The 125398-nt window shown below is 41.4% G+C and overlaps 1 protein-coding gene across 5 annotated transcripts; it reads left to right on the top strand.

The window, feature by feature from the left end:
• Positions 1-17250: 17250 nt before the first annotated feature.
• Positions 17251-124875, top strand: MOB3B (MOB kinase activator 3B). Of its 5 annotated transcripts, none has more exons than XM_027784585.2 (6): positions 17251-17420; positions 20485-20572; positions 62353-62961; positions 99710-99912; positions 104209-104326; positions 120298-124875. In XM_027784585.2, the coding sequence occupies exons 3-5, from the start codon at positions 62544-62546 to the stop codon at positions 104290-104292; spliced, it is 705 nt and encodes a 234-aa protein (XP_027640386.1). In that variant the 5' UTR covers positions 17251-17420; positions 20485-20572; positions 62353-62543; the 3' UTR covers positions 104293-104326; positions 120298-124875. The 5 variants fall into 5 exon arrangements, with proteins under 5 accessions (XP_027640386.1, XP_027640388.1, XP_027640390.1 ...); XM_055791447.1 differs by lacking the exon at positions 17251-17420 and adding an exon at positions 17768-17894; XM_027784586.2 differs by lacking the exon at positions 17251-17420 and adding an exon at positions 18238-18463.
• The last annotated feature ends 523 nt before the right edge of the window (positions 124876-125398 follow it).

Below are 125398 nucleotides of genomic sequence, written 5' to 3'. Positions count from 1 at the left end.
TTACAAGGGAGTATCTTGTGTACTTTTGAAGGCAGTACTGGGCCCTTGCCTTTCCTTCAGCTGTGGTGGTAGTGATGTAATTAAGATATAAAGAATCACTAACTGAGGCTGAAACTAAAGCAATGATTAACTCGACATATTGAACAAACTCACTAAAAATGTAGCAAGCTTTCTGAGACACCTGGGATATAGCAGTAGGCAAGAGAAGTGCAGTAACCAGAGCGTTGCATCAAAACCATATAGTACAGAGAGCAGACGAAGTTATGTAAAGAACCAAGTAGTGTGAGTGTTCCACAAGAAAGTTCAGCTGAAGTTCACCAACTTGTTGACGACTAGGGGTCTCAAGACACCCCAAGAAAGACCCCCCAGGAGTGAAGTGTGCATACACAAGTGCCTTATGCATATGTAAATAATTTTGGAGAAGTAGTTATAACAGGTATTAATTTTGGGAAATATGCTAAACATGTATATTTTGTTGTAATAAATTGAGGAATGCTGGTCAGATAGGTATGCATGATTTGACATGTTAATCTCCGTGCACTGCAATAAAAAATGCCTGCCTTCTAAACTTACAAAATGAAGTCTAGAGGGTTTTCTTTTTCCCGGTTTTTCAGTATCAGTAGGAATATCTTTGCAAAACTTCCGGGACCCAGGGGATACTGCTGTGTGTGCAATGAAGAGTTATTGTATTCTTCTGTATGTTCCTATAGATCCACTCAGTGAAACAGAGCGCAGAGAGAAAAAATTACTCTGCTCTCTTGGCCCAATGCATGTAAGGTTAGCCAACGCATCCCTGTGGAAAACTGAAATGCACAGAGGCTGTAGCCTTCAGGGTGAAAGAGAGAATCAGGTGACAGGTGAAGAATGAACTGAAACAGAGCAAGGTCTTAAAAAAAAAAGATTAGTCAGAACGAGCTTGGTATAATGCTCTGGGTGATGCTCTGTTTGTGTTGAGGAAGGAATGTACTCTGAATAATCAGGAAAGGTTCCACTGAATGTGCTCTGAATAATTAGAAAAGATAAAGTGGGCACCTGAAGTAGATAAGGAGACCATCAAGTCAGGAAATCACTGAACAAAGAAAATTGAAAGGTCTACTCCACCTAGATCCCACCTATTGTGAATGGACTGATTGGGTGTCAAAAGCAAATGAATATGTATATAAAGATGTTGTGTAACCTCTCATGGAAAAACTGTATAAAATACCTGACTTTTCACTGAAAACTTTCGAGGTAGTTTGTCCGGTGGGAATCGGCTAGCTCCCCAATGTTTCACGAAATAAATACCTTTGCTGCTTAAAGACAAAATTGGTCTCTGATCATTTGCTCTGTGCCGTTTTGGCATCAATTTGGCGAGCCAGGCAGGAGAACTCTCCACCGGTGCTGGAATCCAGGGGCCTGGGGACCATCGGAACCCCCGACTGGATCTTCTGTCGGTGAGACTCCCCTACCCCTCGGCTCCTCACACAGGTGGACAAGGACTTCTGCACAACATAAAAGGTATTTATATTTATTCTTTGGTTTGAATATTTGATTGTCTTAAGATTTGGGAAGCCGAAAACTTCCTTTAGGGTGTCTTCAGATTTGGTTTTACCCCATAAGACGAGAGACTGGAGGCTGTCTGGCAGGGCTGAGAAAAGGGACGCCTTCTGAAAAGGGTAATAGCCCTGTTCGATTGTCTTAAGAACTGGGAAGCTGAAAACTTCCTTTAGGGTGGCTTAAGATTTGGGGAATTCCTAGAACGTAGCAACTGAAATAGCGCTCCGTGTCTTGTTTGTTCCATGTGTTGTCTTGTTACATGTCAAAATTGGAGTTATGAATGAGAAAATATTCTGGTAATTCTAGGCGAATAGTGTGAGAACTTAACACCCTGCTTAGGGCCAGAAAAAAATCAGAATCTGTTTTTTTGGCAGTCGTTCATTGAAATGCGTACTTTGTGTGATAACGCGAACTGTCAGCGTTCCTAGAGCTGTATGCAGGTGCACGGTACCGCGTAACGCACTGCCCGTGCGGCTGAGGGCTGCCCGGAGAGTGCCCGGAGAGCGGGGTGCGTGTGAGACGCGGTGTCACTGCGAAGCGAGTGGGGGAGTCCCGACCTGCGCGTCCGTGTTCCCCGCGAGGGGCCGGCCAGAGACGGACAGAGCGATTGAAAAATCAGTTTATGAAGTGGGGGAAGGCATAATTAGAAATTAGAACGGGAAACTGTGGACAAAACCGTAGAACTAACATCATTTGGAAAAAACACGAACTAACCTCTATCTCCTCCCGAAAAACCAATCAATCAATCAAGCAAACAAGCAAAAAACCCCCAACAAAACCCACAAAAAACAGAGACCAAGAAATAAGGCTAAATAGAGGTCTTGTACTGTGGTGTATGTTCTCAGATAACTACGGTGCCTCCAGTAATTAATACATTGTAGACAAATATCAGACTTATTAGGAAGATGGGGGATGGACCAAGCAAATCAATAAACACCCCTGGGATGTATTTTGAAGCATTAAAAAGAATTTGGCAGAATTCCCAGTGGAAATTTGAACAAAAAGACATTTTAAAAATTTTGTCAGAATTGGTGGCCTCTGTATACATTAGGTGATGGTGAAAGATGGCCACCCGAAGGAAGTCTTAATTACAACACAATTTTACAGCTTATGCTGTTTCTCCGTAGAGAACAAAAGTGGGATGAAGTAATGTGTGCAGATACATTTGTGTGGCAGAAGGAGTGTGGGATTAAACACCACTTGATCCTTTGATTATGGCTCTAGAAAAGGATGGGGGAAAACTGAGACCTAAATTAGAAAGATGTCCTTGTTGAAATTTTTGTTAAATATATGTTTGCTATATTTTGTAATTAAAGAGGTTGAGTTCCTCCTGTGGAGCAATCAGAATGAAGCACATTGTAAGATAAAAACTTGCACTAATATAGGACCTGAAATGGAGGGTTGGGAGTCAAGGACCCTATGAAAGTGTTAAAAGTACTGGAGTGACCCGCTGGAAGGTGCAGCTGAGTCCTGCTGGACCCATGGCAGGCCGCTTGCTGTTTGCCTGCAAAGGCATGATAGGTAAGAACACAGACTTAAAGCAACAAGTAGCGGATTTGCGTTCAGGGTAAGAAAGAGTTAAAGCAGAAGTGCTGTTGCCGAGCAGGAAGAGCATCTCCTGCTCCAATCCTTCTGCTGGTGAGGAGGAGGGGGTTGCTGTTGCTGAGATAGAACAGAAGGACCTGACAATGTTACTCTAAGTGCTGCAGCATTTGCAGTACAACAGGACCGGTAACGGCCCCTTCAGGGCAGGCAGTGGGTCTGAGGAGAATAAAGGTGAATCTTTGGTGGGGAAATTTAGATGCTTGGAATCTGGTTGTGAAAGACTTATCAGGATGATCTAATAGGACTAGATAAAGGTTCCAGTTGACTGTTACTTGGTAATGGTGATACAGAAAAGTTGACAGAAGGAAGAGGGAACATTGATAGAGAAGAACTGGGTGGTGCTAAACTGGCAGAGGAGGAATGTCAGGCAGAAGTGAGTGAATCCCTCTCCTGTGGGATCGGACAAGTATGCACATTGTAGGGAAAGCGGACACTGGAAGCGAGATTGCCCTAAGATAAAGAACCATCAAGGGGTTCTGGTGAACTAGGGACTAGAGAAAAAAAATGAGGTGGAATTTTTAGTGGATACAGAACCAATTTATTTGGTGTTAAACTTCAGTAAGAAAAGAATTTGTTAGGGGAGTTGTGGGAGCTGCTGGCCACCAGGAAATAAAAAAACCCAACATCCTGAAACCTTTAAAGTACAAATTAAGAAAACAAATAGGAATGCCAAATTCACCAAAATATTTGTTGGGATGAGATTTATTAGAACATCTAGACGTTTAAAGGAGGAGAAATTAAACTAAAAGTTAAATATGGTCAATTAATTGAAAATTGAGCTTCTCTTTAATTCAACAGAAAAGTGGAAAAGAGGACCTGCCTGAAGCAAAAGAAATTTTTAACCAGGTGTATCTGAAAATAAAATCCAGGAAAGGTGAAAAATGCTTTACCTGTTACAGTAAAAATGATAAGGGGGAGGCTTGCCCAGTTCATATAAAAACAATATCCCTTGGTCAGCAAGGCTGTGGGGATATTGGCAGAAAAAGTGAAATAAAATACACTCTGTAGTAGATCTACTACTGTAAATCTGTGTGTTTTGCCATGACAGTGACTTGTTATGGGATGTGCAGATGAAACTGCATTGACAACGAAGTACAAGGAATAAGGTTGGTCAGGTGCCTCCTACCACAGTCAAGGGCAACACTGGGTTGGCCTCTGTGTTTGCCACCAAGAAGAATCTTGAGCTCCGCTGTTGGCTGCAACCCAGTAGGCGTTGAGCGGTGGGAACATATGCCATGCCAGACCTTGGTGTGAGGAATGGCCCCCTCTGTTATAAGAGGGTCATCCAGGAATGAAGAACATAATAAGACCCATTGGGGCACTAACTCATGGTATAAATATTTAGTATAAATATTTAGACTGAGAAAATTGTAGGGAGAACATGAATCAAACTGGGACAATTGGAAAAGGAAATTGTCCAGGGCAACAGTGACAAACTGATTTCTCAGAACTCCCAGGAAAAGGGGGCTTTCGATACATGCTGGTCATGACAGATGTCTTTTCAGGGTGGCCTGAAGCACTCCCTTGCCCAACCAATAAAGCTAATGAAATAACCAAAGCACTATTTTAAGAAATAGTACCGAGATTTGGGGTTCCAACAGTAATCTCTTCAGACAGGGACTCACACTTTTGCACACAAATCGTACAAGCAATAAGTAAAACATTAAAAATCAATTGGCAACTGCATACACCCCACAGACACCAAGCAAGTGGGCAAGGAGAAAAAATGAACCATCTTATTAAACAACAAATTGCCAAAATATGCCAAGAAACAAATTTATATTGGTATCGAGCTTTACCTATTGCTGTAATCAGACTGAGGGTTAAACCAAGATCAAAAGAGAAGCTGAGCCCATTTGAAATCTTGTATGGCAGACCCTATGTAATACCAAGTTATAAATAGCGAAGCTCTAGATCAAATAGGTAGCCAGTACATAACTGTAGGAAAAAAAAAAAAAAAAGAATTAAATAACCTGACTATAAACTACATCTGTTTAGTCCTGGTGATTGGGTATATGTTAAGAATTTTTCAGGGAACCCTCTGCAAGAAAATTGAGACGGACCCTTCCAGGTGTTACTGACTACATTCACAGCAGTATGGTCAAAAGAACAACCCAACTGGATTCACTGCTCTCGAGTCAAGAAAACTCCTGAGAAAACTCTGAGAAGCCATGGACTTCCAAATGAGGAGGAGCACCTGCTCTCAAGCCTTCTTGATGCTGATTCTTGGACTTTTGATAAGTATAACTTAATCTCAAGCTCCCATTTTAGAATGGCCATGGTCTGATGCACAAAGTATTGAATCACTTCCATGGGTTGGGACCACTCTCAGTGAGCCTAGAGCCTAACCCAGGTCTAGCCATTTGTTTTATCTAATAACAAATAATATACACAACAAGACTGGAATGAGACTTAGAATTCATTAAAAGAGCAAAAGCTACTATTGGATCCTACATATTCATTAATAGAAAGCATTCAGATAAATATCCAGACAAATATATCTTGTGTAGAACAGGACTGCCAACCCTACATACAACAAAGGCTTAAAGGACTAGGTCACACCACACTAGAACTCGGAGATATACTGGGATGGATTGGCACAGGATTAGGTGTGTTAAATACCATAGACCAAAAAGTACTAATCAACAAACCTGGGTGCTGTCACTTCTGACCTGGGAAAGCTTAAAGTTCCCTTGACATCATCTATGCTCACATTAGCAGAAACTCAATCCTTGGCAATCAGATTATTAACATTAGGAGCCAATCACACAGCTAAAGATCTCATGAAAATTATCGACTATACTGGGGGCACTAACAAAGGTTGCACTTGCCATCCAATATATCCAAACTCAGCAGTGGGTACAATCCGTAGCTGCAGGAATATTGAGGGAAGGAACATCAGGAATACTATCTCAAGAAATAAGGGAAATAATAGCCAAAACCAGCTTCACCACTCAGTTCGAAAAAAGATCACCAGGCTTGATGGCAACTAGTAAACTTCACCTACAACCCACAAGATGAACAAATTGAAGCATATGTGCTCACAATTAGTGCAGCAAAAGAACAGACAATCTTTCCTGTATTGACACTAGGAGCCATACACCAAAAAGTCATCGTTAGACCCATGGACCATAATGTTTGGGCAAGTTGTGATCAGACCAAAGGCAAATGGCATTCGATTAGCATTGAGGCATTTATCCCCAGAGAACAACTGGGATACATCTGTGAAAATGCAGTAACAGAGAATGAAGATCTATGCCTAGATATTAAAAAGTACATGTACTTTTGAAATGTTTCCACATATTGAAGCCCAATCACAAGTGTTTTACATAGGAAATGGATGTGCATGTGTTAGAACTTCTTGTGTTAACATTACTATTCATACTTGTCATGAAAAAGCCAATGGTACTAATTTTTGTTTATGTAATTTTACTAGAATTGCAGGCTGTGACTTTGATAATGTTGTTCCTGTAACTACCCTGTATCATGATGTACCTGAATTACAGATAGGCATGAACATTAGTCTCTTTAAAAACAGTGCTCAGACACCCCAACATAGAAAAACTGGTCCAAGAAGTAAACAGAACAGCCCAGCGCATGCTTGGGAAGGTAAAACATGACTCTGAAAATATAAAATCCATCTTGGCCAATGCAGAACAAGTAGGAGAACATTATTGGTGGGACATCTTCGCAGGACATTCCCCTAAAGCGACACTAGTATTCCACTAATTAATACATCCCATACTAATCACGTTGGGAGGAATGATCCTATTATCCCTCTTGAACATCTGTCCGGTATAAACTAAATACCATAGTTAAAAGAACGCAAATAACATGGACAATGATACATGTCTACCAAAGCTCTTTGTCTTTGAAACTTGATGAAAGAATTCATAAGAAAAGGGGGGAATGAAACAGAACAAGGTCTTAAAATAAAAGATTAATCAGGATGAGTTTAGTACAATGCTCTGGGTGATGCTCTGTTTGTGTTGAGAAAGGAATATATCTGAATAATTAGGAAAGGTTCCATTGAATGTACTCTGGATAATTGGAAAAGATAAGGTGGGCACCTGAAGGAGATAAGGAGACCATCAAGTCAGGAAATCTTTGAACAAAGAAAATTGAAAGGTCTACTCCACCTAGATCCCACCTATTTGAATGGAAAGATTGGGTGTCAAAAGCAAATGAGTATGTATGTAAAGATGTTGTGTAACCTCTCATGAAAAAATTGTATGAATTATACTTTGGAGAGGGTCCCCCCGTGGAGTGTCAGCCAATTCACGACAATCACACCAATATGGCTATATGCCATGCTCACTTGATTAAACAAACAGGTCATATTTATAACTTACGCCAACCGCTCAGCCAACTTTACACACAGGTGATTGGATGAAAGTCTGGCCACGCGGTGTCCGTGTAGCTGATCGGTGAGCATGCTGCAGGCGCCTGATCAGAGTGTGCTGATGAGAGTGTGCCGATTCCGTGGTTCCCAGGGCTTGCTCTGCACCTGGCTTCTTGTTTGTGCATAGCTTGTTTTCTTTCTCACACTGCTTGTTCCAAGGACAATTTAAAGTTGCTCTGCAGCTTTAATTAACAGGCCTGGGTTGTCCAACCTGGACAATGGTAACATATGTCCTCGGTCCTTTAAAAATCCCTCTACAAGACTTTTCACTGAAAACTTTGGAGCTAGTTTGTCCGGTACGAATCGGCTAGCTCCCCAATGTTGCATGAAATACCTTTGCTGCTTAAAGACAAAATTGGTCTCTGAGCAGTTATTCTGTGCCGTTTTGGCATCAGAACTCCAATACTTCTTGCTCCCACTGCAGTATGCACGGGTCTGAGCCCTTGGGGGCATCAGCCAACTGGTCCTGGTGTCTGATGGTCAAGCAAATGCATCTATTTCACTAAGCCACCACTTGGTCCATGCTTTAGCTTGTAAGGCAACCAACCTTGCCATGGAACATGATAGTATTATCTTTAGATAAGAGAGTGAATTAAAGGTATAGTAAGTTTGGGCTTTTTTAAAGGCAAACACATGACAATCTGCTCCATGGTCTGTCTTGTTATAATAGTCAATTCAAATTCAAACGATTTAGTGTTCTGGATTTGTTGAGTCCTCGGAGAGTAAATTCCAAGAGTATATATTTTTAGGTATGTTTTACAAGACATGAACACCAGAAATGTCTTTCCAAGCTTTGAATAGTGTTCCTAATCTATAATAATGTTCAAAATAACAGCATTTCATCATCTAGGTTATTCTACCAGCTGACAACACTGCACTCAGCACCTAAAATAATTGTATGCTGCAAAGAACTTCTCCTAACCTTCCCTCTCCCAGTTGTCAGACTGGGAAATAGACTTTAGTAACATGGCTGGGAGATCAATGTGGGGAGAAACAGACCTGAATATGTATGTGCCCGTGCCACCTACTTCTCTTTTATATCAGGGCTTTTCAAAGTTGAATGCCTCTTCTGCTGATAAAATAACCCAGATCCAAAACAGAGCTTTGAAAGCTTTGAATTTTCCCTGGAGGCTTCCAGGGAGCCAGTGCAGCTGTCTGAGCAGGAGTGTAATGCTCTCTTGTCATAACGTCCCACTTATTAAGTGGGCTGCCAGACTCCAAATCAGCTTTGCTTATGAATGGTGTCATTAAATAGGAGTGATTAGGGCTAGACTGGGAATAGGCCAGCCTGAATCTGAAACAACATGAATTCACAGCCTTTCCAGTTGCATATACATCTTTCTGAAAAGTGCTGAAGTGCTATGTCAACACTCAACAGGTAAGATTTAAGTGCCAAGCAAAAATATTTATCATGTGTATGTTCATACTCAAACTGTTCTGATGTGTCATTTCTAACACATGGTATCCAGAAGGTATCATGAACTTTTCTGTAACTAATATATGTTGTCAAGTTTTTAGTGACAAAGCATGGCAGACATTGGTTCATGGTGAGTCTCTCTTCGAAAGGTTGTTGACATATTCAAAAAGCAGTGAAATTTGGCACAATGTCAATGTTTTTTCTTCCTTTCCTAAGGCATTTGCCCCATAATGGCAGGCCATGCCAATACAACACAGACTTACTGGGTTTTGCATGAAACATAATTCAGAGTGTCTTCATAAAGGGGTATAACTTCTCTATTAAATGCTGGGATCACTGGCAAACTGGGCAAAGAGGGTGGTTTGCAGGCCTTTGCATATGGTCCTTTAATATGTTCTAAGCACGGGTGGCAGAGGGATCATGGTAGCTTTAAGCAGGAGCTGAGAAGTTCCACAGGGAACCTCTATCAATGGAGGGAAATAGATCAGTAGAAAACTTGGAGACAGATCTAGTAGCAGCCATACATAGGGGAAAATTTTAAGTAGCTCTTGTACACCAGGGTGGAGTCTGAATATGAGTAATGCTTCTCTTGCCTTTTTCCATAGCACTGTAGTTACATCTTTCTTCTGTCTCTTTGCCCTACGATGAACATGTCTCTTTCTCATTTCCTGCTGTGGCAAATGCTGGTGGGCCAGCTGGCCCTTAGTGGGGGCATAAGATTGCCTGATGGTTGATGTTACCTGGAGATCACCTTGCTTCCTCTCCTGTTGAAGGCTGTTGTGCATAACACTGCCAGAAAGGGCTGAAAGAGAGGGCTTCATTTTGCAGGGCTTGGGTCATTAGTTCAGCAGATGACCTGAGGTTAACCAGCATCCACCCCATCTTGTGTGGTGTGATAAAGGCTGTAATGGTTTTCACCTGTTGGAAAGATCACAGCTCTGTCCTTCAGCTATATGGGATCATTGGGGAAAGTCGGTTTTGGTTGTACCTTTTCTGTAATATGACTTCAGTTGTTGAAAACAAAATCCTGAATCAAATAGCTCTTAATAGAGCCAGAAACCGAACCAATCTGTGCTTTGTGGACTTGACAGACTGACTTCATGTTACATCAATGTTACAGCAGTCCCAGGAGGAGATACAATTTTGCCACTAGTTCTAGGAAAGCATTCTTTCTGCTGTTTACAAGGGAGAGGAACAAAGGATTAATAACAACAACAGCAAAGGAGGAGACTTGTGTCTTGTCAAAATGCAGTAAGATTAAAGTACTTTCTGAACCACACATTTTTGGCAAATAAATCCTAAATTTATGTCACAATTATAAGAGCAGACTTAAGTTCAGAGAGCAGCTTGAATACAACTATTGTTCTGAGAGAAGCCTTGAGCTGTATCTGAGTCAGATGAAACAGTAACTGGATTTTGCTGTTTACTTTTTGCTGGGTAGGAATGGCAAACAATAACCTCGAAGGGACAAAAGGCAGCGCGTTCCACTCTTGGTGGAACCTTTGTATGAGTGCATAACCTTTTCATTGCTAGAAGTGGAAGATTATCTTGGTTTATGCTCCTAGGATTGGGTAAAATTTGTTTCCATGTACTTCAAGATAAAATCTAGAAGGCATTACATAATGCCAGCAGGAAGGTTACATTTTGCATTGGAGAGTTCTAGAAAAGTTTTCTTAATGCAGAAGCAAGGCTAATAATTTGGTCACATGCTGCCTTTTCCCTCTAGGTACCAAGTTTCCTCTTTAATTTTAGCATCACTCACACTACTTGGTGAACACCAAAGAGATTGCATTACTGTAGAAGTACAGAAGTCCCTGCCTCTCCCCATCAGCTGTCAGCCACTGAAACCTGTGAGAATATCCCACAGGTGAACAGAAACAGGCAAGCAGCAGAGGTAACCAAGATGATTCTTGCAGGTCTCTTGACCTCAGCAGTGTTTCTCTTTCACTCCTGAAACCACTAGCAAATTTATTCCACTGGTGTTCAGCTGCTCTCCAAACCAAACAGGACTCCTTCTGTGAGACAGTGCTGTGGGTTTTGACAGCAGTAACTGTATCTGAGTACCCTTCCCATGGGTTATTGCTGGCATCAGACCTCAGTTAAACATGGTTATTCTCTTCCCCCCTCCCCCTGCACCCCCCCCACCCCCACCCCCCCCCACCCCACCCCAAATTTTCAGCCCAGACACCATGCTTTTGAGGCAATTATGGCAGAGCTGGAGTAAAGACAGACAATCAATGGCACCTATGCACCGACATGTGCTCAGGCCTCTGGCACCACAAGGCGGCCACCAAATGTTTGTACTGATGCCATTCAGTTGCTGGAAATGAATTGTTCTATGGCCAACTATAAGTATCAGGACAATCAACAGAGAGAATAGCTGTCTTTCTGAATCACTGAACCAGAAAATAGGCTTTTGACAGGATCATCAAAATCCCTGGCCAACATCAACAGAAAAGGATTCCGGCCCTAATGAAGCTGTTGGGGGGCCATTCAATGCCTTTATTCAGAACTCTTGCACCTGCCCTTCTCCTGTTCGGCTCTTGGCAAAGCTGGGAACTGTGAACTCTGGTTGCAGGAGTTAGTGGTGGATGTTCTGTGAGCCACCTGTAAGAATGGCAAAGCTAGTCTTACAGCGCTTCTTATATCACTATATTCGCTGCTGCTGCTGCTTGCCACCATACTGCATATGCTGGAACATCTCCAAACTGCAGAAAGCCATCTTAAGTATAAAAAACCAACAAACCCAACCTTGAAAATAAGCCAATATAGGATTACCTGTCCATTTGTGATAACAGGGACACTTGAAAAACCCCCTTGTCAAACCATGTTCTTTTACCAGGCATATCAGTGGGAGTTTTCCAGGGTGTGTTGCTTCAGAATAAGTGAAAAATCAGGCCTGATGGCATGGTTCCTAAACATAACAGATTTACTGCTGTAATCTTTCAGCTTAATGCCAATAACTTCAATGTATCTTCACCATATTTAAAGAAACCCAACAAAGTAACATGTGAGTCTAGGGACTTTGGAGTACAGTATTTAGACCTATTAAGGATATTTACAGCACCTGGAAGCTTATTAGATGCATTGCCAAATAAAATATTTTTTTTTAAAAAAGAAAATAAATTCTACATCTTGTGTTTTATGGGAATGAAACAGTGTCTTTTCTATTTGTAATCACGGGTGCATGTGTATGGTGGGGAGGTGTCTGTCCCATATGGGAGGGGGGTGGAGAACACACTTTTGGGTCTGAGTTGTTATGGCCATGTAAAGCAGGTGGATATGGAGTAGAAATAAATCTAGGAATGAAGGCATGGAAGAGACACATTTGTTTGCAGCAGCAGGAGCAAGCGATATAGAATCACATTTGTGGTACCTGCTCCTGAGAGAGCAGTTCTGGCCTTGCTGCATTTCAGACTCTCCCTCAGCAGTAGCAGCATCACCTTCCTTTCAGCAGGTTTCAAGACATCTCAGCAGTGCAGCCACAGCTGTTTGCAGTCTAAGCCACTGCAGACCAACCTCCTGACTGTTGTGTCCTTGCCTAGGTTGGTGAACACTCTTTATGTTACCAGCACTATTTGAGAAGCAGCTACACTAGATCTGTACCATATATAGGAATTTCAAGATGTGAGAGAAGATTACTGTGTCGAATTTGTCTTCATGGCAGCAGGCCTTTGTAGTCGACAGGCTCGATATTAGATCAGACATGTGTATATATGTGGTTAATAGAAGGTCAGTCTGTTGAAATTTAGACAACATATGTAAACATCTATAATGAAAAACAAGAAAGAATTTGAAAAACAGAGGATGTTACAAACAGTTAGCAAAACATGACCCCGGGAGAAAGAATAGACAATATAAATATGTCCAGCTGGGGTATAACAAAGCTCAAGGAGAACCAAATGGTTAATGAGACCAAACAGGAAATCACTTGAACTATGTGTGTGTGAACTATCCTAACTAGCATACCAGAAAAGCCACCTCCGAATAAAGAAAGCCCCCTACTAACAAAGCCCCCTCACCACAGAATATGCACAGTTGAAAAAAAAGAGTACTGTCCCTTTAAATGGAGAAGAGGCTATTAAAAGCCAACTAGAATTAAGTGTGACTAAACATAATTGTAAGTAATTGGTCAAAGTGTACAAAATGTTTTGCCGTGCATTAAGCTTTGTGGATTTACCACCTAGCACCCATCTCTGTGCAGACATGCAATAAAAAGAAAAAATCTTGGCTCTGTGTGTGAGATTGGCTCTTCGCAAACTGAATAATGAACTCCATTTGTGAGAGAACACTTTTACTGTGCAGTAATTTGGGGTTAAGTCAGAATTTAATGCTTGGTACTGTGTAGAGCACAGTTATACTGTGAACAATGCTGTTAAAATCATGAGCTAGTCATAATGGGTACCCTACAAGGCTACCAGCTGAAAGAAGTTCAGGGAGATAAAATCCTGTAAGAAAGTATATTTAATTTTGAATGCATTGTGTCTTTAACCTATTCAGAATTTTATTGACTGAATATCTGTATATATTGACTTTTTTGTTTTCTATTTTTTTCAATTTTTTTTGCACAGGGGAACCAAATCATGCTGGGTATAAAAAAGAGGAAAACTCCTTTAAAGGTGACCATAGAGGAAGATCTCCCCTACAGATATGAATGCTACCCATAGTGTTCCTTCTTTCAAGATATTCTGCTGCGTAGGTATGTCCAAATCAGTGAGCCAGGCATATTCTATTATGGTACTATGTGCTAAACTCCTTCCTTCCTCACATCACACACAAGGCTCGATTACCTTTGGTATTGATTTTAATAGCTGGGAAAAATAATATTCTTTTTTAAAAAAGTGTTTTTTATTTAACTTGTAAGAGAACTCTGAAACACACACCTATGATAGCAGCTTAGTTACCTGTCACTGGCTGTATGCTGAAAGTGGACTGTGCATAGTGCTGTGGTTTCAACAAAGCTCTGTAACTTAGTAGTAAGGCGAGCTCTAATATACACAGAACTGGGTGCTGGTAAACACAGAGACATCTACTTCTAAAAATGACTGAGCTGTTTAAGTCACATTTCCAAGGTTTTTTTTTAGTTGCACGATTACGAAGCTTCATAAGCTTACAGCCCATGACATGAGAGCCTGCTATAAACTACTTTGGTGCAAAATCAGCTGGTCTGATCACCACTAATGATGGTGGCTGAGCTAAATGAAGGTGCCTTTTTTTTCAGTAAAATGGATGCAGTTTTGCAGGTGTTAATCATCATTAAATGGGAGCCAATAAGCATCTGTGGACAGTAACTTTTTTAAATACCCCAACTGATTCCACCAGGCAGTATTTAGCAATGGCCTCCTTTAGCTTGGTTTAAGTTAATTCAGGGCCTTGACATAAAACTAAGTAAGAAAGTTTGATGCAGAATAGAGTAAAAATTATCTCCAAGTTTAAACTGGGTTTAACAAAGCCACAGCTTTTCTTGTAGACTCAAATCAAAGCCGTAAGTTGGCCACTTGAAAAAGGAAAGAGGATGAAACAGGTTACATGTTTCTGTTCTTCCCACTGTCCCCAGATGAAATTTGATTTTGCTAGCCAGTTTTGTAAAACCGATTGAGGGCTACAAATCTCAAAGATGATCTGCTAAAGAGGCAATGTGAATTTAGTCATATCAGGTACAAATAACCCAAAACATAAAAAAACCCCAACCAAACCAGACAGAAAAGAGCCATGGGAAAATAACCCTTGTAAGCTCCACTTGCAAGATCTTGGCTCTTTCAGAGCATCCAGGCACACTGAGCACCAAAGAGAGCAACATCATAACAGGTTGTTCCTGCTAGTTTGTTTGTGCTGCTATAATCTGCCCCATCTGTGTCCTCTCCATTCTGGATTCCCAACAGTGGAAGATACTCAGCGGTCCTCAAACATTTGGTGCTGAATTAATTTGCCTTTCAGTTTGCCCGTACTGACAACAATTAATATGAAGACCTGCCTTTTTTTTTTTTTTTTCTTTGTCTTTGTTTTATTGAGCTATGTATTTGTGTGGTAGGAGAAGACCCTTGACTTCAGTATCTTTGCTGTTTATGCTTAGAAAAATCAGGCAAACATGACTGAATCAATACTGGTTAAATTCTGCTGAAGTAAATCAACTGATTGGCTCCCAGTCCTGGTCTCCAGCTTCTCTCCCAGCAGCAAAGGAGCAACTTTCTTTCATCAAGTGTATGGTGAATGTGGCTGTAGTTCATCCTTTATGAGGGCTAGTCTGTCAGCAAAAATAAATTCTTCCAAGGCAAAGCTGGGGTTCTTGGTATACTTTAATGAATATGAATCACAGAGAAGAGAATGCTGTCCTCAATGACACTGTCTGTCCTTGTTTGAGTGTAAGTAACAAAATGGATCTTGTCAACCACACCTATTGCATTTTTAAAATGTCTTTCTGTGCAGCATTTAGAGGGATGCAAACATCAAACTTTTGGGGACACTGGGACAATGGGAAGACTATTGTTTATATAGGTTGTTCAGTTGTTTTTAATAGGGAACTTGTCTGAAAATTGTTTTACTGTGTTACTGGGTTTTGATCTGGCATTTGTCTCAATAGTATGTTTAAGTCTTTCCAAACACTTTAGGAACTTTTGAGTGTGGCATTTTATCTTTCTTACCTACTCCTTCTTAGGGGTCTGATCCCACAAACTCTCTGTATACATATTTTACTGTTTTAAATTTCCTGCATAGGAATATGGGATATAGTAATGACAATGCCAAACCAGGCTGCAGCTCAGGAAAAAAAGACTGATTCACTGCCTGAAACCAAGGAATTGGTAATGACATAAAAAGCAGTTCCACCAGTGACAAAAACCTGCTCATTCTGCTATCAGAAAGATTATTTCTACTGCTATTTGCTCACATAGCTCTGTGAGAAACACCTAATGGCTGCCAAGCTAAAACTAAAAGTTTGTTTGAAAAATCTTCACTTCTCAGGCTGTTCTTGCTGTGTTTATGAAGGTACAAAGGTCACTTCTACTATCTTTATTTGCAAATGTTTGGAAAGAACAGTTAATCAGTCACAATACGGTATTTCCCCCAAGCAACTCAAGTCTCCCTCCCAGTCACAAACTGCCAGCACATTCTTTGTTACCCACTCACCTTTCCTTCTCTGGTTTGGCAGCCAATATTTCCTAAGCCCAGCTCTCACCTGAGATGCCATGGATTCAGCTTTTCCTTCAGTCCAGTTAAGGTTCTGCTTTGCCTCTGCCACATGGGAGCTGCTGCTGCACTCCATCTCCAGCTTGAAAAGAGACAGAAGCTGGGGTCTTCTGTGAGGGCAGTGTTGGAGTCCATAGTAGGGAAAAAGAGGACGCCTTCCTTTGCCTTTCACAGTGGGAAGGGAGGCAATGCCAATCTTCAACAAACCTTGTTGATTTGTTGCAATCTTCTGCAATCTTCTGCAAACCTTTGAAGCGGGCAGCCCTCTTCCCCATGCCCTCTGAGATAGAGTTCCTTCAGAGGAGAGAGCCTGACCACTCACCAGGGTCATTTGTCGGTGCTTGCCATGCTGTTCTGTTCTCAGAAGAACACTTTCAGTTTTGCATGGTCCTTTGTCTTGCATCTGTGTTAGGCTGTATGTTTCCACATGGGTTTCTGCTGCTTGAGAAGAGGGGAGGTTGGTTTGTGTTCATTCAGTCTTCGTGAAAACATTTCCTGAACTCGGTCAGCATTGATGTTCAGTTTGAAATTTTTCCTCTTAAGAATATTTTGGCATATAGCCATTTTATTTTGAGTTCGGTGGCACTGAAACGGGTCTCTGCTGTTACTGTGTCACGTGTCATGTCCTGTCCCCTTTTTTGCCAGTGGAAAAGGTAGGTCGAATGGGAAGGTGTAAGACCCTGAAGTCTATGTTGACAGGAAAAAGAAAGAGCTTTATGTCCAAGCTATGTATATATACACTCAGCTGGGAGAATGTGTTTTGCTGAGTATTTTTCTTCCCTACCAAAACAACTAGATCAATGTAAATACAAAGATGGATTTCGCTATACAAACAGTTGTGTGTCAGCCTACTACCATGGACCCATGTATTAGACCAGGGGTCCTCAAACTGTTTAACCAGGGGCCGGCGCGGATGCAGCGGCAGGCAGCCATCTGCGGCTGCTTGGTTTCCCCCCCACAACTCCCGGCGGGGGGGCCTGTAAATACCGGGGACCAGATTGAGGACCCCTGGATTAGATAAACCAAAGATCCCTTTAGCTGGTAAGACATTTACAAGTACAATTATGTATCTTATCCTCCAGCCCTGAGGGAAAAGCCCACGGTCTTTGACCTATGCTAACGTGGCAAACCCGTACTGTTTTGGAGGGCAAACTCCTCTGGAGCGCTGTGTAGACGCGGAGCCCTATTGGGAAGGTCGTGGGGGCTGAGGTTTTCCTGCTGCTCGTTGCAGGCTCCCCGACAGCTCGGCGTTCCGCGTCTGTTGCCTACACTGAGGTAAGTTTTCCACCAAGCTCTGCTAAATGCGGTGTAGGGTCAGGCCTCTCCCCGGTGGCCGAGGGCAAGCAGGCTGCGCCTCGGACGGGGCGGCAGGGGAGGGGGCTGCCGTGGCGTGCGCTGGGAGGCCTCAGGGCGCCCGGGTGCTGAGGGAGCCGCTGCCGGGTCCGCGCCCCCCGCCCCGCTCCAGCCAGGCGGGGTGTTCCCCTGCGGGTGGGCACCGCCATTTCGGCCGCTGCCGCCGCTGCCCGCTCCGCGCCCGCCAGGGGGCGGCCTCCGCCCAGGGCCGCACGGCGCGTGGGGCCGCGCGGCGGGAGCCCGGAGCCGGCGGCGGGGGCGGGCCGGGCCGGGCAGCGCCTTGCCGCCGCCGGGGCTCCTGGTGGGCGGCGGAGCCGCGCCGGGCCGTCGCGTCCTTTCCCTGGCCGCCCGGCGAGGAAGGCACCTGGGCGGGCGGCGGCCCTCGGAGGGGCAGAGGTAAGGCGGGAGCGGCGGGTCGGGTCGCTGCGCGTGGGGGGAGAGGCCGGTCCCGCCGCGCCACAAACTTGCGGCTGGGACGCGCTCCGCCCGCCCGCCCGTTCCCCGTCCCGCTCAGCCCGCCCGCCCGTTCCCCGTCCCGCTCAGCCCGCCCGCCCGTTCCCCGTCCCGCTCAGCCCGGATGGAGGCGCCCCCGCCGGCAGCCCCAGCTCCGCCCAGCGCAGCGGGGGGGGCCACCCACACCTGCCGAACGGGGGGGCTCGGCCGATGCCTGCCCTTGCCGGGGGGGGTCCCGCTCCCCCGCAGCCATCGCGCTTCCCCGGCCCGGGGCCTGCGCCTTGCGGGGGGTGGCGGGGGCGGCCGGAACCCCGCTCCCTGTCCCGGTCGAAACGGCAGGTGGGCACCGTGTGAGGGGATGGGGCAGGGCGGGCCGTGCCGGGGGCACTTGGCTCCCGTTGACGCTGCGTAGGTACAGCAGCCGGCTGGCCCGGAGCCCGCGGAAAGGTGCATTTTCTTAACGGCTTTTCAAACGCACACACACAAACAGACCCCCGCTTCCCCCCCAAAAGGTAGGTCGCTGCGTGCTTTCCTCAGAGCTCCAGGGGTCTGCTCGGTCTTGCTGAGGGAGCTGCGGGCTCCGGCGACCAGCCGCGGCGCGGTGGGTGCGGAGCAGCCGGCAGGAGCGGGGCCGTGCGGCTTAGAGAGGAGGGGGCGACCAGTCGTCAGCCTCGCGTTTGGGTTGGCTCCCCCCACCCCATGTATTTAAACCCAGTATGGTGAACCCTTCCCAGCCCGCTTCTCCTGCCTTTCTGCACCGTACTCCGACGCGGGGAGGTGAGATCAGAGCCCAGCCTGTTGGTCATGTTGTACTTGTGTTGAGCAAAGGGATGGGAACCTCGGCACCCCGGGCTGGGAGTTTGTCTTTGGCATGACAAAAGCTGAGGACACAGCCTGTTAAAAACAGCAGTCTTGCTACAGTTATCTTAATGTTGGAGATGAAGTTAGTGTTTCCAGAAACCTGCCATGCAGCTGCTCTGCCAGGTCTTTCAGTTGTGCAGAGACAGGTTCAGGATGCTAGATTTTGCTTTTAGTTTGCAAGGTTGCTCAGTGAAAAATGGTTTGTTAGACAACTTGTTCACTAGTGAAACACAAACACAGGATTTGAAATCTCTGCAAGTCTTTGCAGCATCGTGATGTGACAACATGATAGCTGGTCTCACAGAGGCTGACACAGGGCTTGTTATGGAGAAATGAGTAATTGCCAGTGCAAGGATCAGCAAACCCTAGAGGTATCTACTGTTGGCTTAAAAGAGAACAGCTACAATGCAAGCACTGAGTGGTCCTCATTGGCAAAGGCTCCTGGAGGCTCCTGCTTGCACCTGATTGACCCTGCAGATCATCTGTCTCTTCTGACAAGACTGTTGTCAACTGTCATTTGAAGATGTAGAGGCCTTCCTGCTCCCCCTTGATGGTCATGAACTGTTCTGGGGCTGGTTGTGGGCAGTTCTTGTAAACAAACTGTTCTGATTGATGCAGGGGTGTGTCCTAAACCAAGTTAGAGCAAGAACAGTTTACCTGTATGATTATCAGGTGGATAAAGGATGGTTGAGAGTCCTTCGAACCCCTGCTTAGATTGCAGTGATTTCTTATGTAGACAACAGGATTATTTCTATTCTCCAAGCCATTTAACTGTGTTTTTACACACAGATAATATTCATATATAATGAGGGATAGTCGTGAGAAAATCTTCCAGATATTCTTCTCAGACTGAAGAGTTTATGGGCCAGATACTCTGCAGTAGGTAGATGGAGAGCCTGTTTCCCCATCTTACACCATAGCAAAGCATGTTATTCAAGATTTGCAGACTTTTCTGAGTGGACCAACTTTTGTGACAGTTTTGCTTCTCCACTCTGTGGGGTAAAGAGCTTCCCTGGCACAAAAAAAAACCCCAACCAAACAAAAAACCCAAACCAAAACAAAACAAAAAACCAAGGAGGAAACTGCTTTTTTTTGTAACAGAGAGTATGCACCTCTCAAAGAGGGGTTAGGGTAGAAAGAAGAGGAACACCAGGTACACAGGGTACAATCAAGCAATTCTGAGTTCCAGAAAGTGCTAAAGAGCAGAAGGAGATGGATGCAGAATAATGGGATGTTGTTTGGCATCAAGCAGCTTGGAATGATGATTTAATGCTGTTTGCTGCAGTGTTGGTGTAGTAGCTGGTGCTATTTAGAGCTCATTAGTGAGTGATGTGAAACTTGGGACTGGACCAAATCACTTCAGCTCCTCTGCTGATATTTTTGTCACGATAAATTGTTGTCAACTGCCAGCAAAGTACTCAGCATTGTTTGAGATCCCTGAGGAAGGTACTTACTTACTGGAACAGAAACTAAGAGAAGCAGGGAGGCGCATGTGCCCTGGGAACATGGATCACAGAGTCATTTGGAATAGCAATTGTTTACAAATGTTACTGGAAAAATGGGGTACTGTTCTTTGTTTAGTATTCAGTCTTTATCATCAGGTAAACTGAGATCTCAGATGGAATAGTTTATAGGCAAAGCACAATGTTATTTTCATTTTTGTGTTTTACAGTATTTTCTTAGGATTAGATGCTTCAGTAGTACCTTTGACGGATGAGTCTTCTGAGCGTCTTCTGAGCCAAGGACTTAAGCCTGTGCAGGTAAGGTGGAGACAGAAAGCTAAAATGAGTAAGATATAACAGGAATTTTAAAGCTAACTACTGTACAATTAAATTTACTTCCAGAGAAATTGCCAGTTTACTACTGCATTAAGCTCTTTTGGTGGCAGGTAATTATCACATTAGTATGCTGAAGGAAAAAGGATTATGAATGAACTGCGGGTATAGCTGAAGATCTAATAGTCAGTTGTACATGAAGTAACTGAGAGGCTCCTCTAAAGGAGTTTGGACCAAATAATAGTAACAGAATGGGAGGTTTTGCTCACTGTTCTCCTGCAATTGTTATGCAGTCTTGCTGTGACGCTCGCTTTTCTCTTTTGTGCTGGTTTTCATATGCAGTGGGTGTTCTTCCCTGCTTTATTTTAAATCTTTACCTTGAGACAGAAGTATGGATTTTGTTTGTTTGTTTTGTTTGGATAATTTTCTGTTGGTCTAGTGACCTCAGGAAAAGGTTCAAGAAGTGTTAGAGCAGGACAAGAATGTGAGATTGAAAAGTGGGAAAGGGAGGAAGAGAGGGTATAGAACTGGGTCACCCTGTCTTGTGAACTGTAACTTTAGTTTGATTTACCCCAAAAAGATAAAAAGGCTCTTAGGCTAATCAAATAGTTTCATGGGAACACATTAAGAGCAGGGGATTCTTCAGTCAAGACTTCACAAGTTCTGTTTGATTTAGGAAATCTGTGTTCAGATTTACTTCAAAGTATCTGCTGCTTTTGCTGTTGTGGGTGCTTCCTTACCACACAAGTACAATCAGAAAAAAAAATAAAAATTCTACTTTTGTGTGAAGATTGAACATATCCTCATGTTACCGAAAGATGCAGGTTTTTAATCCAGGACTGTAGTAAATTCTGTGGCTAGTAACGTGCAGTATATTTAGGTATGTGGTAGCAGAGAACCTCTCCCCTCTCAAAAGCAAGTCTTTCCCCCCTGTGGTGTATACATTATTTTGGGATGTTTGTTTTTGTTATTTTACACTTATTCCCATTTTGGGTGTACAAAAAATAATTATAATTATGCAGCTTTGAAGTTTTAAAACAAATACTAGCAGACAGATGAGTGCAGTGGGGGCTGCTGAGCCGTGGGGAGAGCCCAGGTGAGCTCAGAGACCTCCGGCACCAGGCACCTGTACCGGGGCGGCTGACGAGGCGTGTGTGGGGCAGGGGGGCAGGGGGGCGCAGCGCTGAGGGAGGGGCATCACGCTGGCCTGGCAGAGTGGCTTGAAGTGCATGTCGTCCGACAGCCAGGAGCTGCTTTCTGGCTGCGGTGCAGGCCAGGGACCTCGTCCTGCCTGACCCTCGTGGCAGAATGGTGGGCGCACTGAGAGCCAAGGCTGCAGCTTCAGCTGGGGGTCTGCACCATCTGCCGCGGCAGTGGCCTGTGCCTCTACCTACATGGAGCTGCTGAAGGGAGAGGCCACAGTGCAGACCTTCAGGCTTCAGGGTGTGTGTAGACCTTTCTCCTGAGGCAGGGACAGGCAGCAGGCCAGCCTGCAGAAGGTATGCCCAGGTGGAGGAGCTCCTGCAGCAGGTGGCTGAGTTGCAGGAGACGGTGAGAAGGCTGCATAGCATCAGGGAGGCCGAGAAAAAGTTAGATAGCTGCTTCCGAGCGCAGCCTGCAGTGGACCTGCAGCCACACAGCCAAAAAGTCCCCCACCAGCGCACCAGGGGTGAGGGGTGGGAGCAATAATGCAGAAGAGTGGAAGATAGTAACAGCAAGGACCTGCAGGAGAAAGACACTGCCTCTGAAGCCTGAGGAGCCCCTGCAGAGCTGCTTTGCTGCTCTGCCAACTGAAAAGGAGAAAACTTCAGAAAACATGCTGGAGCTGAGTAAGGCACCCCAGTCTGCCTGTTGTATAACAACCAGCGCAATTAAGAAAAAATGACAGGTGACAGCAGTAGGTGATTCTTTTGAGAGGTACGGAGGAACCTATTTGCTGATCTGATGCACTGTTTAGCAAGGTGTGCTGCTGACCAGGGGCTTGTATCGGGGATGTTATGAGAGACTAACAAACTTCATACAGCCCACTGACGATTATCCAGTTGTTGTTTCACATGGGCACCAATGATGCAGTCAGGAACAGTCTGAGGAGCATCAAGAAGGGTTACAAAGCCTTGGGAGTGGCAGTAAGAGACTCTGGAGCACAGATTGTTTTTTCATCTGTCCTCCTACTCAAAGGGAAAAGGCTTGAAAGGGCCAGCCAAATCTGGCAAATCAACAATTGGCTGTGGGACTGGTGCCACAGCCAGGAGTTTGTCTGCTTAGACCATGGAACTGTCTTTGAGAAATCTGGTCTTCTGGGGGCTGATGGGGTTCATCTGCCAGAGAAAGGGAAGAACATCTTTGGTCAAAGGCCAAGCTGGTGAAAGGGCTTTAACTACAGTTGCAGAAGGAGAACCTCAATCCATCCCACTCCTATCAGTTTAGTGCCAATGCCAGCAAGAGTTGCCTAGAGCCTGGAGAGGGATCAGAGGGCATCAGGAGAGTACCTGCAGAGCAGCACAAGGGATTCCAGCTGCTCCAGCCAGTAAGTCATTGTTCATTGAGGGCCAAACTTAAATGTCTGTATGCAAACACACATAGCATGAGGAATAAATGAGAGGCACTAGAGACATGTGCACGGCTGCAGAGCTACAATCTGACGGGCATCACAGAGACATGGTGGGATGACTCTTATGACTGGAATGTTGGGATGGAAGGTTACAAGCTCTCTAGGAAGGATGGGCAGGGGAAGAGAGGAGGGGGTGTCATCCTCTATGTAAGCAACCAGCTGGACTGCATGGAGCTCTGCCTGAGGATGGATGGGGAGCCAACTGAGAGTTTATGGGTCAGGTTTAAAAGGAGGACAGGGACAGGTGACATAGTGGAGGTCTGCTGCAGGCCACTTGACCAGGAAGATGGAACAGATGAAGCCCCCTGTAGGCAGATAGGAGCTGCCTCATGTTCACAAGCCCTGGTCTTCATGGGGGAGTTCAGCCACCCCAAGATCTGTTGGAGGGACAACGCAGCAGGGCATAGGTAATCCAGAAGGTTCTTGGAATGCATTGATGATAACTTCCTTTTCCAAGTGACAGAGGAGTCAATGAGGAGAGGTGCTGTGCTGGACCTTGTTCTCACCAACAAGGAGGGACTGACGGGGAGTGTGACGCTTAAGGGCAGCCTTGGTTGCAGTGACCACAAAATGGTGGAGCTGAAGATCCTTAGGACAGTGAGGACGACAGCAAGATTGCTGCCCTGGACTTCATGGTGTCTGCTTGGTAAAGTACTGTGGGATTGAGCCCTGGAGGGAAGATGTGCCCAAGAAAGCTGGTTAATGTTCAAGGATCACCTCCTCCAAACTCAGGAGCAGTGAGTCTGACAAAGAAGAAGTTGGGCAAAAACTCTGGGGGACCTGCATGGTTGAACAAAGAGCTCTTGGACAATAAAACATAAAAAGGAAGCCTTCAGGGGGTGAAAGCAAGGACAGGTAGCCTGGGAAGAATACAGAGAAACCATCTGAGCAGCCAGGGAACAGGTTAGGAAAGCTAAAGCCCTGACAGACTTAAATCTGGCCAGGGACATTAAGGGCAACAAGAAAAGTCTCTATAGGTACATCAGTGATAAAAGGAAGACTAGAGAAAATGTGGGCTGTCTCTGGAAGGAAATGGGAGACCTGGTTACCTGGTACATGGAGAAGGCTGAGGTACTCAAATGACTTTTTTTGCCTTGGTGTTTGCCTGCAAATGCTCCAGCCACACTGCCTGAATCACAAAAGGCAAAGGCAGGGAGTGGGAGAGTGAAGAACCCACTGCAGGAGAAAATGAGGTTCAAGACCATCTGAGGAACATGGAGTTGCACAAGTCCGTGGGACCTAATGAGATAGGTCCGCAAGTCCTGATGGAACTGGTGGATGAAGTGGCTAAGCCACTATCCATTGTATTTGGGAAGTTGTGTCAGTCTAGTAAAGTTCCCATGGACTGGAAAAGGGGAAACATAACCCTCATTTTTAAAAAGGGAAATAAGGAAGATCTGGGGAAACTAGAGGCCAGTTAGTCTCACCTCTGAGTCCAGCAAGAAAATGGAGGAGATCCTTCTGGAAACAATGTTAAGGCACATGGAAAATAAGGAGGTGACTCGTGACAGCTCACACAGCTTCACTAAGGGCAAACTGGGCCTGACAAATCTGGTGGCCTTCTATGACAGGTTACAGTGTTGACAGATGAGGGAAGAGAGACTGATGTCATCTACCTGGACTTGTGCGAAGCTTTTGGTACTGTTCTGCACAACATCCCTGTCTATAAAGTGGAGAGACATGGATTTGATAGGTGGACCACTTGATAAATAAGGAATAGGCTGGATGGTTGCACTCAAAAGAGATGTCCAAGTGGAGACTGGTGATGAGTGGCCTTCCTCAGGTGTCCATATTGGGACCAGTGCTGTTCAGCATCTTTGTTGGTGACACGGACATTGGGATCGAGTGCACCCTTGTTTGCCGGTGACAGCAAGCTGAGTGGTGTGGTTAACATGCTGTAAGGGAAAGGATGCCATCCAGAGGGGCCTTGACAGGCCTGGCAAGGAGCCCTGTGTGAACTTAATGAAGTTCAGCAAGACCAAGTGCAAGGTCCTGCACCTGGGCTGGGGCAGCCCCCAGAATCGATACAGGCTGGGCAGAGAATGAATTGAGAGCAGCCCTGAGGAGAAGGACTTGCGGGTGCTGGTGGACAAAAAGCTCAATATGGCCCAACAATGTACACTTGCAGCCCAGAAAGTCAACCAGATCCTGGGCTGCATCAACATAAGCGTGGCCAGCAAGTAGGTTGAGGGAGGTGATTCTCCCCCTCTACTTGGCTTTTGTGAGACCCCACCTGGAATACTGTGTGCAGCTCTGGAGACGCCAACATAAGAAGGACATGGACCTGTTGGAGCAAGTCCAGAGGAGGTCAGTGAAGATGGTCCGAGGGCTGGAGCACCTCCTGTGAGGACAGGCTGAGAGAGCTGGGATTGTTCAGCCTGGGAAAGTGAAAGCTCTGGGGAGACCTTATAGCAGCCTCCCAGTACCTAAAAGGGGCCTGCAAGAAAGCTGGAGAGGGACTTTTTACTAGGGCCTGTAGTGACGGGGTGAGGGGTAACGGTTCTAAACTAGACGACAGTAGATTTAATTAGGTATTAGGAAGAAACTCTTTACTGTGAGAGTGGTGAGGCGCTGGCACTGGTTGCCCAGAGCAGCTGTGGATGCCCCATCCCTGGCAGTGCTCAAGGCCAGGCTGGATGGGGCTGGGAGCAACCTGGTCTGGTGGAAGGTGGCCCTGCCCATGGCAGGGGCATTGGAACTAGGTGACCTTTAAGGTCCCTTCCAACCCAAACTATTCTATGGTTCTATGCTCCTTATTAGGAGTTAACACTGAATTCCAGACAGGAAATGTGAAAGTAATGTCTACAATAACTTCTTTTTTCTTTTATAAGATATAATTAACTTGTAAAAGCAAAGATTTTTTTGCAGAAAGCTATCATAGGCAGTTTTTAAACACCTGTTCCCTATAAAGGCTTAGCTGACACCAGTTATCAATTAAGTTCACTTGGGTACCCCAAATTATCACCTAATGAGTGTATGGCTTTACAACCCCTCTTGTTTCTCCCTTTCAGAAAAAAACACTGTATCTTGAAATGTGAGTCACAATTGATAATAAAGCATGTATGAGTTAATAGTCATTCATGAAAGTACCTCCCCAGAAGAGCAGATGAAGGAAGTGAATATTTCCACACTGTGTGGAAATGGGCTTTTGCTCATGGTGCTGTCATTATCTAACCAAAATATGCTGTGATCCCGTGAAGAATTGATATAATCTAGTAGGATCTGTAAGGCTGTGTCCAGTCATATCTGCTGAAGTCTGTGCTGACTCTTGGCTTTTCAGAAACTGAAATCCAAGTGCAGATTTTAGCAAAGAGAAGTACATCCACTGTAGGTATAGGTACGTAGATACAACCTGACATCATCTTGCATTATGCACAGGGAAACCTCAAGTTCATGGGCTTCAGCTCAGCAACGTCCTTAAGCTGGGTATGCAAAATTGGGCTATATTAATTCCCCACAGTAACTATATATTAAAAGCAGCAAATAAAAAAAAAAAATAATTTCAGAATGAAATATGCTTGAACGTATTTTGCAGCCATCAAACATCCCTATGATGTCAATGTAGTTGCAAAGTGTTTAACAAAACAGATTGATTAATGAGGTTGTTGGGAATTTAACATAGACTATGTATGAAATCGATCTTATGTTCCCTATACAAACCAGATAAAAAGCTGAACTTTTACGCTGGTGATTGAAAGTAGACTTACATTCAGGATTCAGAAATCCATTCTTTCCTCCTCATTTCTGTAAGATAGGAGCACATGAGAGTAAAGTAGGTGGGCCTGATCTCTTTAGCTTGAAGTCTAATTTAGATGCTTAAAACTAGGCAGTTGTAAGTATCTTGGTTTTGTCAATAATAATACCATTCCATTAGGATCACAACATGCAGAATTCATTTTTGTCGTTGTGCCCCGTCCCATCCCCCCCCTTGTATCCCCCCCAAAGTGGGAAAGAATTTTGAGATATGTATTCCATTTAAACAAAGGAAAGACGTGGGACTGAGGTGGCTGTCCAGCCCTCAAACTTCTCAGGGGAGTTGTTGAGATTCTTTTATCAGGTAATGGTAGCAGCACATCGAATTTTTCCTCTTTAGAATATTCCCTTTTTCTTCCCCAGTCCTGTATAGGCACGGGAATATTTTAACTCTTTTCCTTTTACATTCCAGTTCCAGACTTTCCATTTATGATAAACATATTTTAGGAATCAGATATGCTTAGAAATCTGTGGTGGGAAAAAATCTGTGTCAGAACTCATCCAGTCCTCTAACACATAGGGAGCAGTATGAGATCGAAGGTATTCAAGGTCACTTGGGTAGCAGTTAAACTGAGGAAGGTGATGACTTGAAGCACTGCTTGGTCACCTGTATAAGAGAGAGGAAGGTGGGAGAGGAGTAGAAGAAATTGTTAACATTATGTCCATATGGTAAATATTTTCCAATTAATGTTATCTGCTTATGAATTTAAAGCAGATAGAACTGATACATATTGTGAACCAACAATATCCAACTGAAATCCATATTGCAGTTATTGAATATGCTGCAGTTATTAAATACACTATACAGAAAAATGGGGTTTGTGTCCCCAGATATAGATGTAAGTGTACTTGCAAAATAACAATCAAGGCTGGGAATTTACTTTCTAGCTCAGAAGGTCTACCCATCATTATTTTTAAGTTTAAAGAGGTCCAAGTCATGTTAAATTCTTGTCTGTTTTGTAAATTAAATCTTTGTAGTGTACAAAACTCTAGGAAGGTCCATCTTCCTTATGCATGCCTGTACCTTCTACTTTTTTCTGCATTAGTGAAGTAATGCAAAAGTAAAATCTATGCATTATCCAAATGCAAGAATTTCAGGTCATAAAACAATTGGCATATTCCATGGAAAGACCAAAAAATGTTTTTATATAGTGCAAAGAGAGAATACAGAGGAGCAATATCCACTTGTTTCTGAAAGAGCTTACATTCTATAGAAGCAGTGAAACCAAGTGCCCCCTTCACTTGAGCTCTACATGTTTAACTTAGAGCACTGAATGCTTTTTAAAACAAGCCCCAGTTACCAATTTGAATATTATTGAAATGTGGAAATTAAAAACCTATCAAAAAGGAGAAAATTATCAGACTCCTACAAAGAATCAAAAAATAGAAGATGTTACCTATTTATGATGTGTGATTTTTCATAAGACTGTCAAAAATTATAAGGCTTGTTCTCAGTTCCATTTGGACTGCTTCCCAGGAACAGTGGCTGTATTGCTTATCTTTTAGGAAATTGGTGATTCTTTGGAAATACTTTTTCACACTGAAGGTAGTGCTTTTTAGGATCCATGTTTGAAAGGTGTTTCTTGCTTTTGATTGCTCTTCTGATAAGCATATCTCTAATTCTTCAATTTGCTGATGAATTCCATTTTGGAATATCTCAGTCTTGCTTATATTCCAAGCACCAACAGGAAGATTTTTGCTAAATAGTTGGAAGATCTGTTGGAGGAACTCATAGATGATCATTTTGACATTCTTCTGTGTGATATTGGTAATCTCCATGGGGAATCTGAAATCAGTTGTTTCGCTGAGGCATTGCTGAGAAAAACAGCCACCCATTTTGCACAAAAAGTTAATGTTGTGGTAATTCATTTTGAATCCCTGGAAAAGGCAAACTGGATGCGAGATTTGAATGTACAATGCCAATGTAACACAAACTTGTAGCAAACTTCTCTGAACCAAGATGGTCATACTGATGAAGTAGTCAGCACTACTTGCCTTGCTTTGTTGCGGATCTGTAAACTTGCAGTTTCTTGATTGTCTTCTCTGTGTTCACATGCTTCTTCTTCATGTCTGAATTTATTTCCTCTGTATGACATGCTATGTATTACTCATTTTGTAGGAATTGCATTTTTATCAACTGCCAAGGTTTGTTTATTTCAAACAGTTGCAAAGGTTTCTTATTTCTGCTTTGACTGTATTTAATTGAAAAAAGTGTGAGTGAGTCAATCTGATCAGTCAGAGGACATGGACAGAATACCAGGTTAGAATCTGGTAAGGACATTCCATCTTCTCATATTCTTACTGGAACAGGCAGTCTTGAGATTTTATTTATATGCTTAGGTTGACAAAGACTCTGAAAAGAATCACATCCTCAGCTAACAGGTATGCACTTTAAGTAAGATGTAATTTTATTGATATAAAAACAAATGTCTTTTTCAGTAGGATGGATTGTTTTGTTTGTGGAGTGGCTTAAATTTTATTAGCAAAATAACCCTGTTGTTGACACAAGCATTGACTCACTAGGGGCATACATTGCTATCACTGTTGGCAAAAAAGGGAGTATATACAATTCTTAAGACACATGCCTTGTCTCCAAAATCTATGATAGTTTGCCACTCAGAGAGGCTTTCTTTTACTTCATCACTTGATGAATCAGCCTAAATTTTTAGAACTGTAAAGGAAAGCTTGCTTTTATGTAACAAAGAGGAATTCCTTACAGTTCAGAGTAAGTAAACTTGTGTTCTGAAGCTTCCTCCTGTGTGAAGGCAAGCTCTCAAGGAGACTGAGTTACTTGTGTTGGTAGCAAAATGTCCTGTCTTTAGGACCACCCTGATCAGTGTAATGCCAGAACATGTCTCCCAGTATCTGGCCAGTGGACTCTGAATATCACGTCTTTGGGGTAGCTTGTAGTAGGACTGCAGGTAGCTACCAGCATGTTAATTATAAGTGCCCAAAACAGTCGCAGCCTTTTGTGATGACAGTTCTGAGGTAGTGCTACATAAGCACTGTGGCTTGAAATTAGTGTGCTTGGTTGGTTCCTGAATATACATAACAAAGTGCCATGTTTCTGGGTACTGCTGGCTTCTCAGCCCTTTCGACTGGTTCCTGTAGTCACAATATGAGAACTCACTGGTGACTGAAGGCTGGGTTACAAGGCGTTCTTTTCTTGTGGGAATGTTCAAAGATTGCTAAATCTATATGTGAACAAAAGTGATTTGGTCACTGAAGTGTACAGCTTAGAAAACCAGGGGACATGCCCTTAATGTAATTCAGCCCTCATGATTACAGGGATATTTGAAAAAGAATATGGAAGATGTTGAAGCTCAGGAATGTTCGATGTAAGCAGCAAAGGAACTCTTGGATGCTCTTAAGATTAGAAACTATTTTGTTTTTAAAAAAATTCCTATTGATGCTTGGGAAGACCTGTTATAATGTGACAGACTGAAAGATTGCTATGGATAAGCAGTTTCTTTAGCAAGCAATGGGATGACTTCAGCAGTTATACAGCAGGACGTTACTAATATATTAATGCTCCTGTGATTATTATTCTTGTTTTGCTACTGCTGATGCTAATGCTATAGTAATATTGTGGTATTGTCATGGATGATCTACACACAGAGATCTTCAGAGAAGTTAATTTATGAATGAAATTACTGGGAGAATGGTTTAATGTTTGAAAGACTGGACTGAGAATCAAGAGGTCTGTGTTAGATTTAATGCATGGATTTGCCACATATATCTTTTGGCGAGGCATTGAATTACTTCCTCTTTCAGTTCTTAGGTTTTTTTAAAGGCAGGATTATTAGGTTTCCCTGGCTTTTTGTTTGCTATATCTGTTTGTATTCCTTAACACATGTAAGTTATGTATGACTTGTAGTGTGTAAGGGGTCTAAACTTAGTTGGAGGTGTTGCCTTTGTTGTATATTTTTTATTTTTTTAAAAAAATCTGTGCTTATATCAAAATGATTTAAACTAAACTGTTATTAGCATGTAGTGTTAACATGTAGTGTTAAGAAGATCAGAATAGCTAGTTGAAATTTAGTGTAATAAAAGGTTACTGGAGCCTGTAGAAGAAGGATAACTATGAGTTCTTCTGAAGTTAAGTTTGTTACAAAAGTTCCCAGGGCATACAATGCATTTACTAGTGATTACACACAGTTTGAAGCAGCAGCAAATACATTTCTCAGACATTTTTTATATTGATACAAAGTTAGTGTTAAAAAAAGCAGTAGAACACTTCTTTTTTAACTCAGGAGGCTGTAGTGTCATAAAATTCTGGTTTTAATAGATTAGATTGAGCAGAATAAAAATAAGTAGCAGACTGAATCAGACCCTGATGCATGGCTGGAGTGCATAGTGAGGAATTAGCAGAAATGGGTGCATTCAAGGCATCATATGAGAATGAATCACATCAGCTTCATGTCTAGGTTATAGCTAGGTAATTGCATTAATAATGTGGGTTTTTTATCAGAGAGATCAGAGTCTGTTCCAAAAGCTTCACCATTGGGAACATGGTTTTAATGTCTGGCCACGGTTCTGATAGTTTAGTCCAGAATTAAATGCTAATTTACCTCACCTTTAACTTGGCTCACTTTGCAGTAAAGATCTCAGGACAAAATTTCAATTTGGTGTACATATGCATGGTTCTGTTGCATTAAATGGAAAAACATTGATTCAAAGCAGGCGAGGACCTGTCCTTTCGTCTACTAAAGTGACATGAACAGCTTAGTCCTGCATGGCAAAGCTGGATATGATTCACTATTAAACAGTTTTATTCTGTTTGTACGCTGGAGAGCAGAGTCACATCCCCAGTCATTCCTTGTTTTCCTTCCATTATGATTTCATAAGTGATCCATGACCTATTTGGATGATGAGAAAAAATACTAAAATTTCAAGGGGAGATTAAGCAATAATTAAGAATCATTTAGCTGCTGTTGAAGAAATGGAAGAATTTTTCTTTTCTCAAAAAAAGGGAGAAAAAAAAAAAGAAAAGTCAATAAGGGAAAGGCTGCTCACAGTCACTTCTAGGTGGGATGATTGTATGTGGTGAAGGAGACAGCATCTTCATTGTGGAAGAACCTTTTGCATGATTAGGAATCAAAAGACCTGTTGGCTTTGTGCTGCTTATCTAGGGACAAGTAAGGATGATTGCTTCCCTGGGAAGCCGAGTTGTCTCTGCACAATACTGTAACTCCCCTGCTTTGAGGACATCTGCTTTACCCGAATGAAGAGTACTATCTTCTAAGTTAAAACTGTCCTTCCTTGAAAACACAGAGAGGAAGAATAGATATACATGTTCTACCTTCTGCTGCAAACCATCTTCCCTGAGACCAATCTCCTCACACTGACCCTTTCTTAATGCATTACTGACTGTTCCTGCAAAAATGGAAATACTTTCCCTGTGGGAATGAGAAGAATGGTTTGAATCAGCAGGAGGTATGAATCTATACTTTTGATTCAGTGCTTCATGTTTTTCTAAGCTTTGCATTGCATTCTTTCCTCTTTAACACCTCCTTGGAGTTTGTTCAAGGGACCTAGAATCACTGAAGAACCATTTTTTCTCTGGTGAGGTAGAATTATTTTGTTTTAAAATAATAATAATTAAAAATATAATTCCATTACAGATGTTGTCTGTAACAGCAGTGAGAAGTTGTTGAAGTGAGAGCTTCAAAATATCTTCTTGTTGTACTCACACTGGCTGTTGTGCTTCAGTGAAGGCTGAAGAACGTTTCTTGGACTGTGGATCCCATTTTGTGCCAAAGCAGCTGAGGGCATGAAAATTTTGTGGCTCAGGTGGGACCCGAAAACAGAATTCTGAGGTTAAATCTGAAGCAACAGCTCTAGTACAAAGGTCTAAGAGTCAACTGGATGGAACTGAGATCCCGGATCTGAATTCACCTAGGAGATATGGGGGCTCAGTGTCTTTTCATTTTCCTGTATTTTAACTACATCATTACAAGACAGAAATACTGTTACAACGTGCCTTGGAAGTGTTACAAAGCTTTACCCAGGCTCTGTGTCAAGGTTGTCTAGTGGAAGTATTGTGACATGACTGAGGCCTGATAAATGCAAAGCAGTTCTGAATCCAGATGATCTCAGAATCTTAGATTTCTGAGAGAGACACTACTTCTGGATTGTCTTTGTTTCACTCAGTATTGCCCAGTTTGCTTGCTTAAAAAGTGATGGTGACAAAATCTGTTGGTTTAAATGATAAAATATGGTGTGCACCCCACAATGTAATGCAGAGAAACACTGGCAGGTGGGGGAGCCTGAAAAACACTAACCACAGCTGCTTCCATCACAGGTCATAGCCCAACAAACCCCCACCTCCATAAACCCAGAGGAGTGCAGGGGCACAGTGGCAAGCAGGACCCCAAATTAAAGACTAAGAGGAAGGCCCCCTTCCAGGATTGTCCTGGGGGAGCCTCACTGCCATGGCTTGGGAGAGAAACATCAAGATGAGTCAGTGCTGGACCACCTTACAAACTTCCTTGGGGTTTGTCCTGATTTCAGCAGGGATAGAGTTAATTTTCTTCTTGAGTAGCTGGTGCAGTGCTGGGTTTTGGATGTGGTGTGAGAGCAGTGTTAATAACACACTGATGTCTTTAGTTGTTGCTGGGGGATGTTTATACTAAGTCAAGGACTTTTCACTTTCTCAGGCCCTGCCAGTGAGAGGGCTGGAGGGGGTACAGGAAACTGGGAGGGGACACAGCCAGGGCGGGTGACCTGAGCTGGCCAAGAGGTGTTCCATACCATGGGACATCACGCTCAGTATATAAACTGGGGGGGGGCTGGCCAGGTCCTGGGATCGCTGCTGGGGGCCTGGCAGGGCATGGATCAGTGGGTGGTGAGCAGTTGGGTTGTGCATCACTTGGGCTTTATGTCTCCCTTCCCTTTGGATTTTATTCCTTTCCCTTCTTCCTTGTCATTATAATTGTTGTTGTTGTTATTATTATTATTATTTATTTTATTTTAGTTCAATTATGAAATTATTCTTACCTTAACCCTCGAGTTTTACATTCCTGTGTGATTTTCCTACCCATCTTTCTGGGGATGGGGGAATGGGTGAGCAGCTGTGTGGTACTTAGGTACTGTCTGCAGTTAAAACACAACAGGGTTGCTGCCTAGAGGTAGGGGACACATTATGGGATGCACAGGAAAAGCATTTCAGGATTTTGTAGGACCTGTTATGGGGTGCTTAGGGGAAGAACCAAAGGCAGAGAAAAGGATGGATCTGGGCGTTTTGGGAAGGAACAAGCATCTGAAAATAGACCAATGAAGGGATAAAAAGGTCTGGTCATGTATAAACAGCAGCTGTTTATATTTCTCTGGTCTACATTTCTTTGGTCATGTCCTGTGCCTGAACATCAGTATGTCCTGTGTTCTTAATAAACTCCACTTCTAAGTATTTTCCTTGGTGAGGGACTGTATTCTGTAGAGGTGTGTGAGTATGGGGTCTAAGTACTAGCATCTAGAGTCACACCACAGGTTGGAAGACCCATGTGTCTTTGGTACCAGCAACAGGAGGGACCAGAATAAGTGAATTTAAGTGCCAGCAGCTGGACTGGGATGAGGGGTCTGAGAACTGTGTGTCTGCTGTGTCAGTGACTGCAGCAAGTGAGGGTATGTGATAGAGCATGTGAGTGCTGGAGAGTGTCAATCTAGACTATCCAGTGAGTGGATAGTGTGATCTGAGGGCCATGTCCGTCTCTGCCTCTGAGGATGACACCACAGAACGGTCTGGATATTTGGGGGAACGAAGGCAGACTTGGTCATCTGCTGTGGAGATGTTTGTGTGTGTGTGCGCACACATGTGCGAGGGGGTCTGTTCCAGCAAGTGAAGTGGTGCTGAAGACCTGGTGGCCCATAAGTCCAGGTGTCAGGATCCAGAGACAGCTACAGGGCAGATGTGTCTGAGCCCAGCTGCTGGAGGGATTCACTTTGTACATGTGTACACATATGTATCCCCACCAGCAGACCTTGCCCTGCTCAGCAAGAGAGGGTAACAGGAGGAAGCTGTTGGTATTCATGTGACTGTTCTGTGTGTCTGCCTGTGTCAATCTGGCTACGTGTGTGTGTATATACGTGCCACACGTATTTGTGTGTATGCCTATTGGGAATGCATGCTCAGCCTCACTTCTGGCTGGAGCCGGGGGCGTGGAACTGCAGCGTTGCCTCTGCTGTGCTGCTGGATTCTGCCTACCCTAACAAATTATGGTCATTTTCTCTCAGCCAGGGACCAGCAATCCCAGTAGGAAATCCAGAGTCTCATCTAAGTGCTTATAAAGTACCCATCTTGCCTCATTCATGTTATTGAGGGCTGTACAAGTAAAGGAGCACTTGCAGGGTTAAGAAGAAAAGATTGATCTTTACTGAGTGTCTTGCTATGGGGAGAGTGTAGAGGACAGTCTATCAGAAAAACAGGTGAAATATCCTAGAAAGGCTGTTTAGCTTTTCAAGGGAATTTCCATCTGGCTGCATTGTCAGCCTGTGTTAGATTTTTTTGACTCTAGTGTTCTCATCGGCTTGCAATCAACTGTAATAAAGTTAGACTAGCATTATTGTTCATCCATCTGTAAAAAGGTCATCTTGGCAGCCAATAAAACAGCAGTCATGAAAGCATCTCCATAGTGACAGGAGATACAAGGTTCCTGATGTTTTCTCATTTGTACTGGTCAGTGCTGGTCTTGTTAAAATTGTGTGTAGTAAAGTGAGAAACCAAAATGCCAGACTAGATTCCAGGAGAGGGACTCACTTGGGTTTCCTGCTGAGCAGCATTTCTTTCTGGAAAGAGAGCAAACATCACTACATTTCTTCTCTCGGTTGTGAAGAACCCTTAAGCCTGAATCACATAATCCAATAACCATGATAGGGAAAGCTCCACCCAGCCAACTTGTTTACTCCCAACTGCAGAGGGAATACTTCATGCGGCTTGTGTTTTTAGAGATCCTTGTCAGTCAAATTACTCTTGGGGTCAAGCCTCTAATAGGGCACAGATGATGTCAAACTTAGGGTGAAGTTCTACCACACACATCCAAATCGATATAATAGTTAGCTCCTACCCAAAGAGCTCGTTCTGTTTCTCTCCTGTTTGGCCTTAGGACTGTTTCAGCTTGGGAAACTAATGTGATGGAAAAGCCAATCCCCTTCCCTTTGTCTAGGGAAGAACATGGCTATTAGCATGGGAACGGGACCTGCTTTCATCAGCAGGCAGCCTTCAGATCCACCTGAGAGGTATGTTTAGGCTTGGATGATCTGATCTTGCTGATTTCCCGTGGTAAGGCCTCTGAGGAAAAATAAAATTCTCAGCCTTTAGAGCTAAGATGTTGATGATTTGGATCAGATCTCTTTGCTTTCAGACCTTTTAAAAAGCAGATGTGTCACTATGAGGCTGGAAACCTGGTGTTTTAAGTTTAGGAGCCTGTGCTCTGTAGAAGGCAACCTGAAGTAGTTGTGTGGTCTTATCTTGAGATCCACAGAGGCAACTATTAGTTATATGGCAAAGTGTCTCAGCTCCTCATTTCTAGTGCTTGGCCTGTGATTGACTGCAGAATGTAGAACAGAGCAAAACCATTTGAAGCAAAACTAATAAAAAGCTAAGAACCTTATCAATTTAACCTGAGATTTCCAACTGCTGTATGTATGCTACAGACCTCTCTCTTACAGAGTTGATGCCAGAATCAAATCAATGTGTTGTATGTTAGCCTGTATTAGAGGCTATAAACCTGGATTCATATTATTCCCTCTTACAATATATGCATACAGTGATTCTGTAGACTATCCTTTATCAGCCTCATAATAACAGATAACAGGATTTCTGGTCACTTACATCGGGTGGAGGGCAACTACTGTTCTGCTGTAATGAAAACTTCTTTGTGTTGCTGACATATCCTTTTTATTTCAGCATGGCAGTTTGCTTGTGAGAAATGTCTTGAAAAATGAATGCAGCATAACTGTAGGAAGACTGCTAACTCAGTAGTGATGCAGAATGGTCCAGATACATTGAGTAAAAGATTTAGCTATATGTGCCGGGTGTGTTTATAATTTTTAAAATTTTATTTCATGAACTAATGAAGCCTAGTTTCTGACCTTTCACTCAATTCTCTGGCTCCAGCTCATGTTCTGTCAAAGCTTTCAAAAGGTAAGTCAGAGAACATAGTGCAAGTAATTTTCAATTTCACGTTGTGCTGAGTGATTAGGTTTTTCCTTAGTGAGGTCAGTAGGCTTGTTTTCGTCCTTGTCCAGATGCTAATTTTATGAACTCTGGAGGATAGTATTTAGTCTGAGGTTTGAACTGCTTTCTCAAACATCATTGAAGCTGGATGATGATTTGGAAAGTTATTGTGGGAAGCCAAACAGACAGCTGGACTATGTAGCATCATGTTTCTAGGAAATCAGTTGAGAAGTGTGAGAGAGAGATAATTACATCTTTTCCCTTAAAAAGTTGTTAAAAGTTAATACTACATTGATAGCATATCTTTGGAATTAAGCATTATTGTCAAGTATAGTTGCAGTGGACTTGTTGTGAACATGTGAAATAAGGTAAAGACAGAGAGTGCTGACGTCAACTTGGTTTGGCAACAGGAATAATAACCGTGCCAGCTTCTGCTTGTTCTGCTTGTTGTTTTGTTTGTGTTTTGTTGTGCCCCCCCCAAAATGTTAGTGTTTCAGATTAGCTTTGTTTCCTCTGGGTAGATGGTTACATCCTGAAAATGGTCATTAGCAGCAATTCTAAGAGCTTGCCTTGTTAATGATCTTATGTTAATGTCACAGGGACACTTGTCTCTATAGCTGAAGGATTATCAACTAACAAAGTTGTTGAAGGCTCTCACAAGCCTTGGGAGGAATGTGTGGTTACATAGGCTCCTGCAGTGGGGCAGATTCCAACTTGGGAACAGTTTGTATTTCTCCATGAAAATATGACTGTATCTGTTACCTGTCTGCCATGTGCATAGGGGTGTTTGGGGTACATCCATTCTCAACTGCATAAGAAATAGTTCAGACTTCCTGCTTGAAGACTCCAAATGAACAGTGACATTAAATTAATTTGTTGTGTAGATGCTGACTCCAGAGTTAAGAACTATTTGTACTGTGTGTTTTGCAACTTAGGATTTTACCAAAGTCTGTGAAAGAGCTAAGTAAGTTTCCTAAGTCCTTTCTCAGTCTTTGCTCAATAAAAGATTGTTTGGACTAAATGGGAGGAGATTGCTTCTGGAATTAGTTAGTGAACTGGCACATGTGCCTTTTAATGCAGTGCAGTTAATAAGTGGTATAGGCTTTTAGTGCCAGTGCTTTTTTTTGAAATTGCTCAGCACACACAACAGGCAACTGAGCAGGCTAGCACGTGACAGATCAGTGTTTTGGGCAGCATCTCAACACAGGAACCTTTGATGTGCCAAAACTATGAACCAGTTCACCGTAATACTTATTTCAAAGTCTGTAGGAATGACAGCTTTAAAACCCTTAATAGGACGAAGAGTATAGGTTGCTGCATTTCTGTCTGGGCGCTAGCATGTTAGGCAAAGAGAGGTACTATTGCAAATGGCCACAACAGGCTTCAGTGCTATAAACTTACTCATCCCAGTTCCAGTGGTTGACACTGACCAAACAGCTACATCCTCACGCCAGAGGCCTAGTAGTCACCTTCTGTGAATGTTAATTCAGATTTGCTGTATGGATTTGGGTCAGTGTTTTATTGGAGTAAAATGTTGAATGCTGCAAGCAGAAAGCAGCTATGGGCCCCAAACTCCCACCTATTTCTAACAGTGAGGTTAGCAAGTTTCTGGAGAGATTGATGATTTCCTGGAAAAACTAAAAATGGGCTCAGGGAATGAGTCCACTTTTAGTCCAGTACTCCTGTTGACTGGAAAAAATCGCCTGACCTGGAGACCCTGAGAGCTGCAAGCTTTCCTAAAGCTTCTTTCCTAAATGCCACTGTTGCCTCTGTAGAGATTTATAGCAGAATCTTAGCACTAATGGGAGGAATTCAAACCAATAACAGTATTTTGTTGTCCGATGTCAAATTAAAGGGGCTAAAAGTTTTTTATTATGAGCACACCCTTGGGCTGCTGTTTATGTAGCAGGATTTATCTGCTGTGCAACACCTCTATACTGGAAGTATGAAGCAACTGAATTATTTTTTTTGCAAGTCCCAAACCACAACGTTAAAAGGCAAACCTGTGAGATACACAACTCTTTTGGCAGGTGTGTCAGTTTTGATTACCTGTGATGGTACATCAAGTTAAAAAAATAAACTAGAAATGTCCTGTAAGAAAAGCTCTTGCAGCAGTGGCATTATAGTTTATACCATGATAGCCTAAGGACAAGGGAAGAAATTAGTTTCATTCAGCAGATAGTTGAGAAAGTCACAGACAGGCTTTCAGATAGAGAAGAACAGAAGGATCCCACACAACACTCCTTTGCTTAAAATGTAAAAATGATCCTGGTTATCCTGCATTTTTTAACTGAAACAGACTCTTCTGAAAGCCTCTTTTTGAAATAAGAGTCTTCTCTGCTACTGTGCAGTCAGTACCACACCTATTTTTTCGTTCACAATTTGGCCATTAGAAGAAGAGATGAAATGGGCTATCATTAAATTTATGAAATGGAAATTTTAACCCTTTTAATACCTGTCTGAGTTCAAAACAGGTTTCACTTTAACCTAGTACTGTATATAGCACTCTTCAAGACTGCTGAAGTGTTTTTATAACAACAGTGGAGTATAATCTTTTTTCAGACTGGATTAACCCTGGTGTAAACAGAGGAAGGTTCTGGTTTGCACTGCAGACAGGTGGTTTGGTAGGATAGCATTTGTGTAGGTCTGTAATTTAGCCACAGTCCAAAGTCCTCTTTCTTAACTCTTAGGAATGAAACTGAATAGGACCAATTTTTAAAAGACGGTTTCCACTTAAACAGTGCTATTCTGTTAGTGATGATAGGTAAGAGGACAGACCAGTAAGTACATCATCTGAGAGGGATGAGAGGTGAGAGCAGTATTTGTAGTTACCTCTCTTCTCCTTTATTTATTTCTTCCTCTGCTGTGACAGCTAAAAAGTTGCCTTTATTTTTTACCAACATTTATGTCCCAGGGAACTAGGACAGCTGTAGGCCAGACTGGCTGGTTTTGGAACTTCTGTTAAAAAAATCCTTGACTTATCAGCTTGGCCCTCCACACTCCACATCAAAGGAAAACAAGTACTTGCATGATTCTCGTTACTAACAACATGTTTTCTGTCTACAAGCTACTTGTCTTGGCAAGGTGATGAAGAGAAGTAGCTTCCAGATAACCTGCATCAAATTTCTGTGGTGCTAAAGGAGTAAGGTTTTCCTTGGGCTATTTCCCATTTTTTTAAAATTAAACAGAATTTTGAGAAGTGAAGGGAGAGTGCTGTTCTGGCTTTATGGCTTTTTCTACCCATCTCATCTCCTTGTTTTGGGCCACCTTTACTTTGCAGAGGTGTTATTTCATCCCTAGAGTCCAGTTGTTAACTTGGTTAGAGGTTTGTGGTTTGTTTCTGTTTGTCTCCTGTAGCTTATGCAGGAGCTTCATTTAAAATGTTTTACAGGAAGGGTGTTGACAACTGTTGTGTACCAAGCAACTGATAATTATATGGTGCAGCTGTTCTCCCCAGCATGGGGTAAGAAGGAAGAGGAACTCCCAGTACTGAGTGCTTAGCACTGACATTCTTTTTTCTGAATAGAATTTGGGCTGAAGGATTAAAACTTTGCATCTCTGTAAAGAGAGCTGGGATGGATACTCACATAGACATTTGGATCTTGAGCAGAAGAGATCAACGGTAAGCTGTTTTTACAGGGTTTAATTTCTTGTAAGGAATGTCCTTGGGAGTAAATATATATAATAAATATATTTAATATATAATAATAAATATATTATATATAATAAATAAATATAATGCGTAACATTTCTCATGAAGTCTTGAACAAAGCAATTGCCTGAATTAAAGTTGGGGGGTTTTTTCCTTAATTTTATTGTGGTTGTCAGCACCAAAACCGTTATTAGCAAGTGGAAGTCTGATTTCTTCCTTTAACATGATAGTGATAGTGCAGCTTGGAGGAGATGCATTTTGTTCCCCTGTTCCAAAGGACTCAGTTCCAGTAAACCATTCACTGTGGTAGAGTCCAAACCTACACACAGGTTGAAGGTGTATGGAAACCACTTGGGTAAGGTCAGACATACAGAGGCCTTTACTCTAGATGCCCCAAGGTAAATGAGTAACTGTTCTCTGTTAATCACAGACTGATGGACAGATGTGCTATGTTGGAAAGAGGCACAGGAATGGGAGAGAAGATGCTGAGCCTTGGAATCTTAAGGCGTTTGCATTTTCTCTCATCAAAAAAATGTGCACCTTGATACCATTTTTATTTTTCCTCCTCAGAACTTACTGTTTTCAGACAGCGACCTTAGGCAACACTGTATAAATCTCTTCAGTTTAAAACATTGCTGTTCCTTTGGAAAGTGATACAGTTTCCAGAGCTAAGAAACAAGGTAGTGAAGAAGAGGTGATTATCAAGCATGATAGGATGAAGGACTAGAGTACGTGCAGGAGGCAAAAGTAAACTCATAAAGTAAATCAAATTCATCCTCTGATTTTCCATCTGTTCCCAGAAAATCTAATGAGTCATGTCCATACTTCTTCCAATAACTTGAGCTGGCTCCTTCCACTTCTACTATTTTCTGCACTGCTTGCATGTTGAACATGATAGTTTAATAATTATGACCATGCCTATTCTAGTTTAATGATGCTGAGACTTTCAAGAGCACTGCAATTTCTTAGCAGGTCACAGAAAAAACTTCCTGAGAGATAAGATGCCAAGTTTGTGTTGTCTGTGTTTCTGACAGTCACATTCTAAAGTCCACATTTGTTTCATTTCCATTGTGAAGCTATTCGACCTGGAGGACTCTGTTATCCAGTGGAAGTTGGGACATATGTTGTTTCATTGAGCAGGTTCAAGCTGAGTTAAACAAAGGTGCCAAAGTCTGCTTCAAGAGCGTGTTTAGAGTCTGGATTCATGAACAGATGGCAACTCTGAATGAGGCAACTGTGGTTTTCTTCCTTGGTCTGCTATTGGCCTGCTGTGTGACCTTGGACAAATGACTTGCTCTTACCTTTCTTGCTTTTACCTGATGTTCCCAAAGCAGCCAAGGAGACAAATATTTTACACAAGAGACAGTGGGATTTGTTTTGGTAAGAATTTTGTGGCTATATCGTACAGCAGAGAGAAGGGCCATTTGAAAATCAGGTCTTTCACTGTTATAATAAAGTAGCCTTTATAATTGGATTTCTTTTTGGTATATTAGACTGATAAAGACACCAAACATAATTTAATTACTTTAATGCCCTTTAAAGTATTATAAAGAAGGAAAATTCTTCTTGGGTTGTACAGCTCATTATCCTTGCAGGTGTAAGCTTCTTACCTCATAGCTTTTTCTAGTGCTTTGAGCTAGCAATTTACCGGTTTCTGCAGTGTCACCAAATGTGGCTGATTTCAGGGGCAGTGTGCTTCCATTGTGTATGCAGGAGTCGAAGGAGTCCTAACATGTAATGTAAAGCATGTAGAATACTGATGACATTCCACTGTAATCCCTAAAGAAAATCTTGATTTGACACTATCTTTAAGGTACCTTGTCTTGCAACAAAAATGCTTAGGCTGACAAGCTCTCTGCTAAAACATCTTGTCCCTTGTGATGGAGGAAAAGAATAGAATGAGCTGCTAAAGAACACGGTGGATCTCTGTAGTACACACCACAAGGGATGCATGTTTTAACTGCTTTAGTGTCCTGAGAGCAGAAGAATTTAGGAAAACCAAATTTATACTTGCAGAATCCTTGGAAATTTTGCATTCCATCCTGACTGCATATCTAGGCAGCTTTTCTCTCTTCTGTGAGGGATTTGGAGGAGGCAGAGCTTTGCTTCTGCTTTTTGCTTTAGACAATCTTGGGTCCTGCTGTGTGCTGCTTTACAAGATAAAATCATCCAAATGCAAGTGCCAGGTCACTTTCTTAGGCAGAATTGCAGATAAAGTTATTAATAATCCATCTTTTACCAGTAAAACTGGAGCATGAGCTGGGAAAAGCCCATGTAATCCAGCCCTCCCATTCAAACAGATAGGTTTGCTGTGGAGCCAGTCTTCAAAATTCTCATGGCTGGCTGCTTTCCATCAAGACACTCTGCAGAATCCGCGTGGGATGATGGATGAGAGTCTGCTACGATGACCTCATTAACTGATGCCCACTTTTCCAGATACTGTCTTCTGCATCATACTGTAAACTAACATGGCAACAAAACAGAATTTACTGTATAAAAAAAAGCCTGGAGAGAGAGCTGTGCCAGTCATCGCTAATATAGTTTCTGCTTTTCAAAATCTGGCATAATGCTGTTCTCATCTAGGAACTACTTAGGATTAAAAATGGACCATAGCTTGAGATCTTTTAAGAGAAATTGAGGTGGGTATAAGGAGTTCATTTGTGCTGCAGTAGAAAGCTTCACAGGGTAATAGGGAGTAGATATGATTTATTAGATAGAGTTTAGCCTTGAGAATCTGAATTGAACTGGTTACAGCCTTTTAATGTAAAGCCTAGTGCCTCATGGCAAGCTATTCAATGCAATGAAAATAAAATATGGTGACTGGAAGGACACTGTATGTGTAAGGGTGTGGGGTGGAGGCCATGTAAGGCCATTTGAATTTATCTGTCATTTGCCTTGGATAGGTAAGATCAAGAATAGCTTCTGGGAAACTAGCAAGGAGGAATGGGAAAGACACGGTAATTTCTGGTGGTTTCAGCAGGGCCCATTGTTTGATACATTGTAACAGCATTGTGTAAAAATTGTTTCGCATTCTAACCAGCATGTTTGTACTCAATGTTGAGTTTCAGGTGCTACATACTGTCACGGTCCACACAGTGGACTCGTGATGGTTCGTTAACTATGATCTCGAAGTGCAAAAATCAAGGTGACCACGCCAAGGGGGTTATGCTTCAATTAAACAGCACAATTTTATTGTTTGCCCGTAAAGCGGCTTGCGACAGGTAGAAAGACAGAAAGTGAGTAAAAGGTAAAGTAAAAAAGGAGAAGGAAAGAGTATTACAGCTACCACCATGGGTCCAAGGAATCCCTATGGTCTCAGGTCCAGGCAGCGTCCCACTGGTCCTTCCAATCATCATGATCCTTGGTGGGGAAGATCTCCAAAGTTCAGTCGCTAGGGAGCCGTCTCTTATGCCAAGCAACACACCTCGCTCCTCCTCTGGCCCATGGATTGTTGCCAGTCTCCACCTTCTCGAGCCAGGTTACCAGCATGTCCAAAGAGGAGCGAGTGCCTGAGGTGTGGTTTGCCTTAGAGGCGGGTGGCTTCAGACCAGGAGGTGTGGTTTTGTATTATAATGATATTAGAGTGAAGAAAGTTCACCTGAAGTTTATGTTTTCTGGTTCATTGTTATGACCATGGTTGTGATCCATCTTCTGGACAGCGGTTATGCGGCCTTATTGTAGTTCCTTTCAGTCCCAGGTGGCAGGGAAAGGCATAGTACTCCTCGTACCGTGCAGTTCTCCTTCCCAGGGTGTAGCTGTTCCTTTCGGTCCCAGGTAGCAGGGAGCAGCATAGTACTCCTCGTACCGTGCAGTTCTCCTTCCCAGGGTCTTTGTGTCTTGTGTCCATGAGGACCACATTCCATCTCCAGGTCTCTGTTGGCAATGTTGAGACAATATCGTTCTCTTTGGACCAACTCTTACACATACTTAATGAAGGCCAGGAGGGCTTTCTCTCTGCCATGTTTGTGGCTAACCCACTTGCATTTCTGAACTGTTAGTTATATCTTTGTGTACTCAGTCAATGTCAATGGAATTGCCTTGTGTTTAAGAGGAGTAAGTCTGAAAAGAATAACTTTGAAGTTTCAGTGTGTGTGTATGAGGACACCAGTGGCTGCATTAAAACCATAAGGCCCCTACTGGGATTTGATAGAAAGTGTCAGGGTTTGGGGTTTTTTTTGTTTGTTCTGTAGAATTTAAGTCATGGGTGTTTAAGAATCTTAGGTCTCATAATCTGTTGCAGCAATATCACCTGCCATGGGAGGCACTTCTATACTATTGTATTAAAATTCAGTAGGCAAGTATTACTCTGTCTTTTTCATGAAGACCAATACAATATTTACATAATTATTCATTTCTGAAAACATCTTGCATCAGAGAGTCACACAACATTTTCCTTAGATGTATTAATGAAACCCTGTGTAACATAGAAGCATTACTTTGCTTCTGTTGAGACAGTAGAAGAAAAATGGGCAAAGGAGCATGCCCATTATCTAGTGAAGTGCTAGTGATGCGAGTGTGAAGGGATGTTAAGGATGGGATCTGTAGCTTCTAGCTGTAAGACTTGCACATCTGGACACATTACCTTAGGCTACCTTTATTTTCAGAAGATATAGATCAACATCTATAAGTTTGATGCGTCTGATATATTTCTGATATATGTCTAGGATGAGGTGAGTCATGTCATAGAAATATGTTTCTCTTCATTAACTATAATGGGAGTCTAGACAAGAGCCAAATGTGTCAAAATCTACAACAGAAATACTTACATTTGAACAAATGATTCCCTTCACAAAGATTTTAGTTGTAACCCCTCTGTATCTTGCCACTGTCCTACATCTCATACCAGAAGAAAAATACTCCCTGAGTTTATGTACTTTGCTTTGACAATAGCCCCCACAGCTTATCTGAAGGCTTTAACTTTTGCCATGTTCTCAGTCATGGCAGAGGCAGCTGCACTTTCTTCTGCTGGATTACTGTATGTATCTGCACTGGAGACACCAGTGTTCTGCATTATGGGAACATTGATTAGCTTGAGCTGGACCAGCATGCTGGCCAGTTTTCATGCTCTGAGGAATATAGTGTAGTAACACTTTGAGGACTGGTCTGGTCTGGTAACCACAAAGCCAGCACACTTCTGTGTTCTGAGTGTTCAGGGATGAAACATTGATGCTGGCTAGGTCAGGTGGCTTAGGTGATCAGACTGTGTTAAGAAGTATGAAATTGTCTTTCTGGCTGAAATTGTGTTGTCCCTGTAAATCATACAGGCAAAATTTGTTCAGTCCTCAGCCCTTTCAGAATTTAGCCCATTTTAGGCAATGTCAGTCCAGAGGTATAGTTGCCTTAGTCTCCCTTTTCCAGGTTTCCTACCCAGTAAGCTACTGATACATAACTCAGAGTTGCTGGTGTTGCTTCTTACGAACTTTGTTCATGCATTTATTTGATTTAATATGTGTGAGTGCTTATTATGCCATATAATCTGACATTTGGACCAGAAAGGTGGAGTTGCTGATTTGTGATTCGCAATTATTAGATTTCTAAGGCAGGGCCATTAATTGCTCTTAATACAGGCTTGTGCTCAGCAATGCATTAAATTAAGCTGATAGATATAGCATTATTGTGTTGTTAATTTTGCCCTGTCACTTGTAGATTGTAGATTGTGGGGTTTAAATATGTCCTGATCACTCTGTTTATATTGCTGCAGTAACACTATCATGCATTATTATTAAATTTAGCACAATCTGTATTAGTTTAAATGATCAATGCTAAGCTTCTTTTTAGACAGGTCGATCTTGTTCTATTAGTTAAACTAAAGGAATGAATATACAATAGTCCAGTATATTTAATCTGATGTGAAAGCTGTTTTTCAAGCATGTCTGGGACTCTTAAATTTCAGGATTTATTTTCAAAAGCGCTTGATGGGAAGTATGCACAAAAAATCATATCCACTAAAAGAGTATTTTTGCTGTGATTTTTCATGTCAAGAGGCCAAATCTTTGTTGGCCCTCTAAACTACTCTTTTACCACTTGGGTAGAAGGGGACAGAATTACCATTAGTGGGCCCGTTTAGTACAGTATTATAGAAAGGAGCCAATTGTGAGCCCATTTTCTGAAATGTTAGATCATAGAATGGTTTGGGTTGGAAGGGACTAAATCCTCATGAAGAATTGGCTCTTAAAGCTTCATAATTAGGAGATCCATAACATCGCGCTGCATCTCGTGGTTGACAGGTATAGTATTTCCAGAGGTGGTTTCTTCCTTAAACAAAAATAGTTAAAAGGGACTGTTACTACTTATCTTCCGTAGGGTCATCATAGTTTTCCTCTGAAACTGATGTACTGCACTATTAGCAGATATTTGTTTCAGATCTTTAAATATCAGTGAGTGTGTGTGTGTAGGATAGCAAAGAAGGACTGACAGTCTGCCAAAACTGTCATGGAAACTGGATTTCAAATTTGAACTCAAGTGGGAACATGTTTACCCACAAAAAGATTGGTGCTTTACTTTAAGAAGGTGTTAATCACAGAATGGTTTGGGTTGGAAGGGACCTTAAAGATTATCTAGTTCCATCCCCAGCTGTTGTGGGGGTAGAATTGAATTGTTGGGTGAGTTTAACTCTTTACAGAATAGTTTTTTTGCTGTTCAGTGCTTCATTTTACCTCCATCTTGAGGAAGCAAAACATGCCTCCATTCTTATTCTCTGCTTCGAGCAACTATAACTGAAATGAGAATTTGTCTTTATACTGAAAGCTTATTTCTTCTTAAGTTCTTTTTATGTGCATGCCAGTGTTTCAGCTCAAAACAGACAGTAGGCTAGCAGGAGGGTTGTTTCAGTTTTCAGGGATACTGAAGCCTGAAACAATGAGTTGATTCCTTATGTTCCCCATAGATGTCCCCTTTCCTCAGTCCTGCACAAAAAAAGAAAGTGCAGCTGAATCAACTCACTTGTTTGGATTGCTGCCTGCACTCTTGGAATCTGTTTCAGCAAAGTCTTATCTTTTAATGCTCATGTTAACAGTAGTACAGCAGCACATATCTGTACCCTAGACTAATTGTATTTGTCTGATAATGTCTTAGAAACTGAAACATTGTGAAGTCTTAACCAGACAAGGAGCATAATGCTTGACATAATGTTTCCTGCATTTTTTCAGTGAATCGATTCTGTAACATCTGCCTGATACTGGAATAAACTGTGCCATTAATCTAACAGTCCTTATGACAAAGGGATGTGACAGATCAGAAGTGAGCATATAAGGTTACCCCTTACCTTTTAGTAACCATATGTTGAAATCTCTTCTGTTCAAGGCACAGTTCAGGTACAGAGTATGCAGTTTCACAGTCTGGATACAGTGTCTCTGTGACACAGAAGAATTACAAGTCAGTATATCCAAAGACCACTGTCAACAAGCAAAAATTTTATGTGTCCAGGCTACTACAGATGATAACTGTTCTGTGAAGTTTTGCAGGGTATTATGTCATTTGGCTTAAGGGGTGTGGATAGGTACCTGTGTATTGGAAATTAAAGGTTATATTCTGCCTCCATGGGTGTGTGTCTTGGAAAACTGGAAGTGACATTAAATGTAGAAGCTTTGGAGGAAATCTACAGAATGTGAAGGGAACCTGTTGTATCTCTGCAGGCCAGAACAGCTATATTCTACATCTAGGTAACTCTCTGTAGATGTGATCTGCTTCACTAAATTACATTGGACTTTGAATATTACAGTTTGCATGGGGCCTATGCAATTTCAGAAGCACCCTTACATTTTTATGATATTCTCAAGACTTATCAATATGTTTATAATAAAGTAAATTTCAGTTAGGCCTTTAGAGAGATCTGGAGGGACTTCTGAAAGTTAACCATTATCTTGTGTTAAATTGGCATGACCATTTTACTGCTGTAAATTTAATGTAACTCCTGTTTAACTCCTGTTGAAATATATTTGAATCTGAATGTATTCTTGCATTGCAAGCTCTTTATTTTTCCATATTTGGAACATTTCAGCTTTGTCTGTTGTTTTGACTAGTTTGTTTTTTATTTTTAGTAAGTAGAGGAAATATAGCACCAGTGTTCATATTTGTTCTAAAATAAAGAGTTGGTAGCTGAAGAAAAAAATAGTAATCAAAATAGTGATGATGGTTAGCAGAACTTGGAAAATCCTGGTTTCCTGGCAGTAGTAAATTGTTCCATTGTAATTATACACACTTTTCATGCTAGTTTAAGCAGATGTATTGAAGAATGAATCACAGAATAGTGGATTTTATCTTGAATTCCTGAGTGTGCTAAATCAGTGTGGCTTTGACCTAAATGGAGCTAATCTTGTTTTATTTTAGAGCAGGCAGGTGCATAATTGGGTGATAGTCTGTGGTCTTACAGGCTGTACAGCTTTCAGTGAGTTGATCTTAACAGGAAGTGCACAAGAAGACTACTCCTCTAATTGCATGTGCTCCCACACATGCAATAATTTAATAATTGTATGTGTCTGCACGTGATGATATAAAAAGCAGGAAATGTAGAAGGTTTACACTATCTTTGTGTATTTGCCTGATTGTTTTCCACACTTGAACTTAGGGTTAGAAACTCAGTAGATGCAAAATGGGATGTAGCCAGCAGCCTTTGCTTTAAGTGCCTGATGTTGGCCTTCTAAATTGCTGTTTAGCTGACACTTTTAACCAAAGCCTCTTGCAATTCCTGGACATGACTGTAAGAAATATTAAGTAGAAGAGTGAAGAAGGGGAGAAAGAAAAAAAAGTGCAAGGAAAATTAAGATGATATTTTGGAACAAAGAGAGGACTAAGAGGGATAGAAATTCCATCTAGGGAAAAAACAAGAAGGGAAAATATTTCTGCATCTGTATCTGATTTTATAGCATTGCTGAGATGTGTGTTTTCAGTCTGTGAAACAGTATGGGATACTCCATCTATTAACTACCATCCAGTTTGTTGTAATTATAGTATCTACCAGATACACTGCCAGTGACTTGCACCTTGGTACTTCTTGGGTATTATTGGCCATTCCTAAAGAAATATCTATAGTCTTAAGTTTCAAGTCTTGCTGGAGCCAGAACAGTGGTCAGCAAGCCAGTGACTCCCTCAAAAAAACTGCTTGCTTAGAAACTCAGTTGTGTGGCTTGCTATCATGAGTTCTCACTCATTTTCCTAAAGGAAACTTGGACTTCTGTCCCTGCTGTATTAGGATAGGATTTCAGTTTTCTCAGTTAGTTGCGTGGGTGGCATGCTTTTCAGAGAGCAGATGTATTATTATTTAGGAGTACTCTTGGGATCTGTGGTGACTGCTGCCTCAAAAATTATGATGGCATCTGCCTCTCTAATATCAGCTATTATGTGTGATACAGCTGGGTATACTCAAATAAATTGAGACAGGATCAAAAGCATAATGTATGGAATGCATGGGTGGCAAAAGATGTGACTGTAATGGGATAAAGAATAGCAAGGTATCAATGGAATTTCCTAACCATTTATTCATGTAGCAACAAGATAAAAGCATCATAAGGGGCAGTAGGTCTAAGGCTGTTTTGGCTTAATGCCAGTTTAGGAATAAATTGCAAGTGCTAAAATTTGTGTAAACATAATCAGCATTCTCGGTACTGTTAAAGATTCTGTAACATTGTAATGGATAAACTAAAATGTTAAAATAAATACAATAAAGCTGTGTAGTAGAAGTGCTAAATATGTAGTGAAAAAAAATACCTCAACACCATTATCTTCTGGATGTGTTTCTGATAGGAAGCAGAAGAAGGAAAGAGATACAGGACATGGGCATGGAGACACTCAATGACATAACAGATAGGTTTGTGTTGATTATGATGTGAGCCAGGGTATGGCATCTTGGCTATGGTCTGAATGAAAAGCATGTTGCTGATCCAGGTGCTTCCCATTGCAATTGGCTTTTAGTGAGAGCTAAACTGTGCAGTGCCAGGATGTGGGGAACCACAACCACCCTAGTTCAAAGCAGTCTTTCAAATAACACCTTCCAGAGATTGTCAGCTGAGCTTTCCCTGTTTGCTGGCAAGAGGTAACCACTTGAGCTCTATCCTTGAATGTGCTGCAGGATATGTGAAGAGTTTTCAGCTGTCGTCCTGGTGAGCACAGTGCTCAGGTAATGGGGCTAATAGTTTGGAACTGGAGAGTAGGGAAGCCAAGCAGCTGGGGTCACTTTCTAAAGAAGGGAGCATTAACAAGGCAATTGGAAAAGGAATGCAAGCCTTCAGCCTCTGGAGGTGACTCCTGTCAAATGTTAAGGAAAGGTATCTCTACAAGGAGGATATTACATGTTGCCCAGGCAAGTGAACTGCAGTAGAGAAATATATCTGGTACTTGAGGGAATTGGCCATGAAAGAAATGGGTTGTTATGACCAGGACAATCCACCATCACCCACAGATCCTGATGAAGTCTTATGCACAGGACCCACGTGGCAGAAATTGGTACAGAGCGCACCATCATCGTATGCGAACTCATTGGCAACAATGGGTTGGAATTCCATTATTGGAATGCCACCCAGCAGTGAATGAAGTGGTTTGCCATGTCGAGGATATAAAGGTAGTGCCTCTACCTCCATCATCTCAGCTGTGGAGAGGCTGGTCCAACAACTTGATGAATATATATACCACTCTCCACCTGTATGGACCCACATCTCAGCTATCAGTTGTAGAGGCCCTTCTGTTGGGGAGGGAAAATATAAGAGATACCGTAGGATACCCTGTAATTTTACCTGTGGGACCACGGAGAGGATGTGAGGAGATGGGTTGGAAAACCTACCTCAACTCTGGAGGCATGGGTGTGTGAATGACAAGGAAAAACAATCACAAATAAGGAGTCTTCCAGGAAGGTTGCTACTCCAGTCTCCAGAGGGCAGTTTTCCAAACAGAGTGATAGGTCTGACTTTACTCTCAATCCTGTGAAAAGGAATTCTAGTCCATTCTGGTAAGACATAAGTGAGCATCCACTTCACACCACTTGCCATCCTGTTGGGGAATCCTGCAACCAGGATTAGAGGGACCCTGCCTCCAGCCAGATGGAGGACAGGGATAACCAGGCTTACTGGCCTGTGCAGATCCAATGGCCTGGCACATCAGACCCACAGGAGTATAAAGCTCTAGTAGATACAGGTGCACAGTGTACTCTAATGCCAACAAGCTGTGAAGGGGCAGAACCAATTAGTATTTCTGGAGTGACAGGGGGATCGCAACAGCTAACTGTATTGGCTGCTGAAACAAGCTTGACTGGGAATGAGTGGCAAAAACATCCCATTGTGACTGGCCCAGAGGCTCCGTGCATCCTTGGCACCCCCTATACATAACAGCAGGTCATTTCGACAAAATTATAAGGTTGAACTTGATAAAGCTGCAGGGTAGTGATGAAAATAGTTCTCCAGAGAAAAATCTCTTCCATCATCAAGTCAGTTTAGTCCTGGAAGTTAAGAACAACTTATAAATCAGCACAGCAAATGATTTATTTCTCTGAATTTTGAAAGCGCATATCATACAAGTAGACACATAAGACTGCACCATCAGCTGCAGAGGCAATGCCTTGTGACTGCATGCTGCTGAAGCACATTATGCTGTGCCAAGTTGCAGGCTACAAGTACACCAGACCATTGACCTACAAAATCATCATCTCTCTGTTCTGTGAAATCTTTTGTATTCTTCAAACGACACACATACAAATACCTTGACTATAATTATGGCTCCTCGGTACGAGTTTGAAAACATTCATAATCAACTGTAGTTGCTGCCACTCTCCCTATCTGCCATATTGAGCATTTAGATCAAAACAAAAGGAAACAAAGATTTCTTCTGTTGTTACATACGCTTAGCTTTTCTGATAACCATGCAGAGCAGTGGTTTGAAGTAAATTGATTGGGTCCTACAGCTGCTGGAACTCCATTTCAGGACAAGGTTTTAGATTTGTGATATAAATAATTGAAAGATATTTGCAGTTAAATTATCACCTTTTTTTTTCATATTCCTCTATTTGTAAAGAACTATGTGTTTTGCCTTGTCTTGATGAGCTCTACTTTATAAAAACAAGTGAATCCTGTCTCCCCTCTGTTAATAGTGGAGCTACCTTCACTGTTCTGCTGGAGTGTTTAGTACCTATAGCAGTCCTGCTCAGTTTTGAATTATTAACTGAGGGGCTGCATAGGTCAAGCTCAATTACTGACTCCCACATGATTTTAGGCAAGTTTTTGTCTCAGCAACATTGAGTTAAGGGTAATTTTTTGTAGCTGAGAATCACAATGCACATGTTGAGAGTTATCAGTGTTTGTTAGAAAGGGAGCAACACACCAGTTTGAAGATGCCATAGCCTTCTTGCAGATCCTTGCTTTGGAAAACATACCTGAAATCCTGAACTTCTTAGGACAGTTGCTGAGGCACTGTGTCAGCAACCTGTTTCTGCCCTATCCACTCTCTACAGATGAACTTAAGCTTTGGTAGGAGAAGCCAGACTAAGGCTAAAGGGTCTGAATAGATGTCAGCTGACCTTCTTAGATCTCATTTTTAGCAGCTATGCTTGCAGGAAGTCCTGTTTTCTCCGTGGGGTGTTGGTTATTTGTTCCTGCCAGCATAGTGTATGTAACATGACTCTGTATCTCTGTTCATTTGCATGCTTTCCCTGGACAAGAAAATGTGTGGTTTTAATTGAAGTGTCACTGAGATGGAACATATCATTTAGACTTTTTTCTTAAAGCAGAACACATACATGGTTTCCTAAAGCTAAGATTTAGACCAAAAATAACACTGAGTTTGACCACTGCATGCAGAGTAGGGCGTTTGAAGTTCTAGGGGATAAACTGCTGGCTTCTAGCAGATAAGGCATTATATTGCTTTGTACAGAAATACCTGCCTTCTGGTTGATTTGTACACAAAGCAGAAGAGTAAGGCCCTGACACGTGCTTTGAGACCACATTTTTGTGTGCATATTTCGCTGTTCCCTCACATGACCTGACTGGCATTTTTTCAACAGACTTCAGTGGACTTAATTTTAGGCTTGTGGATGTCCTGAGAGTACAGGAGTGAGCAAGAAATCATATTTTAACTCTCTCACAGTCTACACAATTCTGCCAGTACTTTTAAAAACCACAATGTAGATTTAGAAGTGAATTAAGTTGAACAGAACAATGAGACTTGTGAAGTTCAACCACGGTTTAACAAGGAGCTCTTACTGTCTTACCAGGACAGTGTTTGGAGTGTAAAAGTAAAATTATAGCTCTGTTGAAGCATAGTCAAAATTTCATCTTTGAAACAGGTTGGAGTCAGAAATGAAACAAAATGGAAGAAATGTGTGTTATAGGGAGTCACCACGTAATTTAATTTCTATGTCCTCCTTTAAGGCCATTAAAATTTTCTTACTCCTTTCATCTGTCCTCTGTATATTGCTTTTAAAGGAATGAAAGATAACAGTTCTGTTGCAGCAAATTCTACAATAAGCATGCTACAAAAGTGTAAGAACCATACATTTATGGAGAGGATTCCATCCACAGAGACAAAGATTTTGGCAGAGGCAGGGTTAGTGAGTTGGTTCTGTCTACTTCTACCCCAGTAAGCAGACTGATCGAACCACCCAATCCACCAGTATGGCAACAGTTTACAAGAATGGTAATTTTAACAGCAGCTGGCAAAACAAGGCACAGGGACTCATAAAGGCTTTGGTTTATTAGTGGTGGAAGGATGTAGCAGGTCACAAGGGATAGGTAACTGAAAGCAGAGGCTGTGTACTTGCAGAGAATGTGTTAGTGACTGTGTTTGCACGTATGTTAGCTACAGCTCAGACCAGTAAAAGCCTGTGAACCAGGGAGAGAACTGGAAGAACCTGGGTGTGCAACAAAAAAACAGCATTCAAAGGGACTGTCAGAACTGCATGCTTCACTGTCACCTGTCAATCCGGCAAGCTTTAGCCTTGGTAGTTGCCTGAACTAAAGGGAGTTCCCCACCTGCTTTAAAAGTTTGGGAAGCCTGAAATGCTTGTGGCAAACACTGCGATTCACTGAAGTGGCTGTGCCTGAAAAGGCATTCCCATGGGTTTCGTTTGTATTCCATCTATCTCATCCTCTGCCTTCCACACAGACCTTTCCTTATGCTGTGCTCTTTTTCCCCTGTGCTGTGTGGCCAAGCAGGGGGTCAAAGAAATTGATTGGGATGAAAAATTGGTGGTTTGTTTAATTATTGTAGTTTACATCTTGGTCTTGTACAGCTCCCTGCAGGGGGATGTATAAACCTGGGGCAGGTATCATAGGGCAGATGGCAAGAAGGCATGAACATGAAAGGGGAGGAGGTGAGGCAAGACTGACTTTTCAGAAAAAAAAATCATAGGTATGCATACATACCCCTGTATCACTGTCAGTCTGTAGAGGGTCAAGACCTGAAGTTCCTGGATGATGGAAGAACAGAGGCTGAACTTCAGTGTAATCTAAACCATGCATTTTTTACAGTTTCTTTACTGTAGGTCTGAGAGATACCCATTTCAGTTCACCTTAAACTGTGTGCTACAGTAAGGCCACGTTCCCATCCAATCCATCCTAGATTGCCATGGATGCTGTCACATTATAAACTTACAGTGAAGAAATAAGAGCCAGGGTATGCTCAGGATCTTCAAGGTAGTCAGTGTACCTTCCCAGAACTTCAGATGAGGAGAGGCGAGTCCTTTGTTTAAACACAAACTATTATCCACATGTTGAAAAGCGTGCTTCGTTTGGGTTAATAAACAGCATTTACACCTAAGAGTTGAGCAATCATATCTGATTCTGCTGCTGTCAAACAGCTGATATAGTTCATCATAGAAATGACTGCTGGTTTAAGTTGACTTCTAATTGTTTTGTATAAACAATCTTCCTAAAAGGAAGGAGGGACTTCTCCTTTTTGTAGACTGTGTAGAAGAGAATGTTGAAAGAAGTGGAATTAAATCGTTGTAGATAAATCATAGGGGAACAACTATAACAATATCATTAATAGCATTTGTCTAAAAAGGACTGCAAATACCATGTTTTATCCCCTGACGCCCCCCAAGCCTTTGTTATGCAGTCACAACAAAGGGATCAATGCTGTTCTTCAGCCCTTTGTTATTTTTCAGTTTTATTTCTATGAAAAGCTATGTATTTTGGCAGAATCATAAAACATCTTTTTATTCCCTTTGTCAAATGCTGCTATAATATTAGCATAGCTTAGAGATTTTCAGGCAGAAGTTGGTCCAATTAGTTACTGTTTGTCACATGTTACTCACCAATGTTCATTTTTATAGCACACGGTTTTATGGACAATTACCTGTTGTATTTTGCTTTCCCTTTTCAATCTTTTACCTTAGAAATGGGGTAGAGTTGTTATCAGTCTAAATAAGGAAAGTATCAAAGGTAATTTATATTTACTCCAATGAGCCTTGACCTTTTGATTATGAAAATAGTATTTATGCTGTTTTCTTTTACAGATTTATGTGATCTTTTACAGTTGTGGCTTTTATTCATTTCATGAAATCACTTGCTGCCATACATTTTTTTTCCCCATACATGGACAAAACAAAGGCTAGTTATTGCATGTCAAAATAATGGATGTTGCTGTATGTGGGAAGTTTCTAACTATGAGAAGGATTCTTCCCAGTCAGCACTTTCTACCTGAGTACCTTGAGGCTGCAGTGCTGTTATTGTGGATATCAACAGGTTAGCTTAAGGTAAACCTAGTGGCTTTAGAGGAAAGGAAAGAACTTGGAGAAAGGAATCTTGCCTTGGGGAGGATTTTAATTCAAATTCTGATCTTTTTCCTAAAGCTTCTGGGACTTCTGCCACAATAAACAAAAGCAAATTCTTGTCTTGAGCATCAGTAAGCTTCCTTTCACTGGATGCTTTCATTTACTGTTGTTATTTTGTGTATTAATTGGCATGCTCTAGCTTTCATCCAAGTAACACAGAAACCATGGACAGATGCTGCAGCAGGACATTGTTGTCCTTAATAGTGATGGTTCTACCTGAAAGCTTTCACTGTAGAAGCTATGGAGAAGTTATCCAAGCCAGCACCTGGGAAACTGAGACTTTGTGTACACATATCTGTGCATACTTCTTCTAAGTTTCAGAGTAATAGTCAGACATCCTTATTCTGGGAGCTTAGTCCTTATGGAACTGGAAGATTGTGAAGGTTAGGATGGAATGTAGAAAAAGATGCACTGACCTTCAGAACCTTGTTCCTATGTTCCTGTATGCTGCTTTTAAGAGACATTTTCTCAGTAACCTAAATTTGCTTTGATCCTTTTTCCTTCCCTTTCAGTTCTGGCACAACCATAAGGCAAATCTTAATCTCCTTGTTTACATTATACGTTAGTAAGAGGAGGGGGTTTTGCCCCTGAAGAATGTCTTCTCATATAAAGAAGTTTTCACTATGGATACAAATCTTTTTTTCCTTGTGATTTCAGGTAAAACTTAGCTGAGCTGCACAAATTTAAGTATGTAAATAAGATACATGGAATATTATTGTTCCTATTTACTGATTTTTACTTTGTAAATAGGAAAGATGCTTTCAGATTTCAGGACAGACTTTCATTACCGAATAATTCTTCATACTTTAGTTGTACAGAGAACCTGTTCGTTGTATAGTATAATGCTGGCGTTCAAACAAGAGCCTGGAAGTAGAAAAAGTGCTCAATCGGAAAGGAGTATGGTATGTGTCTATGCCTCCATATAATGTGTTTCCTGCCCCAGTTGTCTGATGTAGCCATAGTAAAATGGCCTCTTGCATGGATAGTGAAGCATGAAGCCAAACATGAGAAGTCTACAAAATGTTGGACCTTAAAGGGATTTGAATCTAATGTGTGCTTTCCTACAGGCTTCTGGGTTTGGATCAGACTACACAAGTGCTCAAAATGGAGGTTTGTATTTTGGAAGGAAAAATGTAAAAAATCAGTTGATGCAGGAGTTGGTTTTCAGACAGTGTCTCGCTGGATAGACATCTTACTGTATGATTGATGCTTGAAAAGTCATGTTGCTTCACTTTTTTGATTAATAAAATGGGAATTACACCACCTACCTTCCAAGCAGACCTCTAAAGCTTGCGTAATGCTCACTAGAGTGCTGTGATGAAAGGTATGTGTTTATAAATTGTGTCATTTAACATTCTTACTACCTGTGTTTTAATAAAAATATATATGATGAAATGATATAGTATGTTTTTAACTCAGCAGTGACGCAGAGATGATGGTGGTCACAGTGTGTGGTTTGTTGAGGGTGGGTTTTTTTAGTGGTATCTGCACGGCTAGGACTGTGTTATTATATCCTTATGTTGATTTAGTATACCTCATATTTAGACTTGAGTTGCTGTCTCTGTATGTCCATGTTTCTACCTAAGGCTAGGGACAGCATTGCCTACTGTGGTACTGATGCCGTGGATTAACTCTGTGAGGGTCTGGTTCTCTATTCTGAGATCATCTCCAAATCTGCAGTTACTGTCCTCAGCCATGGCTCTGCCAGCAAGGAAATTCACCCAAGTGCATTACTCATGCCGTGGAATAGCATGGAAATAGCAGTAAAACTGTTGGTGACTGTCACACATCTTCAGAAATATATTGCTATGAAAAGGAAGAAGAGAAGCTGAGTCGTTGGAAGGAGTTATCTGAGCTGCCATATCAGGACAGACATATATTAAGTATCTAGTTCAGAAGATCATCCAGATTATCCAAAACACTGGCTTTGTATACCATCAAACCAAACACCATGAGCCACAATGACATTCTTTATGCCTCATTGTATGGTTAGGACCTGTCATGAAAGATCAGAAGCCAGCTTCTATTGCCTTTGGTACAGGTATAAGTCAGGATCAGTTCCGCTGGCATTACTGTGACAGGAGAGGAGACTGCAAAATATCTGTTGGCAATAGTTAAAATTAATTTTACATAGAAGGAGGATGGGTGCTACTGTACCACAGATTTCAAGGTGTTATGATCCAGTCTAACCAATACCACAACATTATTCACTATGTTTCATCTCTGAAATAACTCTTCCACCACCAACTGAGATAATGAAACTGGGACCATTTCTCATTCTTATCAGATGAAAATTGTCACGGAAGTGAAAGCGGTGGCTGGCAAGCCAAGTTACATTCTCAATGCTTTAAAAATCAGGAGGTTTTGCTCACCGTTTTTTGTTGAGGCTGTCTGATGAATTTTCCTTTCATTAGTGCTATCTGATTTTGAAGCATCGGCTTTGCTTTCCACATCCAACACTACAAAGTTTTAATTGACAGTATGTGATCTGGGATGGAATGACAAACCTCTCATCACTGATTGTTGATTCAAACACAGTGCAGCAACCTGGTGGAAATCTAATGGTGCCTAAGTTCCTGGAGTGGCTTAGTGATTCATTCCAAAGCAGGGGAGTGGCCATCCTACTATTAACTACCACCACTTTATTGCCTAAGCAGTAAAGATGCTTTTAGAGCCCACAGACTTTGGCTAGAGCTTTCCCATTAGCTTCAGTCTCTGAAGGATCCGCACCTAAAGTGTGTTTAATCTCTGCTGAAAATCAGGTGAGCCTGTTCTTTTGTCTCTTGTGAGTAAAGTCAAAGCTTCTTTATTCCAGGGAAGTAATTCTGATGTTGTTTGTAACTGTTTAGAAGAGCCTAACCAAGCTGTTGCTTGAGTTGGGGCAGCTTGAGTAAAGGGCAGCTCTGTAACCTGCAGGAAAGCAATCTGTTTCAGAAGTGAGGGGGTAAGTCTCAAAATTATTGTTTATTCCTTTGTTCAATTCTGTTAGCTTTTGAGTGAAGACAAGGGTTAATTAGACAGCAAATACCCTCAGGAACCAGGATGCCAAAAAATATTTGAGAGGGATGATTAATTATAGTATTTCTGTGAAAATCAGGTCACACTTCTATTTTGCGTTCTTGTACATGAAAATGCATGAGAAAGCAAGTCTATGCATCCCCTGGCTTTGCACAGTCTTCAGTCCCATTTTAAGAGAGAAAAATACCAGCTCTTAGCACAGCTAAGTCTCTAAGAGAAGTTAAACAGTGAGTTTGACTTCTACAGTCCTGCTTTGCAAAGATAGTATGTAGTTTTGTGTTGTGTAAAGTATGGAAAGATGAAAGGGAAGAGCCTGGGCTTTTATTGCAAGGTGTGGAACAGAAGACTCTCCGGACAGGAAATGTACAGGAAGTATTTGTTTATTCTGATTCTGCTTTGGTGGATTAAAGAACAGTTTCATCTGACCTCATAATAGAGTAATCTTCTGGATTAATCTTTGGGTTGAATTTGACTCTGATGTATGTGTGCTTCCACAGTCACCACATGACTCCTGGTACACAGAAGACTTGAGATGATGAGTTCTTTGCTGGATATTTTGGTTGCTTTTTCTCGCATTAATTGGTTTTTGCAGATTTACTGAATGTATGGAGAAAAAGTGGGAGAGAGTATGTATTTTGTTTGCATATTTAGTAGAAAATAGCATATAAAATACTGTGTCTTCTGTTTTACTTAGAAAGTATTTAACATCAGTGAGTACTGTGCTTCAAAATATGTCTTTTAAAGATGTTTTGTTTGGTGCTAAGCATGTTGCTTTAAATAAGAACTTCTTGCATTTTCTGGTGAATATTTACAGGTGAGGAAGGCAGTCAAAGGAGCCACATAAGAGTGCCAGGTATATTAAAGTGGGAAAAAAGTAGTTACCTCAGCTGTAAAACTCTGAAGTTAACATCGTTATTATTGCAAACTGGGACATTGGCTCCATGCCATCTCTGAGTGTGTCAATCACAAAAGCCTGTGCAGCATACTCACCTGTTCTTTGAAAGGCTTTGAAATAAACAGCTGACTTCCACAGAGCATTTGAGAGTAGAGGTTATGGGTCTTAGCAGCAAACAATAAACTAGGACAAAGCTGTCTCTTTAATGATTTCCTGTGGCAATGACACTTAAGTAAATTGTTCCAAGGTTAGTTTTGTTTAAAGTCTTCTTTCCGCAACCTTTATCAGGTTTCAGGATCTCTGTATTTGAACATTACTCCAAGGGACATGTCAGATACAGTAGTCTCCCTAGAATTCATTGTTGAACTTCTTCTATTTTGCTGGCACAGAAAGAATAACTGTTTATAAACTCATGACTGGAGTATCCCTCCATCATGCCATCAGCAAAAGGAAAAACAAACCCTTCTCTGCTGGTTTTGTTTAGCTGCTGCTTGCTGGCAAATTGGTTGGATGCTAATCTTTCAGCTGTTTGGGAGAGGATTTTTTTATGGCACATTCTATTGTGTGGGAGCAGGGTCTAGCACACCTGACTTCTCTTTTCTTAGGTATGTGTTGCTTTCTGGTGGGGCTTAAGAAAAAAGAAACATGTTTTCCTCTTCCTTTCTGCGCCTCAGCAAAGCTTTACCAACTGCCTTCAGAAGAATTCAGCGCTTTCCAGAAACAGCCTAGTAAAATTTTCATGGACATGATTTCTGTTAAGGGAAGCCATGGAGCACACATAATTCCATGATGCGAATTTATCAGCCACTGTTAGGGTAGGATTTTTGTAGTACTGTGCAAATTTAAAACATGTTGTGTTACTTATTTGAAATAACTCACAGCATGAAATATTTGTTCCCTGTCTTTAATCATAAAAACTTCAGTACTAAACCAAAGTCTAATTGAGACAGCCCCTATCTACCATATCACCTACTAATTGCCTACATTTACTGATGGTAATACTCTTCTGCACGTTCTTGTATATAAAAATAAACAAGGCCTTATTGCAGTAATTTATTTTTTTTCTCTCAAACTGGCTGTTAAAACCATTCATTGTTAACAGCGTCGTTTAGAAGAAACAATGTATGCTTTTCCTTCTGTAAGAAGGTATGCCAAGTATCCCCCTGTAGAGATGAATAGAGCTGTAAAGAAAGTGGCAGTTTCACCACTACTTTCTAATCATTCTACACAATCCAACAGAAAATTAGGACCACTACTGAATTCCTGAAAGTGGGTCAAGAAAAGTAGAAATCTCTGTGCAGTTCTGTGGGAACCAGGAATTAGTCCTGTGCAATACTGTAGTTTTCACTCTAACTAGTTTCTATGAGGTTTGCAAAATCAAATAGCTCATTAATTAAAAAAAGATAACAAATACAGAAAAGTCTTGCACAGAGATTTTTTTTTCCTATAGAAAAGAGCACTGAAGCTATGGTGAATGCTTAGAGTCACTTAAGAGCAGTTAGATAAGACTTCTAAATTGTCATATTTTGTGTACTATATTTATTTATACATTATGTATGGTATGCAACCACTGTAAAAATGCAGCAAAATGAAAAGGTTGATTTTAAAAATGATCTAACAATGGGAAGATCATACAAGATTTATTGAATTCCTGTCTTTATGATAACTTAAGAGCCTCTATTTGGGTAGATGATTAAAAAGGACACTTAAGTTAATTCCTTAATACTTTAAAAAATTAGGCACTTTTTTTTATTTTAAATGTTCATCACGTTAGGGGTTGACCAATTTTTAAGGCTAGCTATTTGCTTTTCAGCTCACAATTAGTGGAAAATGATGGTAAAATGGTAATAAAACTGACAGGGCCAGACTAGAGTTCACCACTAACGTGTATTGTTTCCCTATCCTTAGGGACATGAAGCCTTTTGGGAAGGCTTTCAAGAGGAAGAGTTAGTACACTGCTCTGAAGTTGATACGAGCTTCTCTGAGGAAAACATCAGGGCCTGAAGGATCTGTGATAGGGAGCAGTTGTTTTCAGATACCTGCATTAAATCTCAGCCTTGCTTTTCTGCCACCTGCTGCAGAACAGAAGATTAGCAGACATGTCCATAGCACTCAAGCAAGTCTTTAATAAGGATAAGACTTTCCGCCCAAAACGCAAGTTTGAACCTGGAACCCAGAGGTTTGAACTTCACAAACGAGCGCAGGCCTCTCTGAACTCAGGGGTGGACTTGAAAGCGGCCGTGCAGTTGCCCAGTGGAGAAGACCAAAATGACTGGGTGGCTGTCCATGTTGTTGACTTCTTCAATAGGATCAACCTCATTTATGGAACTGTCTGTGAGTTCTGCACAGAGAGGACCTGCCCAGTGATGTCTGGAGGCCCTAAGTATGAGTACCGATGGCAGGATGACATGAAGTACAAGAAGCCCACAGCATTGTCAGCACCCCAATATATGAATCTTCTCATGGACTGGATCGAGGTGCAGATCAACAATGAAGATATATTTCCTACCAGTGTAGGTAAGTGCAAGGAAGAAGTCCTAAAGCATAAGCTGCCTTTGATTCTGTGTACTAAGAATGGTCTTTTCCTACCATCATTTTTAGAGATTATGAAGTTTGAGCCTTTGAACAGGAGCTGGGGGAGAGGACAGTGTCTTTCAGGAATAGCCTGAAATGTATGAATTGTTAGCTGTGGCTGCTAGATGTTGTGCTTTTTGTTAGCCTAAAATGTTTTCATTCTAGCCATTTGCCCCTGGTAAACCTCTCACGTTGATCATGTCAGCATTGCATTAGTAGCTTGTTGAAAGCTAATCAAGTTTGTGTTGCCGTGCTGTTTGCCCAGCCACTTAGGCAGATACAGAATGGATGGAAAGCAAAGCCTAATTACATTGGTATCATCCTCTCAATATGTGTACATCTGTGTGCAGTGCAAGGCAGTAGAGACGAACTTAGTGAATTTTGCCCTCCCTGCCTCTTGATTTCCCATTCAAAACTGATGAATTGGGAAGTGAATTATTCTCCAAGTTTCTGTTTCTAAGACTGTATATAACTAACAAGCTTTGCTATGGTTTAACCAGACAGCCCAAATGAGAGAGCTGTTAAGTGCAGCACAATATTCCTTTTATAATACTACCAGCTTTCCTGAAGAGTGGGGCCAGTAAGTGAAATTATCTTTGCTGGTATAGTTTCTTCTGGGTAAGGACAACTTTGCAAGAGTGCATTGTGTAGTGTAGACAGCCTAAATCTTTATCTGTGGCTGCAGGTAATAAAAAAAAAAGACAGGATGTTATATCTCTGAAGATGTCAGTGTAATTATGTAATTTTTAGCAATCTTAGTTAAGGACTCCTGATTTGATTCTTCTAGGGGGGAAGGCTGGGAGCTTGCTGGAAGAAATCTGAGGTATTATGTATAAATACTTGGTCCAGATGAGTAACAAATAAGAAGAATGCTCATACGTTACAATTACTTCAGCCCCATATTTTGCATTTTATATGCAGCTAGGGCTGGCTGATAATTAGTAGATACATCAAGAGGCTGTGTCTATCAATATTTCCTGACATTTGAAATATCTTATTCTTGGCCTTGGCAGTTATTTGTCAGGACAAACTTGTGGAGTTTTTTCCCCAGTTCCTATCAATTTCTTTTCTACTCTAACAGGTAGAAAGAAGGCATTAACCATATCTTTTAATCTGGACTTTGCCAGCACAGCAAGAAGAAGGAGAATTTCAAAGGAAGCAGTACCATGTATTTTGCGTAGTGAAAAATGGGTTTGATTTCTCAAGCACCTGTTCTTTTATGTTTCTTCAGGGTGAATGATTTTTGGAATTGAAGGTGCAGTGAAATATGTGGGTTTTCTTCCATTGGTATGCCTGCGAGCTTTTGTTACATCAGGTTTCCGTCTTGGAGTATACCAGTATTGTTACTCTGCTCTTGCATATGCAGAAAATGTGTTCTGTCTATGAGCATGGGGAGCAGGTAACACACTGGCATGCTGATGGGCTTTACTGAACCAACAATCTGTAACACACAAGCTTTCAGCTCTAGGTATTCCCCCCTTATGTTTGTATTAAGGTATATCTGGAGGAACTTTTATCCTGAAGGCTTACCTATTGTCATCCTAAGAACGGAATCAGTAAATGCCCTCGGTCTACCAGTTTTCTCCTCCCAGCAGCTCCTGCTGTTGTACATCAAATCAAATCTGAAGAAGCTGAGGAACAGGAAAGACCTGTGATCTCTAGAATGGGGCTGGACTCTGATACAAGTCAGAACAGGAATGCTTAATGTCTGTGAAAAATCTTTCACTCTGAATTGACTTAGAGGAGGGGGAAGAGTCTGCGTGAGCCTTTATGGAGTGCTGGACTGCACGATGGTTGTATTACAGACTGGGATGTCTGGGCAGTCCTGCAGAGAGATTTTATAGATACCTTTCGGGGCATTATTCCATAGAGCAGCACTTGCATCTATATTCTGCTCTCCCCTCATCTTGAGCCTTTGTTGCAGATACGATAGTGTGCACCTGCACACTTTTCGTTATCTTCTTTTCTCACCCATTTGTGGTATGAAACTGTTAGTAAAATTGTTTGAATGGCCTTAGATTTTACAATTCAGAAACAGATGTGTACTGTGTTGGATTTGGTGTGCTGGGTACCTCTTCTTTCAGCAAGTCCTTGATTAGGCACCCAGAATGATCAAAGGGAAGTTTGTGTCTATTCTTGGGTAAGTTAGTTTTCTTTCAAGGGAATCTTTCTGATTTATTTGCACACCAATTCTCTATCCATAAAATGGAAATGATACTGCCTGCCAGCCTGTCTGAGTATTGCTCTTAAAGATGTTGAATGAAATGCAGTTACTCAAAGATGTTGAATGAAATGCAGTTACTCAGCATGTGTATTGTTACATGTTTTGCTTTTCACAGTTGATCAGAGAATCTTTGTTATTGTGTTGGGTACTGTTTGTTCTTATCTGTCTGCAGCAGCCTTTGGTTAGATGCACCATTAGTATTAATGCAAACCTCTATTTTCATTTAGAGAAATTAATGACAGTGAAAATGATGATTGTTCATTCTTCAGAGAAGTTGGAATCAGTCTTGGAAGATGATATACTCAGATGTGAAACAAAACAGACTTAGGGACGTCCTTACTAATAGTGCAAGAGTTTTGGAGCACTGAGTGGCTGTAACGTAAAGAGGATAATTTGTTGCTTTGAGTCTGTGTAGGATGTGATCTCAGAGAATTGTTCTGGAAAAAATGTATGTCCAGTGCATGGGGATTGAGGCTGACCCTTCCATTAGCAAAAGCGTTTGGTGAAAAGACTGAAGACATTCCAGAGTGGGATTCATAGGCGCTGTCCACAGAAATTTGAACATTTTTCTTAGCTTAATCCTATGAAACTTGCTTTATTTCGTTTGACATATCTCATGTGAACTGTCTGAAAAGGGATTTCAAGAGCTGTGATTAAGCACAGCTTTCATTGAGAAGCTACTTTCAAGGAAAATCATTTCAGAATAGGGATAGCCAGGCTTGGTGGGCTTTTCTTGTGTGTGGTATTGTTGTTCCTCTGTGGTGTAAAAAACCCATAAATTCAATAGAGTTATAAATTGTTATGAATGTTGCATTTAACCCTCTCAATGTTTACATTGGCATGATGACCTCTGGCCACTTACCAGTGCTATCTCCTCTATGATCTACTCCAGTTATTCTGGTCTATTCATTTGCTGGTAGAGATCTCTTTTCTTCCAGCCAGTCTCCTACTGATACTGAACTGGCTGGCAGAAGAAAAGGGAGTTGATATGGGAACAGAAGAGCTGTCAAGGATTGTCTACAGGTGACAGAAAGAGGTGCTGAATACTTAGAAGCATGTCTTTGTATACCAAAGCTTTAAGGACTGCCTCTGTAAAATGGCCTCACAGCCTGCAGAGGATTTTAGACATGATGTGTCTTTGTCCTTATTTCCATTATTCTGAATTTCCTTTATCCATTTTAGTGGATTTAAGGAATGTAAGAGTCTGACAGCTCTGGAGACAAGTTCTGTATGTAACCACAGAAATACTGTGACCTGTCTCAGCCCTGACTAAGTGGGAATGCAGGAACAGAACAGAAGAGAGTTCACTCCGTTTGCCTGCTCAGGCCACTGTGATGAAGCTATTCATATTAGCTCCCAGCATGAATTTTTGTAGTGTGCTGGAGTTTTATTTAGCTTTAGGGTAAATTCTTTTTCCTCAGTAAATAGTAGTTGCTGTTCTAGGCACCTAGTGGTCTCACTATTTAAACAGCTTTCAAGGGATGTATCTCCCAGGCTCATATGGACAACATAAATACTCCATAGTCTCACAAGTACCTTTTCTTCCTTTTCTTTCCCTCCCCTACTTTTTTTTTTTTTTTATCTCTCTGCTTTTTGGTAAACAGACTGAAGAAATCATGTGGAACAGGAAGCAGTGGGTCCTTGGGACAGCTGCAATTTTTGGTGAACTCCACTTGTCAGCTTTCACAGTATGTGTTTGGGTAGTGTCAAAAAAGGAGCTAAGAAAGCAAGCAGCTGTCCGCTACTGTGTTCCCTTCAGACCCTGATTCTCAAACGACAGATTCAGTTGGTTTAGGTTTTTTCTCCTCATTGCAGCTTCAAACAGGGTGTAATTCTGTCTTGTTTGGATTTTCAGTGAATTGAATGTTTTGTTCTGTTGTAAGTGTTACTGAGAAAGATATATAGATATCCAAAGGCACAGGGGATTATTTCATTTATTCTAATCTGACCTCCAGTGTAACACAGGCCAGAGAACATCACCACGTGATTTCTTCATCAGGTCCATAGTTCAAAATAAGAAGACATTTATAAGACAGAGTTCTGCTGAAATAAACTAGAACATGAACTTCCTTTCTGACTTGATGTAACAAAAAAATTTTCCCAGTAAGTTCAATAAAGCAGTTGAGAGAGGGCCCAGAGAGGTTGTGCTGTCTCCATCCTTTGGGATTTTCAAGACCAGGCTGGAAAAAGCCCTGAGCAACCTGGTCTGATGTGATAGAAGGCTGGAATGCAGGCCTCCCAAAATCTGTGCCAGCCTGAATTTTTTATCCTGTGATTCTTAATTGTAATTTCAGCACTGACAGGCTGCTTCAGGAACAACAGCTAAATTGATTAGAAACTGCTTAAGCAGTTTAAGAAGCTACAATTCAGCATTTAATGGAAGTACAAAATCACTTCTAAGCTAACTCTTCTAACGTCTGACTAGTTACTTCTAACTTCTAATTAGAGTCTTTATAGAGGAGAATTTCAAAGGTTATTAAGTTACTGTAATCAAATAGCCTAGATATGGCCAATGAAAATGAAAACATACTTAAAGCCTAGGACTTTGGCTGACACAATAATGCATATTTAGAAATACACTGCCTGGTCCATGCTTAACCAGTAAATTTTGGTAGCTGATAGCTTCAGAGTTTTTGCACAAAGCATGTGTGTGACACTACCTCCAAAGAGGAGCCCAGTATGTCACCATAATGCATCCAAAAAAGCAGACCAAGACTCTGGAGGGCTCTTGTGGATATGATTCAAAACAACCACTAAATAAATAACTACACTTTTTCAATTGTTTCTTAATAATATTGTGGCAGAATTTTTCTGGGTCTCTAGCCAGTAATAAAAGTTACCACTTAGGGCACTTTTCTGCAGGAGCAGGGGAGTAGCTGGCTGGTGGGTGTGAATAGAGACTCAACTACTTTTGCTGAGCAAAGGTCTCTTCCTGTAGAAATGCAGGAAGGATGTTTGACATCATTGACTTTGTCTTACAACTTTCCCTGTCTTATTGCTCTTCCAAAGTGTGGGGTCCATGGTGTGGGCCTCATATACTTTTTATTCACTCCTTGCAGCCATTGCAACTGTACCGTCTAGGACGCACCATTACTTCATGCACACACACCCTTCAATAAAAGTGTTAATCTCTACATCTGGTTAATTTCTTTCATTTTAAGACAAAGCTTTGCCTGGAGCTGAAGGTGGGGCTCAGATTTCTGCATGTTAACTGATCATTCAATCAGCCAGTGGTAGATGCATTTAGCTGTAGGCAACCAACTGAAAACTGTTGTAAATTCCAAACAATCCTTTCAGCTTGATCTTTACACCTGTCACACCAGTGCTGGATCTGGGCTAAAGAAGAATTTTGTTTTGTAAAGCTTATGTTCTTTTCACTGTTGCTGCCCTTCCTTGGTCCCTCTCTTCAGTATGGATGTACTTGCCAAGAGCTTTAATCTCTTGTGCCAGTGAAATAGAAAGACTTTTGTATTCCTCTATTTCCACATTAAAATTTTAATTCTGTATGTACATATATATATGTTACAACAAAGTTATAGCAGCAGCACAGCTATCCTCTTCGAAAGTTTGGTGTCTTTAAATATGTGTGCTTGGAAAATATCGGATAGATATTTTCAACTAGATTACATGTCAGAGCTTCTTCCTCCTCTCCCCTTTTTCCTGTTCCTTTGGTTCAGGATCTAAACAGATGCTTCTATGTAAACTAAGCTGGCAGATGAGTTAACCCACAAACCTAGTACACTTCAAGAGTACCATCCAAGAAGATTGAAAAAAACTGTGCTGGCCCCATCTGTGTGGTGAGTGATACAGTTTACTAGATTAACTATATATCTGGCCTTTTTAGCGTTAACTTTCTTGCTGACTGATTATACTTTGGAGCAATTTGATTCCCTATTTTTGCATGGTATCTGAAATGCCTTGATTAGTCCAGACATTCTCCTTTTACAAGAATAGGGACAGAAGCTTAGGAGTCGTCTAGACAATCCTCAAGCACAATCATTGTTAACTGACAGGTGACTGCTCCCAAAGCTGTCTTCCCCAGTGCACACTCTTGATCTGATGCTAGATGTGCCATTCAAGGAATATATAGGTCTGCTTCCAGCTCAGACGTATAAATTATCCCATTCTTCACTCTAGTTCTGATAATAATAGAAAATATGTGTGATAGAAAGTAAGTGCAAATTCTTTAGTAAGTGCGAATTCTTTAGCAAATTCTTTAGTAAGTGCAATTTTTTTTTGTGAGAAAGATTTGGCAGTGCTGAAGGAATGCTGGAGAATGCATATGAGAAGGCTGATGCCTGATATGCCAGGTTTTCCTTATTATGGCAATCATTGAGGGCTAAAAAGCATTTCTACAAACATGTAGAAAAGCAGGTCTCAGCTGCTTTCTTCCATTCTCCACACTACAGAAAAAAACCCAAAGAATAAGAACTTAAGCGGTAGCATTAATGGTGGAGGGAAAGCTCATGGGGAGAGGGATGTGTTAGCTGGCTCTGCAAAGGCTGAAAGGTTTCAGGATCTTTGTTCACCCTAATACCGCTTTGGGAGGAAGAAAGAAGCATGGAACACCTGCAAGAAGTGGAGTCCCAGGTGGGAACTGGAGTGGTCTATCTTGTAGCTGCTAGGTCCATTGTTCTCAAGGAATGTAGTACTCCAGCACATTGTAATGGCATAAACTGTGGGGCATAAATTAGTCTGTCAGAGAATCTACAACTCCACAATCACAGCTTCTACCCTAATTGAACTGGTGAGCTGTTTTTTTTAGCTACCATGACTGATGTCTGTAGCTTGTTAAGTCTATGGAATACTGGGGCTGAGCTTGTGCCCAACTCAAGTGTCTGGGAAATTCAGTACCTTGAGCATGCTCTGCCATGTGAAGTGGGTTTGTGTGAACTGAGTAGTCTGCATTCCACAGTGTTGCATACATTCCTTTCCCTGATGAAAAGTAGAATAGCTCCTTTTTTGAAACCTTATAAAACAGACTTTGTCTGATATGCTGCAAGTAGAATATATGTAGGAGAAGCATTTACCGATTATAGTGGCTTTGCTGGTTCATGTTTTGGAACTCAAGCGAAATAAGATACACAAGTATCAGCTTTCTTAGCGGCTACTTTTTTGCCTACATTTATTGTATCCAATTGAAGTTTTTATTTCAGCTCAGAAATACTGTAGAAAATTTATGATAGTCCATACTCCCTTAAAGTATTTCCACCTTTAAGGTCAACCTTTTGAGGATGACAGTGGTAGTTTCAGGGCATGTGTTATGCAGAACCTACCCATGGGAAAAGACATAGGTCAATGGGGTCTTCAGCTGCTCCAGACCTTGGTGACAATCATCAGAATAAATCAGAATAAAGTGTGGTCATAGAGATATGAAAATAAGATAATTTAGTACAATCTCTGTTTAACTTCACTGTGGAATGGCTGGAGTGCTATAGTGGTATGGTTCTAAGGGAAGTTCTTGAAAGCCTAAAGCAAGGACAAGGTCTTTGCTTCAGCCAGACGTATATGCACCACCACTGTCTTTAAGTTTGGCCACCACCTGCTTTCAAATAGAATGTTTGCCTTCTAGATTCACATACTGTATGTAAACAGAGCAAACTTAGAAACCTTCACAGCGGAAATGCCTTCTATGCTTCACTGCCAAGGCCAGCCCTCTGGTTTCCCAGACCCTGGAGGCAAGAGAGGAAGTCTGGAGAAAGGAAGACTTACCCTTGATCAAGGACGATCATGTTAGAGATCACTGAAGCAAACCTGACACCCATGGATCCATGGGCTCTGATGGGAAGCACTCCCAAGGGCTGAGGGAGCTGGCAGATGTTATTGCCAAGCCACTCTCCATCATCTTTGAAAGGTCAGTGAGAACCTGAGAGGTGCCTGAGGACAGGAGGAAAGTCAATGTCACTCCACACTTCACAAAGTTCAAGAAGGACCCAGGAAACTATAGGCCAGTCAGCCTCGTCTCCATCCATGGAAAGGTGATTTAACAGCTCAGCCTGGAGGTCATCTCCAAGCATGGGGAGGAAAAGAAGGTTGTCAGGAACAGTCACATGGATTCACCAAGGGGAAGTCATGCCTGACCAGACTAATAGCCTTCTGTGGGAATGACTGGCTGGGTAGATGAGGGGAGGATGATGTCTACCTTGACCTCAGCAAACCTTTTGATGCTGTGTCCCACAACATCCTCATAGGCAAGCTCAGGCAGTGTGAGTTAGATGAGGGGACAGTGAGGTCTGAACTGAGAACTGGCTGAATGGCAGAGCTCAGAGGGTTGTGACCAGCAGCACAGAGTCTGGCTGGAGGCCAGTAGCTTGCCGTGTTCCCCAGGGGTCAGTGCTGGGTCCAGTCTTGTTCAACTTATTCATGCATGACCTGGATGAAGGGACAGAGCGCACCCCCAGCAAGTTGCTGATGATACAAAACTGGGAGGAGTGGCTGACCGACCAGAAGGCTGCGCTGCCATCCAGCGAGACCTGGACAGGCTGGGGAGTTGGCAGAGAGGAACCTAATGAAGTTCAGGAAAGGCAAGTGTAGGGTCGTGCACGTTGGGAGGAACAACCACAATAAGCTAGTACAGAGCAACAGTATAGGCTAGGGGTTGACCTGCTGGAAGGCAGCTCAGCAGAGCAGGACCTGGGAGTGCAGGTGGACAGTGAGGTGCCCGTGGGCCAGCAGTGTGCCCTGGTGGCCAATAGAGCCAGTGGGATCCCGGGGGGCATTGGGAGGAGCATGGCCAGCAGGTGGAGGGAGGTGATCCTGCCCCTCTGCCCTGCCCTGGTGAGGCCCCATCTGGAGTGCTGTGCCCAGTGCTGGGCTCCCCAGTTCAGGAGGGACAGGGAACTGGTGGAGAGGGTTCAGTGGAGGGCTGCAAAGATGATGAGGGGACCGGAACATCTCCCTTGTGAGGACAGGCTGAGAGAGCTGGGCCTGTTTAGCCTGGAGAAGAGAAGGCTGAGAGGGGATCTTGTCCATGCATACAAATATCTAAAGGGCAGGTGTCAAGAGCTGCACCTCAAATCCTGTGTTCAGGTTTGGGCCCCTCTCTGCAAGAGGGACGTAGAGGGGCTGCAGCGTGTCCAGAGACGGGCAGCGGGGATGGGGAAGGGGCTGGGGCACAGGTCTTGTGAGCAGCGGCTGAGGGAGCTGGGGGTGTTTAGTCTGGAGAAAAGGAGTCTTGAGTAGGCCTTATACCTGGAAGGAGGTTGTAGCAAGGTGAGTGTTTGTCTATTCTCCCAAGTAGCCACAGGAGAAGAGGAAATGTCTTCAGATTGCACTATAGGAGGTTTAGATTGGGAAACAGGAAAAAAATTTACTTTTTAACAGTTATCAAGCACTAGAACAGGCTGCCCAGGGAAGTGGTTGTGTCACCATCCTTGGTGTGTCCTAGTGGTTTACTTGGCAGTGCTAGATTAATGGTTGGAGTCTGACCTTAAGGGTCTTTTCCAACCTAAATTAGTCTATTATTCTTTATTTTTTAAATGCAAACCCAACAATTTCACATAATTTGAAACATCTCTAAGCACAGCATTCACCCTGACAATGTTGCAGAGAAACCCATCAAACTTTCTCATCACCATTATCTGTCAAGTGTGATTAAGTCACTTGTGTGCTTCCATTAAAGACAACTGTAGTAGCATATTGCTTGGAGAAAAAAAATTCAGCAGGAGATTATGGGAGGAAAATTTATTCCCAGAGAAAAGCTGTTTAACGTGGCTCCTGATAGGATTCATTTTTCTGCACCAAATTAGTTTGAGCACTGTCTTCAGCTGAACACTCACTGGTAGTGCTGCACATGACATGACTAGCTCTTGTCAACTTGGCTGCATCTTATATTTTATCTTTTCTTCATAAGTGGTTTTGCATGTGTTTACATTGGAAAAAGCCATACTAAAAAAGTGAAAGCTGGGACAATGATGGTTCCGAAGGGAGTTTATTTCAGAGTCTCAGAGTGCCTCCACTTTAACTTTGTGGTTGTTGGGTTCACCATTTCTGTGGTATGTGGGACACTCTGGTCCCTCACTCAGGGGACTGTCAATACTTGATGCCTTAGCTATTCAGTACCTTGAAGAAAACAGCTTGAAAACTTGACTCATGATCTGGAATAAGGTAGCTGTATCCCTTCTACTGTATTGATTCTTAAGATGGTAAGAGGCCTGGTACCTTGACAGGGAACAGGCATAAAGTTTTTTTGGGGTTGGTTTTTTTGGGGTTTTTGGTTTTTTTTTTTTGAAAATGTAAGTTGGTGCAACCTAGAACAGAAGCATATAAGGTTGTTTAGGAGGCAGAGAACAAAAAAGCGTGTCAGTCTTTGCATTATTCAGGAAAACATGCATTTTGTTAGAACAACTTTTCTACAGTCTACTCAAACCTCCTGCTTTTTCACCAACCCTTTGTCGTCACAGACTGGACCAAGGCTTATAGTTTCTCTTCCACAAAACTGTTAAGAGCCATTCAGCCATTCATTAAAATGGAACACATACAAGCCTGATTATGTTCTACATTCAAGAAAAGCTGAATTACTCTTGAAAGCGGGTTCAAGTCATCATTGGCTCAGTAATGGAGAAGAGTTTGCTAGTATCTTTTGTCATAGCTACCAAGCCACCATTGCCACATAGGATTCACAATTGGTGGTCTCTGTTCAACTGAAGCAAGCCTAGCATTAGCCTAGCAGAAAGAATGGAGATTAGTAAGGTGGGGATTGGGTCTAAAGTTGACCCTTAAATCATATGATCCTAACTTTTTTTTTTTTTTTTAAACACTGGAGTGTTTTTTTTTTAAAACACCTGCAAAGACTTTGGGTTTATGTACAACTCACTAATTATTTATTAGGTATCATAATTCAGCCAGTTTGCATGCAGTGGCCTTAAAAGTAATTGATCAAACCCTGTTCTATTACATATATTACATTATACATAGGTGTGAATCTAGTATGATACGAATCAGTATGAACACCAGTTATCAGAATTCCTTCATGTTCAAGCCAATACACTTATTTTGCTTAATAGTCATGCTTAGTAGTAACATAAAGCATCCTTCTTACTTTTACTGATACTTGTGTACTGAGGGTCATAAAGGATCTTTGCTAAGAACATGTATAACAAGAGTAGACCTTACTTTACGTTGTCTCACCATCATGTAGTATACCTCATTGCTTTTCATCTAGTTAAATCAGGCATGTCCTGCTAATGCCAGCTAGCATCCAACAGTGTTAAAGCAAGAAATACTCCATTAAATGGTTTGGGAGGGTATGCTAATATTAGTTAGTGATACTGTTGTAAAACATTTTTTTTTTCATTTTGCGTTTCTGTAATGAGGAAGGCATTTTTAAATAGATAATTGTTTTCCTGTCCAAAATGGGGGGTGAGTGCAGAATTGTTCATATTAGCCAGTTGTGCTGTAATACCCCCAAAACATGTTTTCTGTACTATCCTGACTAATGGAAGCTTCAAAAAGTAAGCAGCACAAAAGAAGTTTATGAAGTGTGTTTTTGTGTGTATAGATGCACACTGAGTGGTAGAAAATAAAGTAACCAAAAACACTTGAACAACAAGACAGAAACGGATACTGGTCAGCTTATGGCCCATGCTCCGATGGAGTGTATGTGTCCTCTAATTCTAAAAAATTAGAAGCTTTGGTAGGTCGTTCCTTTCTGTGCTTCTATGGGTGTACCCAAGCAGGGGTAAAATACTCTCTTGCACCTTTGTTAATGTCCTGGAGAATTCCAAGCAAAAGTTGTTAAGTACTTGCTGTTGACCTTCCACAGCTGCAATGCAAACACTTAGATAAATATGTCCAACACAAGGCATGCCTGTAGCTGGTGAGTGAAGGATTTTTTTCCTTGATAATTCTAAGCTGTGTTTTTCAGTCCACTGGTGTGTGCAAGCTTGTCTTTTTATGTGACTTGCTTGCTTGCCCTAAAACAACTGTCCTGTGGCTGTACTTGTGTCATGTAAAATTTCACATGTTCATGGTTTTTAAGCACTGCAGAACTCCATCAAGTCTCCCATCTGCCCTCAAGATATCTCTATGCAGCATTGTTACCCCTGCAAAATTCTACTTAATATATGAGTTTTGGAACTGCACAGATATACAACAGAAGCTGGAATTTCATTGACGTTCTCTTTCATTATCCTCTTAACATATGTAGCCACTGGCATAATTTTTTGTCTTTTTATTCCCCATAAACTGGACAGTTTTGACTGGAACCCATCAGCCAACAAAGTCCAAGAAATGCTTGCAGTGAAACAGGAAACAAAATATGCATCCTGCATATGCCTTTTGGCATTTGAAGCCAAAAGCTGAAGGCCAGTCTTATTAGTGTAGCTGTGGCAGGACAAGCTCTTGTCCTGCAAAGAGATCTGATGAGTCACAGAAGTAATGTGAAATAGTTAAGATAACTATTAGCTACTAGTCGTGTGGACAGAACTGGATAAGCAGTCTTAATTAAAGCAACAAACTTCCCTTCTCTGCCATTGATGGTTAATGTAGCTTCCATGTACCTAAGCAGTGTACTGTGAGATGCCAGACAGCTCTTGTTGTGCTGTAACTCACATTAACAACAGGGTCCCCAGAGGAAGGCTCTGCAGCCTGACAGTCATTCTTGTGCTGAGTTGTAAGCCCTGTGTCATGAGGATGAACCACTCATACAGTAAAAATTATTTGGTTATGGTAGACCATGTGCCAAAGAACTTATAGGTGCAGCATATGGACTGTGGAAATATCAGACAACTTTCTGATACTGTTTGTGTGAGACCCAAAGTCTTGTGGTTACACAAGGTCTAAATTGTTCCATTTTCCATGAAGACTGACTCAAGACGCTCTCCAGCAGATGATGCACCACTGTAGTTTGTGCCTCCACACGCAAATAGATACAGGAATTTCCTAAAACACAGATCTTGGTAGTGTTTCATGAGTCTCCCTTTTCAAAAATTTCACTTGGAAAATCCTCTGAGCCATGCCTTAGAGTCCTTGGAATAGGGGGTAAATGCAGGTTGTGGTACTGGGTGGGTGACTGTTTTGTATGACTGAGCAGAAAACCCCACTTACAGCAAAGTAAATTATTAGAAAAGACCTGACAAATGCTTAGAGCATCTCAGCAACACAGTATGGAGTGAAACAGGCTTTACTGACAGTGCTAACACAGAGGATTTTTTTCTTCTTTCCACCTCACAGTGAGTCACATTTGAGGAACACCACGGGGGCTGTGCCTTTTCATATGCTCGAAAATATACAGTGGAAACTTGTATTTCCTTCTCATAACATGAATCATTAGCACTTTGACTCATGAGAAACAAAAGGAAGGTTGCCGAGACATCTGGAATCAGAGATGATCAAGAAGGGAATAATCAAAGTCTGTTAATAGTTGGAAGGGGAAAGGGAGGACAAGGAACAGCTGTCTTTGAAAGACAGAACTCTCATCTGGATATGAAAAGAAATACCTTTTCTTTTAAGGAGCAGATGTTTCAGCTGTGAAACATTATAGTTTACTAATAAATGTATACTGTCAACATTCGCATGGTGAAATAATGGGTACTGTTTGTACAGCATCAGCTCTAACCATCCTTAATAGAAAGAATTCAGCCATCTAATAGACAAATCCCTAAAGCTTGAAGCTGTAGTACTCAACAATGGGGACACTTCCAAATCACATGCTGAATGACATCAGACCTTTTAAAAAAGTGCCAGTGAATATTTGCGCATTAAAAAAATACATCTGTTTAGAATTTATGTGCTCTAAAATTAGTTGCATACCATGGCTGCCTTTCCCGTGGAGTTGTAGGGCTTGGTTTTGGTTTTTGGTTTTGGGGTTTTTTTAAAGATCTAATTATTGACGAACCTTATAAAGTAATATTAATGAATTTTAATATTTCATTTGTCAAATAAGACACCAAAGCTCAGGTAATCGAAGTAGTCTACATAATATATGAGTACTTATTCAGATAGGAAATTGTGAGTAGAAGTGATTTTTCCTGGATTACGCAGTGGTTCATTGGTGCATCCAGAAACAGGTGATGTCAGTGATTCCGAAAACACTCTTGATCTGTTCCCAAACCCCTAGAGTTGTGTATGCATGTGGAGTGAACAAAATGAAAACTGAAAGGCTTTAGAAAGACTCCAATCCCATGCACTTCTTGCCCTCTAAGAGAATGCTTGACAGAGTTTCTGGAGGAATTCAATTGTAGATCAAACAGAGAAAGAGTTTGCCTAGTATTTATTCAGGACCCACAAGATTACAGTCTTTTGAATATTTGATTCCAGATCCATGGCTTTTGAGCATATGATTTGCAGAAGAAAGACTGTGAAGTTCAAAGCAAGGATTCATTCAGCCCAATAGAGGATGTCTATGGGAGAAGACTGTAAGAAAAGGGGAAGGTGCTATTTCCCACCTTCCAGCAATCCACATGGTGGATATTGTCTCAGAGGTGGCAGAACATTTTTTGATCCGGGGGATTCTGGCAAGAGTGAGTATCTCACAAATGGCAGTCCCACTGTTTTATCTTCATGGTGACTCCACATTCTGCTCATTTCAGTTTCTACTGGTTTGGGCTGCATTGAGAATTTCTGCCTATAAATTTTCCTTGTGAAGAAAAGAGCAGTTGGAAAATTTGAGCTAAAAATACATCCTTCTGTTCTCTTTTGAACTGAAAATCAAGGATCTAAAACTTTATGCCCATTTTATCATTTATCATTTACACCTGCGGTACCTTTAAATACTTTATAAATTGTCTTTGGACAGCCATATTTTAAAATCTTTATGTCACACTAGCTGTCACATGCAGACTCCAAATTTCTGAATAAAAGTCAGTTCTCATTTTAGTATTCAGGTTGTGTTATAACTTGAACTAGCTGATTACCAGTTAACTAACAGTACGTATTTTTGCTGCAGAGATTACACAAACATTTGTAACTCTCCCAAGGCACAGCAACAGATGTCAAGAAAAAAAACAACACAAACCCAACAGTAATTTAATTGCCTTCTGAGATATCAACAGCGGCAAAGGAGGGGAAGGGGGGAACCCCAGAACTGAAGCTTGTTAACACAAAGAAATTGGGGTTATTCACTCATGTGGACTTTGCCACTGGGACTGTGATAAAATTTCAGTTTTGCATAGTCCATTCCCACTGCCGACAATTGGGTTGCAGGACACTGAGGACTTAAGTTTGAACTGCAGCTGCTTGCACATGAGCTGAGAAGCTGTACAGTAAAGCAAGTGATGATGTAAATATTCAAGATGAAAAAATTGTCACATGGACAATTTAGCCTTCAGCTAAAATGAAGGATTTCCTTATTATCTCTCCTGTCATCTGCCCAAGCTTATCCTAGCATGTCTCCTATTATGAGGGCTCAGCTGTTAAGGCACACAAAACTTCTTTTTATTCTATTGAACATCTTAAGTTCTCCTTTAAATGACATCTAGAAGTCTTTGCATTCTCAGGGTAAATGCTGGTGACAATGCGACCTTCCTTGATTTTTTTGAGCAGGCTTTTCTTTATAGGAATTTTATAGGGCTACTTTACAAAAGTTATGTTTTTTGTATCAGGATCTTGTTTTGTTGGTAATGCAATTTCCCTGACATTTTTTATCATCAGGTTGGGTTTTGTAAATATGGTGGGAACAGACAAATGTCATTGACTTCCAGTCAGTTTTCTGAATCTAAAATCTGAATCTTTTATAAAGTCTTTCTAAGACAAACTGATTCTATATGGCATAGCTGGGAACATTAAGCTAATGATTTTTTGTCATTGGAAGTAGTTCAAAGTATGTAGGCCAAAACAGAGGAATAGAGAGAAAACCCCCGTTCTTCCCAGCAGCTGCAGTCTGTATTCACTGCTTAGACAAAGCTGCCCTAAAGCTCTGGGAAAGTTTCTTCAGCAGGTGGGATCCTCAGGCATGCACCACTACCACTGTAGTGCACCAGTCCCAGTTAAGGGAGGGTATAGCATGGGACGACAAAACTGAACTTCGGCTTTGAAAAAGAGGTCTGTGTCAGGCAGCTGCAGAGACCCTGCAAAAAATTAGAGCCAGCTTTGAAAGCCATTTCATCTCTTGCTTTACCCTGCAATCCAACCCACAAAAGTCACCTAAAACAGCAACAGCTAATGAACTGTACCTGCCTTTCAGCATCATGGGGATGTGGAACTATGGAGGCCACCCGTGAAATCAGAGGTCTCATTAAAGCACTGTTCCTTCAGAATTCAGAGTGCCCATTTTTTCTAATAGTTTGACTTTTGGAGTCTTATATTTTCAAACTGAGCAACTCCTTTTCAGTCTTATTACAAGTTGCTTATTGTGATAATGTAAACTGTCACCTGCTAAGTTTCTGGCCTTAAACTACTAAATAGACAGTTACAAACTTTTCCACTGATAACTTTCACTCTTCTAGCAATGAAAAAACACTGTTCAGTGTCAGTCATATTCTGCCTTCATCAAGGTACACAAAAACCTTGCTAAGCATGTACTGAAGTTATCTGCACCCCTGAATCTGCTACCAGTCTCCAGGCTGTGCTGATGGTCTGAAGTGGAAGTGAACGTGCATTCCTTTCTTGCTGTTGGGGAAGGACTTGGTCTCTGAACCTGTCAAGATGCCAATATTCTGTTACGGTGTGACCTAGGTCTGGTACTGTAAGCTAGTCTGTCAAAGTACTTCTGCAGCAGTTGTAACTCCTCCAAGTGGGAGTTGTACAGTACAGCTCGAGGCTGGCAGATGGGAACAGGCCTCTTCACCTCCTAATGTGGTCACGTTTAAGTAGTTCCCCTAGCAGCTCCAGTGTAAAGGGGTTCCTTAAGGGCTGTGAGTGCAGCATGGTAAGGCAGCGAGCACTCTGGCCTTCATCCCGGCACTTGGAGCTGTACTGGACAGAATTACAGAATCACAGAGTAATTTAGGCTGGAAGAGATTTCTTGAGATCATCTAATCCAACATCCCTGCTCAATGAAGAATCATGTAGAGCAGGTTGTCCAGTCCATGGATGGAGACTCTGCAACCTTTCTGGGCAACCTGTTGCAGTGTTTGACCACCCTTGCAGCAAAAAAGTGTTTTCTTTGGGTCAGGCAGTATTTTATGTCTTTTTATTTTGTGTCTGTTTCCTCTTGTCCTGTCAACGGACACTATGGAGAAGAATCTGCCCTCTCATCTCCACTCCCTCCCATAAGGTATGTATACACCTTCTTGTATAGTCTTCTCCGTAGTGAAGAGTCCTACCTCTCAACCATTCCTCATACGAGAGATGTTCCAGTTTCTTCGTCACCTTTGTGACACTGCACTGGACTCAGTTCTGTTAAGTCTATGTCTTTATTCTACTGGGGAGCCCAGAACTGGACCTAGCACCCTAGCTGTGGCCTCACCAGGGCTAAGCAGGGGATGAATCACCTCTTTTGACCCGTTGCCAATGCTTTTCCTAATGTAGTCCCAGATACCGTTGCCCTTTTTTGCTGTTAGGGTGTATTGCTGACTTGCAGTCAGCTTGGTCTGCCAGAACCCAAAGGTCCTTCTCCGCAGAGCTGCTTTCCAGACACTCAGCCCCTGGAGTGTACTGGTGCCTGGGCTGTTCCTCCTTGGGGGCAGGACTGTTCATTTACCCTTGTTGAACTTGGTGGGATTTCTCTCTGCCTGTTTTTCCAGCCTGTAGGTTTCTCTGAACAGTGGCACACACATCTGGTGTACCAGCCCCTCCTCCCAGACTTGTATGGTCTGCAAACTTCCTGAGGGTGCACTCTGACCCGCCATCCAGATCATTAATGAAAATACTGAACAGTGTTTGCCCTGGTATTGAGCCCTGAGTCATAAGTCACAGCTAGTGACTTGCTTCTGACTGGACTTTGTGCCACTGGTAACAACCCTCTGGGCCCACTAGTTCAGCCTGTTTTCAGTTCACATTATTGTCCATTTGTCTAACCCATACTTTCTCATCTTGTCTATGATGACGTTAGAAGGTATGGTGACCTCGCTGGAGTGAAGGTAAAGAACATCAGCTGCTCTCCCCATTGTCTGCCTAGCTGTTGACCTCATTATAAAGGCCATCAAGTTGGACAGGTGTGGTTTTCCTCTTGTAAATTCGTGCTGACTACTCCCAATCAGCTTCTTGTCCTTCATCTATTTGGAAATGCTGTCCAGGCAGATTTTCTCCCAGCACTTTCCCAGAACTGAGGTGAGGCAGACTGGCCTAGCGATCTCCACATCTTTCCACTTGCCCTTCATCAAAATAGGAGTGACATTTGCTTTCTCCCAGTTTCCAGGAATGTCCCCCAGTCACCATAACCTTTCAAAGGTAATCAAGAGTGGCCTTGCAGTGACAGTTCCCTCAGCATTTGTGGGTGCATCCCTTCTTTTTTTTTTTTATTTCCCTCCCCCTGCCATACTTACCCTCTTGTCTCAGGGGCCTTGAATTTCTGAAGGCCAATCTTATTAGCAAAGACTGAGCCCAGGAAGGCATTCAGTACCCTGTCCTTTTTTATATTGTTTATCACCAGTTCCCGAGCCCCATCCAGCAGCAGACCCATATGTTCCTTAGTTTTCCTTTTGCTGTTTATGTACTTGTAAAATCCTTTATTGTTGCTGTTCACATGCCTTCCCAGGTTCAACTCTAGTAAGGAGCAACTTCCTCATCCATGCAGGCCTCCTGCAACATTTGCTTGATTTCCTACTTGTCAGGTCAGACCTTTCCTGAGCTCAGAGACGGTGATCCTTGATTACCAGCCAGCCCTACTGGACCCTTCTACCCAGTCTCTGAAGAAGCTGAAATGTGCTTTTGTGTAATCTAAGGCTGCCATCTTGATTTTTGCCTGCCTATCTCTTCTTAGGATCCTGACCTCCACCACCTGATGGTCACTCCAGCCAAGGCTGCCTCCGGCTTTCACGTCCCCCACTAGTTCTTCCTCCTTCATTAACTATGAAGTCTGGCAGAGGACCTTTCCTTGCTGGCTCCTCTACTACATGTGCCAGGAGGCTGCAGTGCACTCAAGAAGTCTCCTGGATTGCTTGAGCCCTGCTGGACTGTTCTTCCAGCAGGTATTAGAGGGGTTAAAGTTCCTCTTCGGGACCAGAAGGCCTTATGTACTTTTTCCTGAGCAGGCAGTCTATAGCAGTGATGTGGTTTAACTGCAGCCAGCAACTAAGTGCCATGCAACCATGCGAACCACGTGCTCACTCCACCCCCCACCCACCCCCTCTGGTGCGATGGGGAGGAGAATTGGAAAAAGAAAAAAACAGTAGGTTGAGATAAGAATAGTTTAATACCTGAAATAAAGTAAAATATACTAATACTAATAATGATAATGATAATTATAATGAGATGGGAGATAGCAAAAAGAGAAAGAAAAAGATAAGTCAAGAAAAAAAGAAACCAAACCTGAAGTGATACACAATACAATTGCTCAGCACCTGCTGACCAATACCCAGCCAGTCCATGAGCAGTGATCCCACCCCTCCCCTGGCCAAGTCCCCCCTGTTTATATGCTGAGCATGATGTCCGTGGTATGGAGTATCCCTTTGGCCAGTTTGGGTCAGCTGTCCTGGCTGTGTCCCCTCCCAGCTTCTTGTGCCCCTCCAGTCTTCTCACTGGCATAGCAACATGAGAAGCTGGAAAGTCCTTGACTTAGTATAAAGACTACTTAGCAACAGCCAAAAACAGTGTGTTAACACTATTCTCATACTAAATACAAAACACAGCACTGTACCAGCTACTAGGAAGAAAAAGAAACTGACTCAGCTGAAACCAGGACAAACAGATACCCTCCACAACAGTGCCCATGTTGGTCTGCCCCCAAATCTTGACACAGAAGCTCTTGAATGACTCCTGACCTGTCCCAAGACAGAACTCTCTGCATTCCCAGTGCTCTCACAAAGTGTGTCGCTCCCCTCCTCACCTCCAGTTGTATCCACCAATGTCTATAATGTGGTCACTTAGAACAAGTATTACTGTTTCTAGTGTGTCTTTTAGATTAAGTTTTGTGGTATAATGATAGATGGCAAACTAGCCTGAAATAGACCCTGCCAAAATGTTGCTTGCTGTAACTGGTGGATGGCAGCCCAACTCTTTCAAAGCCCCTTGGGATAGCAGATGGCGTAGCTGACAGATTCAGAAGTGCCTGGACCAGTGCTGGGGGACACAGGCAGGTGACTTTCTGGTGAGGGATAACAGAAGGTGTAGGAAACAAAATCAGTTTCCATAAAAACTCCCAAGAGTTATGCACTTGTTCACAAAATGTTTCTTGAATGATAAACCAGTGTCTTGTAGGCAAAGAGAAAAAGATGGGATGGAAACGTAGGCTATGAATCAAGGCTGATTACAAAAAGTCTAGGATATTGAAGATCAGGCTTACTAGTTACAGATTATAATGAAAATTCATATAAAACTGTATTCTGATTTTCATAATATTTGTCTCTTCTTGAATAAAATGAACAGTATCTGTCTTGTTTGTATTTTGGCACAGTTTGGCTGCTGCATATCCCCAGCATTTTCCTCTGTAACATCTGTATTCATCTGGTCTAGATTTAATCACCCATGCAGGAGTTCAAAACTGTTAACTTCCACCATCAATCCTGTTCCCCTGGGACTGAAGTTTTGACTTATAACCTATTTGTCAGAATATGATCCCAAAAAGGCAAGTAGTTTGTCTTCTCATGTGAACTTCCAGTATCCTTTGCTGAGCAAAGTGGACACTGCTTTTTTTTTTTTAACTTTCTATTGTTAATTCCCGGTGACTGAGACAGACAAAGAAATGAGCATGACAACTCTCAGCTGCAGGCTCCAGCTGCTAATTCAACCAACCAGCATCTGCTGGCTTTGGCAGATGGTTCTTTCTTAGCACTACATTTTAATGGCCCACTTCCCCTTGTTGGCCAGGGACAAGCTGTAAAATTACCTAATGGTACTTAAAGACACCTATTAAACTTTCCATCTGCGTACCGCATTTGAATTCCACACACTGCCTTGTTACTAACATGTTTTTCCCAGGGGAGACATACACAGAGCTTCCGATTTATATTTCAGTTGGGTTTGAACATCATCTGCCTTTTGAATTTATTTTTTTTTTTAAGCAGAAGCGCAAAACTCTCTGAGTGTTTACTTCTAGCTTTGATGGTCTCAAAGGAAAAAGAAGAGCTTGGAGTAGATTTTTAAATCTCAGAAGTTAATGATTGGAGCATGTCAGTTTGTGCATGCCAGAAATGACAGTTTCTTTGAAGAAAAATTGCTTTCTGGATGCTTGGAATGTATAAAAGGCAGCACACAAATCAGGGCAATGGACAGTCTCTGGGTATAAGGCTATACTTAGCATTAGCTTCCAGCAGTGTGGTAAAACTTTACTGCCTGAAAGGATAAAGGGTAGTAGGAAAGCTGTAAGTTTTCTGCAATCTGGAAAGTGGGAGTAGCTGTTCCAAAAGCTTTTTACACCGAGAGCACAGATTAGTTCTCAGTGATGCAATACACCTGTGCACTAAGTTGAAATAGCAGAAAATGGTTGAACTGCCACGGTTGACTGAGTGTGAATAACTGCCAAAGGAAATCAAGCAGGCCAAGGGATTATTAATGGGTGAGCTAACAGAATAAGGAGCAACAAGCCAGAGACAGTAAGATGTACTCCAGCTTCAATGGCAACTGAAATTGGTCTTTTCTTCACAGAAAGATCTAACCATTCCTGTTAATGAGGTGTTGCTGCATGGAATGGAACAATTAACTTTCCTACTATTGCTTTACTTTAGGAATTAGGTATTCAGTGTTATCCTATGGATCTGTCTTGCTGGTGTTTTGTTTTGTCCCTTGAATCAATTAACCCAAACTTTAGTTTTTTATTGGTGAAATCCATCTCCTTCATTACTTTTCATGTCTGTATTCATCTCCCTCTCCTCACACCCTGTATTTTTTCATGTGAGCCTTTCCCAGCTGTATTATTACATTTGGACAATGATTTGGGTGACTGGTTATGATAACGTTGGTACGTTGCTGTAGCCAACAGAAAGTTTCAAAAAACAATGCCTACTTTCAGGTGACCCATCATCACACAGTCATTTTCTTTTGTACATTAGTTTATCTTCTCTGGAAAATTTGTTTCAGGGTGACTTGATTTTCTTTGACTCATTTTTGGTGCCTTGTCATATAAATTATCTCAATTTACCTCCTGTGTAGAGGTTTTTTTCTGTTTGTTTTGTTTTGTTTTTTATGAACCAACGTAATTGAAGAACACTGTATATGAAGGGTTTTCCCTGACTAGTCCTTGTTCTTTATCATTTTTTATGATTCCCTGTGAAAAAAGTGGTCTCTTGGTCATGATACAATTATGATACTTGCATACTAAAAGATACTTTGCAATGTTGAGACTGCAAGTGATAAATGAATAAAATATTGGCTAGAAAAGGAAGCAAAGGGTGAGAGCAAGTAGTCAAATTCTTCCCCTGTGGAACTGAAGAAAGTCAACAGCGGAGTTCTGCAGCCTAACATGCTGGAACTTTGATTGCTTAATATATTCATAGGTAAGCTGGAAAAAAGCATGAGCAATGAAGTGATAACATTTGCTGATCTTCTGAAGCTATTCAAGGTAGCAGGACAGGGACTGACTGAAGACTGCAGAAGGCAGTGCTGTGAGACAATAACTGAGCAATAAAAAAGCAGATACAGCTCGGTATAGAAAAGTAAGAAGTGATGCATGTGGGAAAACTGTTCGGGTTGCTGTGAAGAATTATCACCTTTGAGGAGACTGTTACCATGCGGATTAAGAAAGAGTTCAATGCCAATCAAATGTTAAAAATTACTAGGAAATAAATTGGAAGCAAAACAAAACCCATAATTATGCAATTATGTAAATCCGTGTTTCTCCCGCACCTTTTTGCAGTTCTCATTACAGAGAATATGATGTTAAAACTCTAAAAGTTTCAGAGAGGGCAACAAGAATGAGCAAAGGTACAGAAATACCTCTGCATTAGGAACAGAGGAGCTGACTTATTAGACATGTCTCCATGGAAAAGAGGTGAGGTGATGAGTAGAATATGGGGCAGATGTGGCAGACAAGGTTTGCCTGTTGACCGCGTCTTCCAACCCAAGAACTCACCAGGGAGAGTAAGGCATACAAGAAACACGGTGTTGGGCAGACTGCAGAGCACCTTGCCAAAGAAAGCTGTAACTGGAAAAACAGATGGAGTTAAGGGGTATCTGGAGAGGCAGTTTGAAGAGAGATCCTTTGCAGGCTACTGAATAGACAAGCTGCAGTAGGCACAGCAAATCACTTGAGCAGAAAGTGATCAAAGGCAAGGAGGGCATTAGGAGAAAGCACCATATATAGAATACTAGCCTGAACCAGAACAATAGTTTTCATGTTAGTTTTGAAGTAAATTGCTGAGCTTTCATTAAGTCCTTTGGACGTAATGTATTTGCCTCTGCATCTAATTTGGTTTGGACAAACACCTAGAAACGAATGGAAGGAACATACTCCAAGCAGCTGCTGTTCTGAGTGGTCCATTGTGCCCTTCTGACAGACAGTGCCTTCCCTTGCATCCTGCTAATGATCCAGTACCCCAACTGCTACACTTCTAAGCACGTTACAGTAAATCAACTCTGATTTGACTTTTAGAAGTAGATCAGACATATGTATCATAATAATAGCAAAGTATGTGGACGGAATGGCGTGACAGGTTATAATGGTAACAGCCAATTAATTTGCTTTGCCCTATTGTCTGTCTGCCTGAGCTGTAAGTTTCAGAGAAGACAGACACATTTGTGGATGTTAAGCTGAAAGTCTCCATTGACTTTTGCATTTGGCAGTGCAGTGGATCTTTTGAGTTATTGATGTAGTGCTACACTGAGCAGTGAGTGCAACAGGCTTTTTTCCCCTCCCTTCTTAGCTTTGTTTACTAATAATCTGGTTTTCAAAGAGGCTAATAGAAAAATATGAAAGTGTGTAACACTGCAGGGAGGATTCTTTGTTATATTAGGGCTTCTCATATAACTTGTACTTGTCACCTCATGTTGTGCACTGAATTATTTTAAGAAGCTTTACCACTTTCCAAAGGTGCATGTTTACCAGCTGTCATGTAGTGTAGCACCTCTTCTAGTTTTTCAGGAACAAAGCAACCAACTTGTAAGAGGTTTTTTGACTTCTTGAAGTACACCTTCCTCCTTTGAAGTATTCAATCAGGCAATACATTTTCATAGAATCATTTAGGTTGGAAAAGACCTTTGAGGTCATCAAGTCTGACTGTTAACCCAGCACTGCCAAGTCCAACACTAAATTGTGACACTAAGCACCACGTCTACATGTTTTTTAAACATCTCCAAGGATGGTGACTCAACCACCTCCCTGAGCAGCCTGTTCCAAAGCCTCGTTACCCTTTCAGTGATTTTTTTTTTTCCTAATATCCAATCTAAACCTCGCCTGGCGTAACTTGGGGCTGATTCTTCTTGCCCTGTGGCTAGTTACCTGGGAGAAGAGTCCAACCTCCACCTGCCTACAACCTCTTTTCAGGTAGCTGCAGAAAGCAATAAGGTCCCCCAAGTCTCCTTTTCTCCAGACTAAACACCCCCAGTTCCCTCAGCGGCTCCCCACAAGACCTGTGCCCCAGCCCCTTCCCCAGCCCCGCTGCCCGTCTCTGGACACGCTGCAGCCCCTCTACGTCCCTCTTGCAGAGAGGGGCCCAGACCTGAACACAGGGTTCGAGGGGCGGCCTCAGCAGTGCCCAGGGCAGGGGGACGGTCACTGCCCTGGTCCTGCTGGCCACACTGCTGGGGACACCAGCCAGGGTGCTGCTGGCCGCCTGGGCCCCCTGGGCACACTGCTGGCTCCTGCCCAGCCGGCCGTCACCCAGCACCCCCAGGCCCTTTCCCACCAGGCCCTTTCCAGCCGCTCTGCCCCAGCCTGTAGCGCTGCGTGGGGCTGGTGTGACCCAAGGGCAGGACCCGGCACTGAGCCCTGCTGAACCTCACACGACTGGCCTGGGCCCATCGCTCCAGCCTGCCCAGGTCCCTCTGCAGAGCCTCCTGCCCTCAGGCAGATCAACACTCTTGTCCATCTTGGTGTCATCTGCAAACTGACTGAGGGTGCACTTGAACCCCTCATCCAGATCATCAATAAAGATATTAAACAGAACTGACTCCAGTATTGAGCCTTGGGGAACACCACTTGTGACCAGCCACCAGGTGGATGTAACTCCACTTAGGACCACCCTTTGGCTTCAGCCACACATCCAGCTTCTAGAAGAGCACACCTGTCCAAGTCCTGAGCAGCCAGTGTCACCAGGAGAATTCCATGGGAGGCGGTGTCAAAAGTTTTACCAAGGTCCTGGTAGACAACATCCACAGCCTTTCCCTCATCCACTAGGTGGGTCATCTTGTCATAGAAGGAGATCAGGTTTGTCAAGCAGGACCTGCCTTTCATAAACCCTTTGCCACTATAAAGGGCCAGCAATAATAACCACAAGATTTTTTTTTAGTGTGTGTGTGTGTGTGTGTCTGTGTGTGTGTGTGTGTGTCTGTGTCTGTGTGTGTGTGTCTGTGTCTGTGTGTCTGTGTGTGTGTGTGTGTGTGTGTCCCAGGAACCACAGGGAGTTCTGGCCATAGTTTTCCTGGGCTTCCAGGCATACTAATTTTGTTCTTGCAGTAGAAAGAAGTGTCCTTAGGCATTTTATGCAATATCCAAAAGCGTGTCTTTGTAAATCTTTATGCAGTTAGTCTCAATGCAGAATAATTGTTCCATTTCTTTCTGGGGCTTGTATTTTTGTGGGGTACTATAGCTGTTCTTTTTTCAAATACTGGGATGGAGTGATCTTGTTTTCCTTCCCAGTTCTGAGCAGTGTGCATTTATCTATATGGACCACCCAGAAATTAAAACCCATTCATTTTCAGTATATTGTCATGGCAGTTTCAATAGGCACTGCTTACTTTTGTCTCATTGTAGGGGTTAGAAGGGTAAGAATAACCTCATGAAATTAGTTACAGTTTTGCTGATCTTCACATTCAAGTATGTTGACCAGACCCTAAAGTGTTGAAGAAAAAATACTGTTTGTTATGGAGTTTTTCTGTTGGTTGTTTTTGTTTTTGTTTTTTTTTCAGAATAAGATGTTCAGGGTTTTCTCATCATACAACAGAATAATACAAGTTGTAGGCAAACAAAAATGCTAAATAAATTTACAGCTGTGAGAAAATCCACAAAAATAATCAAGTTAATGAAGAAACTTGGTAAGGCATCAAACCCAAATCAGATCGTTAGAAGAATAATTTGACCCTAGAAAGTTTTCTTTTATACAAGACAACAACAAGAAGAGAAGGGCCAGCCTTAGAGACTGGTGGAGTTAAAGAGAGCTTTGCAATCCACCAATTGCATGGAGCAATATTTTGGTGGTGGGGTTTTTTTGGTATTTGGTATATTTGAGAAAAATATAAAGGAGGTAGAGCAAAAGACAGAATGGAAAAGGAAAGAAACCACAAAGCAGGTGGGTTGTAACTGTGATTCCATAAAGCCCTACCTTATATATTTAATAAGCCTGTGCTTCATGTAATCACCCAAGAGCAAAGACGTAAAACAGGCAATGATGGTATTAGGGAATCTTGCCATCAGCTGTCCTTACATGTTTTTTATTTTTACTGACACACACCACCCCCTGAGCTTTCTGTCAACAGGTATGTAATGCTTTAATGGAATTGCATACTTAAAGGATAGTTTAGGGAAGTTACCTTCAGAGGTTGTGTTATATCCTCTTTCCCCCCAAAACTGTGGAGTTTCCAAAATGATTACAAATCAGAATGGCAGAAATTGTCCTTTGTCATGCAGCAGTTTTGTCAGAAACATTAAAGAGAAAGTTTTAATTCTATGTTCTCAGTTGAGACAGCTTAAATTTAACTGAAAACAGTATTTTAAAGGTAAGCGGATCTGGAAGGTTGATCTGTATGCCACTTCTATCTAGATTTCTACCCTCAATATAGCATGTTTGTTGCAAGAGTGTTTTGAAGACAGTCTGTAATCACTTTTCTTTGAATGTCACTGTATTTTCCAGAACAGATTCATGCTGAATCTAAGTGGTGGACCACAGAGCCTCCTCAATACTTTCTCTTTTCCTCAGTCATGTTAATTCTAAAATGTAATAGATGAACCTGCTGGATCTTAGGATGTGCACATATAACAGCTTGCCTAAAGAATACATAGTTTAAGTTCAATATTATTTGGTTAGAGTTTGTAGAAATCTACTTTTAAGGTTCAGCGAGCAGATGAAGGCACTGTGTTGCAACTGTAAACATGCAACAGCACATTGCTAGATCCCTTCCCATGGTTCCACTTCTCATGCAGTGGCCTTTTGTGGTGCACCAACATTGCATACTCTGCTGTTGTTATAAATTAAATGTTTTGCTCAGTGTTTTGCTCTTGTCCTGAAGTAACTATGTGCTCCAAGCAGAGAAAATCAAGTACTTGGTCTTTGCCAACCATCACTTTTGTTTCATTACAATTACTAGCAATGAACTCCTTGCTGTGAAAATGTATAAGTTTATTGCTATTGCTCTTTGAACACTTCCATGGCCATTCTCAGCTGTTGCTGTCAGCAGAATCACAACTGCCACTGTGTTTATCTCTGAGATAGGAGGAAAGAAAAAGGCACAATGTGTTGAACATGTGAACTCTAGAGCCTCTCTGTATCTTCTGTCACAGGTAGAGTTCTCCAGTATACCCTTAACAAATTGCACCCCATTAGACATTAGTTCCGTAACATTCAGCTTCCTGGAACATCACTAAAGGGTAAGTTGGCATGAAGCCTATTCACTCTCATGAAGATCTAATGTTTTAAGACACGCTGGACTGGAAATCCTGAAGGTGAGAGGAGTATTTAGGAGACTAGTATTAACACCATCCTCAGGATTTTAGAAATCAAAAATATAAACAGGTCTTTTGTGAGTAAGCAGGAGGAAATAAGAAATACATTTTCTCTGTGATTTACTGTTTTTTGTTCCATAGAAGAGCCAGCTTGAGCCCAGCACCTACAGATATTTTTGAAAAATGCAAAACTGAAACCCTTTTTGAAAGTTTGTCCTTGCCTGCCAACACGCTGACCTGTCAGAAGCTGGCTAGTGACTGTGTATCAGAGAAACAGGTCTGTAGTAGTTTGAAGCTCTCCATCCAGTGTCTTGGTAGTCTTTTTTTCAGTAATGCACAGCTGAGTTCACTCCAGGTGCTAGTTGTCTTTGGCAGCACTGTCTGAGGTGTAGGTGCCTTGCATCTTACACAGTTCATCGGTGCTCAGAGGCTAAACACACAGACTCAAAGCCTGCAAGCACAGGAGAGGTGGAAACTAGCTAGCACCTGTGCTGCTGTGTGCCTTCTCTTTAAGGCTGCTTAAGGATAATTGCTGTGCCAAAACCACATCCACACATCCTCCTGCTTTACAGAGAGGAAATGTTAAGTGTCCAGATAAATAAAGCTGCCAGCTCTCAGTCAGGTTTTACACACAAGTTCTATCTGCTCTTCAGTGTCTTAGCTTTCAGGCTTTGTTAGTTACAGTGAGACCATATACATGCCTGTAAACTTAAAAGATGATTGATGTTATGCACCAGTTTTTAAGACCCAAAGAAGAGTTTGTGCAGTTGAAACTGTTACAATGTAGAAATATTCTTTATATAATATTTAAAAGGTCTGTTGATAAGATGGTATTGCTCAAGAATAGTGGGGCCTCAGGTGTTTCTTCTAAAGGTGGTGTTTGAGGCTGTCAAAAATCATTGATATTCCAAGATTTGGTGGGTGGGAATTGGGTGATAGATGCTAAGTTATGGAATGATCTAGAGTACATTAAACCTGTAAAAGATCTGTTAAAGAAAAAATTTTACTTAAGTGAAATCAGGGAGGCGCCCTGATTCTCAGGCAAGTTTGATAATACAGCAAATTGACTTACCTTTGGCTAGTTATGTTTTAAAATACTCCTTTCATTTGTTCTGTTTGAAAACTTTTAATCCTGTAGTGCATTTGATTTTTATTGACTTATTTTCTTTCAAAATTTTTATTAGTAGATGAATCTTGCAAAAGTAGTTGGTTAAGGTCAAATTAATGCAACTTTTGAAAGTGTTTCTGTAATTGTCCTTGCTAGTGACATTAAAATAATATGTTGCCTATCTTCCTGATGCTTTAAAATAAAAGGATACTCTTGCTCATTGATTTCCCAGACTCATTTTCAATGAAATTATTGGTGAAGCTTTCTTTGATTTCCAGGTACCTAATACAGCCCTAGGCATCTGAAGAGACAGATCTTACCTATTCATGACATATTGGAAGGAGTGTTTAAAAGATAGTAGCTCCTTTGCATGGGTAATCATAGGTTTTGAGTGCCGTGTAAATCCAGGCTTTGTTGGCGTGTACTTTAATAGTAAAGGTAGTCTTACAGGGGCATATGCAGCCAATACAAATCCACTTTATGTGACATTAGTTCATGTTTTGGAATTACACAGGATCCAAAACCTGTCAGTCAATGATAGCTTTTAAAAAGTGTGAGCATGTGTGGGTGTGTTTGCATGAGTGGATCTGTGTGGGTATGTCTGCATGCTTGCTGACATAACCTGAAATCCCTTGGAGCTGCTGCCATCTGTGAGCCTGATGTCCTGTGCACACTGCATCTTATTCCAGAAGGATTTGAAATAGGTTTCCTTTTATAAGATGAATATGCTACTGCAAGATGCAGGAGCACTTCCAGGAGCAGGACTTTACTCACTGGGCTACAGTCATGCTATGTCTTTTGCTGCTTTCTGACATTGCGAGTCTCTTTCTTTCAGCACAGTGGCCTCAAGATGGCATGAAAAGTGCAGTTGCCTGGATTCATAATTTTTCTGTTGATAAACATACTTTCCCGCAAAACAGGAGGAAGATATTTGAGTGTCCTTAGCTCTGGAAATACCACCAAAAAAAATGAGTGATATATAAAAGACAAACAACGTTACCTTGTCTGGCTCTGCTCTGAAATGAAATCAGTCACTGCTGCCTTTGGTATTGAACCTGACTGCAACCAGTGTGTACCAGGCATGTGCTGAGCACTCCCCAGAGGAAAGCTGGATATCCTATCTAGTGTTTGAACATCACTTAGTGTTTACATGGTAGGGAGAGACTGACCTCTTCCAGTAAGGCAGTTCTGAGAAAACAAGGCAAGCAAAACTTCAGGTATCAGGGGAAGTCCACAGTTGTGCAAGGGCATGAATTGGCAGTTCAGGTTGCAATTATTGAAGAGTCAATCTGGCTTAGCTCTCTGATATTTGAGAGTACTTAAATGTGCTGGGAGGGTGTTGCTTGGCTTTTTGTCTTCAGCTGGTGGGTTCATTCAATTCTCAACCCTTTAACAGTTATAAAAACAGAACAGTGAAAAGCATCCGTTGTGTTACCCCCAGACCCAATGTTATAAAAGCAAAAACAATCTAACAGGTAAAAGCAGATTTGAAAGCCCTGACTTATCTTGCTTGTCAGCATGCAGAATTCTCTCCCAGGACACTGAACTTTATTCCAGTCTGTGTGGGTTTAAATCAGGATTAATTCAGGCAAAGTCAGAGACCAGGGTTTTGTTCTTGGGTATTTTCATTCTTAGTTTTCTGGAACAGAACTTCAGGTTTTCCACTAAATTTCCCTTGCATACTACTACATAATTGTCTTTCCCTATCTCATTAAAAAGCTACGTTTTATTGGAGGGAAAAATAACTTATTTAAAACTTATTAATCCCCTCTTGAAGGAACTATCAATATGCACTGGAGGTACTCTCATACACATAAAATATTCCTAAGTCAGCACAGATATCAAAGGGTCAGAAAATGACTTGCATTAGGAGACACACGGGCTGTAATCTGAGGTGTTAGAACTGCCTGAATGTTTCTTCTAGGCTCACTGAAAATGAATTTAGCACAGTAATCCTCTGAAGAACAAGTATTTCTTTTGTGCTATTAACCTTTAAACTGTAGTTGCTTGTTAATGTCATGCCATGAGTTTTGGTAGATGTAAGGCCTCTGTTTTTCAGTTAACTGCTGGAACGTTTGTTTCTTGGGGACAGTAGGCTGTTTTGTCGGGTTCTGAGTGCATCTCCAAGACCATGCTGCTTGCTGCTTCAGATAATGTTTCATACTGCTGCATCCTGCTGCATCAGCAAGCCCAAGAGGGGCCTTTAGAACACCTTTTTTTCTTCCAGTGTCTCTGTGAAATTAATGGGGAACCAGAATGTTTGTTTCCTGAAGATGTCAGATGTTAGTAACAAAAATAAAAGCCATGCTGGTCAGTGATGCACTTAGCCCAGAAAGCTGAAACCATGTCAGTATGCAGAAATTGTCAGGCCACAGTAAGTATTGTAGGAATAAAACTATTAACATACCTCTGCCAAGTGGGGAGGAAAGTTTTTCCATTGATATCTTGACCAGGCTTCAGTGTTCTTACATTCACTCATTGGATTAGTAAACTCTCTTTTGCCATCCTGAGCTGTTGTACGGCCAAATGGCTGCTATGCTTTCCGTCCTAGGAAAGGCTGCATTTTTTTCATCTGTAGTATAGTTTCTGGTAAGGCAAGGAGAACTTTAGATTATTCTAGTGGATCTCAAGCCTATTTTAGACTATATATATATTAATGCTGTATAAAGTTTTCAAAATGCAATGCTCCAATAAATCTCATTTTGTTACTATAGTGAAGATGCATGCTTCAGGGCAGATGAGTTACATGGTCACACAACGATGACTCTACAGCTTTTTATGGCATTCAGTGTTCTCATCGCCTTGAAGACCTACGGATCTATTCTAATGGGTTCATCAGCCTGATCATTGTCTGGCGTGAAATTAGCCTTGCTTGGTATAGGCAGCTAGAGTGTTCTGCTTTCTGGCCTTGCTGTGTTTCTCTTGTGTTCATCTGCAGCAGCAGATGCAGAAGTAATAAATTGACAGGGTGGAGATCAGATTGTAGTCAGGAAAAGCCATTGTAAATTTGCTTAAAATCCAAGGGATCTGGCTTATGTAGTGTAAGGGTTTAGGTCCCTCTGTCTGATTTCAGGGACAGTCATTTCAGGTGCTTTGCATACTTAGTTGTTTTACAGTATTTGCATTATAAGACACCTCTTCTGGCAGTGAAATTGCTAATTAAAGGGCATAATTTAGTGCCATCACCCATTTCATGATACACAGCAGCAGGGAGAGCTGTTGTGGATGTTCAAGTAGCAGAAAGCCTCAAACAGTTTTCTGATTTGCACCCTGTTCCATTTAGAGTTCTCTTCAGGACAGCATATGAGTACCTTTGTTGAAGCTCTGACAGTACACCTGCCTGCTGATTTATTTACCAAGAGTAACACTGTTAGAGGCAGTCCTGCTTAAAAAGAGAAAAGGACACCATTTTGCTTAGAAAGCCATATAGTCTCAACAGTGTTTTCCTTTCTTCTGCTGTCTCTGAGGTATAGGTACATGGAGGATATAGATACCTGGTAGTCTAGTTTATCCCTAATATTTTGCAGCTGTCTATTTATGTGAGGAACAAAGTCAGCAAAACTGACATTGTTTTCATTGGCTTTTGAGACAGACACTTCCTTGACTAACACACAGATAACATTTAACATCTGCTTGGATCGGAATAGGTGTTTTTGCAGCAAAGCTTCCAGGAATAGCTAAGGGCACCTTTTGCAAATTTTTGTACTTGGAGCAGGCATAGGAGAAGGAAAATACAGAAAGAGGAGAGAAGGAGGGTTTGGTTCAGGTGCCTTCTTCAAATTGTTTCTGGTCATACTGTTCTCTTGCTCTTTATTATAAAACTGGGAAAAAAATCTTAACTTTACCATGTTGGTATGGTTTTAATCTGTGTTTGCAATAGTATAGTGTCAATCCTTTTGCCAATGGAGAAGGGAGTCTCTTTTTTTTCCTACATGTCTATTTTTTAAAAAAGAATGCATTATAACTGTGGCCTGTAAAAGGATTTTCAAACATACAGCAAAATTTCTGTGCATGATTGCAAAGGGCTTACCATCTTCCCTTGAGTAAAGTGAGACTTCACACAAATACAGAAAGTCAAAAACGCTCATGTCTGGCATCACAGAAGATTTAACTGTGCAGTAATTTTCATTGCATGTTACAAGTGGGAATGTGAGCCAGTCCGGAACCCCATGTAACATTACAGGCAAAATGTCTGGGTTGTTCATTCTCATTCCTCAGCATAGACTTTCTGGGACCATATACTTTTTGACTTTTGCCTAGAAATAATGAATCAGGCAACAGAGACAAACTGTATCATGACTTTTCTTTTGTTTCCTCTCTAATCTGTGCAATTGACCTACTTCAGGGGAGGTAATGATACGTATGGAATAAAGAAGATTCAAGATTGTCATATATCAAATGAGACAGACTTTTGCCTCTTGTGTTTATCTCAGACCTTTAGTTACCCTCCTTCATTCCCACCTAATGTAGTTTCTTTAACTTTTGGTCTCTCTGTATTATCTTTTCAGCAAGTAGCAAGTAGCAGCTAACTCAAAAATTTCAGAGTCATCCTTGTATTTATTTGCCTTTTAATAACCATAACACAGCAATTTAATTTGGTGTTTAAAACAGTCATCTTTCTTCCTGGAATTTTTTTTCACTGTTAAAATAATCTGAAGTTTAAATAAATACTTGGATTGTTGGTGGGTTTATTTTTTGGGTTTGTTTTTGGGTTTTTTTCTTTCTCTTCCTCTCCATTTTTAACTACAGAGTTCCAGGAAAGGAATTATTAAACCTGGACTCTATGTTAAATGAAGGCTTGGATGGGGAGAGGGCAGAGGCTACTGTGGCTGAGCTGAAGGACAGAGGAACAGACTCTTTTAACAAGTTAGGGATCTAAATGTAAGCTAACCCATTTCCAAGAGCTACTCATAATGATTATGTCCTGTGGTTGATTTATTTATAACTATAGCAGTTGCTGTGGGAACAAAACATTAGGCCAAATTCTGACCTCAGAATATAAATCTAGAATGGTTTCACTCTGATTTTTTTTATATTTTGATGGCATTACTTTGGATTCATTCTACTGTAACTGAGATCAAAATCTGTCCTGTTGTGTTAGGGGTTTTTTTTCCTTCGAGACTGCATTTCTACAGTCCTTTTCATCTAATTTTGAAGACAAAGAGCAGCAGAGTGTATGTTTAAACTAGTGCTGTGGCCACCTTGTATGCTCATGTGTATCTTGAGGTAGATCAGACTTTGAGTCTGGTGACCCTGTGTACTCCAGGGACAGACCGGCTGGCAGGCTCCCCATGGCTGAGGAGTCTAGCTCCCTGTACAGCTACCAGTTGCTTTCAGTGGTACAAGGAGGCACTTTTTAACTATTTAGGACACTGTGTCAGTTTGTAAACCAATTTTGCAGGAAGGGGAGAGAAGTCAGAGAGCCATTACGGATTCTGTTATACCCAGGTGATAAACCTGTGATAGTATCAATGTTTCACTGGTATATAAGAGTAAATGAAACAGAGAGACCTCTGCAAAATTGGAGTTCTGCAACAGCATACGAAGCTACACAGCCTGTCTGAAAATGTAATGCATGTGAGGAACAGTGTGAACACTACAAGTTTGTTATGCACCTTAGGCTGTTCACCAGCTCCTCCCCGCCCCCACCCCACCCCACCCCTTCTTCCGTGTTTTATTTACGTGCCCTCAAATTGACTGCCTAACACAACTGAAAAGCTGTCAGATGAAAGTCCTCACAGCAGAAACAGTGCTCTACAGCCTTTAAACTTACTGCCTGTAACTGGTAATTGGGAATAGGGGCTGCAGAGAAGTTAAAAGCATTTGTTGGCCTGGTTTATTCAGATTGTTTTAGTCAGTTAATACAGAAGTATCAGTTTCTTCATTACAGTAACTTTCTTCAGTAACAATCATATGTCAGCCCATGGAAGATGAAACTAATTATTCTCCATTTTGAGACATGCCTGTTGTGGATAAGAAGATATAGTGCCTCCAAGAATTCATCTCTCAGTTCAGTTAAACAGCTTGCAGTGACAAGTGCCAGCTATTCCCCTTCCCCTTTTTTTAAGACTTAACATTTTCTTGGGTATATTTTTAAAATTCTGATTTGGGTAGCTTTATGAAAAGATAAAGCAGGCTGCTGCTGTAATCATTCCTGAATTTAGCCATGCTCTGATGGCTGAAATGTGATCCCCCTGGTTAATAAAAAACTGTCTGGGGTTTCTGTTACGTTTTTTTTGATTGGTCATATTTATTTTGCCCTTGGAAATGACAGCAATGTTTTTTTTATAATCTAGGTGTTTGTCTAATTGCATGGAGTTTTGATTCAAGTATTGCCAAGACATCTGTATGTATTATCATTTCCATAGTTTAGCAATGTCTTAATTCATGGCTTGAGCATTTAGGCCCCCTCTCTGTGACCTCAGAAATTAGCTTTAGCGTTGAGATGAATGGATGTGACAACCAAAAGCAAACATTTCTTAAGGAGATGAAGTAGTTGTGCTCTGATAGATGTGGCTGTTTCTCTGGTCCCTGGTTTATGTGTCAGGAGGAAGAGGGGTTGCACCACATCTTTAAACTATTTGAAATTATATCAAAAGGATTTGCTTCCAGTGGACCCAGTACAGGCCAAAAAAACCAAAGACACTTTCCCACATTATCTGCACCTCAGCAATGGCAAATGTAGAGGCAATTCAGGACACTTCTGCAGCTGAGGTACTTCCTCATTGCCATGCTAACAGACACCATGTTCGCATCTGCGATGGATATACCCTGGTACCTCCTTGGCCAGGGAGTCCATGTCATCATGTCAGAGGCCTGTTCACAGAAGGAGATGAACCTTCAGCTTTTTGGAGCAGCTCAGTGGTATGCAATGCTGTGCAAGACCAATCTTCAATGAAGGGGAACTGGTGCCCCAATGTGGATGCCTGGCTGTTTACTTGCAAATGTTGCTTTTGCTGCTGCTTTGGAGTCTCCAGCTGTGAAGTGGTGTAACTTCTAGAGGATTTTGGAAGAGCTGTTTTCATGTGTGTTTGAAAATTTTTCTCTTAAAAGAGCAATCATATTGGTGCACATAACTGGGAAGAAGGTGAAAGCAAAGCTGTCTGTCCATCAGTCAGTTATTTAAAATTCATTATGAAATTTGGTGCTGTGAAATTGCACTGTTGAATAAGATGAGTAATGAGAGTGTCACTTCCAGGACAAGCTCTGTATGTATCAGTATGGGGAACAGCCATCTCAGGTTGTAAAGCCATTGATGTTAATGGTACAGCATGCACTGCAGTGAAAATCACATTTCTGAACATTACAATACTGGATGTTCCTCTTAAATTGTTCAGTAAAAAAGGACCAGTACCTGTCAGTCTTGATCCATTAAAGTTGTTGCTCAAGTATTTGGTTATCTTTGGCACTAGTGGTCAGATAAATGTATGCATTAAGTGATCTTCTGAATTGGAAAGAGGCCTAAGAAGTTATAACTTGGTTTGCAGTTATAAACTCACACTTTGCTCCAAAGCTGTAGTCTTGGAGGATGACAGGATAGTTATGACAACCCTGCCTTCTCTATTCACAGGTGTTCCCTTTCCAAAGAACTTTCTTCAGATCTGCAAGAAGATACTCTGCCGGCTTTTTCGAGTGTTTGTTCACGTATACATCCATCACTTTGACCGTATCATCCTCATGGGAGCAGAGGCTCACGTCAATACCTGTTACAAGCATTTTTATTACTTTGTGACAGAGCTGAACCTTATAGACCGCAAAGAACTAGAGCCTTTGGTAAGTGTGGGGTCTAAGGGAAATCTCTAGGAAATTTTCATCCTCTCATCACTGAGCCTTTCCCACATGTGTTGCAGTGGGTTTCATCTAGGAATAACATTCACGGTTGAACAAAGGCAATTTAAAGGGGTGAACCCTTGCCTCTGTCCATAGACCCATTCCATCTGCTGCAGTATTTGTGACATGTTCAGAAGGCTCAGTAGAAAAAGAAAAGTGCAGTGTATTTTTTATAGAAAAAAAAAAAAAAAAGGTGGGAAATACTGCCATTCGAAAACAAGTTCATTTATCTTCTGCTTCTTCCTGTACTATATATTTTATGTATAATTTTATTCTGGTTTTTATTGGTCAGTAACAGCGCGGTACTCATAGCAGTCACATGAATGCATGTGAAGGGAACAGTGGTCTACATAAAAGTGAATTTTTATGTTTTTTAATCTTTAAGTGGGTGTTTGCGAAGGTATTGAGTGTGTTAGACCCAGAGCACACTCTGGATTTAAGTGAGACAGATGAGGTGAGACAGAGGTTCGGACAATTAACAGTGTAACAAAACCAGACACTTCCTTTCCGACTGCAATAGATCAAAATTATATTGTTTCCAAAAGTAAGGCTCCAGAAATGGAAACACTTTTGCTGTTGCTTGCAAATGCAAGTGAAAGTGTAAGCAAAGAAGGAAAAGTAAAGCACAATTCAGAAGGCAGTTTATGTACAGTCCTCCCCTGTGGGTATTTAGCCAACTTTAAAAGGGATCAGAGCAACATTCCTCCATGGGTCAGAGTTTGGAAAGCATTGCTGTATGGCTTGTTGATGAAGTGTTAGAACCACTGGGATTTTTTTTGTCTCCACAGAATTACAGAACAGCTGAGGCTGGCTGGCACCTATGGATATCGTGTAGGCCAAACCTCTGCTCAAAGCAGTGTCACCTAGAGAGGGCTGCCCAGGACCGTGTCAAGTTTTCAGTTGTTCCACATAAAGGCACATTGCAAGGAAGTGTGTAGCACAGTTGGTAGAAACACTTCTGAAAGCATGGCAAAATGTTGTTTGCCTGTATTTCTGTAGGAATGGGAGCTGTTGCTCATGTGCACGTATGTGCACATACTTCATGTACACGTATATGCTTATGCTAATTGAAGGAGAGCCTGTAAGGCAAGTCAAAAGTGAATGGTCTTGTTTCAAGCAGTTCCAGGCCTGCTGAAAGACACTGCGTATGGCACGTATTGATAACTTGCTATGTATCTATGATTTGTTTCAAAATAGGAGAACTTAATATAACATCTAAATGTGTTCTAAGGTATAGAAGGAGGCCCTGCAAAAAAGAACTGCCAGACTAGTGATCCTAGGTTAGCTGTAGCTGTTAAATGCTGAAGATGTGTGACAAGCAAGGTACAAGGCAGGACATCTCAGAGGTAAGAAGAGAGGCGATCTTAAGGCCATTACGAGATCTTGCTTGCTTTGGAACACAGAGAGCACAAAAATTATTTAATGCTGCAGTTTGTGGTTAGCAGTATTCCTGCACTAAGCAGACAGATGAAGGATTGGGGCCAGAGTGGTGCAAGAGGTGGCTGAAGTCCAGCAGCAGAGCAAACTAGGAGTGTGCTCCAACTGGTGTGTGCTTTCCCCTTGCATTCCAGCATTCTCTCCCTTCACAAAATTATCCTTAGGTTCATCATGTGATGCAGTATTATTAACTTTGCTGGTATACAGAGTCTCCTCTGTATTTCACCTGCACTGGGAAGACATCATGTGAGCAAACTGACAAAGCTCTACCTGCTTCCATCATCCTGCCCCTGACTTGAGTGGGTATCAGCAGTATGGAAATGCAGAAAGAAAATATCTGTCTGTGTTTTTGTCTTCAGCTGGGCAGAGAGAAGGAAAGGAGTTGCCAAACAAAAGCAGACATTACAAATAATCTTGAATTTTAATGTGTTAGTTGAGAACAATCTGTGCCCTGCCAGGTTCACCGTGGCAGAAAATGAACCCACATTATCTCCCATAATTAGAAAATGGGCCAAGAGCTGATTAAATAAACAGACTGCTTTAATAAACAGGAAGGCAACTGATTTATCAATATAACTTCAAGAAAGGAATTGAGTCAGGCAGTAGGTGAGTAGTAATATTAGCCTGCAGGATTTATGCTTTTTGTTTATAATAGCTTTTGTCAGCCTTTTGCAACCCAGCACAGCAGTAACAAAATCAAATGAAGCGAATGAGTCAAACAGGGTTCCCCCTCCCTTCTGGGAGTTGCATAACTTGTCCTTTCTGCAACCAAAGGGGGAGCTATAGTTTAAGATGCTGCGTATCTTTTTCCCATCTCCATCACTATGTTAGCTTGACAGATCCCTCAGTCTTTCATAGATCTGTTTTATATGGGGACAGAAAAGGAAGCTGGCACAGTCACTAACACTGCAGGTGGTCCTGAGGGGAAAAAACCCACATGTCCAATTGGTTAATTTGAGGGAAAAGAAGTCTGAAAGCATATCTCCCCTTTCCTGCAGCTAACAGACAGACAAGGCAGTCTGCACCATAAGAGCTTTCAGAAGACCATTAAGGCACACCTCCATGCAGAGGCTATCAGAAAATAAACTAAGGTTTGAATTTTAAGATGTGGAATCTGCTTTGTACTGTCTCCCTGTATGACCAGCTTTATTTTCCACTGGCAGTAGTTCACCTTAATTCACTTCTTAGTCTCTTTCCATAGCCAAAACTGTCTAGTGCAGTGGTGCCTATCCCACCCTCAGCCTATGTAGGTGTCCACTTGTGTAGCATGCTTCAAGCACTTCATCTAAATGTGCTTTTTAGTAAGAATCTTAATGCAGATGCCTCAGCACATTAACTTAGTGTTCAAACAGCAGCCCAGCTACAGCGAGTAATGCCCCTCTGCTTCCTTTCTGTGATACCTTTTCTCTAATAACAGATTTTATAGTATGTAGGTCTGAAGAAATATGCTAGAGTGCTTTACAAGCACATCATAAGCAAAATAGTCTTGCTTTGGGGAGTTTTACTTGATTTATCACCATTTAACAAAACTTCTACAGATCTGGTTATTGAGGAAAATGAGATAAAAAAAACACTTGATGAAGAAACACCTTTCTTCCCTAGGCTCTAATTCAGTAAAAAAGTTCTCTTCCCTCCTCCCAGGTCTCAACTCACCTTGGTTCTGCTACATGTTACATTCAGCTATTCCTAATCCCTTTGTTGAGGTGAGGGCCAATGAAGGAGACCAGGGATGTGTCTACTGCTTCTTGCTCTTACTTGTTTTCCTCCACTCCAGCATGGGTTTACTGTGGGATACAGTCTTTCATGGTGTCCCTGCTCTGGTGAGGGTTGCCCATGACCCGCAGTCCCTTCAGGAGTGTGCCTGCGCTGGCACAGGGCACTTCCTTCTGAGAGTACATCTCTAACCACATCCCCAGCAGTGCCACCAGCCATGTGTCCTCTCCTCTAAGTGGTTGCTGCTTTCTTAAATATCTGTGAGCAGAGGCACCGTGTGCTTCTCTAGCTGAAGTTTTAGCACATGGTAAGTTATTTGCAGTGTTTCAGTGGCAGCTGGAAGTAGCTGTGACTGGCACAGGGAATTCATGCTCTCCTGCCACAATGTCACCCCATACCCACTGCTACCAAAACCTGCCAGTTACACCCAGTCCAAAACATCCTCTGCAAAGTAAGTCATATGCAATCTGTTGGTTGAAGCCTTGCTTTCTGTTTCCAGTTTTGTTATGGGTTTCTTGCCTCTCTCTGGTAGTAGCTTTCTGCATGACTTTTCCCATGTGGAATATAAGAATATTTAGCATCTCACAGAAGTATTGTGAGCCTGAATTTAACAGTTTTTGCAAACTACTCTGATGCCATGAAATAAGAGTTGTAATAAGAGTAGAGCTTGCTCCTGGTTCAATTTCCTACCTTCAGCAGCAAGCTGAATCCTTGACACACACAAAAGGAGTGGGAAGACCACAACTTCCTGTGTTCCATAACTCAGTGTTCACTTTTTTGCTTTGCTGTTGTTTAGGAGTTGCACTGCTGAAAATGGGAAATGTGCAAGCACCATGCTGTCATGCTTCCTAGCTCTGTAGACTTCACTTGAATCTAGCAGTCTGTTAGTCTGGGCTCCAAACTACAGATCCAGACCCTTGTTCCTCTTTTTTTCCAGAGTAGATTGACTGTCTTCAGAACTGCTTCATAGAACTCTCTGTTAACCCACTTGTGAAAGGTGTAACTCTTCGTGGTTAAGATGTAACTTGAAAGCTGGTTTTCGTATATTTTGCTGGGACAGGTCACTCACCAGCTTTTTCTGCTTTTAAGGAATGCAACCTGCTGTATGCAAGGCAACACAATCTCTTCCAAATAGCTGATTTCTTTAGCTCAACACAGCATAAATCATCATAAATGTGATTTGAAGATTTAAAGTACTCAAAGAAAGGTGAGTACTTTCTCTGATATGTATCACATTCCATTACTCCCATCTTAGAAAAAAAAAGGCTAACTAGCAGTAATAAAATACTGCTACATATAGAGCAAGTGCTCCCTAAAGGAATCTATCATTTGAAAGTGTCTTCTAGCAGTATGGCAGCATCAGGTCACAGAAGTTTCTCTGGCATAAATAACAGTTTCAAAGAGCATTCCTCACTGTGAGGGCATGGGGTGTCTTTTTTAGCAGTAGCTGGTGACCACCTTCAGATGCTTGGTTTGGCTTGATGATTGCAGAGCCTGTTTACTGCTACAGTCAAAGTTTGGCTGGAACAGGCACAGGTCCTGTCATGAAACCTGAGGATCAGGGCAGCTACAGCAACATGACCTCTAGTAAGGGTGGGAAGAAGAATAAAAAAAAACCAGAAAAACCCCCAACTTTCTGAAAAGCCAGAAAGGTAATGCAAGAGGCATTAAACCACATGTTTTTGTTATATACCCACCCACCCATGCCCCGTGCCCCCAGTGAGAAGGTGCCTGTCAGAAAGATAAACACAAAGAATCCAGCAGCTAGCTACACTTCTCCTTCAGTCATGTAAGAGCCTTCTGATTCAGAGGCCATAGACATTTGTGACTAAATCTCAGTGCAGGGCATTTTGTCAGATAGCAGTTAGTTTGTGATGCAGCTAAGTCTGCTCCCAGCTTCTCAGCATTGACCTGTGTGTATTGCAGTATCTTGTTTTGATTTCCAAATCTGTGCTTTTTAATTTGCCTGATATTTCACTGTGCCTTGTGTTTGTCAGAGTTAAGTAAAAAAATAAAAACACCCCCCCCCCCCCAAAAAAAAAACCAACCTTAATCTAAAAATGTGGTGAGATTTTAGTGTTAAGTTTGGAGGTCTGAGCATGGTGCAGTTCACCTGAAGGAACAAGATTCCCAAGATGCATTTTTTTTTTTTTAAAGTTGTGGGAGGTGTGGACCTGGCTCTTTTTCTTACTGTTGAGCATTACATATTAATGTAACCTTAAATTGTATCTCCAAAGAGGAGAGACAGGGGAAGAAAAAAAAAAAAAGACACTTGGTCTTTTTGCTGTGCAAATCTTTGCAAGGTCACAGAGGGCCCGAGAATGTGTGCAGGGCTTGTATATTCAATGTGTACTCTGAAACTCATGTTACAATAAAAAATCTAGGTGGCAAACTCAAGCATATTTCATCTTTCCATGGCTACCAAGTTGCAGAACTGTGGGCAGGTCAAGCACTCAAATCATGCCAATGAGCACTGGGAAGTAATGTGCCAGGATGACACTGCCAAATAGGAAGGAATGATACGTGTGGTTTGAGTACATTTGCTTCTCTCACAGTTATTAAGGAGTGTCAAATGCATGAATCTGTTTGCCAGAGATACCTGTATATGCCATTTTTTAATGGTGGGGTTTTTTTGGTTTTTTGGGGTTTTTTTTTTTGTTTAATCAGTGTAGTGTCCTAGGTACCAAATGTAGTTACCAAAAAGTAACTTTTGTGCTCTTTCAGAAGTATCCAAAAATATATTGCAAACCAGCCAGATTCCCAGAAGATAACTTTGCAAACTGTTGATGGCATTAAAATTTCCCTCTGAGGACAGGGGTGAAAGACAGCAGAATATGACCATCAGCTTTGCTCATTCTCCAGAAATCTTTCTTTTTATAAGTCACATCCTGTGAGAACTTTGATCTTTTTCTCAGAAGTCATTTTTTATAAACATTTGTTTATGCGAACAAAAAGAATAATTACAGTTGAATGAAGAAAATAGAGAAGGATATTATTCACTGTACTGTTCTAGTAACTGTTAAAATGCTGATTTCATTTAGATGTAGTGACATTTGGTCATGGTAGCAAGTGGACAGCAAAGTGGTGGCAGTCAGTGTAGCTGAGCGCATAAAAAAGGTGATGCTGGTAACTGCCTCCATGAGGATGGAGATCGTCTGCAGGCTACGCAAAGGCAGCAAGGTTTTCTTGCTTTATTCTCCATGATTCTCAGTGTAAATGGTTCCATTGGCTTTATGGCATGATTGGTTTCTGATAACATTTTAATGCAATATGTGGAGCTGCTTAGAAGTAACCATCTATGTTGTTAGATTTGTCTTTCTGAAGTGAACTTTTAGTGCTTGTCCAGGCAGTCTACAAAGTAAGGAGGTGCATGCTTAATACATTAACCTAATCATTAAACTTTGTTCAGTTTGGAGGTTTTTTTCTTTTTCCCTGCTCTTTTTCCCCCTAGGAAGCAGTATTATATGTTATTTGCAAAAACCTGCTATGGTCTGGGTGACAGAAGATTTCAAAGTTAAGCACGTTCAGGAAATTACACATTGAGGTTAGTGTAATGACCGTAACTCTGCCATCCTATATTTTAAGATTCAGAGCTACATTAATGCCCTGATGACACTTACATGAATCTGAGACACTTTCTTTTCAGTCAGTGAAATTACTCCAGATCTTTTCATAAAATTCAGAGAGCAATCTAGCCCCACAGTCACAGGTGGCATGTTCATGTGCTGTTTTTCCACCAACATTATTGTTACGCAATACGCTGCTTTGTGAGCTGCTGCAGAATGCTTTGTACCCAATGGTATATTAACTGACAGGTTTGTAGGCACATTTAGCAGAACAATCAAAACTACAAGGGGAAGAGTTATTTTTGTACTTACAGCCAGGTTGTCAGCAGTGCTGACATATGTGTGACGTTGTTTGTCAAAAGATAATGTTTCCATCTCTAGGCTTTTCAGCCAGGATCTTCCATAACCTATTAAAAAAAAAAAATCACTTAAGATATAGTTCCACAATCATTTTAAGCCAAGAAGAACGCAGACTGAAACAGGAAATGATGATCCTGCCCTTCCTATAACTACTAACTGGATAATCCTTTCCTCCTTCCTTGTGTTGGAGCTAGCCTTTATGTTACCATAGTCAGATCCAGGGATGGATCAGCTGAGCACCAGTTCAGCCAAAACTGATGAGTTTCATGTAATCATAGAATCATAAAATGGTTTGTGTTGGAGGAGGCTGTCTACTAAACAGCACTGGTCCCAGTACAGACCCCTGAGGGACACCGCCCATCACTGATCTCCACCTGGACATTGAGCTGTTGACTACTACCCTGTAGATACAACCATCCAGCCAATTCCTTATCCACTGAACAGTCCAGCCATCAAATCCATCTTTCCAATTTTGAGAGAAGGATATTGTGGGTGATCATGTCAAAGGCCTTACGGGAAGTCCAGATGGATGACATCTGTAGCTCTTCCCTTGACTATTAATGCAGTCACTCCATCATAGAAGGCCACCGGGTTGGTTAGGCAGCACTTGCCAGTGGTGGAGCCATGTTGGCTGTCTCGAATCACCCCCATGTGCCTTAGCATGGCTTCTAGGAGAATCTGTTCCATGACCTTCCCAGGCACAGAGGTGAAGCTGACAGGCCAGTAGTTCCCTGGGTCATCCTTTTTACCCTTTTTAAAAATCTGTGCAACATTTCTCTTTTTCCAGTCACTGTGGACTTCGCCTGACCACCACAACTTTTCAAATATCATGGAGAGTGGCTTTTTTGGGAGAGCCATTTCTCTCGGGACTCTGGCATTCCTCTCATCAGGTCCCATCGACTTATGTATGTTCAGGCTCCTCAGGTGATTTTGAACCTGATCTTCTCTTACAGTGGAAGAGACCCTGCCTTTGGCCCCCCCATCCCTGCCTGGAGGTCCATTCACTCGAGAGGTGATTACCAGTGAAGTGTGAGGCAAAAAAGTTGTTGAGTACCTCTGTCAGGGGGAGTATGCTTTCTTTGACCTTCCTTTTCTGCCTGACATACCTATAGAAGCCCTTCTTATTCTTCACACCCGTTGCCAAGTTCAGCTCCATCCACACCTTGGCCTTCCTGACCCCATCCCAACACAACTGAGCGATGCTTCTGTACTATTCCCCAGGATACCTATCCCTGCTTCCACTGCCTGTGCATTTCCTTCTTACCCTTTAGTTTGACCAGCAGGTCTTGACTCAGCTATGCCCGTCTTTTGCCATCCTTCCCTAGCTTCTTATACCTGGGGATTGAGACATCCTGTGCTCTATGGAAAGCACCCTTAAAGATCTGCCACCTCTGTTCTGCTCCCTTGTCCCCAAAGGCAGTTTCCCAGGGGGCCCTATTGACTAACTCCTTGAACAGCTGGAATTTTTGCCAGGACACTTTCCTGAGCAGTTACACAGAGCCTAACATTGGCACAAGCCAGGTAGTGGAAACACAGAGTTGGGGGAATTGTGATGGTGTGACTGCTGGTTTTGTGGCAGCCTGCTCTTCTGACGGCACACACACAGACAAAAGTGTAGTCCTGTGTACTGGAAGGAGTGTGCCCCTACATGCATGTGAGGGTTTGGGCTTGCAGCAGCTGCTGGTGCTAGTCCTGTTAGGTGTTCAGAAGTCGGAATACCAAATCAAAAAGTGTCCATTTTCATGTGAGTTTCTCCAAGCACCCTGTCTGTTTCAGGATGAGCTAATTAAAAGTACCATAGGCAGATTGTGCTCAGGTGAACACTTCAGAGTTCCTCTTCTATGCTTCTTGCTTTCCCAGGGCTACAGTAAGGCATAAATATCAGTCCTACAGCTCTGTCACTGCTGTACATGAGGCCCAAGTAGCTGCTGTTGCACATCTGATTTACCACAAACAATGCATCTTTCCACGAAGTATTTAGCAGCTTTGCTGCATCCTTGTTGATACCAGAAAAGATGTGTATGTATCAGGCAATTCTTTGCCAGAAATGCCACAGACATAGTAGAAGTACCATCAACATAGCCTGTCTGGCACTAGACAAAACCAGTGCTCACATTGGAAAAATCAGCAGTAGCAGACTTAATAAAACATGGCAAAGTGTCAGCATTGTGACAAGGGTACACTCAGATGAAACACAGCTCAGTTAAACATGATTACATAAGACTTCTTCTGCAGACAGAGTTTTCAAGCATGTATTTTAAAATAAAAGTATACCTTAATTAATTCACTTGATTTTTTTCCAAATTATTGTTTGGTCTGCTTAACTAATTTTTTATGTTTATGGTGAAAATTAGAATTTTCTCCATTTTTCCATTTACAGTCTTTATGAAAGCAGTGATGGTAATCATAAATCAATAGACTGTGTAATATAAATTATTTGGCAGTCAGCAGAGGACAGTCTGAGCTCAAAAGCAGAGGAAAACTAATTTCATTAAAGTCACTGTGTTCTCTTTATCATTATCCTTCATAGCTACCCAATTCTACTTTTGTATTGCTGCTCATTGACATCAAAGTACAGCACTTCAGATCTTTCTGAAGTGTCCTGTATTATAGCACTTATAAGAAGCCAGACAACAAGGCAACACTGGAACAGGCTGCTGAGAGAAGCTGTGGATGCCCCATCCCTGGCAGTGCTCAAGGCCAGGTTGGATGGGGCTCTGAGCAACCTGGTCTAGTGGAAGGTGTCCCTGCCCATGGCAGGGGGTTGGAACTGGATGGTCTTTCAGGTCCCTTCCAACCCAAAGCATTCTATGATTCTGTGAATCTTAATGCATTGTTTTAAAGATATCTCCGACTTTTTATCCTTCTAAAATTCCTAGCGAGTTCTGTGTGCTGTCTGGATAGCTGAAACTTTAGGCAAAGAACATTTAAGGTTTAATCTTGTTCAGAGTCATAGATACTGCTGATGCTCCAGAAGAATAACTGATCTTTAACAGATTCTGATAAAAAAAAAACCTCTAAGTGAAGCTTCTGTATGAAAAACTTTTCTTTCTGCTTCCTCTTGCATTGATATTGGGGCATTCAGAGGGAGAGCTGCCAGCCCCCTGCCACTCTGGTAAGAACAGGCAGGCCCAACGCAAATAGCTTCTTCTGGAGAAGTTGGCACCTAGCTTCCCCATCGTTTCTCTGATTTGCTTTTGTCCATCCTCCCACAAAACTGCACACCATGCCCTCTATTAGATAGAATTGACTATCGGCCTTTCCTATAGCAAAATTCACTTGCTAAATATTTACTGTGTGCCTTGTAGAAAACAAAAAACCCAACGGTTACATGTGCCAGTAGATGCGGAACTAATAACCAAAGTGGGAGGTGGGGGTGGGGTGGGGGTGGGGGGTTGCGGGGAGCAGGAACGCAGACATGGACGGACATATCACTGGCTCTCTTTAAGCATGTGATGTAGATATTTGTGTGTTCTCAAGTACAATTCACAATATGAATTTAGTTTTCATACATGCTTGTTGCTTGTAGTTGCTTCAAATTCTGTTACTCATCCCAAAGTGGTGTAGTGACTTACTACTTGTTTGGGTATTACCAAAAATGAAACACTTGTTGAGCCAACATTAAAGTAGGTATAATTTTCTTTTTTTCTTTTCCTTTTGGTCATCACTTTAGTAAAAGTCCCCATTCAGACAAAGCTTGTCACTGCTGCCAACTAGTCAGCAGTATTTTTGCTTTGGGAAAAAAAAAAAAAAAAAAAGAAGAAGAAGAAACCAAGCATTCCTTGCCCTCAGTCCAATTTTTCCATTTCAACAAGAGATATGGTGATAATATCCAAAAGAATTTCTTTTACATTGCACAAATGATGAGAATGTCTCAGTTAATAGATGTGACCACCAGCTGAACAAGAAACTAGTGGTAGCTAAGTAAATGTCATCTTTTCCATCTCCTCCATTTCCTGCAAGAAGTCAGGGTGGGAAATGAGAACACTAGGACTTAACATTGCTGAAAACCAGGATTCTCCAACTCTTAAAGAGTTGTAAGATGCACTGCAGTGTCAGTTTTTCTCAGTAAATAATTTCTGGCATGCATGTTTTTAATCATTATTTTCATCACATTCACTGTTTTCCTTGCACTGAACCCAAGCATGCTCTGCTTGGAACAGGAGGACAGACAGTCTTCCCTACTGACAATTTTCTGTGTGTAATCAACTAATCAGAGGTTTTGGGATGGTACTGTCTGGTGCTCTGGATTAACCACTCTGCGCTTTTGTGCTCTGACATGATTATCTGTTTTTGTGGTGAGAAGTACACCACCGAAGTCCTGTTTTAAAGTTTAACATCAATTCAAGTTATAGGCTTCTCCTATATAAAGGGGCTTCTCCACAACACATTTGTTCTTCAAAGATATTATTAATACAAGATAAAAACAATTATAGTTAACTGTTTGGAATAAAGTGAGAACATGAACATTTTGAAGAAACTTATTCCTCCAAATATCTTCAATTTTGAAAAACATTAAAAGAGCAGAAACTAACTGCAAAATAACATCCATCTGATACTTTTGCACTTCTTTATTTTCTTTTTTTTTTTACAGTCAACTCCAATGAGATTGATGTAACAGAAAAGACACGACACACAAAAAAATATTTTCATAAATATTTAATTAATTTTGAGTTTCTGGTGAGTTAATGTGAATCCTGCCTAGTCAATAGGTGGCTGCTCTGTGCTAGCTTAGTATGTGTGGGGAGTAGCTGGCTTGCTCACAGCAACAAGGAGGAAAAGCAGAGCAGTAAAAGGAAATTGTGGTTGTAAAACCACAAAAAAATGACAGGGGCATTCCAGGTCAGCTGTTATATGAAACAAGAATTTCAAATTATTTGCTTTATAATGGATACGTGTTTCCTCTACACTACTCACATGAGATTCCTGCTCATGGGCTTGCCCTCGTGTTTAAATTCTAAGCTGAACCAGAGCCAAAATTGCTCCTTAGTGACCACAACGTGATACCTTACTCTGCCTGTCCTAGTAACTTGTAGCTGATGTGAATCAGAGTTGCAGTTTGTGCTCCACCAAGGAAAAACCCTAAAGAATACGTTGTCTAGGTAGAATCAGAAACAGGCAAAACTGTTAAGCGTTTAATTGAATCTATAATGTGTATGGGTCTATTTACACTAGTTCTTAAACCTATTAGCAAAAGGGGTCCTTACTGTTTGTGCTTTGTGTGGAAGGCACATTAACTGCAAGCAGGGACTGGAAAAAGCTTTTTCACCACCACTGCAAAAAGTGTGGTGGGAACTCCCCCACAATGGTTCCTGTAACGCTTTTAGATAGTTTTTGTCCTATCTGCATTAGCATCTCAACTGGGTTTTATTACTATGGAGAGAACTACTGATGCCCATCCTCTTTGACGAAATATTGTCTTCCCAATTTAGGTATATCCTGTGCTTCTCTGAATGATGCAGATCAGTTGCCCCTTCTAGACTGAAACAAGGAGGCAACACTGACTGAGTGTTGTCAATCTTCACAAATGAAAGACTGCTTTAAAAAAAACCAGCAGCAATACCTGAGATCTCCTAGAACTCAAAATGTTACCGAAAATCATAACCTGGAAAACTCTCAAAACCAAATGATAGTTTAGAAAGCCAACATTGGTTTATTGCAGCCTGGGTGCATGGGGGATCCTTCCTCCTAACGTGCACATAACATACCCCAGGGTACACACTGTATACAGTACAGTATTTGCATAGAACATCACATATCCATGTCATTCACACACAGAATTGGTTACAAGCTTCTTACTTATAGTGCAAATTGGTGATTGCAACACCTTGTCTCCTCTTGCAGCCAGAACTTTTTTCATGTGGTGACTTCTTCCTGCATAATTTACATAACAGTGTTCTTATCATTATCTGTTATTTCCCCAAACTTACTCCCTTGATCAGAAGTCCTTTCAGTCATCAGTTTTGATGACTTGAGATGGTGGGTACTTGAGCATTAATGACTTGAGAGGGTGGGTCAGCCTGACCTAAACTTTGTGCACATTCTGGTTTAATTAAATCAGAGTTTGGTAGTTGGCGAGTTCAGGCAACAAAACCAACTTGAAATTTCAGATAACTGCTCAAGAAATATCTGTAATTTCCTTTCTGTAACACTTAATGGCTTAACCCACTAATCTAACTGGCATCAGAAGTTTCAGGAAAGCTATTCCACCTAACTAAAAAGATGTGTTTTCATAATTTAACAGTACTTCTTGAGTGACTCAGTTTTATTGAGTGTTCGATTTGGCTGTTAGTCATTCTAAACCCACATGAATTAGAAAACTGAGAAACATGAAGTCCAGTTTTTCAAATTGCCAGAAGAAAAAAACTGCCACCTCATAAACTTGGCAGTTTTGTAAAAAAAAAAAAAAAAAAGAAAGAAGAAAAAAAGAAATATGTATTTACTATTTTTACCATTTAAATAAATCTGTTAGTGTATATAATTATTTATGAAAAATAACTACTATATGCAACAAAATTGCACTTCACAGTAGAGAACTAACATGTCTCCTGGTAAATTTTCTGCAAAATTTTATACTAGAGTTAGTGTTACCATTTGCTCATTCACTCTGCGTGACCTCAGTGCCAAAAGCAGCACATCTCAAGTCCATTTAATAGGGTAAGATACACTAAAACCAACCAGAGAAGGATTTTTACTTTATTATTACAGGAGACAAAAACATACAGAAGGTGGAAGTACCTCTTTGCAATACAATGCCTTGAAGCAAGTCAGTCATCTAAATGCTGTTCTGTATATCTACCTGGATCTAACCCTATTAACAGGTGCATTTCGCACTGTAATTTACTGCTTCTGCTCCTGCTTACAGTCAGTTGATAAAATGTCTGTGTATTCAATGAGAAGGGATTACATTTGCAGGGGTTTGCCTGTGTCCTGCAAACATAACCATACAAATTCAGGAATAAGCAACTAAGATTATTATCAGGCCATACTTAGCCTCAAAATAACTACCTTGAAGCCAAACTGATTGTAGGAGAGATTAATTTAGTCCATCATGGTAATTGAGACTCATTCATTGAAGACATCCTGAAACCTAACAAAGGAAATACCAAAATGATCAATATGCCCGTTGGGTAGCAATTACCAGTCTCTCTTTTTTTAGGTCAGTGTACAGAGATAGGGGCAACTAAAGAAGAAGAGAATTTATTTTTTTTTTTTGGTAACTTTGGAAAACACAGTTTCTAAATGAAGATTCAGGGCATGGCTCTAACTAAAAATTCCAGAGAAAAAAAGGTTGGGTTTTTTTGTTTTGTTTTACAGTTTATATTACTGTTACAAATGTGGCTTCAGCTTTCCTATCCTGGTTAATTAGCTATGAATATAGCTGAATATAGATAGCTATGCAGCACAGGATCTTAGACCATAATTTATTCCATAGGAAACAGTGTCTTTTTGACCAGGATACGAAGAACTTTGTCCACATGATGATTATTTATCAATTGTTGAAATCTTTGTAAATAAAAAGAGTCACAGAAGTCGTAGCCATTTGTGCTTTGAAGAACCGCATGGAAAATGTTCTTCTAAACCTTTTGCTTCTTCATCCACTTATTCAGTGGTTCTGAGCTGAACAACGAAAAGACTGAACTGGCTCCACAGGTACATCACTGAGCCTCTCGGTGTATATAGGGTATTCCCCTTGGGTTTGGAAAGGTATGTCCTGGTGATGTGTGTGTCTGCTCCAGTGCAGCCTTCTAATCAGATCAGAAGGGTTGTTTGTGTGGTGCCTTCCTGCTCAACGTTGTGTATTTATTCACAAGGATTAAGGATTGTTACACAGATATTAAATTTCTTAACTGTAAAAATATGGCTAAGGCTGGGCAGTGCTTTGGTTTTTTGGGTGCAGTGTTTGAAGACATGAGTACACGATAGGCTACATAGAGGGCTGAATTCTGTAAGTCCATAAGTTGGGACAAGTGAATTGCGCATGGTGTCCTTTCCTGGCATCTCCTTGCTGTCAGCTACTTGGTCAGGTTTTCCAGGCTGCTGGGTACCTCTGGGCAGGGTGCCTCTACCCACCAGGAGGTAATACATTTCTTCTAACCACTTCTCTGCTGAGACACTTATATCAACATCCTAAACCTTCACCATGTTTAAAACCACGTCAAAGAGCTAAAAGAAGCTGTTGTCACATCATCCTTAAGCTTGCCAGCTGGCAGTAAGAGGAGGTGAGGAGGGGAAATGGCAAGCCCTGCTCTGCTGCAGTTTGGGGAATAAGAAGTAAGGGTCAGACACAGGCACTGAACAAGGATTTTAATCTTTAAAGAAGCCCTGGTTCTAGTGAAGGTTATTATTGCATTTCTTTCTGGTGTTCTTTTAGAATACTCTGATTTATGCTATTTATTCATGTCACTTCACCAGCTTTCCTGTCAGCTTTTGCATAAGGCAGACTGCAGACACCTTGCTTCCATTAAATGCAAGTCCAAAGGTGATTGTTTTTTATGCCTTATATTTTGGCAAGTCCATGTCTGATTCACACAAGCATAGAAATACTATTTTCTTAGTAGAATGTGATTCTTTGCTGAGGAGCTCATTCTTTATAACACATTCAGATTTCATCAGCATCTGCCCATAGGTAGGTTTGTCCTGTTGAAAAGAGGCTTCTTCCGTTACTAGTGCATGCTTGTAAGGTGTTGGATTTTTTTCATTCTTTTCTTAATAAATATTTATTACCTTTTTAAGACTGTGTGTGTTGCTTTTTTCCCTTTTTCTGGGAAACTATGTTGGTACTCCCTGTAAAATGTTAAGGGATGCAACCTTCCCTGAAATCACAAATACCAACAGAATAGACAGATTTCTGGTGCTTAGAAAGTGGCTTGTTAGCATTAACTCCAGCAAGTGAGAAAGTACTTTAAGGATCTGACAAAGAATAGCAAATGTTTCTCTTTAAGTTACTTAGAATAGTCCTGTGTTAAATTTTCCTTAGTGGCTGCTCTGTGAGTATTCAGCACACAATCAGGTCCAGATTTTATTTTCTGTTTTGTATTTTGGCTTTGAAAACCAACATTTATTTCTAAATAATCCAAATTCACAAGTAGTCAAAAATTGAGAGCAGGAACAAGTCTCAACACAGCAGTATGGAACAATGATGGAACAATGTTCTGAAATTTCTTGCGATTTGTTTTAAAGAAGAAGCACACCTGGTATCTAAAGCTCTGGTATGGAGAGTTTCTGTTAACAAATTTTTGGGTGTTTAGTCAGCATGGAAGGACTTTGGAAGTTTTAAAGACCTTTAAAAATGCTTGTGTATGCCTGCCTGTGTCTCTGTGTCTGCTTTTCTAACTTGTCTGTCTAGCCTGTGTATTTCATTTAGTATCCAGCTGGGGCTGGGTATTGTAGTACCATAAGCCAAAAAGTCAGCATTTCCATCTTCCTGCCATCTCAGAAGAGTCAAGTCAACAGCTAGTTGTCATTTCCCATGTTTGGTAGTACACTTATGTGCTTTTAATTGATAATTATTAGCCAAGAACATACCTTTGCACCTTTTCCAAATTAAAACGAACATTAAAGTTTCAGAGAAGCACAAAACTAGGAAGACTTAATAAACACTGAAGATGACTCGGCTTTGAGTTTGTGTTAAAGCCAGTACTCACCTAGTGGCTGTGCACTACCAGAATAACTAAGAGCCAGATCTCTGAGGGGGACTTCTCCACTAAGTTAAATGGAATGGGGCAATGTGCTAAGTTCCCTGGTGCCCATCAGAATCAGTGAGAGATTTTGCAGCAGGCTCTGTGAAGAGCAGGGGATTAGTTCTTAAAGGTAAGTATTTCAGAGGGAGCAGTCTGGTCTGTAAAAGGCTCAGCAGTGGGCTCTGCAGCACACAGCATGCCTCATGCTGCTGCCTGGCCAAGGTTACACACTGTGGGTACGACTTTTCCTCTCATTCTCACCAGCATTTTGAGTGAAGCTAACTTTTTTCTTTGCCAGCTTCATAGTTATATCAGTGTCTTTCAGAAACCATTTTCTGTTTGGTTTTGTTCTCTATTGTAAATTCCTCTAAGAAAAAGTCAACTAGAGCTACGTCACTCTCACAAAGCATGTACCAATTCACTGTTGTAAGGATCAGGGTGGTTTGTTCTTTGATTTTTTTTTTTTGTTTGGGGTTTGTTTGTGGTTTTTTTTAAAGGATGTCTAGTTCATTGTCATTGGCTGAAATCAGTAAAACCTTAGGCACTTATATGCAGGAGTGCAGTGTGAACATAGTCTGTACTTCTGTGTCCTTCATTTACCAATAACAATATAGGTCAATACAGAAGAAGTTTCTGCGCATCAGAGGTGATGATGTTTTGTTAAGTTTTATAACATTTTTTTCACTACAACTTTGGTGAGCGTTTCCAAAACCAAAGCCAAGCAGGTGTTGGAATGGAAGGCCTGTTCAGTAGAAGCAGGGAGAAAACTGCAAAGCCATTTGCAGCAGCATTCTCCTGACAGGGTGGGGGGAATATAATTTAGGTGGAAGGCAGTGGATGTAAGGGATCATGAGTATAACTTCATAACCAAACAAACTTCCAGAAATCAAAGGAGGGAGAGGCTTGGGTAGAATTTATATTACTATACAATAATAAACTCTGCCTCTACAGAAGAGTTAGGAATGGCACGGTAGGTTCGCGTTTCATGACTATTGAGCAGTGAAACACTCAACAGCTGCACATAGCTGAAGCTCACATGGCAAACGCGTTTAAAGCCCTCTAGTTTATACCTCATGAATCGATTGTCCAAGGCTCCTACTCGTTCCCTTGCCTGGACACATTTATCCATGTTCAAACTCCTGCCTCTGAAGCGATTTTTTCTTTAAGGTAGGGATGGAGATGCATTTTACAGGCTGAACATGTTGCTTATGATGTTTTATTATTCTGTCGGGCGGCAGTTTGCCTCACAGTGCTCCTGGAGGAGGGTGGTCAAGTTTACAATGACTCCAATAGTGTCCACATTGCCCTGTTTACTGCTTTTCTAACAGGGTAAGATGCTACTATCTGACTAGAAATAGCTGTTCAGCAGCAGTTGCAGAAAGAACTGTGGTGGTGGTGTTTTAGGTCCCAGATCTGTCAGCTGAGATTATTGGCAGTACAGTATGGAGGACTCACAGACACTGATGATGTGTAAATTTAAGCATCTGCAAAGATTAACACTGCCTCAATCATTAGCACCTAATTAATCTCCATTAAGCATTAGCACCAAATTAATCTTCAGACAAGGGAAATAAAAGAGTAATTTAAAATCTGGGAAGAAAACAAAGGCTTTCGCAATGACTACTCCCTTGCTGAGTGTCTTTTAGCTCCTTTCTACTTGTGGCAGATTTTGCTGAGGAAGGTGCTAATCAGTCTCCGCAAGGTGTGTACCTCCTCAGCCTGTAGCAAAAAGCCTGGCACCACAAGCCAGGCATCACACTGCGGAGGCAGCTTGGCCAGGGCAGCACCTGGCATCCTCCGTGGGGAAAATCAGATTTGGAAACGGGGTTAGGCCCTGTCAGTAAAAATTCTGCTTGGTGTCTAAACCACATCACAACTCATGTCCCCTGCCCTTCCCTGCCCTGCCCTCCCTCTCTGGGAAGAGCTTCCTGAGGGCTTCCAACCAAACTGAGCGTTGCTGGATTTTATCAGCTTCTAGATGCCTACTTTGGTCAGAGCTAGTTACCATGGTGTTGATGTAGTAGTAAGTTATATATGTTCCGCATTCGGTACTTGCATAGATGCTTTTTCTGATCTCTCAGAGAAAGAAGAAAGAGAGGCGTTTTGTATCTACTTATGTATAAAAAAGTAGGAAGCTGTCCAAGAGTGCACTGATTTATATTAAATTCTGCACTTGATGTTTGTTGCTTTGAAGGAATAATCCTAATTCCAGCTGTTTAAAAGAAAAACAAAACAATGCCAAAAAAAACCCCAAAAAACAAACAAACCTACCACAAAACATTTAAGGAGAAAAGGGACAGGTTTTTCCATGAACATTCATTTTTGTCACCTTTAACAAATTAGAAGAGAAGCAACCACTAGTTCAGGTTACTGTATGGATCACTGTGGAGATCACACATTACTGTATACATTACTGTACTAATTACCATTGTCTTTATAACAGCTGTGAATTACAATATTCCATTCTGTTATGTGCATGACAGCAAAATAACAAGTGATGCAGTTAGTTAGAAATGAAAACTGAATAAAGCTCTGGAAAGGGTAAAAAGTGCTACAATTCTGCATAGGATTCTAGGTGGAGAAAGCATCTGTTAAGCAAGGGTAAGATACAGTTACAAGACTGTCAGCAAGGTGTTTACATTAGATAATAATGATCTTGTAACAAACTATGCAAACAAGCTAAGACTTCCAGAAACTTCTGGTAACTTGGTAAATCTGAACAGATTTTCCAAGGGAAATGCTGTACAGTCTGGAAATGCTATGAAACAGGACCTAAAGGAACAACCTGTACAACTGTAGAGACCCTTAGATGCATCAGCCCTTTAGCCTTGACAGCAATCGACACACATTTATGACTTGCATGTGAATGGATGTTGGACAGGCCATCTGATACATCTTTCCAGAAAATCTGCTGGCAAATATAAAGAGTTCTCCAGAATGGGGCAGCCAGCTACCAGAAAGTTTGTATCAAAGTGCCTGTAAATCAGATAGGATAAATCCTATATGGAGGTTTATATGGAGAACAGTTACGAAAAATTCCTAATGGAGCCTGTGAATGCTCCAACACCCCATCCTAGAGACAAATGCCACAGCTTTGGTCAAGTCTTCAGAGAAGATTTGTGTCCATGTTCCCTTTGTGTCCATGTGTGGCAGAAATAACTAGGCAAAGGATGTATTTTCTTGGCTGTAACTATTATCGTATCTTGGCAAAGGATGTTTCCTCTTGGCTGCAGGTGCAATGACAATGATTGGAATCCTATTTCTTACATTATATTAGAAGGTTTCTTGCTTTTGTAGGTGATTTATTTCTTTTTTGTGGGATGCAGCACCATTTAGCTGACACAGTTAGGGAATTAGAAAGGGTATTAATCTGTCAAAAATGAAAAAATGCTGCATGCTAATTGCAGTTAGGTTATTTGTCCTTGAAATGATGGAGAGGAGCAGAACCATGGTGGCATATAAAATCACATGAATTTGCAGAGATGCAGAAATGTTAATGGGGAAGGCATGTGCACGCACTTTACAACAAATGTCATTTGCTTTTTAATCTCCCTTTCTTTTTTTTACAGAAAGAGATGACAACCAGGATGTGTCACTAGAAAGCTACCCACTAAAGAGATGCAAACTCCAATTTCCTTCTTACTGCAGAGTTCAAGAATGTGACAGCCCTCATGGATTGAACCTGCTTTTTAATCCATGAAAGCAGGAAAGTTGGGAACCACAGTTACTTTCACAAACACTTCCTGCCACTGTCAGGGTTCTTAACCCTGAATATGCTGCTAGGAACCTCATCTGAGTGACATGGATTATTAAGAAAAAGAAGAATCAATTTCATATTAGTTCTAGCTGCTTCATCAGGGACAAGAACATCTTCAGCCATGAAGGATGACAGACTGTGCTCCTGCTGCTAAAGCTTTATTGAAATTCAAGTCCCTTGGCTGGCCTCCAGATTAGTTATTTTGAAACAAAACTGTATTGTTAGTTGCAACGTTGTGGGTTTTTTTCTTTTGTTTCTTGGTATGTACTTTGTTTCCTAAGTGCCACAGAATATTGATGATCTGGAATCGCAAAGGCTTTTAGCCTTTAATAGTCTCCACCCTTCACCAGGGCACCCAAGCTTGGTCACCAGTCCCAAATGCCATGGAGCCCTGTGGTTCCAGGAACACAGCCACATCCTTCAGCTGATCAGGCAGTTTGTTCTTCATTGTGACTCATAACCGGTGACAATGGGACAGTTTCTGATCTCAATTACATGAGTAGGAATCCAGACATAGCTCTGCAGTGTGAAGTCTTTTCTTTGAATTCATACTGTGACTGACAGCGAATCTGCTCAATATCTCTACATTACATAAAAAAAACCCAACTATAGTCAGCATTTTCCTGAAGTACCCTATGAAGTACACCAATCTATCATGCAATTTGCTATCCTTCTGTCCTCTTAGAAAAAGGATCCCTCATTTGCCTTAAAGTTTCATCTTTTCAGGGAAAAAGAAATTTAATTTTAGTAACTGGGAGGAAAACACAGTAAAGGTGAGTAGTATAATGGCTAGAGCAGAAGGACCTAAGTGAAGGTCTCTGTTGCATCTAAATGGTGTCCAGCAGTGCAGCTTGCTTTCCACAATGGACTAACACAAAATTTTTTTCCCAGTACTCGGTCCAGCTTAACTAACACATGTCTGAACAGGATGGAAGGATCCATTACAGTAAATCAAGTCTTCTATGACGAATATGTCCTTATAAGAGGCTTTGTCTAAAAAAAAATTATAATAATAAAAAAGAATAAATAAAGCAATATTTAACTGAGAGATCACAAGGGAGATACAGCTGAATAAATGGAAATCAAGTGGACACACCTATGTGTTCTGTGCCTTCTAATGAATTTTGCACACGTGTTATTGTGAAAGATAACTCCTTCCTGAGTTAAGTGCTGAAGCCTGTTGCTGCCTTCTCAAGTGACTTAAGTATGTTTACATCTTCTGAAACAGTATCAGAAGCAAATCTGGTGGAGTATCCAGTGGCTGGAACATTTGAAATACAGTGGTAGCAGACAGTAAAGAATAACAGCAAACCTTTCCTAGCTCATATTGTGGTACATTCAGATTGGCTTGCCTGCTTGCTTAAAATAGGGCTTCTAAATGGTAATAATCGCATCCTCGCTGGAACAAAGGGCTTTTTTGTCTGTGAACATTCAGTGTAGCTATGGTGGAGGCTTTTCTGCATCTTTAGAATTATGCAAGCAGCAGCATCCTTTTCTTTCAAGGGGATAGACTTAAGTGTTCCTACCTCCTTTAGTGGTCTTTGCAATGAAATTAATTCTTTAATGAAATTAATGCACACACAGATAAATTCTGGCCTGCTGGCCCTTTTCCAGGATATATCTAGCTTGTGGAATTCATTGACACAGCTATTGCTGAGCTTAGTTGCCTCATTTTAAAGAAGATGAAAAATGTTAAATCTTTGGAAGAAGGTACATGATACATGTGGGTGACAACTGCCTGGAATTACAATATGAATTGCATAAGAAAGGGTTTCTTGTACTACTCTAAAGTGCCTGGGCTGTTGCACTGTTGGAGATGGAACTGTGGCTGATACAATGCTCTTGAATTTCACTGTGCTCAGTTGCCATCTGGTGTTCTCATGACTGGGCAGTACTGCAGTGCTATATTTTAAAGTTTCACGTGAAGATGCAAATGAGTGAAATTTTGTGCATAAAGATCAGTCACTACACACATTGAAAAACATGGCATTTTATGCATTAAAATAATATATTCTTCACTTTATTATGCTACTTACCGTATGTTTGAGTCTATTCACTGTAACTCAGTCTGAAGATGAAGCAGAATTTGTTCCCAGTTACTCTGAATTATTTTTCAATAACATTTTTGTGAATGCATTACATTTGTGAATGCAAAATTTATCTGTTGGAGTGGTTTCCTTTTTTGTAAAACTGTTTTTCAGAAACTCTTATGCTTCCTTTTCTAGTACAGCATACTGTCTGAGGTAAAGGAGGGAAATGCAGAATTGTATGCTAGAGGATTTGTCTTTGACATTGCCAAAATTCCTGTAATGGGAAAGGCCCATTACAACCCAGGAGCTGAACCAGCTACAACAAAGTGCAAAATACACTCGTTTTGGTTGCTTATTCTGCTGGGAAGAACATGGAATTTGCTAAATGAATAAATGTCCTCCAAATGGCAGGGTTTGGCCTTTGGCTAAATGCATCCCAACAGGTACTTTTGCTTCCACTGCACAGGTGTTCAGCCATGGCCAGGCCATCTCATGCCATTTCTCCTTTTCCTGTGCCTGGTGTGTGATATCCCAATAAAAGCAATGTCTGGAATGTGGCATCACTACATAAAAGTATCATATTAACCCTGCTCATAGAGGAGAGAGGGGCAGAATCCTGTTAGATCTCATACTCAAGGATTCCAGCTTCATCAGTAATTTCTAGGGACCACATCTGGACAGAACTGCGCTTTGGTTCTTTATTGCAAGTCCCGATTTGTGTGACTCCTCAGGATATGTAACAAGTACTGAGTTTAAATGTGATTGTATGCAGAAGCATCCATTTCATAATGAGAAGAACTTTCTAACTGATCTTACCACTTATATCTGTTCCTAATAATTCCAGCATTTCATATGGTTCTGGGATTTTGGGGGGAGAAGGGGTTGTTTGGGCTTGTTGTTTTGTTTTGGCGTTTTTTTAATGACCTTTCTAATCTTTCAATCAAGTTTAGTTTTTCTTGCCTAAAAAGGATTTTAATTTTTTTTTAATCTGGTACTTTAGAGATGCTGTTAGTGTTAAGCTTCAAGGCACTGTAAGAGGGATCACTTTAGCTGACTGAGACCACAGTCCACTTCAGAAAGTGAAAGGTTCCTGTGATACCAAAATTGCCTTCAGTGATTAAAGACTTAATAGCTTTCAATGATTGTCTGTGTAATAAGGGATTTTTAATGGACTTCTACTTTGTGTGAACATAGATTAGTGTCACTGAGGTGACAAATGTAACATGAAACAAATCTTTATGTGACCTCTCTTAGGTTTTATGAAAGATGGAGACCCAGGATCTATCAAAGGGATTATTTTTTTTCAACTGATAAGCAGCAGTTGTCCTTCCCCAAGGACAATGCTGTCAACAAAAAGTAGCTTTCTCACTTCTCTGTGCCTCCAGAAAGGACGCCTCTCATCTATGCCCTCAGAAGAGAGACCACCAAAGGTTGGTTTTGCATTATCTGTTCGAAAGAGCAGAGGCAAGAGAGCCGGAGGTACCTGCAAGCACTGCAAAACAGGATGCACTATGTATAGAACAGGAATATGCTTGCTATTATATAATATGCTTTGAACTGTTTTTGAAAGGGGATAACACTGGGGGACCCAGTATAGACAAGTAGTCAGTGTTTAGGCATTTTTTCCTATATATTAGAAGAAATTAAGACATTTTTAATAGTTATGAACACTATACCAAGGGCAAGGCAAGCCAAATGAGTAATAAGAACCTGATAGTGGTATACATTTAAATCTAAAATGATTAAACATGATTTTTCATGTATTTCACGCTAAATATAAAGGCAGTGTTTTTCAAGGTTTAGCCAAATAAGTTGGCGCTATTAAAGCAGTTGTTTATTTTCTGTTTTAATAAGTTTTCCTGTTTTAAAGACAGACGTAATATAATAAAGTGTTGTAATAATATTCTCCTGGAGAAAAAAAAAAATAACTTGCCCAGCCTAATACATGTGTGTCGATGCATGTGTGTGTGCCCATATATATATATGTATGTATGTATGTTTGGGTGAGGGTATGGATGTGGAAGTATCAGTGTGGGCATACGTACACTCCCTGCCCTTCCCCACAGAATAATTTTTTTTATTTTGGTAATGTTTCTGGGGGGTGCATCTTTCTAATAAGTGGTTGATTCCTTTTCCTTCTCCATGCATCAGCGCTGTTTGGTATGTTCATTTTTTTCAGTGGTGTCAGTTGTGTCTTAAGCTCTTTGAGTTCTGTTTGTTATTTAGTAGTGGTTCAGCTGTATGGGAAGAGGGACCGACACTAACTGTTGTAGTCATTAAAAGAATAGCACCAATTTAAAATCCTAGTGGATGAAGCGATGAAATCCAAATCTGAATAAAAGAAACATAACCTTGCAGAAGTATTGTGAAGTTATTTGGGATCTAAGTCTTCAGCAAGAAAAATGCATGTGATTTTCATACTGTGGGGTGGAATTTAGAAGTGAGTGAGATCCATCACTGCCAATGCACCAGCTTCCTCACAGCCCTCCTGGCACCAATGCAACATCAAGAAAAATTGACTAAATGTCTTACTAATGAAAACTGGCCAGCCTCTCACCAACAGAGCCTTTCTTTAGTTAAGCTGGCCTGCTAGTACCTGACAGTTCGTTGAGCCTGGGTAACTCATAGGTTTCATCATGTTCTTCAGCTGGTTTCTGATGGGACAATCCAAGACAGAAGGTACAAGTAAATAGGATGAAGCCAGTTCAAAGCAAAGTTTAATCTCCTAAAGACAGGACTAAAGAGCCTTGGTTAGAATTTGGCTGCCCAAGAAGGAAATAGAGGTCTAATAGGGTGACAGAAACTAACTCCAGCATATGGACTTACAGCTTGTTGGACTGTTCTTTTTGTCCTTTGTCCTGATTCCTAAAGGATATATAACTA

The sequence above is a fragment of the Falco peregrinus genome, chromosome Z (genome assembly GCF_023634155.1).
Source record: "Falco peregrinus isolate bFalPer1 chromosome Z, bFalPer1.pri, whole genome shotgun sequence".
Classification (NCBI taxonomy): Eukaryota; Metazoa; Chordata; class Aves; order Falconiformes; family Falconidae; genus Falco; species Falco peregrinus.
Note: the sequence above shows the minus strand (reverse complement) of the source record. Positions and strands in the feature narration are given on the sequence as shown.

Coding starts and splice junctions, on each gene's coding strand:
- MOB3B (XM_027784587.2), top strand. CDS start 62,544: ATGTCCATAGCACTCAAGCAAGTCTTTAATAAGGATAAGACTTTCCGC. Junction 62,962..99,709: donor TATATTTCCTACCAGTGTAG/GTAAGTGCAAGG, acceptor CTCTATTCACAG/GTGTTCCCTTTCCAAAGAAC. Junction 99,913..104,208: donor GCAAAGAACTAGAGCCTTTG/GTAAGTGTGGGG, acceptor TCTGCTTTTAAG/GAATGCAACCTGCTGTATGC.